General features: G+C 43.3%; 8 protein-coding genes across 10 annotated transcripts in view; 6 read left to right on the forward strand and 2 right to left on the reverse strand.

Moving 5' to 3' along the window:
• Positions 1-1,579, forward strand: part of LOC120046110 (guanine nucleotide-binding protein subunit alpha-13-like) — a 39,132-nt gene extending 37,553 nt beyond the window's left edge. The window contains exon 6 of the mRNA XM_038991069.1: positions 1-1,579. This exon is cut by the window's left edge and continues 1,034 nt beyond it. The gene's annotated coding sequence lies outside the window, so the exon portion shown is untranslated.
• A 5,840-nt stretch (positions 1,580-7,419) lies between these two features.
• Positions 7,420-11,199, forward strand: LOC120046111 (flocculation protein FLO11-like). 2 transcript variants are annotated; one of them, XM_038991070.1, is made up of 5 exons: positions 7,420-7,764; positions 8,108-9,232; positions 9,404-9,505; positions 10,186-10,302; positions 10,396-11,199. In XM_038991070.1, the coding sequence occupies exons 2-5, from the start codon at positions 8,110-8,112 to the stop codon at positions 10,422-10,424; spliced, it is 1,371 nt and encodes a 456-aa protein (XP_038846998.1). In that variant the 5' UTR covers positions 7,420-7,764; positions 8,108-8,109; the 3' UTR covers positions 10,425-11,199. The 2 variants fall into 2 exon arrangements, with proteins under 2 accessions (XP_038846998.1, XP_038846999.1); XM_038991071.1 differs by lacking the exon at positions 10,186-10,302 and having other exon boundaries at positions 10,373-11,199.
• Positions 11,123-19,884, reverse strand: LOC120045338 (BRD4-interacting chromatin-remodeling complex-associated protein-like). Its single transcript, XM_038990218.1, has 12 exons — positions 17,615-19,884; positions 17,234-17,279; positions 17,003-17,051; positions 16,814-16,879; positions 15,047-16,237; positions 14,901-14,937; positions 14,758-14,807; positions 14,630-14,679; positions 14,226-14,371; positions 14,056-14,150; positions 13,853-13,955; positions 11,123-13,752 (listed from the first exon to the last, which is right to left on the reverse strand). The coding sequence occupies exons 1-12, from the start codon at positions 17,640-17,642 to the stop codon at positions 13,280-13,282; spliced, it is 2,334 nt and encodes a 777-aa protein (XP_038846146.1). The 5' UTR covers positions 17,643-19,884; the 3' UTR covers positions 11,123-13,279.
• Positions 19,248-22,339, forward strand: LOC120046112 (tubulin-specific chaperone C-like). Its single transcript, XM_038991072.1, has 2 exons — positions 19,248-21,701; positions 21,839-22,339. The coding sequence occupies exons 1-2, from the start codon at positions 21,123-21,125 to the stop codon at positions 22,304-22,306; spliced, it is 1,047 nt and encodes a 348-aa protein (XP_038847000.1). The 5' UTR covers positions 19,248-21,122; the 3' UTR covers positions 22,307-22,339.
• A 2,110-nt stretch (positions 22,340-24,449) lies between these two features.
• Positions 24,450-32,154, forward strand: LOC120045339 (peripherin-2-like). Its single transcript, XM_038990220.1, has 5 exons — positions 24,450-25,030; positions 27,590-27,836; positions 28,960-29,146; positions 31,189-32,027; positions 32,149-32,154. The coding sequence occupies exons 1-5, from the start codon at positions 24,450-24,452 to the stop codon at positions 32,152-32,154; spliced, it is 1,860 nt and encodes a 619-aa protein (XP_038846148.1).
• Positions 32,155-39,192: 7,038 nt separating this feature from the next.
• LOC120046113 (protein quaking-A-like) lies at positions 39,193-75,125 on the forward strand. 2 transcript variants are annotated; one of them, XM_038991073.1, is made up of 8 exons: positions 39,193-39,865; positions 57,088-57,239; positions 59,654-59,770; positions 65,169-65,312; positions 67,998-68,085; positions 68,454-68,750; positions 69,239-69,313; positions 73,461-75,125. In XM_038991073.1, the coding sequence occupies exons 1-8, from the start codon at positions 39,712-39,714 to the stop codon at positions 73,481-73,483; spliced, it is 1,050 nt and encodes a 349-aa protein (XP_038847001.1). In that variant the 5' UTR covers positions 39,193-39,711; the 3' UTR covers positions 73,484-75,125. The 2 variants fall into 2 exon arrangements, with proteins under 2 accessions (XP_038847001.1, XP_038847002.1); XM_038991074.1 differs by lacking the exon at positions 69,239-69,313.
• Positions 75,126-79,315: 4,190 nt separating this feature from the next.
• LOC120046116 (mitochondrial import inner membrane translocase subunit Tim23) lies at positions 79,316-82,769 on the forward strand. The gene is made up of 7 exons (XM_038991075.1): positions 79,316-79,712; positions 79,849-79,907; positions 80,031-80,124; positions 80,278-80,362; positions 80,511-80,569; positions 80,688-80,798; positions 80,903-82,769. Exons 1-7 carry the CDS (start codon positions 79,616-79,618, stop codon positions 81,016-81,018), a joined length of 621 nt encoding a protein of 206 aa, XP_038847003.1. The 5' UTR covers positions 79,316-79,615; the 3' UTR covers positions 81,019-82,769.
• A 522-nt stretch (positions 82,770-83,291) lies between these two features.
• On the reverse strand, positions 83,292-88,039 carry LOC120045340 (chymotrypsin-like elastase family member 2A). Its single transcript, XM_038990221.1, has 6 exons — positions 87,910-88,039; positions 87,426-87,535; positions 84,568-84,662; positions 84,011-84,291; positions 83,669-83,832; positions 83,292-83,471 (listed from the first exon to the last, which is right to left on the reverse strand). Exons 1-6 carry the CDS (start codon positions 88,037-88,039, stop codon positions 83,292-83,294), a joined length of 960 nt encoding a protein of 319 aa, XP_038846149.1.
• Between the last annotated feature and the right edge of the window lie 29,363 nt (positions 88,040-117,402).

Genomic DNA, 117,402 nt, shown 5'->3' on the forward strand with positions numbered 1-117,402 from the left:
CATTATCAGGTAGAACAGAAAACCAGCAGCACTCCGTACCTCGTAGGGTCAGAGTTTAAAACTCCCGGTCAAAGTGTATATCCCAGGTTGAAGCTTTAGATTTTTTTTTAAATGTCTTCCTGTGAGAACCTGTTCTGGGATGTATTCACTAAGCATGAAGCGGAAGACAACAGGCTGAAACAGGGATGTACTATCTGAACTTGTCCAATAAGAAACGCTTGTTTACTTTTTCCATTGCACAATGTTTTGAAACATTTTTCTACAGTGTGCCCTAACGGACCAGAAAAGCAGAGGGGGCACGTCTCAGACCCTGGGCTACAGTACTTTAATTTGGGGCGCAACGTTACAGAACTTTCAGGCAGATTCGTATGCGTGTTAATTTCTGTCTGAACTTTCTACAATGTTTTACCCCCCACGGAACGTGGCCCAGGTTACCACGACAAGTTAAAGGTACCGCCTCCTCCTTCCCTTCCCATTGGTGGCCTTGTAAAGGGACTTGTGTTGTGTTGGTCAGTGAGGTTGTCTGTCTAATGGATGTGATCATGTTTATAGTTGTACAGACTGACTCAAATGTATCTTAGTTTAAAATCATGACAGATTAGTTTGTTTGTTTCCGGTCCATACTGTAACCTGTTGTTGATGACCATAGTGTGTGTATAGGTATGCTGACACTGTAAGATACGCCACCTCATAGTGCTGAAAGACAGCTAGAAACTGACTCCAGATTAGCGTTTGAACGTTTCTCTCCTGCCAAGTCACACTGTGCCTTTTCTATGACTGTATAAAGATTGACTGTCCTAGTTTCTCTAGCTACGGAGATGACGTGTCTGTCTTTCCACTGTGCCTCGCTCTGACCTTGTACAGACTGACACCTGGGCCCAGATTCACAAAACCTTTTAAGAAGATATTCCTTAAGTGCCATTTTTTCCCCTTAACTTTATACGTATTAAAATTTGCTATTCCTCAATAAGGTTATTGCAAATGTTCTTAAATTTCTACCTAAGAAAATAGTTAAAAATAAATTCGATTCTTGAAAATAAAGTAATTGGATTTCTTCTTGTAATTCCAAGATGGCTATAGTAAACCCTTGTCTTAAACTCATGGAAGTGAGAAAATAAGCTAATGAAAGCAATTGAACATGTTTATTGACTCTACTGAAACTTTCCGTTGGAGTTATTGTTTTAAATCCAATAAAACATTTTAGACCAGTAATCTCTGTAAGAAATATGCTAACATGATTGCCCTTGCTAGCTAGCTCGGTTGCCTAGCGACAATCATTTTAGGAAGATAGTTAAGAAGTCCGTAAGAAAATCGTGAATTATGAAACATTTGAGAAATTGCATTTTGAGTTCTTAAGCTTCTTAAAAATAAGTTCATAAGTTTTTGCATAACTTTTGTAAAACTGTGCCCTGATGCCTTAGTTAAAACGGTTTACTTCCATGTGTAAATGGTTCAACAACAACAAAAAATCACTGTTTCACGGTTGGCCTTGTCAATGAACATATGTTTCTTTCTCTAACAATCTGCATTCTTTTTTTTATGCCACTAATTTTTACAATAAACGACTTTTCTAATAGTGTGAATTGTCATTCATTCAGCCCATAGACTATAAAGCAGCAGTTTGAGTCTGGACCAGAGGCCACCCCAGTGTGCACGTTTTTTTTCTCCCGCTCAACACTAGCACACATGATTCAACTACTCAAGGGCCTGACAATTACAGATAGTTGACAATAATTTGAGGAACCCTGGTATAAAGTGTTGCATCAGAGAGTAAGAGGCAAAGCGACAGGAATAAGTGTTAGGACCATAGCCTAAGGCTGGATTCCAAACACTTAAAAGACACACACTATCACCTCAACCCTCAAATTAAGGGGACATTTCTGATGACGAGTATACACTTGCAGGGCGAGGGAGGAAGGGTTGATTTTTAAATGGACCGCCCTTGTCTGTAAATTCGTCACTCGTTCATCCCGCGATGATTGTGTTTGCAGCCACCGGTAGCTTGTGGGTGCTTCATATGCGCTACAGTCAATTATGATTGCATGTCTACTTATATTAACTATTTAACTAATATACGCATACTGTATGAGTGCTAGAAAATTAATTAGCTTACTAATGTTAGCCTGCCTAGCTACTTCTGAAGAAGGAAAATGTTTTATTTCTACAATTTCCAAAAGCTAACCAAACAAAAATATCATTACTTTTATGAGATGTTTGTGCATTAGTAGCACAATTTAACTTATTTACATTTGTTTTTACTTACACTTGTATGTTGACTCCATATTGACATTGAGGTTTTAAGTTTTGGCTGACTTTTTAAAATGTATTTATTTATTTAACCTTTACCTAGGCAAGTCAGTTAAGAACAAATACGTATTTACAATGACTGCCTACCAAAAAGCAAAATGCCTCCTGCGGGGATGGGGGCTGGGTTTAAAAATAAAATAAAAAATATATATTAATTTAGGACAAAACACACATCACGATGAGACAACACAATGTTACATAAAGAGAGACCTAAGACAACATAGCAACACAACATGGTACAAATATTATTGGGCACAAAAGGCAAGAAGGTAGAGACAATACATCACGCAAAGCAGCCACCACTGTCAGTAAGAGTGTCCGTGATTGAGTCTTTGAGATAAAACTGTCCAGTCTTAGCGGATGTACAATCATCGCGAATTGAATTATGAGGCGTTTCAGGCCCGAAGTCAACACAATTGTATTTATTTTTATTTCACCTTTATTTAACCAGGTAGGCTAGTTGAGAACAAGTTCTCATTTACAACTGCGGCCTGGCCAAGATAAAGCAAAGCAGTTCGACACATACAACAACACAAGAGTTACACATGGAATAAACAAACATACAGTCAATAATACAGTAGAAAATGTCTATATACAGTGTGTGCAAATGAGGTAGGATAAGGGAGGTAAGGCAATAAATAGGCCATGGTGGCGAAGTAATTACAATATAGCAATTAAACACAGGAATGGTAGATGTGCAGAAGATGAATGTGCAAGTAGAGATACTGGGGTGCAAAGGAGAGAGATAAATAAATACAGTATGGGGATGAGGTAGTTGGATGGGCTATTTACAGATGGGCTATGTACAGGTGCAGTGATCTGTGAGCTGCTCTGACAGCTGGTGCTTAAAGCTAGTGAGGGAGATATGAGTCTCCAGCTTCAGTGATTTTTGCAGTTCGTTCCAGTCATTGGCAGCAGAGAACTGTAAGGAATGGCAGCCAAAGGAAGAATTGGCGTTGGGGGTGACCAGTGAGATATACCTGCTGGAGCGGGTGCTACGGATGGGTGCTGCTATGGTGACCAGTGAGCTGAGGTAAGGCGAGGCTTTACCTAGCAGAGACTTGTAGATGACCTGGGGCCAGTGGGTTTGGCGGCGAGTATGAAGCGAGGGCTAGCTAACGAGAGCATACAGGTCGCAGTGGTGGGTAGTATATGGGGCTTTGGTGACAAAACGGATGGCACTGTGATAGACTGCATCCAATTTGTTGAGTAGGGTATTGGAGGCTATTTTGTTAATGACATCGCCAAAGTCGAGGATCGGTAGGATAATCAGTTTTACGAGGGTATGTTTGGCAGCATGAGTGAAGGATGCTTTGTTGCAAAATAGAAGGCGATTCTAGATTTAATTTTGGATTGTAGATGCTTAATGTGAGTCTGGAAGGAGAGTTTACAGTCTAACCAGACACCTAGGTATTTGTAGTTGTCCACATATTGTAAGTCAGAACCGTCCAGAGTAGTGATGCTGGACGGGCGGGCAGGTGCGGGCAGCGATCGGTTGAATAGCATGCATTTAGTTTTACTTGCATTTAAGAGCAGTTGGAGGCCACGGAAGGAGAGTTGTATGGCATTGAAACTCGTCTGGAGGTTAGTTAACACAGTGTCCAAAGAAGGGCCAGAGGTATATAGAATGGTGTCGTCTGCGTAGAGGTGGATCAGAGAATCACCAGCAGCAAGAGCGACATCATTGATGTATACAGAGATGAGAGTCGGCCCGAGAATTGAACCCTGTGGCACCCCCATAGAGACTGCCAGAGGTCCGGACAACAGGCCCTCCGATTTGACACACTGAACCCTATCAGAAAAGTAGTTGGTGAACCAGGCGAGGCAATCATTTGAGAAACCAAGGCTGTCGAGTCTGCCGACAAGAATGGGGTGATTGACAGAGTCGAAAGCCTTGGCCAGGTCGATGAATACGGCTGCACAGTAATGTCTCTTATCGACGGCGGTTATGATATCGTTTAGGACCTTGAGCGTGGCTGAGGTGCACCCATGACCAGCTCCGAAACCAGATTGCATAGCGGAGAAGGTACGGTGGGATTCGAAATGGTCGGTAATCTGTTTGTTAACTTGGCTTTCGAAGATCTTAGAAAGGCAGGGTAGGATAGATATAGGTCTATAGCAGTTTGGGTCTAGAGTGTCTCCCCCTTTGAAGAGGGGGATGACTGCGGCAGCTTTCCAATCTTTGGGAATCTCAGACAATACGAAAGAGAGGTTGAACAGGCTAGTAATAGTTGTTGCAACAATTTTGGCAGATCATTTTAGAAAGAGAGGGTCCAGATTGTCTAGCCCGGGTGATTTGTAGGGGTCCAAATTTTGCAGCTCTTTCAGAACATCAGCCATCTGGATTTGGGTGAAGGAGAAATGGGGGAGGCTTGGGCGAGTTGCTGTGGGGGGTGCAGGGCTGTTGATCGGGGTAGCCAGGTGGAAAGCATGGCCAGCTGTAGAAAAATGCTTATTGAAATTCTCAATTATAGTGGATTTATCGTGGTGACAGTGTTTCCTAGCCTCAGTGCAGTGGGCAGCTGGGAGGAGGTGCTCTTATTCTCAGTGTCCCAGAACTTTTTTGAGTTTGTGCTACAGGATGCAAATTTCTGCTTGAAAAAGCTAGCCTTAGCTTTCCTACCTGCCTGTGTATATTGGTTCCTAACCTCCCTGAAAAATTGTACTCGCAAACTCCATTAAAAACTGAGGGCTGAGGGGCTTACGTTGCAAACTTCCATTCCTTGGCTAATCATTTGGACCGACAACAAATATGGCCGCGGGGATTCCCCCAAGGGCTGAGGGCTGTCTACTTTGAGTTTGAAACTCAACCTTATTTTCAGTAGCTAGGTTTCCATCCAGTAGAGCCCCACAGTGGAGGTGTCATAATACCCATAAAGCATAGCGGTCAAACAGGGAAATGGTTCCAATCGTTTTTTTCCAATTTTTCCCATAGGGAATTTTCGAAACACTTCAAATAAGGGCTGTGTTTCATCTAGGCTTACCCTGGCGCGACGTTTTGATAACCATGTAAATTTATCTTGGACAAGGTGACTTATCGATATATTCTGCTCTATTTACTGATTGCAAAAATGCTAATTAGCGTCAAAGTAGACTAAATGCAAAACTACAAATCCCTGCATGTCATCTCTAGCTGACCCCTTTGCTAACAGGTATTGTGTCCATTTAAAACGTGCACAAGACAGTTCGCAGAATTGTCCATTTAAAGAATGTTACCAATTGATTCATTATTACATTTAGCAAATATATTAATAAGTAACCTTGTCTTAGACAGATTTACAGTTATCAAAACGTCACGCAAGGGTAAGCTTAAACGAAACAGCCTTTATTTGAAGTATTCCTACAATTCTAAAATCCCTTATTATGGGGGGCAAATTAATAGTGGAAAAAACGATTGGAGCCATTTCCCTGTTTGATCACTATGTTTTATTAGTATTATGACTCATACCGTGGTACTCTAGGCAGATTTTCATGCAAATGTTAAAATACACATAAAAACAATATGCACATTTTCCCACCAGAGATGTGTTTCCATCACATTGACTGATAAAAAAAACTGCGTGATGACGTTGTGCATTTTGCGGTTAAATTCCCATGTAGCGAATAAAAAATACAAATTTAATGGGTTTCCATCGCATTTTCAACTTGGGTTTTCTCACAAAATAAATGCGTTATATACGAACACTGGTATTGACACGTGCAGGCTAGCCAACAGTTTTACAGGTCTAATGACAGTATTATAATAGCCAGAAGCATCGATTATCATGTCACCAGAATAAGAAGATCCTCGGTATTTATTGGAAAGCGGTTTCAAACTCATCACCTTGCACTTTCACCGCCCTGTGAAGTTCATAATTTATTTAATCTGTAGCCGAATAAACTGTATGCTTTCACGACGAGTTGTTGTGGGAGAGCCATACAATGTCATCAAATGACTCCAAATTTACTTCGATATGATAGTTATATTAATATTTGCGCATAAAAGCGTTCACACCGACATTTCTCGCATAATTAATTTTACCGACACAAAAAGATCCCTCCTTGTCTAGCGTATTTTCTTTAGTCGAGATATTGAAAGTTTACTGACAAATCTTCTGTTTCCATCAGGCCTGTCATGACATGTTTTATCCTACGTACTTTACTCGCATTAAACAGATAATCTATGGTCCCAGTCTCTCTGTTCAGGATAGAGCTGTAGCAAATATGTTTATAAGTAGCCCAAGATAGATCACAGCCTCTCGTTTTCAATGGGAACAATGAGTCAGAGTTGGCAGAACAAGCAAGGACGTGGGCAGAGCCAAGCACGAGCTAGCGAGATCCTATTGGCGCGTTCTAGCGTTATTTGCATATTTCCGTTAGGGAACGCCTACTCTGTATTGCGCGTGTGCAATATTTATTTTATTTTTAACCTTTATTTAACTAGGCAAGTCAGTTAAGAACAAATTATTATTTACAATGACGGCCTACCCCGGCCAAACCCTAAACCGGACAGCGCTGGGCCAATTGTTCGCCGCCCTATGTGACTCCCAATCACGGCCGGTGGTGATACATCCTGGAATCAAACCCGGGTCTGTAGTGATGCCTCTAGCACTGAGATGCAGTGCCTTAGACCGCTGCCCACTCGGGAGCCCCTAACTCAATTCTCCCTTGCACTCATTCTAAACAACGCAATTTTTGGAAGCTTTGCCAAAGTGTAAAGTCTACAAAACTGTATTGAGATCAAATGTTTCATAGATGAGAACATTTGCAGAATGTCCCACAAAATCCATATCGTTCCTTCTTCTCCAGGAAAAAAAATCAAACGAACCGCGAACGAGCATTGCTTCGCATACACGCGAGAAAAGTGGACTTGCTGTCATTCACTACCGTGCATTCTAATTGCAGCGAGTACACGCTCGTTCGCGTTTCATTTGATTTGACCTTCCCACTGCCGGCCACTGGGCTTCCGCTTACTACCATATTTGGTAGGGAGTTTAAACGCCAAGCGGATGTTTCACATTTATACATCCGGTGAAATTTCTGTCTCATTGTTCTATCTGTGGGTGTAGCTTCCACTAGGGGTCAGCAAAGATCTATTTTTCAACTACCACGCCCACTTTCTCTAGACTACGAGATACATTGTTTCGTTTTTACCGTTACAATTCTAACCAATTGCTGTATCGGATAACGAGTGCAATAACAGTTCGTTTAGAGAAAGTAATATCAGACATTTCTAAAGCTTTATTTGTGCTGAAAATATTTTCGATGTGGAATTATCTAGCTAATTTTCTCAGGCGTTTACTTGTGCTACCCAAGGGGTCTTTTCCAAAAGTATTTAGCAGACAAAAATGTTATGGTTGAAACAACTTGTGCACACAATGTTCCACGCGTACAGTAAAATGGCACCAGTTTACATTTCGTCAAGAAGAAGATAAGCATTAGAAGCGGCGCTGGTTTCGTTCTAGCAATCAACAAACGGCAAGTCAAATTGATTCTACCACTCAAGACTCATGTCATGCGGGTTATGTAAGCCAATATGGCATTTCCCATTGTCAGGAGCACGACTCTGGCTATGCAGACTAGAAAAGCCTAATAATGGTCATCAAACTCATTAACCCATTTGATTGAGAGAAAAGTAATGCATGTATTACATATTAATGTATAGATTATGTAGAGTTTTTCTCTAAGATATTAAAGCTAGAAAGTTATTGGTTGTAAGAGACAACATTCTGAAAATAATTTCATCCTTTGTCAAACTCTGTCAGATCATAATAACAACATAATATTTACATAATCTATAATCCTCTCTCTTTTCCAGCAGTGATGTCATCCTCCAGTGAAACATGCCCGTTCTGTGGGAAAAACTTCAAGAGATTGAACAGCCACCTTCCCAGATGCAAGATGGCTCCGGTCGCCACAACCACACAAAGCTCGCAGACCCTCCCTGGCCCAGCTGACCTCATCACAGACAAGAACAGCAAGAAGACATCATCATCGTCGTCTTCTTCATCACCATCAACAACTTCTACTAAGAGTAAGAAGACATCATCTTCGTCTCCATCACCAGCGTTATCACCATTGGCAAGTACAACCAAGAGTAAGAAATCATCATCATTGACAACTCCTAAAAACAATAAGAAGACACCATCACCTTCCTCCTCCTCCTCATTGTCATCAACAACAACTTCAAAGAAACGGCAGAAGCTCCTTGATGAGACTTTCATTCTCCCCAAGGACAGTCTGGCAAAAGATACAGCCAATATCCACACAAAACCCAAAGCGATAGCCAAACTCAAAGCAGTCCCTGCCACAGCCCCAGTCCCAGCCCCAGTCCCTGCCACAGCCCCAGTGAGCACTAAAGCCAAAGCTGCCTCTAAGAAGAAGGTTTCACTGAGGGAGCAGATTGAACAATCCGCTCAGACAGCCAGAGCTGCTGCCACACTATCCCAGGAACCTTTACCAGGGCCACAGAGTGAAGCAAGACCCTTCTGGAAGGAGGTGGAGATGGGGAGCAGTAGGGAGAAGGTGGGGAGCAGTAGGGAGGAGGTGGGAGGAGAAGAGAAGCTGCAGAGGTCAGGCAGTGGTCAGCCCAGACCCAGCATCCAGGACCACACCACCATCAAACCTGACCAGCTGTACAGCAAGACAATCGCACTGGACCATAACCCAACCATAACCTCCGACCTCAATAAAGACGGTCTACGCAGCAAGACAAGCAACAGGGGACCACTCACGGTCAACCACGTTTCAACAGTACTGGACCGTGTTCAGACCACAACCGCTGATCGTAACAAAGACTATCTGTATAACAAGACCAGAAGACTGCTCACGGTAGAACTCGGTCAAACCTCCGTGAGGACAGAGTCAGCAACAGCCAATCAGAGCGTGACAAGGGAGAAAGCGCCATTCGACACCAGGAAGTATGGCACTGAGCAGAGGATCATGGGTCTGTAGTGTTTATCTGGTCCTACTGTATTATGGCTGGCTAATCCATTAACCATTGACATCCCTACTCCCTGTAGAGGAGACCAGCACTAACTAACTGGTTAACCATAGACATCCCTACTCCCTGAAGATGATGAGACCAGCACTGATTGACTGGCATGTTGTGTTATAGGTAAACTGTCTCTAGGGGAGGTGAGGCTGAAGGAACTGCCTTGCTGGATCGCTACCAGAACTCCCCGCAACCCCAGAAATGGAGTACAGGCCCTGAACAGCGGTAGAAGACACCCTACACCAGGGATCATCAACTAGATTCAGCTATAGGACGATTGTTTTTCATTGAGCGGATGGTCAGGGGGCCGGAACATAGTTACAAATCATTTATAGACTGCAAATTGACCGCAAGAAGCCCAAACAGATATAATATTTGACAAAAACATAATAATTTTAAACCTTGCTTACATTTGTATACGATCACATACACTGAGTATACAAAACATTAAGAAGTTACCAGCTACTAAGTTGCTTTGAAAATAGTGGAAACAACTACACTTTGTACACTGAGTGTACAAAGCATTAGGAACACCTGCTCTTTCCATGACATAGACTGACCAGATGAATCCAGGTGATATTGATGTCACTTATTAAATCCACTTCAATCAGTGTAGATAAAGGGGAGGAGACGGGTTAAAGATGGATGTTTAAGCCTTGAGACAATTGAGACATCGATTGTGTATGTGTGCCATTGAGGGTGAAAGGGCAAGACAAGATTTAAGCACCTTTGAACGGCATATGGTAGTAGTTTCTTTTGTATTTTTAAATGTTTTTTATCAGAAAACTGGGGGTGCCAAATAAAACACCAGTAGGGGAACCCTGCGCCACACACACACAGTGAATCTATTCGGTTATCCCATGATATCTCTTTTAGGTCCATCTACCATCTCTCTCTTTCTCTAGGATGGCAGTGGTACTACAGGAGGTATATAGATGTGAGGAAAGGTGGAGTGGGAGGAGTGGCCATGCTGCTAGCAGGATACTGCATCCTGGGCTATACCTGGCACTACCCACACATCAGTAAGTGTGTATGTGTGACTTCAATCTTCAGAAAATTGACTTGACTTTCTTTATTTTTCTATGTTTACAGACTTGTGTGTTTTCCCTCAATAGAGCATGACCGCTGGAGGAAGTACCACTGAGCCCTGCTGAGCGCCAGCGGTAGGGGTCAAACTAAGGGGAAACCTCTCACTCGGGGAGCGCGCCCCTAGTGGTGTGGTGGAGAAACATTTTCCAACAGGAGACATATTTGATGAGCTGCAGCTATGGCGAAAAACACTTTGGCTTTATACATATATTCTTCTGTGTGAAAGGAGATGTATACAGAAGCAACACTGAGGTGCCGAGGGAAATGGTCTCATTTCAGTTTGAGGTTTAATTTCTTGTAAACCTTGTGTACAACTTAAGTATTTATGTCGCATTTGCTGTTGTTTTGTTAACTGTTTATGAAAGGGAAGGATCTCTCAATGTTACAGCACTTCTGCTTCTAGGACAAGTTCAAATGAATTGTGTTCTCTAAACTAGTGAGAACAGCGTCAAAGCTAGTTCAGCACTCCTAAAAGACTCCCAGACAGTCCAGCAAGTGTCACTGTTGGACTGTTTTTGTTTAAACTGACACTGTACTAATGTGTGTAGCATGCCCACCCAATCAATGCCTCAAATGATTGAATGTAAAGTCATGACCAGCCATGAGACAAACTTGCCCAAGTATAGTAATACTATAATAACAAGTATTACAGTGTGTGTGCTTGCAGTAGTTAACTGATTGTGAAGGTTTAACCAATACTACATGTTTGAGAAAGGTTAAGTTTCAAATTAATCAGGCTATGCCCATTTCTGATTGTATTCAAAATGAATTTATTGTTGACTTTTCTCTTTCTGTTGTAGTGAACACAAACTAAAAATGAACAACTGACAGTATTTGTAACGATTTCTCTTGGAACACTTCATAGCCAACAGAATACAAAAAAAAAACTTTTACATTCTTTTTCTTTACAAAAAAGTATAAATATTGTTTCATTTTTATATATATAGATATATATATAAAAACTATACAAATCATGTACAGAGTGAGACAAACAAAAGTAAACAGTGAAAATGGGGGTAATGAAGTAAAAATGTGTCACTCCTTGGCAGAAAGAGCCTAGTATATCAACCTTAGGCACTCCTGTGTGAAACGACTGTTCGCCATCAAGTACACTACTTTTGCTCCACGCCACATAAGCTTGTCAAAAGTAGTGCACTATCACAGGCATAGGGTGTAATTTGAGACATGTGGGTGGTCAGGACCAGGGCTGAAATACAGAGGGTTGACGAGACAAACTAAAACAGACAGCTGTGTTCTCTCTCTAAAGCCTTCAGTCTGTCCATTCGGTCAATTTATGAGCATAGACACTCCCCTCTCTCTCTCTCTCTCTCCTGTTGATTGGGGTATAATTGTTGGGAGGGACAGGAGGATTGAGTGAAGTGATGGATAGAATGGAGGAGAGGAAAGTTAAGTGGGCGAAGTAATGAGTAACATTCGTCCAGCGTACGTACGCACGCAGAGACATACACATACAACCCATGACCTTCCAGGGTCATTAAATCTCACGACGGTTACAGTGGTTGCACTGGGACACACATCCCTAACAACACAAATAGTGATTTATAAAAAAAAATAAAAAATAAATGAAACAAAAAGATAAACACGTCGAAACATTTCTCCCTCAATCTGAGGAGTTAGCTCCCCCCAACACCAATACACTCTGACGAGAGTGAATGTGTGTGAGTGCAGAGGGGCGTCACATACCTTTAAGGTACAAAAGAAAAATGCCAAATAAGAAAATGACAAAACTGACAGAAAACCAAAAGCTGCTTGTTTAGTCGTTCTATAGACAGAGTGTGAGTGAGTCTCTCTGGCTTGACTTTACCATGAAGACTGAAGTAGAAAACACAAAAATAGCTATATTTGTTGTAGTTTTCCAAACCATCAATTACTACTGTATTTTATGTGTAGGTGTGTAATGTCAGGTCTAAAAAGGACATTTCTTACAAGGCTTCTTCATGTAAACATTTCAAGGACAACGTAGAATTTCTCAGGCACAGAATCATCATCTTCCTCCTCCCTGAACTTCAGCATTGTGGGACGTAGCCTAACATTGGGGTTCAGGAATTTTTGTATAGAGGTCAATGAGAGAGGGTGTCGAATTTGGTCAACAAAAAATGTACTTGCTCATTTGCTACATGAGGCTTATTTGATCAAATAGAAGTTTTGCAACGGTTCGGTTGTTACAAATGCACTGATATAAGTGGACACACGTGGCATTAATATCTGAGTTGTACCTGTTGTCATAGAGATACTGTATATAGAGGACTCATCGTGGATATAACTTGTTTTAAAGTGGCCATTGGGGCTTCCACCAATTTAAAGTAGCCAACTCGGTGGGGATTCCTATTGAGTTGGAAGCAATCGGCCAATGAAGAAGAAAATGTACTACTTTAAAATGGAAATAGCCTCAATGGTGCTGCCCATGCTGTCACAGACGCTATGATGGCACAGATACAGAGATGAGTCGTCCATCTATCTCTATAGCCTGTTAATCACACACGTATCTGCCCTCTCATTGGCTAAAATAGTCCTACCTGATCTCGCCACCTCCCACCTGCCTTCCATCTTAGAGGACATGTATTTCCATTGTTAGAGCAGTCAATCGACTATTTTGTCAATATAATAGACAATCTTTGCATCCTCTCCCCACTCACACCCAACAGGATATGATGTCACAAAGATCATGACCCCTGGCTGTCCTACAGTAAACATAATACTGTAACCACAGAAATACAATCTAGATTATATTTCTATGGCTGTAACTAACTCAGAGGTGGTTGAACTGGACTGACAATGAGAGTGAGAAGCAGAAAATAAACAACAAACATGTAATCCCTGGGGGGAAAGGATGGGAGAGATGGAGAAATGGAACGATAGAGTGATGGGCACGTCTGCCCATCAGTCTGTCTAACATTCTAGAATGCTGTTGACGGCTGCCTCTAGAACCGAGTCTGTGTCGGGCGGGGTGGGAGGGAGGGGTAGGGGGGCCTGGGGGTGAGAGGACAGGTGAGACAGGTGCTGAGTCTGTTCCGTCCCTGTCGACACTGCCGCTGTGGCCGTAGCAGCCACGTTTCCAAGGTGATAGTTGCTGTTGTTGTTGTTGTTGCTACAAGCAGCTTTGTTTCCATAGTTGCTATGTTGAGTCCTCTTCAGGTCAATGATACTCTTATAAGAGTCTATTCCTCCTCCCCCACTACCTCCCCCCGGGTCTCCATAGCCTGACTGGGGGTCTGTCCTGTAAGGGGGGTCTGTGGTCACCCCCCTCACTGACTGTCTATGGCCATGGCTGGACGAGGGGGAGGAGAGAGGGTCCAAGGGGAGGCAGGGGGGAGAGAGGGGAGACGGCTTCACCGCACAACAGAAATCTTCCAAGAAGCCATCTATGGAGGGAGAGAGAGAGAGGGAGAAAGAGACATGATGAAAAATAATGGTCCACACCTTATGAATGATCCACATTCCTGCCATTTCCCTCCTCCTCACCTGGGTCAACCAGTATCATACGTTTGTCCTGTGTCAGGTTCTGGCGTTCCTCTTGGTTAAAGGTCCTGTCAATCATCACCATCTCTGAGGAGGGACTGGAGCGCTGCAGGAAAAGAGGGACTTAGCAACATCCTGACAATTTTGAAGATAAACAAGTATTTGTGTGTATGTGCTTATGTCCGTGTGTGTGTGCGTGTCCTCACCTCAGCCTCCACCATCAGCAGTCGTCTGTATTTGTTGATCATAACCTGGGTTCTCTTCAACACCTGAGTCGCCATCGTCTCAAACTCATCATCCACTGGTACAGACAGAACACAGTGTCACACACACACACACACACACACACACACATGGTGTAGGGGAGGTTTCTGACCTTGAGAAAACTCTTCCTTGTTGGGCGGAGCACCGTGGAACATGTGGTAGGGGAGGAGTCTGTGCAGTGCGTCATCCAATGAGGTGAAGCGGGTGATGTCAGGTGACAGAACCCCTGAACGATCCATCGTCAACTGATGTAGCATCCTGTAGACATACACATTGTACACTTGTCACATACAATCAGTATATATGCATATGTGGATATACACACACACACATCTATACCACTGGAGGCTGCTGAGGGGAGGACGGCTCATAGTAATGGCTGGAATGGAGTGAATGGAATGGTATCAAACATATGTTTTTCATGTGTTTGATATTATTCCATTCCAGCCTTTACTACGAACCGTCCTCCCCTCAGCAGCCTCCACTGATTTATACGCACAAACATAGATTACTTACATTGCTCCTCTGGTGAGCTGCTGAGGGGCCGGCCTCTTCTGAGCGCTGACCTACAAGAGACACGTAATTTTCATCATCACGCACACAAACTAACACACAAACACACACGTGTGCAACACGTAGACTACCTGTGTGTTTAGCAGGGAGTCTTGGCTCATGGAGGTCATTGTTTTCACAGCTAGGAGACAAAAAAGGAAACAGGAGTCAGGAGAGGGGTTTCTATATGTCTGTAACTACACACAGACACACAAACTCATATACAAACACAAACCTTTGTTTCCAAGGAGGTTGACAAGCTGTGTCTGAGCCTGTGACAGGAAGTGGAGAAGAAAACAACAAAATATATTATAGAAACGAATACAAAGAGGGTAATATTTGAGAGCGAGAGAACGAGGGGTAGAGAGTTGTAGTTAGTACCTGTGAGTATTCCTCGTCCTGTGTGGCAGTACCAGTACCAGAGAGAGACATGGGGGAGAGGGAGCTGCTGTTCTGAGTCACTACGAGGCGCTGCACTGGGCTGCACGACACTTGACCCCGAACCCCTGTGGTCGCTGTGCCAACCAGCGTCAGACACCCCTGATTTGATGCCGCCTGGATGGGGGCAGGGCTAGTACCAGGAAAAGTCTGCCATTTTTGGGTCATGGCTCCTCCTAATCCCACCTGACTGCCTCCCACCTGGATCAGCTGACCACCCGCCGTCGCCGTGAAGTTCTGCCCGGTGACAAGCTGCACTGTGTTCTGATTGGCTACCATGGTTGATTGGGATGGGTCTGAGGAGCCATTGTGGTGGACCAGGTACTGCCCTGGGGCCAGGTTGGCCTGGGCTTGTTGTCCCTGGTTCTGCTGCCCCAGCGGAGAGTGGACCAGGATGGAGCCGTTAGCTGTGTAGTGTCCCTGGGCCGCAGTATTAACCATGGTGGTGGTTGTGGTCTGGAGTCCCAGGCTGTAGACTGTCTGAGCCCCAGCTTGAAGGGGTTTGGGCTGGATAGGTCTGACCAGGGCCTGGGTGCCCCCTGGTCCTCTCTGGATGATGATGTTCTGCAGGGGGATATTTTTAAAGGGCAAGCCCACCTGGTTCACCTGGCCCGTTTGGGAGGAGGCGGCGAACACCTGCCCCCCTGCTGCTACTCCCCCCATCACCCCCCCAATCTCCCCACCCTGCCGGAGGAGGATCTGTTGGACACCACCACCTCCGAAGGACCCCAACACCTGGATGTGCCCCCCTGCCTGGCCGTTGGGCAGCTGGGACACCTGGGATACGCCCTGGAGGAACTGACCACTGGGAAACGCTGCTGTCGCCGTGGTGACCCCGCCGCTGTACCCCCCCGAGACCAGCTGGGCGGGGAATGGGGAGGGGGCCGGAGGGGGAGGTGGTTGGGAGTCTAGCATGGCCTCCTGTTCCAGAGTCTGTTCAGTGATGTCTGCCTCCATGAGAGACTTCTGCAGGATGTCAAAGTGCTGATCCTCTCCTCCTCCAAGATCCATTCCTCCTGGAGAGGCTCCTCCCCCCAGCTCATCCTCGATGAACGATAGGCTGCTGGAAAGCTGGAGGCCAGCCCCCGCTGAATCCTCAAACTCGCTATCTTTGAGGCCGGAGTTAGAGCCAGCCTGAGAGAGAAAAAAAGAAAACACTTTATAACTATAATTGATACTCAAGGTGCTTTACATAGTAGTGGGAAGTTCACCTTATCCACCGTCAGTGTCTAGCACCCACCTGGGTGATGCACGCCGACCATTTTTGTGCCAGAACACTCAGCACACATCAGCTATCAGGTGGTGAGGAGTGATATATGCAAATTAGGAGGATGATTAGGTGGCCAGGTTGGGAATTTATCCATTACACCAGGGTTAACACCCCTACTCTTATGATAAGTGCCATGGGATTTTTATGACCACAGAAAGTCAGGACACCCGTTTAATGTCCCATTGGAAAGACTGCACGATAGGCAGGGCAAAGTGCCCTTCACTGCCCTGGGATCTCCCTAGACCAGAGGGAACAGTACCCCGTACACCACTCCAGCAGCATCTGGTCTCCCATCCAGGGACCGACCAGGACTGACGCTGCTTAGCTTTAGAGGCAAGCCAGCAGCGGGATGCAGGGTGGTATGTTGCTGGCAACTATGCAGGCTCCGTCGGTATATAAACCCACTGGCAGCAGGTAAGGAAAGGTTTACTACGACTCACAGTGTTACTAGTGAAGAAGGTTCCAGCAGAGCCGTACGCTGCGTTCGTCACATCATCCTCCTCAATCTGAAGGAGAAAACACACTGTCACTTCACCTGTATCACAAAGCAGCCTGCTAATTTTATTAAATATTATGTTAGTTGAAATGGCCATGGATGAACTAGTAGACCAGAGGGGGGAAACACTCACAGACTTGTTGGTGGAGCCGTGGAGGTAGTCATTCAATGCCTGCACATCTCTGAAGGAGAGAGGGAGGGAGCTTGAGTGAGAGACAATCTGAATTAATTTTTTTTAATGCAATTTAGTTAACATTTGTAGCCCCTGGGAAACATACTTCTCTGTTCCACCTGCCATTATGAATGCCTTAGTGTTAGATATGTTATAGACTATGTTTGTGATTTAAGTGTCAGATAGATTTACCCTATAATATCCAGAAGACGGCGATCGTCCTCATCATCCATGACACCTGGGAGAGGAGAGGTGAAAGCAGAGAGGGACGAGGTGAGAGGAGAGCTGGATGAGAGCAGAGAGAAGGATGATGTGAGAAAAATGATGTGTAATGGAAGGAAGGATAAGTGGAAAATATTCTATTAAGGCTTTTAACTGTATACATTCTGTAACTATGCTAAAAAGCTCAAATGCAATATAAGAGTTTTTATTCAAACCCCTGTTACTACTCTAGATTGCGGCAACAATTCTTATGAATGCTTATGAGCACTAAAGAGCAATGCAGAAACATTGACAGTGGGCCAAGGAAGTGGTGTGTGGTGACAGTTGGTAATGACGCAATAAAACACTCACAGCTTTCTGACAGCGAGCATGGAATCATTAATTAACCACCCTTTATTTTCTGTGCTGGAGTGGAAGGGAGCAGGGTGAGAGAGATACAGGAAAGAGAGAGCGAGGTTAAGAGAACAGTACGTACAGTATTGCCCCTATCCCTCCACCTAGTATCCAGATTCCCTGAGAGTAATAATATATGAAATTATAGCAGACGCTCTTATCCAAAGCGATTTACAGTCGTATGCATACAACACACTATTCTGGCGTTGCAAGCACCATGCTCTACAGCAGACCGCGAGTGACGCTCCCGAACCCTACCCTTCTCCTGCACATTGGTCGTCTCTCCTGTCACCTCCCATAGAATGAAGATGGCCATCGGTGTAAATAACTCCACCCTGTTCAATTTCAAGGTTGTCTGGGAGTTGAACGTTTAGAAAGCATTTAAATTTGTTCTATAGCCAACATTCCACATAACTAACTCCTATGATGTTGACCTTGTATCATGGCGGAAGGGGCCATAGAACAGTGAATAGCAATAGTATCATATTATTCTCAAGGGCGAAACTGTTATTTGGTTAATTCATAGAGCTGCAATGCCAGGGTTAAACAAGGTGGGGCTTTGAAAAATGGATTGCCAGTGTAGGGGGCCTAATATACTGTGATGTGTCCCAATTATAGACTTATTTTTTTTACTTATTTGTATCGTTCATTCGACGTCATGTCGAATTACAAATCTGATACATTGTGTCAAATCAGTGATGTAGCCTCGTACTCCCGTATCAGTCTGGAAAAATTTAGCAAGTATGAAACAAAATGGCGACTCCGCCACCATCTTTATTTGAGAAAGAAAAGCCTGATGAGACTCAAAGCAATGCGACTAAGTCTCAGCTACAATTGAGTAGTTCAATGTAGGGAATTACACGACTATGGTTAATCAGATCTAACTGGCCGTTTTGAAATTGCGAAACTAGTTGTATTTTCAATAGTTGGGCTGCTAGTTTGTCCTTAACCAGACATATGGCATACGCAGATAAGCGTGGCACTTTATATGCAGTTTTCCACACCCCAAAAAGGAAACAAAACAATACATTTTACTTCACAAATTAAACCGATACACGCGCTCTTGGATGGTCCCTTCAAGTCTTGTTAGTTAACGAAACGCTAGTTGAAAATAATCTGATGGCGTCGTAGTATACGTTGGCTACGCGACTAGCTAACCTTAGCTAGCTTTATAATGTCCCTCTGCCCATTTCACTGGTTATTTTATGCCATAGTGGCGAGCTAGCACCACTAAACATTGCATTTGTACGTGTCAAATAACGTTAACTGTCCAAATTCACACGCAGTGTCAAAAAAAACCTGTCATTTGGCTTTGAAATATCAAAGATTTGACTAGATAAATTTGACCGAATGTGGGAAAACAAGCAGCTAGCTAGAACGTTGTCAGCTAGCTGGCCAATAAATGCAAAAGAAACACAAAATATAGCATTTCCTCTCCCCCCCTACAACTCGCCCAGTGGTCGGAGTAGGCGTATAAGAAGAGATAGCTAAACCAGCTCATCCGAAGAATAGTCGAAACATTTTGCTCCAATTGAATTTCGACATCGCAATAACACCCTCCCAAATCTTAGCATTGTGCTGAGTCGAACCGCTAGCTAACGACAGTCGTGGCACAGCGCTCAATCTTTGGCGTCGTTAAGAAAGCCAGTTAATGTACAGCTTGCTATTTTTATGTCCAAAAATAGACTGAATCGACGGGCAATGAATCGCATTCGAGCACAAAAAGCCTGTCCTTCCAGCCTCTAGCTGACGTGCTCTTTCTCTGTTGGGGTAGACTAAGGCTACCACTTGTCTTCTACGGTATTTAGCTCATCTGCCAGCATGCAAAACGTCACATTTCTCTCGATTTGCTGAACAGACGTATTTCAATCGTGGAATTTACTAGAGCGCGGAGTCTTCCATCAAGCAGCTCTTGGGGCTACTTATTTGACCGATGATTTTTTTTTACTGGTAAACATCGGCCTGTTCTAGGTTAGCTCCGTTGTCGCCTATTTAGAATCGTCGGACAGAATTCGTTGACACGGCTAACGGACTAAACAGCGTCGAGACATAAATATTTATTTCGATTAGCATAACATAAAGACGACTGAAAGAAGGCAAACCCTTACTCCTGTCTCACTCTTCTTGAAACCCAATATCTCCATTTGGCAACTTTTAATTTGCTCCCCCCTCCTCCTCCTCCCTCCCTCCTTTCCCACTCATATATTTTTCTCACTGTCCCTGTTCTGTCTCAGATATATTTCTCTCCACTCTCACTCTATTCCCCCCCAGAAGGAAGGGAGGAAGGAGGTTGTGTGTGTTTTTCCTTGAAATTTTATCACAAAATTATAATACACTCAAAGGGAAACTCACCGTCATGAAAAAGCAGTGCCTTGTCAACGGGGTTTCCTCGCCATCACAGCACGGGTAGTCGGGGTAGTGCCGCTCCAGCAGAAGGCAGCAACATCAGAGCATTCTACAGATAGCATTGCAATATTCCATAGTACTACCAAATAATTACTAAACTATAAATACTGAAAAACTATGTTCTACCATTCATTATAAAAACATTTTTTACTTAACAGATACTTAAATTCTCCCATATGAATAGGAAATTGTTTTACTGTACACTTGGCTATTATGAACGGTAGGGGGCCACTAATAGATGCCACACCTTGATGTGGCTGCTTAAGTAATTGAGGAGGATTGACTGCACATTGTGACTACAAAGAGATCATCAAAACGAGGGCGTTATCCCACTCATATACCCTCCAGGGGCATATAGGAGGGCGGTAAAATCTTTAATAAGTAATCCTATTCATGGTGCTGCTCTGTACACCATGTTTCAATCAGAGATTGGGGTCAACTACATATACTGCAATTCAATCTATTGTGGTGAGAATTCATGTAGGCCTATTTTATTCCATATAATATAGACCCATTTCATTTATTGCATAAAACAGTTACAGCTGTCTCCTTTGGAAGAGTAGTTATTCCTCCCTGCAGAATAATAAAAAGTTACTGTATATGAAAGTGAGGTGTGTGTGACATTGAGGAATCAATACACCCTTCTACATCTACTGTGAAGGTGGCCCTTGATATACTCTTTTACTATTCTGAGATTCGTTTTATATTCGCCTAGATTTAAAACCCAGGAATCCTTCCATTTGTTTTCGCAGTAGGGCACGATAGAACATTGGAATCATTATAGATGGATATTTGTTATGGGTTGCAGAAACACTCGTGTATGAACGAACCTGTGTGGTCTGGCTGACACCAGCCCTCGTGGGCACTGGGGACTTTTGGTTCGCGCGTCAACCAGTCTAGATGAGAGTGGGGAGAACGTAGTAAACGCCGTTCCATAACCCACCAATTAAGTGACAGTATAGCCACAAGAGGGGAGGGATTTATCCAATGAGAAGGCCGTTTGTTACGAAGCGACATTATCTCTTCCGCATTTGCCGATACAAACAACATAAACGAGAATATGGATGTGGAGAGTGGTATTTGTCAGGGAAACGGAGACTCTGGTCCGAGTGAGTTCGGCGTGAAGATCCCCGAGAGGATGCTGAAACGGGAACAGGATAGGCTCGAGGACGTGGAGAGAAAGAAAGAGGTGAAAAAGAGCCAGTCTGTCACGGAGGAGAAGAGTGGGTTCTTCACCGCGACGTTCGGCAGCGAAAGGGCGGCTATCGAGAAGTTACTGGCTGGTTGCTCGGGGGCTACTGACCGTGTCCTGGCCACCAACACCTTGGAGGAGGTGACTACTAAAACACAACAGCTCCAGAAGTTTCTAAACGACAGCATGGTGTTTTTACCGCAGTACGAGCTGAGACAGGCACAGGTGGCGCTCCAGAAACTACAGAACTCTCTGGCCGAGAAAAGAGATGAGATTCTCCCCAAGAAGAAGTTCGCCTTTAGGTCGCGTGCAGCAAATACACCCAAAGTAGATCCACCTGTCGCGGACCCAATGTCACCTGTAACGCCTAAGGATTCTGGCCGAACTAAAGTGGACGGAGCCATAAGCCCCCCAGAGCAGTGCGGCTTCTCCCACTTTGAGTCCCAGGTAAAAGTCCTTAACATAACAAGATTCATTAAATACTTTCTTATGAGAATGCTTGTCTCTAGTCAATTGTGCTGTAGATTCTACTCTTTGAAGGTATGTAGTTTAAATGTCTGATGACCACTGTTTGTTTTTGGCAGGTGCTGACCAAGACAGGGGAGGAGATCAAACAACAGGATGTTCTCCTGACCCACCTGACCAATTGCAAGGTCAGACTCCTGGGCTCCCCCAGCACCGTCCACATCAAACACGTCCAGAACTGTGAGATCTTCTCTGGGCCGGTCTCCAGCTCTGTATTCGTCGACCACTGCACCGGCAGCACCCTCTCCTTCCCCTGCCAGCAGCTACGGACTCACCACACTACTGACACACAGGTCTATCTGCACGTCACTAGCCGTGCCATCATAGAAGACTGTCAAGGGGTGTGCTTCGCCCCCTTTGCCTGGTCCTACCCGGGTCTGGACCAGGACTTTAAGGTGTCTGGTCTGGACCGGGAGAGGAACAACTGGAACCAGGTGGATGATTTTAACTGGCTAGCCATAGGGACCCAATCACCTAACTGGTGTGTCATCCCAGAAGCTGAGAGAAGAACTGAATGGGACTCCTAGAGACATAAATAAAGAGCCTGTCAATCAAACAAATGAATAGTGTTTTCTTATTTTCTAGAATTTATGTAGTTGACTTTGCAACAACAACAATCACTCAGTCCTGATGGTGACAAAGCCTTATGTGACTAATGCTGATGGGTTGTTTCATAATGTCCTGACAGGAGTGTGTGTGTTTACGCATTGCTGCTTTCTCACTACCCTACTCTGAGCAGTACAATTAGAACGTTAACCACAGGTAATGTCACTAACACAGTTTGTTACACGTTCATTTAATCAGAAAGGACCACCTTAGTCCTTTAAAAAAAATATAATAGCCACACCTTCATGTTTTCAAAACTCATTTCTTTCACTGTTCTCTCATCTGTGGAAGTGGTCTTGGTGAGTGTTAGTGAAGATGTAAATAAAGGGTTTGGTTGACAAACCAATAAATCTGTCAGTTTGTCTTTAATGGTACATTAAATATTTTACTGAAAAGTTTGCGGTGGTTTTCCTGGATGCATATTAAGCCTAGTTCTGGACTAAAAAGCAAGTTCAATAGGGAATCTCCATTGAATGTGTTTTTTAGTCTAGGACCGGGCCTAATCTGTGTATGGGAAACCGCCCCTAACTGTTTCTTCTCTATTCCACATCCTGTCCCCACTTTTACCATGAGAAAGGTGACATGTATTAGAGGTTATTATCATACTGTGACAGTGCTGATCTCTGCCCTCAGCTACTCTAACACCAGTATGCTCCTCTGGTTTCTCTCTCATAAGTTCTGCCAACTTCTGAAGATGTCATATCAGGTCTGCTGGCCTGTTGTGTGTCCCTGTGCAGCTCACATGTGCACCTGCCATCATGTAGTTGATTGAATGCACTGACACTCACATAACCACACACATCTCCCTTCTCTTATATAGTGTACACATCACAATCCTAGCTTTTCTGTGCAATGAAGAGGCCCCCTTTAGAAGTTAGTTTTTGGTCCACCAAACTGCCAGAAGCATTACACAGTTCATTCAGTTCAGACACAAACACCTACATAGTTAAATCTGCCTGCTTCCTTACTACAGCGGGGTATATTACAATGCAGGATCGATGAGTTAGCCAGCTAACTTGCCTTATCATTCTGAAATTACTTTTTTTTTTTTTTTGAAATATAAGCTAGAAATGGGCATGGTTTAATTGTCTAAACAGCCCAAAAAACATCTCAGTTTAGCTTTCTTAATGAATCAGAAAATCAATAGTTCTTTCTGGTTGTTGATCAAAGTTATCTGATCCTGCTTTGTAGTAGATTCCTCTGGTGAGAGACTGCCAGGTTGTTTATGTTGGCTGCTGAATGCAGGTGTAGCTAAGTGGGTCATGGGGAGACTGTGTTGTAGGAGCTACTGTAAGGATCCATTCTTCCAGAGCCTGTCTGTGGGGGGCTTACAGTTTTTTGGGTTGTTTTTATTGAATCGTGTCACTGACTCTACACTGCAAACATCCTGCCTCGTTTGAACCAGGGGACCCATGTCAACATCGCAGCACGTCTTAGTTCCACCTACCGGCTCGCTGTTAACCACTAACCATTAACTGTCCTCGTTTCCGGCCCCCGGTGAGTTCGATTGGGGCGACCGTGGACCATGTGAGCATTCAAACCAATTATTTATCCTGGCAGCAGTTTATGGCCCGGCTCATCTTCTGGAGAGGGATTTCTGTAAATGGGATCAGACTGCTTACAGGGGATTATCATGACGTACCTCCCCTCTGCCTGGAATCTGGAGGATCTTCCTCAACCCTCCTCCAGCCAGGGAAAGGGACATCACAATTAGCCTCACCTGTTGATTTTGACATTTTTGGAGGGAAAGTTTGGGACAGAGGCAAGGGGAAAAAGTGTGACCCTGTGTTCTGTCATCCGTCTGGGTGAGTTTGGTGAGTTTTCTTTTTAGGGTCCTGCCATTATGGGAGAGGAAAGGGCCCTGAAGTAATAAAATAACTCCTCTTTCCTTACCTCTCGTTCTCTCTGGGATGGATTACAGATCATTGGCTGAGCTGACACTCCTGCCCTGCTGAAACTCTGCTGCCTGGGACATCCAAAAGAAGGACCAGACCTTCAGACATTAGAGCTATATCTCATCTCAGTAGTGTATTTTCCTTTTAGGAATCTCCCTAAATTGCCACCATGGCACTAATGAAGGTCAAGTTTGACCTGAAGAAGCGGGTGAAACTGGCCCAGTTTGTATGGCTGATGTACTGGTTCTCAGTGATGGCAGGCGTGCTGGTCTTCAGCATGGGGCTGTTCTTTAAGATCGAGCTGCGTAAGCGCTCAGAGATGATGGACAACAACGAGAGCCACTTCGTTCCTAACCTACTAATCGGCGTGGGGCTGCTGGCCTGTGGGATCAACGCCATGGGAGGCAAGATCTGCTACGACTCCTTGGACCCTATCAAGTTCTCCAGGTGGAAGCCTATGCTCAAACCCTTCCTAGTCTCCTGTGTGGCTTTCAATTGTCTCCTGGTGCTGACGGCTCTGCTCTGCTTCCTAATGAGGATCCCTCTCCAGTTCACGCTGGCCGAGGGCCTGAAGAATGCCCTGAAGTTCTACAAGGACACAGACACGCCGGGACGCTGCTACATGAAGAGAACCCTGGACCAGATGCAGATGGAGTTCCGTTGCTGCGGCAACAACAACTTCAGGGACTGGTTCGAGATCCAGTGGGTCAGCAATCGCTACCTGGACTTCAGTGCCAAGGAAGTAAAAGAGTGAGTCATGATATTAGCAACAGATCTAGGATCAGTTCTAAAGATCAGTGTTTAACTGACCTTAGATCAGTGTTAAACATAGTGATGTACGTTTTATTTGAAATAAGATGACTCTATAATAGGCCCACACCAACAAATGGTATGAATGGAGATTGTAGAGTTAGTTTATGGGGGGGTTGACTGTTCTTAATGGGTGTTCAGTATAAAGGGATTGCAGGTGCGAGGAGGGGGGGGATAAGTAATATAAAAGGGCCACTTTTTGTTATAAGGTGGAGGGATTACAGGGTCAGTGGATTTTAGATTTTAGTGTTAGAGGTGGTGATGGTGGTGTGTGCATGTGGGTTTGTTTAAAGGATTACTGAACAGTGTCTGGCTTACGGGAGGTGGGGGAAGGAGATTCAGTCTGTGAGAGTTGAAGGGGAATGATTCCGGGGTCTGTTTTGCAGTGTGTCAGGTGTAAGGTGTGTATGGATTCAGGTGTTTCAAGTTTTGGTTTTCAGTGTAAGTGATATCAAGTGTGTAGTTGTGGTTGTCTAAAGGGGCAGTAAGTGGTATAAGGCGTACGTGCACCCATGTGTATGCGTGAATGTGTATGTGTGTTTGTGTGTGCGAGCCTGTGAGTCCTTAGTGGCTCCAATCCTACTTTAATACACCTCATTCAGAAAATCGGTCCTGTCTAGAGTGTCAGCGTTATCAAGCATTTTCAGTATTCCCAACAGAGTGTTATTCTATGTCCTTGTTGTTGGGAATGACTGGAAATTATTCATATCCATGTCACTCTCTCATCTCTGATCCCATCAGACTACTCTTTGCATGACTCTAATTTACAACTGCCCTACAACTGTCAATCACAGTTGAAACCCTACCGTCAGACCACCCAAAGGCCAAATGCACACTCCCTGCTACAGAATCAGAGAGATTACTGCTGTCACTGTCAGTCCAGTCAGTCTCACCTTATGGGGATAATCCACATCTACTCAGACGATCAACAAACTGCTTGATTGATTACCTGTCAACTATAACTATGTTGACAAGCCACAACTAGGTTAACTAGCTACTACTGCATATCCAGCCATCGATTAGTTAGTATGCAGACTAATTCCATTTGGGCAATTCATCATCATTCGAAGTAATGGATCAACCATCAATTTATGAATTGAATTTCAATACATCCTCTGAAATGCCTTCTCAGTGTAGTGGAGGAAAGTCATTCTGAGAGAGATCCTTTGTAAGTGGTGTGGTTCATTATCCTCCATAATCCTTTGTTGTAATTTCTGAGTCCGTGGCAGATAGATGTCTTACCAATGAGGACGTGTGTTCAATGAGAGTTGCTGAATGTTTTTCTCATCTTCAGTGTGCTCATCTGTTTGTGTTGGAGACCGAGATGTAGTGAAAGTATCATAGTTCCTTCCCAATGTAAGCAGAGTTCATTCTTCATTCTCAGTTGGCTCATGCACCTTTTTTTGGAAAGCAAATGACAGTATTCGTTTGCACTGTTTCTTCCCAAATCCAATGTGAGAGCAGAGTGTTCCCAGTAGAGAGGGGCTAACGGGGTTAATCCCATTCAAACAGCATGTGAGAGACTGATAGAGCTTCATGATCCTCTCTTTACCAGGTACAATGTGAACTGATTTCAGCTCTGTCAGAAACAATGCAAGCACTGCAAACCCTTTATCATGGAAAGAGCACGAAAAAGCAGTGTTAGGTTGTGTCAGGGTTGTGCTAGGGTTGTGTCAGGTCTTTCAGCCTAATACTACCTTTCTAAATATCAATCAATCAATCAAGTTTATTTTATATAGCCCTTCGTACATCAGCTAATATCTCGAAGTGCTGTACAGAAACCCAGCCTAAAACCCCAAACAGCAAGCAATGCAGGTGTAGAAGCACGGTGGCTAGGAAAAACTCCCTAGAAAGGCCAAAACCTAGGAAGAAACCTAGAGAGGAACCAGGCTATGAGGGGTGGCCAGTCCTCTTCTGGCTGTGCCGGGTGGAGATTATAACAGAACATGGCCAAGATGTTCAAAATGTTCATAAATGACAAGCATGGTCAAATAATAATCAGGAATAAATGTCAGTTGGCTTTTCATAGCCGATAAATAAGAGTTGAAAACAGCAGGTCTGGGACAGGTAGGGGTTCCATAACCGCAGGCAGAACAGTTGAAACTGGGACAGCAGCAAGGCCAGGTGGACTGGGGACAGCAAGGAGTCATCATGCCCGGTAGTCCTGACGTATGGTCCTAGGGCTCAGTTCCTCCGAGAGAGAGAAAGAAAGAGAGAAGGAGAGAATTAGAGAGAGCCAAGATGTTCAAAATGTTCATAAATGACAAGCATGGTCAAATAATAATCAGGAATAAATGTCAGTTGGCTTTTCATAGCCGATCATTAAGAGTTGAAAACAGCAGGTCTGGGACAGGTAGGGGTTCCATAACTGCAGGCAGAATACTGGTAGTTCACTAGGACTTCATCATGCTTACAGTACATTATTATGGATGGATTGGGTAGGGCTTTTTTATATATTACCCTGACCATAAAATCTGCCCTTTGCCCTCTGACCCCCAGTCGTATCGGCAGCAACGTGGATGGGAAGTACCTGATGGATGCTGTTCCATTCAGCTGCTGTAACCCCGGCTCCCCGCGGCCCTGCATCCAGTACCAGGTGACCAACAACACGGCCCACTACTCCTACGACCACCACACCGAGGACCTGAACATCTGGAAACGGGGCTGCCGCGACGCTCTGATTTCCTACTACGGAGGCATGATGAACAGCATAGGAGCCCTGGTGCTGCTGGTCACTATTCTGGAGGTAAGAAAATATAGTCTGTAGAGCATCTACAGATGGACTATCCAAATAGAATTTTACCAAATACTCCCTTTCACTCGCTTGTTAAAAGGCATGGGGTGTTTTTTGTGATGAAGTTTGTCGCTGAGAGTGGACAAAGATGCCCCAGATGCCTGGCTAGATCCAGAATTCCTGGCATGGTGTCCTCCTGTACTCTCAATGTACATTTCCACACCTCCCTCCACCTCCCTCACCTCCTCCACCTCCCTCCATCTCCTCCACCACCTACCTCCACCTGCCTCCACTTCCCTCACCTCCCCCCACCACCTCCATCCACCTCCTCACCTCCCTCTACCTCCTCACTCCACCTCCCTCACCCACTCCACTTTCCTCACCTCCCTACACCTCCCCCCACGAACTCCACCAGCTCCCTCCACCTCCACCCCCCCCCATCTCCCTCCACCACCTCCTTCCACCACCCCCCTCCACCTCCACCTTCTCCACCCCAACCCTTCCTCCTGCCTTAGTCATGATACCTGCTTCTACGCCTCCTGCTCTCTGCTGTAGGGACGCCATCACCTGCCAGGTTTACAGAGGTACACACACAGACACACACCTGCCAGGTTTACAACGGTACACACATACACACACCTGCTAAGCTTACAGCGGTACACACAGACACATACCTGCCAGGTTTACAATGATATACATAGACACAGACCTGCCAGGTTTACAATGGTAAACACAGACACACACGTAGAGGCAGGCTTACAGTGGTAGTGCACATGGCTGGTAACGCTTTAGTGGTCATCTTGTGGGCTATCTCTCTCAACCCTTGTAGGTTGGTTAATGTGGGGTTAGGTTTAGTTATGGGTTTTCACTTCCAGTACATGAGCAAGTCACTGAAGCTAGTGTCTACCTCAGGCCAGGTGTAGCTCTTCACCCAGGCTAGCTGTAAGTCTTAGCCCAGGCTAGCTGTAAGTCTTAGCCCAGGCTAGCTGTAGCTTTTCACCCAGGCTAGCTGTAAGTCTTAGCCCAGGCCAGGTGTAGCTCTTCACCCAGGCCAGGTGTAGCTCTTCACCCAGGCTAGCTGTAAGTCTTAGCCCAGGCTAGCTGTAACTAATATGTCTCTCTCTATCCCCTGTAGGTTATTGTGATGATCGGCCTCCAGTACGTGAATACCTCCCTGTCTAACCTGGCCAACCCAGAGGACCCAGAGTGTGAGAGCGAAGGCTGGATCCTGGAGAAGACAGTGAAGGAGACGTTTACTGACATCATGGACAAGATGAAAGCCATGAGTAAAGGCAATGCAGTGGACGAGGCCGAAGTGGATGGTGTCGCCACGGGGAGCTGAACAAGACACGTTGACACAAACTGAGACCACTCCCACCGAAGGGAAGAAAGGCAGATTGAACACCTCCTTTGCATTTATTACACAAAATACACACATAATACACACATACATGCCCGACACACACAATTCTGTCCATCTGAAGGGAAAACTGAAATGGACACAAATGGACTCTTGAGTACATGTCAGCACTTACGATATTTTGAATGTACGAATGCATGAATGTATGTATAAGTTACATTAGAACCAATTTCCAATATGCCCTCCCCCACTCCAATACACACAGACTCACACACAATACACACTTTTTCTAACACTCATACCTTTTACACACACACACACACACACACACACACACACACACACACACACACACACACACACACACACACACACACACACACACACACACACACACACACACCTCCAACCCCAAACTTTGCTACTCTGCTTCAGTTTTCTGTGTGTTTTCTTACATTCTGTATAATTCTGCTCTGTTTCATATTTTATTTTTACCCCATTTTCTATAAAACGAGGGAAAAACTAAACACCACCCTTTGTCATGAAAATGCATAATGTCAGATGTTTTGCATTGTACTGTGAAAATGCATTTTTAAGAGTAAGGTCAGGAAACCAGGTATGTTGTGTTTTATGGATAATGTGGGGCTGCGTGGGGCCCACTCCCCTTCCCAGAGAGGAGGTTAAAGTGGAAAGGTTAAATGTTCATTCATTCATAGCCCAAGGAATATATTTTTGGGATCCACCTGTAGTGCAGTTTTTTCTATTAGATAATTCATAGAAAATTCCAAAGAAAAGGACTGAAACACCCCAGATATCACCTCTTTAAAGTTCTTAATTTCTAACTGTTCATTTGAGAGATGGAGGAGGGCTGGAGACTCCTGGGCTGGAAGAGGTGGAACCATTTCACCCTAACCCGATGTTGTTGAAGTTTGGGGAGGAGGGCTGGAGACTCCTGGGCTGGAAGAGGTGGAACCATTTCACCCTAACCCGATGTTGTTGAAGTTTGGGGAGGAGGGCTGGAGACTCCTGGGCTGGAAGAGGTGGAACCATTTCACCCTAACCCGATGTTGTTGAAGTTTGGGGAGGAGGGCTGGAGACTCCTGGGCTGGAAGAGGTGGAACCATTTCACCCTAACCCGATGTTGTTGAAGTTTGGGGAGGAGGGCTGGAGACTCCTGGGCTGGAAGAGGTGGAACCATTTCACCCTAACCCGATGTTGTTGAAGTTTGGGGAGGAGGGCTGGAGACTCCTGGGCTGGAAGAGGTGGAACCATTTTATGCTAACCCGATGTTGTTGAAGTTTGGGGTGGAGGGGCTAAAGGAGACGTGGCGGGGGTGAACCAGAGGTGACCCCAAAGTTGAGGACATTTGAGACTGGCAGCTAAACCCCTGGCCTCTGACCCCTGAACTCTGACCCCAGCCCTCTGCTCTGTGAGGTCACTCAGCAGGTCCAATCAGCATTCTCTTATTGGATTATCAAGAGCTACTGTACATACCTACATGCTCATAGACCAACGCCCAGGCTACTGTTGTCTTTGTAAATAGTCTAGTATTGATACATAACTTTTTTTAAACAGTGTAATTCATTTAAATTATTTTATTTACTGTAAAGAAAATGTTTTGCCATGAGAAATCCTTCTGTTTTTCTTTCTGTATGTTGTGTAGAAGGATGATGATGCCATTGTGTAAATGAAAATGTTAATAAAGGAAGCTAGCCCTGTGAAGTAGAGTTGGACATATTGGTGTTGTTTCTACTTAAGACTGATCAAAGATCAAACAGCAATGCCTTCTGGGAACTCAGCGGGGTGCCTGATTTAGCTAATTGGATCAGGGTAATCCTCAGATTATCGCATTCACATGGACACAGGACAACCCTGCACATGGAGACTGAAGGACGAGGGTGTGTGTGTGTGCGTGTTGTGTTTGTTCTGTGACTTTAGATGTAAAAAAATCTCAACTTTGTATCTCTAACATTCTAGGTGTTTTTAGTTGTTAAGCGACCAAAGGATCCGCCTACGTTACCAAAGGATCCGCCATTAACTACTTTACCAAAGGATCCGCCATTAACTACGTTACCAAAGGATCCGCCATTAACTACGTTACCAAAGGATCCACCATTAACTACGTTACCAAAGGATCCGCCTACGTTACCAAAGGATCCGCCATTAACTACGTTACCAAAGGATCCGCCATTAACTACGTTACCAAAGGATCCGCCTACGTTACCAAAGGATCCGCCATTAACTACGTTACCAAAGGATCCGCCATTAACTACGTTACCAAAGGATCCGCCTACGTTACCAAAGGATCTGCCATTAACTACGTTACCAAAGGATCCGCCATTAACTACGTTACCAAAGGATCCGCCATTAACTACGTTACCAAAGGATCCGCCTACGTTACCAAAGGATCCGTCATTAACTACGTTACCAAAGGATCCGCCATTAACTACGTTACCAAAGGATCCGCCTACGTTACCAAAGGATCCGCCATTAACTACGTTACCAAAGGATCCGCCATTAACTACGTTACCAAAGGATCCGCCTACGTTACCAAAGGATCCGCCATTAACTACGTTACCAAAGGATCTGCCATTAACTACGTTACCAAAGGATCCGCCATTAACTACGTTACCAAAGGATCTGCCATTAACTACGTTACCAAAGGATCTGCCATTAACTACATTACCAAAGGATCCACCATTAACTATGTTACCAAAGGATCCGCCATTAACTACGTTACCAAAGGATCCGCCATTAACTACGTTACCAAAGGATCCGCCATTAACTACGTTACCAAAGGATCCACCATTAACTACATTACCAAAGGATCTGCCATTAACTACGTTACCAATTCCAATGTCGTCATTAAAGCACCTTTGCAAGACTTCCTTGATAAACATACTAATTTAATTGTGACATTTGATGTCTAATTGTCTATGACATTATGTGATTGTCTGTGTCCAGTGGTAAGCAGTAAATCCTATAAATCTATAAACTGAGGAGACAACCAGACAACGCCAGAGCCCAGTCATTCATCTGAGCATTCAATGACCAACAGAGATACAACAACGTTATTCATCTATAGGCGATCATCACATATTTTGTCAAGTAAGTCGCCAACCAGTTCCATGCAGCTGCCAAATTCTGTTTCACTTGGGCTGCGTTTACATAGGCAGCCCAATTCTGATCTTTTTTCCACTAATTGGTCTTTTGACCAATCACATCAGATCTTTTTCACAGGGAGAAAAAAATATCAGAATTGGGCTGCCTGTCTAAATGCAGCCTTGGCCGTAATATTTATAATCGGCATTACATCCCATTGATGGCTAAAATGTTTGAGGTAGTGAGGAGATATTTGGAAAGGCACAATGCTGTCCCATTGTACCACAAATCAAGGTTCTGATTCCAGGTCAAGTCAGAGGGGAGACCTATAGAGAGCAGAACAGCAGTAGGTGTTATTATGGTACTGTAAAGGACCAGGTATAATGAGGTAGTTAGCTTGTGAGTGGGGGCTTGAGGGGTAGTTAGCGGGTGTGTGGGGTATCTAGCTAGTGTGTGGGGGCCTGAGGGGTAGTTAGTAGGTGCGTGGGGTATCTAGCTAGTGTGTGGGGGCCTGAGGGGTAGTTAGTAGGTGTGTGGGGTATCTAGCTAGTGTGTGGGGGCCTGAGGGGTAGTTAGTAGGTGTGTGGGGTATCTAGCTTGTGAGTGGGGGCTTGAGGGGTAGTTAGCGGGTGTGTGGGGTATCTAGCTAGTGCGTGGGGGCTTGAGGGGTAGTTAGCGGGTGTGTGGGGTATCTAGCTAGTGCGTGGGGGCCTGAGGGGTAGATAGTGGGTGTGTGGGGTAGTTAGCTAGTGTGTGGCGGCCTGAGGGGTAGTTAGCGGTGTGTGGTGTAGTTGGCTAGTGAGTGGGTCATGAGGGGTAGTTAGTAGATGTGTGGGATAGTTAGCTAGTGTGTGGGGGCCTGAGGGGTAGTTAGCGGTGTGTGGTGTAGTTGGCTAGTGAGTGGGTCATGAGGGGTAGTTAGCGGGTGTGTGGGGTAGCTAGCTTGTGAGTTGGGGGCTTGAGGGGTAGTTAGCGGGTGTGTAGGGTAGTTGGCTAGTAAGTGGGGGCCTGAGGGATAGTTAGCGGGTGTTTGGTGTAGCTGCAGGCAGCGGTAAAGAGGCTAACAGTAGGTGGTATTTTGGTATTGTGGTTAACCAGCAGGTCTGAGCAGATAAGAGGCCAAAAGAGGCTTTAGATTAGCATCGTTAGACAGCCTTGAGAACAACTATACAGTCCTGGAATTACGTCACTAAGGGGGGGTGGTATGAGCTGAATCAGGGGAAAGCGGTACCCACTAAGCAAGCAGCGTGACGTCCATTACAATACCTTCTGTTTCCCACAGAGAGCATTATCTGTTCTCTTCTACCTTTCCTAGCTGGAAAAGCACCAGGATGTTGTTTTGGCTCGGTTCTAGGCCCTCTCCTCTTCTCTCTATACACCAAGTCATTGGTGCTGTCCACTCGCTCCTGCAGTGACTCGCTCCTCTACAACCCTCAAACTCAACTCTAGACCTCGAAGCCAGTTTCATTGCTTTTTCTCCATTGTTCCCCTCTATTCAGGGAGAGATTTAGACCTGGGACACCAGGTGGATGCAATGGATGCAGCAGGTCACCTCTGGTCTCTTGGCCCTTCCACCCCTACGGGATGGCAGCTCCGCTCAGCCCAGTCCAAGCTCTTCTCTGTCCTGGCACCCCAATGGTGTAACCAATTTCCCCCTGAAGCTAGGACAGCAGAGTCCCTGGCCATCTTCTGAAAACATCTGAAACCCTACTTCCTTAAAGAGTATCTCAATAATCTCATAGCCTCCCCCCTTCGCACCCCCTCCTCACCACTTTCTCCCTTTATTGAGTAAACATCTATGTGTGGTTGTCCCACCTAGCTATTTTAAGATTAATGCACTAACTGTAAACCGTTCTGGATTACTAAAATTACTAAAATTTAAATGAATTCAATTGAAATTGAATGTAAAAACTGTATGCAATATTCATAAGATTCAGTTTAAAATCATGAAATACTTTTTTGAAATACAATTTTAGGGTTAGGGTAAGGGAAAATGCTCTCCTAACCTGCCATGAGAAGTCACTTCAGGCCTTAACTGTATTAAAAGTGGCATGTTTTAAGGGAGTCCCATTATGATGTCACTCAAAGAAGCTGTCCTCTGCTGCAGTCTGCTGGTGCTGATAGGTACTGCTCTGCTCCCTCATCCTGTCTTTCGACAGCAGATATCACTATCCCAATGTCTACCTTGGTATTCCCCTGGACTTTTGTCCTTTGTTTAGTGGTGTCATAGTTTGACCTTTAACCCAGAGCTCTGGGGTCAAACACGTAACCATCAAAGACACAGATAAACATTTTCTGAACTATGTTCATCTAGAGAGAGAGAGAGAGCCCTCTGCTGTGAGTATGTTTTAGTAGCTAGTCAGTGTCTTGTGTCTTAATGAGAGGGGGTATTGTTTGGGCCCCGCCCTGAATACTCATCATACCATACCAGGCTGAAACAACGACATCACCCAATAACACACACACACACACACACACACACACACACACACACACACACACACACACACACACACACACACACACACACACACACACACACACACACACACACACACACACACACACACACACACACACATATACAGTTGAAGTCAGAAGTTTACATACACTTGGGTTGGAGTCATTAAAACTCGTTTTTCAACCACTCCACAAATTTGTTGTTAACAATCTATAGTTTTGGCAAGTCGGTTAGGACATCTACTTTGTGCATGACATAAGTAATTGTTCCAACAATTGTTTACAGACAGATTATTTCACTTATAATTCACTGTATCACAATTCCAGTGGGTCAGAAGTTTACATACACTACGTTGACTGTGCCTTTAAACAGCTTGGAAAATTCTAGAAAATGATGTAATGGCTTTAGAAGCTTCTGATAGGCTAATTGACATAATTTGAGTCAATTGGAGGTGTACCTGTGGATGTATTTCAAGGCCTACCTTCACACTCAGTGGCTCTTTGCTTGACATCATGGGAAAAGCAAAGGAAATCAGTCAAGACCTCAGAAAAACAATTGTAGACCTCCACTAGTCTGGTTCATCCTTGGGAGCAATTTTCAAACACCTGAAGGTACCACGCTCATCTGTACAAACAATAGTACGCAAGTATAAACACCATGGGACCACGCAGCCGTCATACGCCTCAGGAAGGAGCGTTCTGTCTCCTAGAGATGAACGTACTTTGGTGCGAAAAGTGCAAATCATTCCCAGAACAACAGCAAAGGACCTTGTGAAGAGGCTGGAGGAAACCGGTACAAAAGTATCTATATCCACAGTAAAACGAAAGGCCGCTCAGCAAGGAAGAAGCCACTGTTCCAAAATGTCCATAAAAAAGCCAGACTATGGTTTGCAACTGCACATGGGGACAAAGATTGTACGCAAATGGGTCTTCCAAATGGACAATGACCCCAAGCATACTTCCAAAGTTGTGGCAAAATGGCTTAAGGACAACAAAGTCAAGGTATTGGAGTGGCCATCACAAAGCCTTTGGAGGGAGTTGAAAGTCCGTGTTGCCCAGCAACAGCCCCAAAACATCACTGCTCTAGAGGAGATCTGCATGGAGGAATGGGCCAAAATACCAGCAACAGTGTGTGAAAACCTTGTGAAGACTTACAGAAAACGTTTGACCTCTGTCATTGCCAACAAAGGGTATATAACAAAGTATTGAGAAACTTTTGTTATTGACCAAATACTTATTTTCCACCATAATTTGCAAATAAATTCATAAAAAATCCTACAATGTGATTTTCTGGATTTTTTTTCCTAATTTTGTCTGTCATAGTTGAAGTGTACGTACCTATGATGAAAATTACAGGCCTCTCATCTTTTTAAGTGGGAGAACTTGCACAATTGGTGGCTGACTAAATACTTTTTTGCCCCACTGTATATACACACACAGGCGCACAAACGCATGCACCCACACACACACACACACATTGTCCCCTACCCCATCAGACGTATAAGACCGTCGTTGTTTTGAAGGTTAAATACACACATCTGATTGTTTGGAGGAATGAGATGTGGTGCCTGGTGGGTGGAGATGGGGGAAGAGGTGGGGTGAGGGCAAGAAAAGGGGAGAGATAAGTGGTGGGGGGAGATGGGAGCTGAATCTGAGATGAATATTCTGTCTGTGTAGTGTGTGTTTGTGTCAGATGAATGTTCTCTCTGCTCCATGTCTGTGGTGGAGTGGACAGTGGGACAACAGTGTGAGACAGCTGTGGAGGACAAAGACTGGACTCAGAACAGCTAGTCCACAGAGTCAGAACACACACACACACATACAGCCTTGCCAATAACAAGGCATTATTATTCAAACTACACATTCATTTAGCATTTTATTCAAAGAAAAGTGTGTGTGTGAGAGAGAGAGAGAGAGAGAGAGAGAGAGAGAGAGAAGAGAGAGACCACTTGAATGCCACACACACATCCAGAGATCCCCCAGAGTGACAGAGAGTGAGGTAAAACAGGTGTGCAAATCTCTGAAGGCAAATGGACAAACAGCATTGTTGACATTGTTGCCCTTACTGCTATCAGCCAATACAATCACATCGAACAACAGATTCACTCCATGGAACAACAGATAGTCCCCAAACAAATCTAAAGGAAATTTGTTCACAGCTCGTCCTCTAAGTCTGTGTGTATGTGTGTATTTGTGTGTGTGTGTACAACTAAAATTCAGAGAAGTGAGGACATTTTGCCAGTCCTCACTTGTAAAAAGGATATTTTAGTCTTAAGGGTTAGGGTTAGGTTTAGGGTTAGAATTAGGGTTAGGGGTTAGTGGTTAAGGTTAGGGTTAGGGTTAAGGGTTAGGGAAAATAGTATTTTGAATGGGAATCAATTGTCCCCAAAAAGTCCTCACAAGTATAGTAAGACATACAGTGCCTTCAAAAAGTATTCATACCCCTTGACTTATTCCACATTTTGTTGTGTTACAGCCTGAATTTAAAATTAATTTTATATATTTTTTGGTCATCCATCTACCCACAATACCTCATAATGACAAAGCAAAAACATGTTGAGTAGATAGTTTGTAGAAACACTTCTGGCTGTGATTACAGCTGTGACTCTTTCTGGGTACGTCTCTAAGAGCTTTCCACACCTGGATTGTGCAACATTTGCCCATTCTTCTTTTCAAAATTCTTTAAGCTCTGTCAAATTGGTTGTTGATCATTGACATACAACCATTTTCAGGTCAAGCAGATTTAAGTCAAAACTGTAACTCGGCCAATCAGGAACATTCAACTGAGTTAGGAAGGACTTTAATAAATGGATCACTTGTCACTTTAATAACGCCACTTTAATCATGTTCACATATCTTTCATTACTCATCTCATATGTATATACTATATTTTATACCATCTATTGCATCTTGCCTATGCCGCTTGGTCATCGCTCATCCATATATTTATATGTATATATTCTTATTCCATCCCTTTACTTAGATTTGTGTGTATTAGGTAGTTGCTGTGGAATTGTTAGATTGCTGTTAGATATTACTGCACTGTCACAACTAGAAGCACAAGCATTTCGCAACCCTCACAATAACATCTGCTAACCATGTATGTGACCAATACAATTTGATTTGATTTGATTCACTGTCTTCTTGGTAAGCAACTCCAGTGTAGATTTGGCCTTGTGTTTTAGGTTATTGCCCTGCTGAAAGATGAATTCATCTCCCAGTGTCTGGTGGAAAGCAGACGGAACCAGGTTTTCCTCTAGGATTTTGCCTGTGCTTAGTTCCAATCCGTTTCTTTTTTTATCCAGAAAAACTCCCCAGTCCTTAACGACTACAAGCATTCCCATAACATGATGTAGCCACCACTATGTTTGAAAATAATGTGTTGTATTGGATTTGTCCCAAACATAACACTTTGTATTCAGGAAAAAAAGTTAATTGCTTTGCCAAGTTTTCTGCAGTGTTACTTTAGTGCCTTGTTGCTTACAGCTTGTACTGTCTACCTTCTTTTCATTCTGTAATTTAGGTTAGTATTGTGGAGTAACTACAATATTGTTTATCCATCCTCAGTTTTCTCCTATCACAGCCATTAAACTCTGTAACTGTTTTTAAATCACCATTGGCCTCATAGTGAAATCCCTGAGCAGTTTCCTTCCTCTCTGGCAACTGAGTTAGGAAGGATGCCTGTATCTTTGTATTGACTGGGTGTATTGATACACCATCCAAAGTGTAATTAATATATTCACCGTGCTCAAAGGGCTATTCAATGTCTACTTTTTTTTACCCATCTACCAATGGGTTCCCTTCTTTATGAGGCATCGTAAAACCTCCCTGGTCTTTGGTTGAATCTGTGTTTGAAATTCACTGCTCGACTGAGTGACCATACAGATAATTGTACGTGTGGGGTACAGATATGAGGTAGTCATTTAGCATGTTAAACACTATTATTGCACACAGAGTGTGAATTTATTATGTGACTTGTTTAGCAAAATGTTACTGCAGAACTTATTTAAGCTTGCTATAACAAAGGGTGTGAATACTTATTGATTCAAGACATTTCAGCTTGAAATGTTTTATATATCTGTAAAAATGTCAAAAAACAACATTACTGGGTATTGTGTGTAGGCCAGTGACATAACATCTCAATTGAATCCGTTTTAAATTCAGGCTGGAACACAACAACATGTGGAAAAAGTCCAGTGGTGCGAATACTTTCTGAAGGCTCTGTCGCTATGTGTGTGTGTGTGTGTGTGTGTGTGTGTGTGTGTGTGTGTGTGTGTGTGTGTGTGTGTGTGTGTGTGTGTGTGTGTGTGTGTGTGTGTGTGTGTGTGTGTGTGTGTGTGAGAGAGAGAGAGAGAGATGTGGGGGAGGAGAGACAGAGACAGACGCGAGATGACAAGCACGCTGTCTCTCCTCGATAGATTTTCTAAATCTGAACCCAATCTTCGGGGACGCGCAGCTCTCTTTGGTACCACCCCCTTACCCATTTCGGGCTCTCTCTCCTTATTTCTCCTTCTCTTGCAGTGTGATATGTGGTCATATGACAGGGTCTGAATACCAACACACTCGACATGAGCGAGGAGGCGTAAACCGGAGAAAACAAGTGGCTAAGTGTGTGTCGCGGACACTGAGAGAGCGTGAGCGGTTACTGGGGAACGCCTATCTGACTGTGAAACTGCGGAGAAGAAAATTAGTTTAAAGCAACGGGGGACACTAACTAACTTTAACTAGAGTTTAGGCATATCCGACCCAGCGAAGTTAAAATATATATATATTTACAAATCGCCTCGCGCTATTGCTTTCCCCTTTTCAGAGCGGTGTGTGCCAAATCTCCGAATCGGAGGAGGCTGGGGCTTGAGGAAGCAGTTCGGACATAACTTTAAAATAAAAGTATCATTTTTTTGTTAAGCGTCATTCTAGAGCTTCGGCCCTGATTTTGGCTGGTAAACTTGAGTTGTGAGTTTGACAATGGTGGGTGAGATGAGTGAGCAGGTCCGGGAAAGACCCAGACCAAGGCCCAGCCCGGACTACCTGATGCAGTTGATGACAGACCGGAAGGTGATGAGCTCGCTGCCCAACTTCACTGGCATCTTCACTCACCTGGAGCGGCTCTTAGACGAAGGTAAGTGATTAGGCTACAATGCATATATATTTTTTAAGATTTACAAAAAATATGGTAGGTCTATAATTAGCAGTGGTGAAAAAAGTAGCAAATTGTCATTCTTGAGTAAAAGTAAAGATACCTTAATAGAAAATGACTCACGTAAAAGTCACCCAGTAAAACACTTATTGAGTAAATGTCTAAAAGTATTTGGTTTTAAATATACTTAAGTATCAAAAGTACATTTTAGCAATTACATTTATTTAAGTATCAAAAGTACAAGTATAATTAATTTCTAATTCCTTATATTAAGCAAAGTAGATGGCCACATTTTTTAGTTTTTTAATTTATTTACGGATAGCAAGGGGCATGCTCCAACTCAGAAATAATTTACAAACGAAGCATGTGTTTAAATCAAATCAAATCAAATGTATTTATATATCCCTTCTTACATCAGCTGATTTAGTGAGTCTACCAGATCAGAGGCAGTAGGGATGACCAGGGATGTTCTCTTGATAAGTGTGTGAATTAGACACATTTTGAATGCTTAGCAGGACAATAAAATGAACGGAGTATGTATGGAGTAAAAAGTACATCATTTTCTTTAGGAATGTAGTGAAGTAAAAGTTGTTAAAAATATGAATAGTAAAGTACGGATACCCCAAAAACAACTTAGTACTTTAAAGTATTTCTACTTAAGTACTTTACACCACTGATAATTAGTTGGTTGATATTTCAACTATGTTGTTTGGTGAGATACTGTGACACACATTAATAAACAGACACACCATAGACACTAAGAGACACACACCAGGCAGTTGGTGATGTGAACAAACGGACAGTTGTTAGTCTGGGTTGGTGACCTATTGTGCAAGGCGGTGTGAATGTGGCGGCCCATCCCCGGTTAGTCACGAGGCTCAGTACACGGTCAACGGGATGTCAACCTGAAAATACTTGACTTTGGAGGGTGTGCTTAGACTGTATGTATGTGAATAGAGAGCCAGTCAACTCTGTGTGTGTGTGTGTGTGTGTGTGTGTGTGTGTGTGTGTGTGTGTGTGTGTGTGTGTGTGTGTGTGTGTGTGTGTGTGTGTGTGTGTGTGTGTGTGTGTACAGTATGGCTGGCTGACTTGATTGATTGATTGTAGTCTCTGAAGAGGACCCCCATCACAACAACCAAAAACACACCAAGCAGGTCAAACAACATAGTAACAAACAATGAGATGTCATGTGGAATTAATGATCAGATTATATTGATTTTGACAAAGGACAAGGAGAGGGGGAGAAATAACGTAAAAATGACTAAGAGAGGAAGACAACGGGAGAAAGACAAGAGGGGAAGAGGCCGGGGAGGTATTTGTGCTTAGCTTTATCTCAACACTTCAACCTGCCATTACACTATCTAGAGTTCTCTGTGTGTATATATATAGACTGCACATACTCACTCACACACCATCTCTCTTTCCATTCTGCAGCCACATTATTCTTATTGTGGCAGTTTTAACTACTGTGGCTGTCTCATCCAAGACACATTTCCAGTGTGTGTGTGTGTGTGTGTGTGTGTGTGTGTGTGTGTGTGTGTGTGTGTGTGTGTGTGTGTGTGTGTGTGTGTGTGTGTGTGTGTGTGTGTGTGTGTGTGTGTGTGTGTGTGATGTACGCAGGGCTCTAAATTATTTATTTGTATTGGTAGCACTGGTACTGGTAGCACTGGTACTGGTAGTACTGGTAGCACTTGTACTCCCAACAATTTAGGAGCACCAGAAAATACGATTTTTATTTTATTGATTGCGATACAGCCTATATGAAACCTAGCTACTTTTGAAACACATGTTGTGCCCCGGAAACTAATATGCAACACTGTAAAGACAGTTTGTTATAAAAGCTAAGATGTTGCTACGAATACCTGTCATTGAAATTACATTGTCATTAGTGGAATATTAGGTTTCGTGTAAAAGCGCCTATTTTCCTTTTTTGTTGTTGTAATTTTTATTTCACTTTTCTTTTTTTGTTGACAAACAAAAACCTACTTAACATTGACATACATTTCCACCAACATTATGTTGTTTCTGTGTGTAGCCAGATTTCTAAACAAATATTTAAATGATAAAACATTTGAATCTACCAATATTTACATACATACATTTCCACCAACATTAATGACATCACACTTGCTCAGACCTACGTTCCAATCGTACCCACATCTAAATGTTGTTTCTAATGCTTGTAAGACTCTGACTTCAAATTGTGTTATGACGTTGCTGTCTGTAGCTGTCACGTTCTGACCTTTATTTCCTTTATTTTTGTCTTTATTTAGTATGGTCAGGGCGTGAGTTGGGGTGGGTAGTCTGTGTGTTTTTCTATGTTGGGGTTTTGAGTTCGGCCTGGTATGATTCTCAATCAGTGGCAGCTGTCAATCGTTGTCCCTGATTGAGAATCATACTTAGGTAGCCTGGGTTTCACTTTTGAGTTGTGGGTGTTTGTTGCCGTGTCAGTGTGTGTTCGCCACACGGTACTGTTTCGTTCGTTTGTTCACTTCGTTTGTTGTTTTGTATTTTGTAGTGTTCTGTTTGTTGGATTAGCATTAAAATTCATCATCATGAGCACTTACCACGCTGCGCCTTGGTCCTCCTCTCTTTCACCCGAAGACGAGCGTTACAGTAGCCAGTTTCAAAAATAATAATAAAGCATTTGATTGGTCCAGTATTTAAGTAATAGCTTTTTCAATATAAGTGCTAAAAATAATATTGTCCAACCCATTGAGTATCTTACTGCACCCCAATATGCCATGTCTTGAAATATGCAGATAGATGGATTAAAAGTAAATGTATATTGTAAAACTTCTGACAGCCCACTTTCTAACTCTGCCTATAACTTTTGGAATTTATAGTACTCCCAGAAGGCATGTGTCATTGAGTCACTGTTAGTTTTACACTTAAGACATGACTCTGAAGTTGTGCTGTAGAATTTGTATAATACATTTTATACATTAGTTTATACTGGATTAAGCGTACATTTGAGTTAACTGTGTAATTTTCTGTCTTGGTTCCAATAGATTATATTTTTTTCTAAGAGATTGTCAGTTGGACAGGCTCTCTGCAAGGTTTTGTATAAATTCCATATCATATTAGTATATTTTTCTGTCTCAAATAGGATTGCTCTGATGTCCAAAAGCTTTCAGGTCAAAATTTTGTCATATAAAACTTTAAGTTGCAAGTATTTGAAAATGTCTACGTTGGTCAGTCCAAAATTGCTTTTGAATTCTGTCATGGAAATAATTGTATTTCCTATTACCACATCATTTACGGTTTCTATGCCTTTAGTTTTCAATGTGGGCCAATTTGTCGGTGAATTCTGAAAAGCCAAGGATTGTTCCATAGGGGTGTGTTTTTAGGGAGTGATATTGGTCCTTGTAGGATCCGTTTAATTTTCTTCCATGTCATAATGTTCTTAACTATGAAGTTGTTAATGTGCTCAGCTCCATCCTTTGAAAACAAACACGTGAGAAGATTCTGGGGAAAAGCATGCACCTCTTCAATATGTACCCATTCTTCCTCTTTAGTGCATTTAATAATATGTTGCAAGTAAAAGCCTTGGGTTGTGAGTTGATATAATTTATGGACATTGTCACGTTCGTCGTAATGATGAGACCAAGGCGCAGCGTGATTATAATACATCTTCCTTTTTAAATAAATAAATAAAGAAACACGAAGAACACTAAACAAACTAACAAAATGAACGTGAAGCTAATAATAACGACTGCAGACATGCAACATCACATAGACAAGAACCCACAAAACCAAAAGGGAAAATGGCAACCTAAATATGATCCCCAATCAGAGACAACGATAAACAGCTGTCTCTGATTGGGAACCAATTCAGGCCACCATAGACCTATAATATGCCTAGACTAACCAAAACCCCTAGACATACAAAAAAAAACTAGACAATACAAAAACTAAACAAACCACCCATGTCACACCCTGACCTAACCAAAATATAAAGAAAACAAAGATAACTAAGGTCAGGGCGTGACAGACATGTATACTTTTTTAAAGAATGTCTTCGGTGGGGTAATTGGTATTACTGAAAATAAATATAAAAACTTTCGGAGCCATGCCATTCTGAAGATGTTTATTCTACCTGTAAGATTTATGAGGAGATTTTTCCATTTAATTAGATCTGCCTTAACTTTATTTCATTACTCAACAACATTATCTTTATATATTTGTTGTTAGTTGTCACTTATTAAGCATCCAAAGTATTTAATATTTTTTGTTGTCCACTTAAAGGATTGCTATTGCCATTATTTAAAAAATTCCACGTTCATTTTATATCCTGAGATTTTAGAGTATTCCGAAAATATTTTTAACAAGGGGGGCATTGAGTTTTCAATATTAGTGAGGTATATCAGGAGATTTTGAGCAAATAAGTTACGTTTGTATTCATGTTTGCCAATACTGATACCTGTTACGTTTGGGGCCTGTTTAATTCTATCTGCAAGCAGTTCAATTGCCAGTGCAAACATGAGGGGGTAGAAAGGACATCCTTGTCTCAAATCAAATCAAACTTTATTTGTCACATGCGCCGAATACAACAAGTGTAGAACTTACTGTGAAATGCTTACTTACAAGCCCTTAATCAACAGTGCAGTTCAAGAAGAGTTAAGAAAATATTTACCAAATTCACTAAAATAAAAAGTAACACAATAACATAACAATAACGAGGCTATATAAAGGGGGTACCGGAACCGAGTCAGTGTGCGGGGGTACAGGTTAGAGGTAAATTGTACATGTAGGTAGGAATTAAGTGACTATGCATAGATAATAAACAGAGAGTAGCAGCAGTGTACAAAACAAATGGAGGGTGGGGGGGGGTCAATGTAATAGTTCTGTGGCCATTTGATTAATTGTTCAGCAGTCTTATGGCTTGGGGGTAGAAGCTTTTAAGGAGCCTTTTGGTCCTAGACTTGGCGCTCCAGTACCGCTTGCTGTGCAGTAGCAGAGAAAACAGTCTATCACTTGGGTAACTGGAGTCTCTGACAATTTTATGGACTTTCCTCTGACACCGCCTATTATATAGGTCCTGAATTGCAGGAAGCTTGGCCCCAGTGATGTACTGGGCTGTACGCACTACCCTCTGTAGTGCCTTATGGTCAGATGCCGAGCAGTTGCCATACCAGGCAGTGACGGTCAGGATGCTCTCGATGGTGCAGTTGTAGAACCTTTTGAGGATCTGGGGGCCCATGCCAAATATTTTCAGTCTCCTGAGGGGGAAAAGGTTTTGTCGGTGCCCTCTTCACGACTGTCTTGGTGTGTTTGGGCCATGATAGATCGTTGGTGATGTGGACACCAAGGAACTTGAAACCTTCGACCTGCTCCATTACAGCCCCGTTGATGTTAATGGGGGCCTGTTTGGCCCGCCTTTTCCTGTAGTCCACAATCAGCTCCTTTGTCTTGCTCACATTGAGGGAGAGGTTGTTGTCCTGGCACCACACTGCCAGTTCCCTGACCTCCCTATAGGCTGTCTCATCATTGTCTGTGATCAGGCCTACCACTGTTGTGTCGTCTGCAAACCTAATGATGGTGTTGGAGTCGTGTTTGTCCACTCAGTCGTGGGTGAACAGGGAGTACAGGAGGGGACTAAGTACACACCTCTGAGGGGCCCCAGTGTTGAGGATCAGCGTGGCAGATGTGTTGTTGCCTACCCTTTCCACCTGGGGCCGGCCTGTCAGGAAGTCCAGGATCCAGTTGTAGAGGGAGGTGTTTAGTCCCAGGGTCCTTAACTTAGTGATGAGCTTCGTGGGCACTATGGTGTTGAATGCTGAGCTATAGTCAATGAACAGCATTCTCACATAGATGTTCCTTTTGTCCAGGTGGGAAAGGACAGTGTGGCGTGCGATTGAGATTGCGTCATCTGTGGATCAGTTGGGGCAGTATGCGAATTGGAGTGGGTCTAGGGTATCCGGGAGGATGCTGTTGATGTGAGCCATGACTAGCCTGTCAAAGAACTTCATGGCTATCGACATGAGTGCTATCGGTCTGTGGTGGTAAATAGACGGCTACGAATAATATAGATGAGAACTCTCTTGGTAGATAGTGTGTTCTACAGCTTATCATAACGTACTCTACCTCAGGCGAGCAATACCTCAAGACATCTATAATATTAAACATCGACCACCAGTTGTTATTGACAAAAAGACACACACCCCCACCCCTCGTCTTACCAGATGTAGCTTCTCTGTTCTGCTGATGCATTGAAAATCCCTCCAGCTCTATATTATCTTTGTCGTCGTTCAGCCACAACTCGGTGAAACATAAGATGTTACTGTTCTTAACCTCTTGAAGCAAGGGGGCAGAATTTTTATGTTTGGAAAAATAACATTCCCATTGTAAGCTGCCTATTTCTCAGGTCCGGATGCTAGAATATGCATATAATTGACAGAGTAGGATAGAAAACACTCTAACGTTTCCAAAACTGTCAAAATATTGTCTGTGAGTATAACTTTTTATGGCTGCAGGGGCAGTATTGAGTAGCTCTGATTAAAGGTGCCCATTTCAAACGGCCTCGTACTCAATTCTTGCTCGTACAATATGCATATTATTGTTATTATTGGATAGAAAACACTCTCTAGTTTCTATAGCCGTTTGAATTATGTCTCTGAGTGGAACAGAACTCATTCTACAGCACTTTTCCTGATATGGAGTGAGATTTCAGAAATCTTGGCCTCTGGTCCCAGGTCAGTTTTAATGTCCCTGTAAATGCTATGAGGATACAAACACTGCCCACGCCTTCCTCTAGATGTCAGTAAGTGGTGACAATTTGAATGGAGTCGATTGCGCAATCAGGGCCTGTATAAAAGGCCAAAGACCGGATGTACCGTTCTTTTGCTCCCTGCGCCTGACGCACGATGGACGTCGGACCTGCTCTCTTTCCAAGCGTTGGTTTAGCCACTTCTAAATCGCCGGTCATGTTTTTACTCGTTATAGGTGTTAAAAACATCATAAGGTAGTTAATTTAAACCGTTTTATAGCAATTTATATCCGTTTAGTGCGATTTTGAGGCATTGCTTTGTGATGCACTTTGAAGCGCCGGGCACGTTTCCAGTACCGGTCGAACGTTAGTTGCCATTTCGACGGACAAGAGGACATCTTTCGACCAAAAGAAGATTAGACCCGAGAAAGGATACATTGCCCAAGATTCTGATGGAAGATCACCTCATAGTAAGAAATATTTAAGATGATAAATCGTTGTTCTGTCGAAAAATTTGAAACGCATATTCCGCCATTTTTTTTGGTATAGCTTCGCTTGGCGAACCCTGTATTGCACAGTAAGGATAATTTTAGAAATGTAATTCAGCGATTGCATTAAGAACTAATTTGTCTTTCGATAGCTGTCCAACTTATATTTTTTTAGTCAAGTTTATGAATAGTTATTCATGAGACAAGATCACTGTTAAAGATGGCGCCCGACATTTTCAGGCTAGTTTTGCTAGTATTGTCATTGTATAACCACGGTTTTTTGTGGCTAAATATGCACATTTTCGAACAAACTCTATATGTATGTTGTAATATGATGTTACAGGAGTGTCATCGGAAGAATTCTGAGAAGGTTAGTGAAAAAATTAATATATTTTGGCGATGATTACGTTATCGCTCTCTTTGGCTTGAATCAATGCTCGGGTAACGTTTGCACATGTGGTATGCTAATATAACGATTTATTGTGTTTTCGCTGTAAAACACTTAGAACATCTGAAATATTGTCTGAATTCACAAGATCTGTGTTTCCATTGCTGTGAGCTGTGTATTTTTAAGAAATGTTTTATGATTAGTAATTAGGTAATACACGTTGCTCTCTGTATTTATTCTAGTCGAGTTGTGATGGTGGGTGCAATTGTAAACTATGATTTCTACCTGAAATATGCACATTTTTCTAACAAAACCTATCCTATACAATAAATATGTTATCAGACTGTCATCTGATGAGGTTTTTTCTTGGTTAGTGGCTATCAATATCTTTATTTGGCCGAATTGGTGATAGCACCTGATGGAGTAAGAAACTGATGGAGTTAGAAAAGTGGTGTCTTTTGCTAACGTGGTTAGCTAATAGATTTACATATTTTGTCTTCCCTGTAAAACATTTTAAAAATCGGACATGTTGGCTTGATTCACAAGATGTGTACCTTTCATATGCTGTATTGGACTTGTTAATGTGTGAAAGTTAAATATTTAAAAAAAAATTTTTTTTGAATTTCGCGCCCTGCACTTTGAGCTGGATGTTGTCATAGGTGTACCGACCTCGGGCTTGCAGCCATAAGAAGATAACATAACTGATTTTGCAGGTGAAAACCTGAGGAAATCCAACCCGGAAGTGCCTTTTATTTGGAAAAATCCCTGTTTCATTGCCTGCCTATCCTCCATTTTAAAGGGGTATCAACCAGATTCCTTTTCCAATGGCTTCCACAGGTTGTGAACAGGCTTTAGACATAGTTTCAAGCTTTTATTTTGAAAAATGAGCGAGATTTATCAAAACGCGTCAGGTGTCCTCTGATTGGTTCATGCGCGCGACAGTTGTAGCTCGACATTTTCTTTCTCTGTAGTATTGAATAGTTTACCGTCCGGTTGAAATATCATCGATTATGTATGTTAAAAACAACCTGAACGTTTGACATGTTTCTACGAACATTACAGATACTTTTTGGAATTTTCATCTGCCCTTCAGGACCGGCACGAGCCTGTGGTTTTCTGAACATAACGCACAAACCAAATGGAGGTTTTTGGTTATAAAAATAATCTTTATCGAACAAAAATAACATTTATTGTGTAACTGGGAGTCTCATGAGTGCAAACATCCGAAGATCATCAAAGGTAAGCGATTAATCTTATTGCTTTTCTGACTTTCGTGACCAAGCTAATTTGCGGCTAGCTGTTTGTAATGTTTTGTCTAGTGATCGATAAACTCACAAACGCTTGGATTGCTTTCTCTATAAAGCATATTTTCAAAATCTGACACGATAGGTGGATTAACAACAAGCTAAGCTGTGTTTTGGTATATTTCACTTGTGATTTCATGAAAATAAATATTTTTATTTTTTATTTTTTATTTGGCGCTCTGCAATTCAGCGTCTGTTTACCCATAAAAGGGATCCGTGTGCCTTATTGGTAGTATAATCGTAGGTCATCAATTTTATTTTCCAATGATTGCATGTTAGCAAGTACAATTGATGGCAGTGGGAGTTTACTCGCTCGCCTAAGGATTCTCAAAGGTAGCCCGAAGGTTACATCTGAAGGTAACCTGGCACAATCCCTACGGTGAAGCATGGTGGTGGCAGCATCATGCTGTAGGGATGTATTTCAGCGGCAGGGACTGGGAGACTAGTCAGGATCGAGGGAAAGATGAACGGCGCAAAGTAAAGAGAGATCCTTGATGAAAACCTGCTTCAGAGCGGACTACGACCCTAAGCACACAGTCAAGACAACGCAAGTCTCTGAATGCCCTTGAGTGGCCCAGCCAGAGCCCGGACTTGAACCCGATCAAACATCTCTGGAGAGACCTGAAAATAGCTGTGCAGCGACACTCCCCATCCAACCTGACAGTACTTATTTGTACTTTTTAGGGATTTTAAGCTCCTACTCCACTAATGTACAGTCGTGGCCAAAAGTTTTGAGAATGACACAAATATTAATTTTCACAGTCTGCTGCCTCAGTTTGTATGATGGTAATTTGCATATACTCCAGAATGTTATGAAGAGTAATCAGATTAATTGAAATTAATTGCAAAGTCCCTCTTTGCCATGCAAATGAACTGAATCCCCCAAAAACATTTCCACTGCATTTCAGCCCTGCCACAAAAGGACCAGCTGACATCATGTCAGTGATTCTCTCCTTAACACAGGTGTGAGTGTTGACGAGGACAAGGCTGGAGATCACTCTGTCATGCTGATTGAGTTTGAATAACAGACTGGAAGCTTCAAAAGGAGGGTGGTGCTTGGAATCATTATTCTTCCTCTGTCAATCATGGTTACATGCAAGGAAACACGTGCCGTCATCATTGCTTTGCACAAAAAGGGCTTCACAGGCAAGGATTTTGCTGCCAGTAAGATTGCACCTAAATCAACCATTTACCGGATCATCAAGAACCTCAAGGACAGCGGTTCAATTGTTGTGAAGAAGGCTTCAGGGCGCCAAAGAAAGTCCAGCAAGCGCCAGGACTGTCTCCTAAAGTTGATTCAGCTGCGGGATCGGGGCACCACCAGTACAGAGCTTGCTCAGGAATGGCAGCAGACAGGTGTGAGTGCATCTGCACGCACAGTGAGGCGAAGACTTTTGGAGGATGGCCTGGTGTCAAGAAGGGCAGCAAAGAAGCCACTTCTTTCCAGGAAAAACATCAGGGACAGACTGATATTCTGCAAAAGGTACAGGGATTGGACTGCTGAGGACTGGGGTAAAGTCATTTTCTCTGATGAATGCCCTTTCCGATTGTTTGGGGCATCCGGAAAAAAGCTTGTCCGGAGAAGACAAGGTGAGAGCTACCATCAGTCCTGTGTCATGCCAACAGTAAAGCATCCTGAGACCATTCATGTGTGGGGTTGCTTCTCAGCCAAGGGAGTGTGCTCACTTACAATTTTGCCTAAGAACACAGCCATGAATAAAGAATGGCACCAACACATCCTCCGAGAGCAACTTCTCCCAACCATCCAGGAACAGTTTGGCGACGAACAATGCCTTTTCCAGCATGATGGAGCACCTTGCCATAAGGCAAAAGTGATAACTAAGTTGCCCGGGGAACAAAACATCGATGTTTTGGTTCCATGGCCAAGAAACTCCCCAGACCTTAATCCCATTGAGAACTTGTGGTCAAACCTCAAGAGGCGGGTGGACAAACAAAAACTCACAAATTCTGACAAACTCCAAGCATTGATTATGCAAGAATGGGCTGCCATCAGTCAGGATGTGGCCCAGAAGTTAATTGACAGCATGCCAGGGCGGATTGCAGAGGTCTTGAAAAAGAAGGGTCAACACTTGAAATATTGACTCTTTGCATCAACTTCATGTAATTGTCAATATAAGCCTTTGACTCTTATGAAATGCTTGTAATTATACTTCAGTATTCCATATTAACATCTGACAAAAATATCTAAAGACACTGAAGCAGCAAACTTTGTGGAAATTAATATTTGTGTCATTCTCAAAACTTTTGGCCACGACTGTACTGTACCAAAAATCTGTGGATTATGTCATTGTAAATACATTGGAGAAAGACTGCCACTTAAATACTGTGGTCAGTTTGCAATACCTTGTGAATTAAAGTATAGTGCCTGGTGGGTCTCTATTGGGTGCACTGAGAGACCTAGGTGAGATAAGTGGAGGCACCACACATACTTCAGGGAAGTGTCTGATGCCCTCCCAGCTCCCCCATCGCGATCCCTCGGATAGAGCCCATCTCCACTGTTGGATCTTAACTATGTTTAATGGCAAACAAGGAATAATAATGACCTGATTTGGCCAGAACACGTATTCATTTTACAGCAGGCTTGCAAGTCCCTGACCTGCTGTTTTCGACTCTCGCTCTCTCTACCGCACCTGCTGTCTCGACCTCTGAATGCTTATTTGTGAAAATAAATAAAATGGAAGGTGTTCCTAATGTTTGGTATACTTGTGTATACCCTATGCATCCACCCATTCTCTCCCGCCTTCCTACGCATATTCAAATTCACCATTCGTCACACCTCCCTCACACATCCATTCATATACACACACATACCCACCCAAATACATACACTCATACCCACACACACACACACACATCCATAGGACAGTTATTGACATATACAGTGCATTCAGAAAGTATTCATGCCCCTTGACTTTTTCCACATTTTGTTACGTTACAGCATTATTCTAAAATTGATTAAATAGTTTTTCCCCCTCATCAATCTACACACAGTACCCCATAATGGCAAAGCAAAAACAGGTTTTTAGATTTTTTTTGCAAATGTATTACAAATAAAAAACATATCACATTTACGTAAATATTCAGACCCTTTACTCAGTACTTTGTCAATCTACTTTTTTAACAACAGATTGTAGCAGTTTGTTAGTTTTGGTGGGCACTGAGAATTTTAGTATTGTTTTCCTGGAGAGCATTTAACTGTTCATTACTCTCGTTTGCATTTCCAAGTTGTCCTTTCCTTTGACGGAGGCCATGATCTGTTGGGTTCGTGTTGCTGCACTGTTTACAAACTGATTGGTTCACTGTTGTACAAAATGGATTGCTCACCCTCTCCCAGTTGCTTGGGAATATGTTGATTTATCAACTTGAGGCTTGATTGTTTCTACATATAACCACAGTTTTGTCGATATGCGCCTCACTATTTTCCTATTGAGATGCATTGCATTGCATTGCATTGCATTGAACATATTACACTCTCTTTAAGAATGACAGGTTTGTGATGACGAAATGCAATAGATCTGCCGTTCATTGATCATTGACACAGATTATATTGACCAGACGCTCTAGTGGCTGCTCTAACATTGAATATAAATGTCTTAAAAAATGGAAGGCAGTCGGGAGGAGGCAAGATCAGGTGGGACTAGGGCTGTGTCAGCTGGTGATTGTCAAGCAAATAATTGCCGGTCTCATGGTAATTTACCATGAATTAACATAAATACGTTTAGCATCTCCTGGCTTCGTCGCATAGACTCATAGCCACTGATGCAGACCAGTGGAACATATGCATTTAAAAAAAAACATTTAATATAGCCTACACCATGACAATAAATCCATTATTTATTTTAAACAGGTCTAAAGAAACATGATATGAAGAAAATCTAGTCTATTTCAGAAGAACAGAATATCATACTCTGAGTTGTCCCTCTGGCTATGCCATATGCTTGTGTGCTACACTAGTTCATTTAGCAGACAATTTGCTTAGAATTCCTTGACATTATTTTATATTTATTTCTGAGGGAATGTGTTAACAAAAGGAGTGTGTTAACAAAGAAACAGGTCCTCCTATATGCTTAATTTAGAGTTATTTATGCAACTTCAGTTGTGATTCAAACGCTGGGCTATATGTTTTGATTTTTAAAACATTCTAAGGCTGCATGATGCGACTTTAATTATGATTTGTAAAGAGTCACATGAAAGGCATGAACTCTGCTTTGATTCTTGCGCAGGCTGCACACACTTCATCTGTCTCTCATTCACAATTTGACAAGCACTTGATAATATTCTCACCGATCCTCGAATTTCCTGGTGGCATCCCCCTTGTGTGGCTGTAATGCCCCCTAAAAAAATCCATGCCTTTTGCGGCCAAAGTGGCCCGTTGTGCCCTTGGGCTGAATATTATAATTCCCTTCTCCTGACTGCCAATCACCGTGCTCCGAAGCACCTCTCACTCACATGGCTCTCTCAGATATCTCAATTCTTATCAGCCAATACCTGTCACATGATCGGATCCTTCTCACAGGTATCTCAGCTCTAAAGTAGGCTACAAGTGAAAATAGACACATCAGAGACGCAACTGCGTGTGTCCTTCTAATCGAATTCCGAGGCACATATTGAAGATGTTAAAAGAACTGTCCACATTTACTTTTCATCAGCCAACACGATGAGTAAGCCTAACGAACAGAAAAAACACTAGCCTATGTAAATCTACTATCCCCCCATAGTACAAAAGTTGACCTATTCTATTGGTCAACTTGTCCTTCTGTGTGAGAAAGAAATATTTGGAATATTCTCCGGGACAACTGGCTGTCCCCAGTCCACCTGGTCATGCTGCTGCTACAGTTTCAACTGTTATGCCTGCGGCTAGGGAACCCTGACCTTTTCACCGGACGTGTTACCTTGTCCCGGACCTGCTGTTTTCAACTCTCTCTCTCTCTCTCTCTACCGCACCAGCTGTCTCGACCTCTGAATGCTCGGTTATGAAAAGCCAACTGACATTTACTCCTGAGGTGCTGACCTGTTGCACCCTCTACAACCACTGATTATTATTTGACCTTGATGGTCATCTATGAACTGGCCTTAAATGGACATGTGCTCTTATAATCTCCACCCGGCACATCCAGAAGAGGACTGGCTACCCCTCAGAGCCTGGTTCCTTTCTAGGTTTCTTTCTAGGTTCCTGCCTTTCTAGGGAGTTTTTCCTAGCCTTTCCTAGTGCTTCTACATCTGCATTGCTTGCTGTTTGGGGTTTTAGCCTGGGTTTCTGTACAGCACATTGTGACATCTGCTGATGTAAAAAAGGGCTTTATAAATACATTTGATTGATTGATTGGAATGCGATAGATTCCAAATTAATACAACCACTCGCATCAAACAATCGTTTAAAAGCAATGAGGTTGATGCAAAAGATCAGAACGTTTAGCTTAAAATGCTGGTAAACGATTAGGCTATTTCTTCATATTATAAGCGCAGCAATGCGCACACGGCAGTAGGCTATAAGAGCAAATGTTTCAAAATGCAATCAATTAGCGAGAAAACACCATTCTCAAAAGTGACCGCAAATGTGATTATGCATGTAATGCATTATTATAAAGGTGCATTTTTATGGTGAAAATTGTCTTCCCCAAACTTAACTTCTAAAAATAATTTGGCCACTTTAGTTGTGATGCAAACCTTATCAACATATAGGCCTATGGGCTAGGCTACATGAGGTGTGTGACTATCATTTCTTTAAGTCACAAAAATAAGCATGCGCTGTTTCCTGCCTTACTGCACACTGGGCATCATTCACAAGCGATAATACATCATTCACAAGCGATAATACATCATTCACAAGCGATAATACATCATTCACAAGCGATAATACATCATTCACAAGTGATAATATTGTCACCCACCTGACTATTCTTAATTTAATCTTGTCTTTACATATACTAAATAATATATGTGTGAAATAAGTTTTGATTTAGAATAGACCATTATCATGCACCTCTCAGAACAGGGGCCGGGGAATAAAATACATGTCATCTATGCACTTAAATAGCGAATGGAGGACGCTTTTCCCGTGGTTCATTTGCATGCCAGGCAGGTAAGCTATACTCCTGTTGTAAAGCGAAGGAATGTGCTTAATAGTAGGAAAGTTGATAAGTAAATATAGTAGGCTTAGTCTATAGAAAGCTGTAGGGTTCCTCCTCTTTTTAATAGAGGCCATCAAACTCTGTTTACTCACGCAATTGCATTGCCTATAGAAATGTTGCGCAACATGAGCTCATGGGCTCTCATGAAGTGTTTGACTTGATTTTCGATTACATTTGCATTGATGTCAGAGTGATTAGAGTGACAATAGAGTGCTGAGTACCAGGCAGTTCACAAGTTTGGTAGGCTACTGATGACCAGCAGCAGCATCAGAGTTTGGAGAAGCCTAGTTAACATGACTAAACGGTCACATGGAATTTGACTGCGGTCATGACTCGTGACTGCCGGTGTGGTGCTAATATGGTCACCGTATCACCCCTAGGTGGGACCACTCTAGCCAATGAGAGGGCAGATAAGCTTGTGAACAACATGCACAACGGTTTCCAATAGTTACCACGAACACAGTCTAAATTGGCTATATCGTAAAAATGCATGTTTTTTTGTTGCTTTTTGGTCTTAATTTAAGTTTAGGGCTAGGCATAAGGTTAGCAGTGTGGTTAAGGTTAGGTTTAAAATCAAATTTTAATGAGAGAAATTGTAGAAATAGGTGGGGTTTATAACTTTGTGGCTGAGGTAACTAGTGACGACCAGGCACTAGTGTTTTTTCTCAGTTTCCAGTATGTCACATGTCTTACTTATATCAGTACACTCGTAAAACCATAATCATTACGAAACTTCTATTCAATCAAGTAAGCCACACGTAGCAAATAAGCCATTCATTTTTTTGTTAACCAAATTTGACACTCTCCCTGACCTCCATACAAAAACTCCTCTCTTGGTCCGCGGTAAAAAAACGCCATCTGCTGGAGAAGACCGATTTTGGGCCCAGTTATCCCTCTCGCTTCACCTCTTTCGCTCTGTCGTTGATCTCCTGAAGAAGCTAACCCTTACTTTTTTTCTGTTCCCCAAAATGTTTGGATATAAACCTACCAGGTTGTTAGCTAGCCAATGAGGTACCATGACTGAACAAAGTGTAAACAAATGGTTAACGACACGCGAGTAGTTTTACATTTTATCCAGAGCGACTTACAGTAGTGAGTGCATACATTTTTTTTAATACTTTTTTCGTACTGGTCCCCCATGGGAGTTGAACCCACAACCCTGGCGCTGCACCACCATGCTCTACCAACTGAGCTACACTAGAACTGCCCACGACATGGTTTATGAATGTAAAATGCGGTCCCGGCGAGGAAGATAAAAATGTTGCACTGGTAATATATTATTTTTTTACCTGGTTGGGCCACAAGCAAGCTGTTTCCACTGTAGTAATGGTGCAACCATGACACTATCAAATCTTCGCTCTTTTCTCTAGGGCACTCGGAAACAACAGTACGGCGGTAGCCTAATCATTAAAACAATTATTATCTGGAATATATTTTTCCTAGTTGCACTGTGCCCCCAACAACAACTGCTCCCCTGGCGCCGATGATGTTTACGTCGATTAAGGCAGCCCCTCGTACCTCTCCGATTCAGAGGCGTTGGGTTAAATGCGGTGGACACCTTTCGGTTGAATGCATTCAGTTGTGTAACTGACTAAGCATCCCCTTTCCCTCTCCCAAATTGGTCGCTCTTTAGAGCCCTGAGTGTATGTGTACTTCTGTGTGTGTGTGTGTGTGTGTGTGTGTGTGTGTGTGTGTGTGTGTGTGTGTGTGTGTGTGTGTGTGTGTGTGTGTGTAACCAGGTTTACGTGTGAGGTAAAGTGTGTTATTAGTGGCGTATAGCTGTTGTGAATATAGCTTTAGATAATTATAGTTTCCGTTATTATAACTATGTTCACACTTAGTTATCACTCAGCTTCCGTCAGGCCATAGTTATTTCACAAGGTTATGTGTGTGTGTGTGTGTGTGTGTGTGTCTAGCCTAGCAGGTTATTATAGTGGTTGGCATGCTGTTAGTAATGCATCGTGCAACAATATTGAAAGTCTGAGTCAGACAGCTTTTAAACAAACACACACTGTCTCCATCTTTATTTTGTAGTGCTTGACTTTTTTATTTCTTATCTGTTTCTCTCTCTCCCTCTTGCTCTCCCTCACTCTCTCTCTCTCTTCCCTTCTCTCAATCTCTTTCTCTCTCTCCCAATCTCTCTTCTCTTTCTCCCTCCATCAGAGATAGGTAGAGTGCGCAAGGACATGTATAACAACTCAATGAATGGCGGTGTGGCTGCTGAGGGGCGGGACTCCGAGGAGCTGCCTGATGGGATTGGTCCAGTGGCTCAGCTGCAGGAGAAGCTCTACGTGCCCGTTAAAGAGTACCCCGACGTGAGTAGACAAACCTTTTTTCAACCTTTTATAGATGACTTTATGTCAGTGTCTAAATGAATAACAGAATATCTATCGCTTTCCATAACAGAAACATCCAGCCCATTGGAGGGTAAGGTAAAGCCGATATATATAGAACGGGCTTGGAACCTTTAACCCTTGCAATTTCACTGGTAAACTCACGAGTACACTCACAATGGCTGCCTGGTATTGTGATGCAATAATTTCCATGGTAAGGTGGAATTTTTGTTCAAATGATGCTAACTGATGTGGCTCATGCAATGAATATATTTTCTGTAATGTCAGTTGCATTGATTCAACAAATCACCACACAGATTGATGGGTACACTTCCTGCTTTTACTTCCTTCCTGCTTTGCTCCTAGATTGAAGATGTCAAAGGTTAAGACAACTGCATTCTAATATCCTATAACTCTTTGCAACAATGGGATCAGCTATGCTAGTTAGCAACGGCGCTGGTAGTTAGCAACAGCTCTGGTCCCAGATGTTTGACGATGTTGTCTTGAGCTGTATATTTTCAACCTAACTTTGATCCTTACTAGCATAGCTGCTCCAATTGTTGAAAAGAGTTGTCTTAACCTTTGACATCTTCAACGTAGCTCTGCTCCTATGGGTATACTCGCAATGGCCACCAGTCCAACCATGCCATCATTGACCTCTATTTTTATGGTAGAGCCATCACCATGTTGCTTACTCATGTCTGGTCCATCCAGATTGGTTAACATAGATGGGGTAGCAGTAAAGGGTAAAGGGCTGCTTTCTAAGCTCCCAGCCCTTATTAAAGTGGGTTAGAATGTATGGCTGAGGACATCAGATAGGGGTGACGACCAACAAGCTCTCACAGTCTCACTGCAGAATTAGACGTTTATCCACGTTACTCCAATGTTAAAAGTCAAAGTTGCTCCAAACGTCAAATTTCAGAAGTGTTTTGACACCCTGGGTTGACCACTCCTGCTCAGTATCATTCTTTGTCTCCAAAGTCAAATTTCAAATTTGCTCCAAACTTCAATGAGAGAAGCTTCTCTTCCTTCACATGATAAAATGACAATATAACCACGGTTAGTGCTATCCGGAATCATTGGGAAGTCCCGACCTTAACTTTTACAATGACCCTTTTAAATTTCAACTTCAATGGGGTAACGTCTGAGATGGGACGTCCAAGGATCCCAAATAGCATGGATAGTGTAACCACTGGTAACACACACAGACACATGCAAACACACAGAAGCACGCACACAAACCGATGGAACAGATGAGATCAGGGCTAAAAATACATTAGAATATCCCCTGTGTGTGTGTGTGCGTGTGTGTGTGTGTGTGTGCGTTCACTTTAAAGGGGTTATTTCGGGAAGGAAGAGAATGCGTTCACATCCGTATAAAAGTGTGGGGGTCAGAGAAACAAATAAAGACAGACACAACGGGTGTGAGAGAGGAGAGCGAGACGAGAGGCAGCTGTCTTGTTAATCTCTCAGCTCCGGTGACAGATAAGGTGAAGAGAGTCTGGCCTCACCACCACCTGCCAAAACAAACAATGACCTATTCCTGACTCACACGCTCTAAAGTGCGACAAAATATTTTCATGCGCCAAGGGGAGTTTTATTTTGGGAGCACTGTGCGACTATGAAAAATATCTCCCAGATAATTGTTGTAATGATAAGGCTTCGCTGTACAGTTTTTTTCCGTGTGCCTTAGAGGAAAAAAAGCGAATGCAGACTCATTAGCGTCATGGTTGCGCCATTACTATAGTGGAAACGTTAATTCACACACTGCGTAGCGTGTACACACTTAAGTATGGTTCTCAATCAGAGACAACGATAGACAGCTGCCTCTGATTGAGAACCACACCCGGCCAAACGCATAGAAATAGTAAATCATAGAACATAGAACATAAATGCCCACCCAAATCACACCCTGACCAAACCAAAATAGAGACATAAAACGCTCTCTACGGTCAGGGCGTGACACCAGGCCAACCGAGACCAAGTTACCAACCAGGTCCAGGAGTATTTCATGGCCAGGCCAACTTAGACCAAGTTACCAACCAGGCCATATAAAATAAAATACTATTTTATTGGTCACATACACATGGTTAGCAATGTTAATGCGAGTGTAGCGAAATGCTTGTGCTGCTAACTCCGACCGTGCTGTAATATCTAACAAGTAATCTAACAATTTCACAAGTGTATAGGAATTAATAAGAATATGTACATATAAATATATGGATGAGCGATGTCCGTCATAGGCTCAGGAATATTTCATGGCCAGGCCAATTTAGACCAAGTTACCAACCAGGTCCAGGAGTGTTTCATGGAAAGACCAACTTAGACCAACTCCTGGCCCTTCTTCTTCTTCTTAAAATGTCTCTCTCTCTCTCTCTCTATGTGTGTGTGTTTAGTTTAACTTTGTAGGTAGGATACTGGGTCCAAGGGGTCTAACAGCCAAACAGCTGGAGGCAGAGACGGGCTGTAAGATCATGGTACGAGGAAAAGGATCCATGAGAGACAAGAAGAAGGTATGTGTACACACACACACACACTCACACACAGATGCAAGCCCGAACACACAAACAAAAGCATGCACGCACACACACAGCATGTGTATTTCTTTTTGGTTAGTAGAGTCTAAAGAGTGGAGTAGAGGTGAATAGAGCTGGGTCCGTATGTTTCTCTGCTGGTTTAGGTTCTCTGGTCAGCCTTCCAGTGGAGCGGCTAACGGCAGGTGGAGCGCAGCCAGCATTCCATCCACCTCTCATGAGAATACACCCATTCCATACCTCAGAGAAAGAAAGAGGGAGGGATGGAGAGATGTGGAAATTAGTTGAGTGGTTAGACATTAGAGATGAAACGGTATGGAAATTTCATATCACAATTATAGTGACCAAAATGATCACAGTTAATCAGTTTTATCAGTATTATCATATAATCAGTATTATCATGGTATTATCAGTATTATCAGTGTTATCATGGTATTATCAGTATTATCATGGTATTATCAGTATTATCATGGTATTATCAGTGTTATCATGGTATTATCATGGTATTATCAGTATTATCAGTGTTATCGTGGTATTATCAGTATTATCAGTATTATCATGGTATTATCAGTATTATCATGGTATTATCAGTATTATCAGTGTTATCATGGTATTCTCAGTATTATCAGTATTATCATGGTATAATCAGTATTATCAGTATTATCATGGTATTATCAGTATTATCAGTATAATCAGTATTATCAGTATTATCATGGTATTATCAGTATTATCATGGTATTATCAGTATTATCATGGTATTATCAGTATTATCAGTGTTATCATGGTATTCTCAGTATTATCAGTATTATCATGGTATAATCAGTATTATCAGTATTATCATGGTATTATCAGTATTATCATGGTATTATCTGTATTATCATGGTATTATCAGTGTTATCATGGTATTATCAGTGTTATCATGGTATTATCAGTATTATCATGGTATTATCAGTATTATCATGGTATTATCATGGTATTATCAGTGTTATCATGGTATTATCAGTATTATCATGCTATTATCAGTATTATCAGTGTTATCATGCTATTATCAGTGTTATCATGGTATTATCAGTATTATCATGGTATTATCAGTATTATCATGGTATTATCAGTATTATCAGTATTATCAGTAGTATCATGGTATTATCATGGTATTATCAGTATTATCATGGTATTATCAGTATTATCAGTATTATCATGGTATTATCATGGTATTATCAGTATTATCATGGTATTATCAGTAGTATCATGGTATTATCATGGTATTATCAGTATTATCAGTATTATCATGGTATTATCAGTATTATCAGTATTATCATGGTATTGTTAAAATGTGCCGGAAATGTTCAAAAAGCACAGATACAGACTGAAATCATTTCACCAAGTTTTATATTGAAAACCAACAAATAACAATAACATTAGCAACACTATGCACTTTGTGTGGATAAACAAAGTAATAACATTAATGTTAAAGATGGCACCATGTGGACATGAGAGGTAAAAGTTTCCCTAGTGCAGGTTTTAATGAACACAACCTTAAGTAAGCAAATCAAATGTGCATATAAAAGCAACACAAGTAAAGCAATGTCCAATTAAGAACAATACAACCATATGTAAACACATCCAATGTGCCTGTAAGAACAATACAACCATATGTAAACACATCCAATGTGCCTGTAAGAACAATACAACCATATGTAAACACATCCAATGTGCCTGTAAGAACAATACAACCATATGTAAACACATCCAATGTGCCTGTAAGAACAATACAACCATATGTAAACACATCCAATGTGCAGGTGTTGACATTAAAATAACACCACACAATATGTAAACAAATCAAATGAACAGCGCTGATTGTATGTCCGTTCTCTCCTTCATAAAGAAACAAGGTGCTGCTGGTCTAACATCCTGTATGTATGCATCTTTGTTCACTTGAGATTGAAATGTAAAAATGGCATTATATTTACTTTGTCCGATTTTAAGTAGTGATATACGAGGGGAGACAATGTGCCCGCTGGCACTGAACACTCTTTCTGATGGCATGCTGAGATGCACAAAAGCTTCTTGGCAACCCTGACAAGGTGAGGCAGCTCTCATGCAGGGCCCCTCCACCACACCAGTGGATCCTCTTCTGCTGGAATGGGTGGCAGAGACAGGTAGACCTTGATCTCTTCTTCCACTCTGTCTTCTAGGGGGGTTGGAATCTGACCCTCTTCACCTCTCTGCTGCCTTGTTGAGGTAATCTTTCTCAGCAACCCAGCCAGGCCTTTCCCCTCCGATGCCTCTGTGGGGCTGGTGGAGGTGCTCCTGGTGCTTTGTGGTTCTTCCCTGACTTTTGCAGCTGCAAGCTTCAAGGCTTCCTGGACACAGCTGTCAGTGTCAACTTTGGCAGCCCCAGGCTCATCTAAAAAGCTCCCTTTTGAAGCGGGGGTCAATGAAACAAGGCATGTGCATGACTCTCTTTGCATCTGTTGTTAAGGTCTTCTCTCATTACTCTTTTCATCTCCTTGGTCAGGGATGGCTCTGTATCCTTTTCCACCGGAACGTCACGGGTGATGTGGTCCAGGACAGGCTTGATGGCTGACAGTGTCACTCGTGTCTATGAGGCAAGTGCATCTGTAAACTTGCTCAGAGGTTCAAGGCGCTGGCACAGTTGCTCCATGACACTTATGTTGGCGCCCTTGGGCATCAGATGCCATGTTCCTCTTTCTCCAGCCAGTGTCGCACAGACTGGCTGCTGTTGGCTGAGGAAACGCTCAAGCATCTTGTGTGTAGATCCCCATCGGGTCACCACATCATGGATCAGAGTCTTCTGTGGCATGTTGAGGGCAGCTTGCTTTTCTCTCAGTTCTCTCCTTCTCTTCCAGCACCGTGAGAAGCCTTGGACCAGATGATGGCAGGCCTTGACTGCTGTGTCAACTCTCTGAATTTTCAGAGCCTTTGAGATGGCCAGGTTCAAATGATGGCCAAAGCACCCAAACCACAGTTCTGGGAACTCTTCAAAAGCCTTGATCGTGTTTGTTGCAATGTCTGTGGTTATGCAGACCAGGTCATTCTTGTTGACCCCCCCCCCCCCCCCCCCACTCTTCCAGCATATTCTCAAAAAAAACTCTGATGTTGTGAGCCGAGTGATCGTCTGGGAAGAACTGTGTTTCCAGGCAGTTTGATTCCAGTTGCCTGTCTGGGGTGAGGTAATGGATAGTGAAGCTGATATAGGGTTGACCACACCTGCTTTCACTGGTCCAGAGGTCAGTAGTTGCAGCAAACCATTTGCTTTGAGCCAAACTTTTTCCAACATCAGTTTTAACCTGGTTGTACAGGTTTGGGATTTCAGTCATGGAAAATAATGTTTGTGATGACACTTTGTAGTAGGCACGGCAACCTTCATCAGCCTCAGAAAGCCAGGCCTCTCAACAATATGAAATGGCATCATGTCCTTTGCAATGTAATATGAAAGGGCTGCAGCGAGGTCTTGAGTATGTTTTGATGTGGGTCCATAAGCAGCCTGCCTTTTAAATGCTTGCTGGAGTGTCTGTGTCACAACTGTAGATGAGGATGGACCAGTAGCATCACTGGGTTTGCCTGCTGCACGCCCACTCTGTAAACAAGGGAATAGCAAATGTATTATTATTACATTATAATTATTATTATTCACACACACAGTCTATCTTCTGTGTTGCATTTGAGCATATGCAATGACCCCATGCACAATTGACATAAATACAAATGAGTCTTAAGAAGACAGTGATAGTAATTGCAATGAGCCCAACAATTGACATAAATACAGGAGTCTTGTATAGGAGTCTGAAGTGTTTCTCCTGTTGGAACACTTTTACAACCAAGTCTACGTCTGCCTGATTTTAAATTAACAAAATATGTTGGTTGGGTGACTAAACTACATAACCTTGTTATCGTGTTTAATGGACAAATAGTGTGCAGACACATGATGCATACAGCAGCAGAACAACGTGTTCACTCAAAACAAAACCCACGTTGCTGCGCCTGCGTCGGACTGTTGCTAACTTTGGTTGATGCTGGACACTATTTACCGTGACTTTTAATGATGATTCAAATTTGAAACGGTAATATTAACCGTTGGGAATTTTACCGTGGTTTATCGTGAAACCGCTAACCATTTCATCCCTAGTAGACATTCTGACCTTCATGAGTGGGGATTATTCAATTAAATGGCTACACTGTAAAACCAAGTGTTTAGGACCTGAACACATAACTAAACACTTTTCTGTAACACTTTTTAAACACGTCAAGGCATTTAGAATGGCAATGAAAATGCATCACAGTGTTTATATTGTAAACACCAGAACGTGTTTAATCCTTGTAACACTTTTTAAACACATGAACACGTTTATTCAGCACAAGACGTTCAGGTTTTAAACCCTAAACACTTGGTGTGAAGCCGTAATTTCATATTTCCCAGCATGCCTTTCGAGTGAATGTGAGAGATGCCCACTAATGACTGTGCTTGTTAGTGACAGAGACATGGTTCTTACGTTCAATTATATCTATTCTTGAAGCCTTCACTAAGTGATTGCTTAAGTGAATGTGTTTGAATTAAAACTAAACCCTTTATGACCTAAAATTATACATTTCATAAGGCCTTTAGTTATGGCCTAGTTATCCTTGACATTTTGGTCTGAAAATAATGGGCCACATCAGACCTGCAATTAACAGTACGTTGGTTTGTGAAGTGATTAGTACTTCATATCGGAATCCAGCCAGAGGGAAGATATCCAAGAATTTGAATATTTGATCACAAACAAGAAAGAAATCAACCTGAAACAAAGGACGCTGGGAAATATGATAATGAGGCCACTACCACGTCTTTTTCAATCTGAGAGACTTCAAGGAAAGGAACTCTACACAGCACTCGATGATTTGAAAATAATTATTGAATCAAATGTCCTGTTCAGTTATACTTAAGTAAGGTGACAGACATTCTTAACACTGATCTGAATAAAAGGCATGGAAAGTCACATATATATTTTTTTATGACTAAAGTCTCAACAGGACAGTAGGAAAGGAAACGCTATTGTTTAAAATGTGAAGACTTAGAAGATATAGGTGTTCTCCTGGTTGGAAACTGACAGGAAAAAGATGACTATCATGTTTAATCTAGCCTCAATGGCAAATCTAAATACCTAATGGTTAAGTTTTAAACACTGACATTTAGGTTATGAGTGTGTCACATGTTTCTGGTTCTTACAGTGTTCCGTGTCATTACAGAACTGAAGCCAATGTGGACAGTCTTCTGGGAAACGTAAACATTTTTTATGGATGAAGGAAGATGCTCACACACACTCAAACACAAATACACACACACCGTAATATTATTGTTTTGTATGTGTATCAGGAAGAGCTGAACAGAGGGAAACCTAACTGGGAACACCTAAGTGAGGAACTTCATGTTCTCATCACAGTGGAAGACTCACACAACAGAGCTCAGATCAAACTACTAAGAGCTACCGCAGAGGTCAAGAAACTACTCGTACCAGCTGTGAGTACCAGGAGCTTCATGCTATAATTGTGTGTGTGTGTGTGTGTGTGTGTGTATTGGGTAATTCGCCAGGCAGCATGTATAAAGGCGTAACCATGGTAATGCATGTGAAATTAGGGGATGAATGGAGAGACTGTTCACACGTTCTCTTCACTCTATCACTCCTTTCACTCCTCACACTTAATGAATTCCCTCTTCCTCTCTCTCTCTATTTTCTCACATCAACTCTTTCCATGTGTCCTCAACATTTCTCCCATTCTCTTAGCCTCCTGCCCCCTCACCTCACACAGACACATTTTTGCTAACAATGTTGCTCTACTGAAATTCAACTTTGAATAGAGTAGTTATGAACCCTCAACGAACTCTCAGATCACACTGCATTGATTTACAGTAATATAACTAATGCTGTCAACTTATTCTGTCCCGCCCCTGTCTCGTAAAATGTCCAATCAGGGTGCAGTATCAACACCAGAGAGGTTATAACGATACATGTTAAAGGTCCAGTGCAGCCGTTTTCATCTCAATATCAAATTATTTCTGGGTAACGATTAAGTACCTTAATGTGATTGTTTTCAAATTAAAATTGTAAATCATTTACAAAAATAGCTTCTTAGGAAAGAGCCATTTCTCAAACAAGAGTTTTGCAGGGGAAACTTAAAACTAGCTGTTATTGGTGGAGAGGTTAGAATTTTTTTGGGTCTATTAACTAATTTACTGCATAGAAGGTCATGGAAGGCCAAAACTCCATCCCACCAAAACAGGCTGAAATTTCAGGTGGTCTTTTCAAACAGCTCTAACACTAAAAATGCATTATCATAATTTTCACAATTTAACAGTATTGTTCCAACCTCATAGTGTGGAAATAAATATAAAACACAGGAAAATCACATTTTTGGCCTTTAACTTAACCCAGAAAATCAGAGTGTGTGGGTAGGGGTTAATGATACAGTTGAAGTCAGAAGTTTACATACACTTAGGTTGGAGTCATTAAAACTCGTTTTTCAACCACTCCACAAATTTCTTGTTAACAAACTATAGTTTTGGCAAGTCAGTTAGGACTTCTACTTTGTGCATGACACAAGTCATTTTTCCAACAATTGTTTACAGACAGATTATTTCACTTATAATTCACTGTATCACAATTCCAGTGGGTCAGAAGTTTACATACACTAAGTTGACTGTGCCTTTAAGCAGCTTGGAAAATTCCAGAAAATGATGTAATGGCTTTAGAAGCTTCTGATAGGCTAATTGACATAATTTAAGTCAATTAGAGGTGTACCTGTGGATGTATTTCAAGGCCTAACTTCAAACTCAATGCCTCTTTGCTTGACATCATGGAAAAATCTAAAGAAATCAGCCAAGACCTCAGAAACGAAATTGTAGACCTCCACAAGTCTGCTTCATCCTTGGGAGCAATTTCCAAACGCCTGAAGGTACCACGTTCATCTGTACAAACAACAGTACGCAAGTATAAACACCATGGGACCGCGCAGCCGTCATACGGCTCAGGAAGGAGACGCGTTCTGTCTCCTAGAGATGAACGTACTTTGGTGCGAAAAGTGCAAATAATTCCCAGAACAACAGCAAATGACCTTGTGAAGATGCTGGAGGAAACCGGTACAAAAGTATCTATATCCACAGTAAAACGAAAGGCCGCTCAGCAAGGAAGATGCCACTGCTCCAAAACCGCCATAAAAAAGCCAGACTACGGTTTGCAACTGCACATGGGGACAAAGATCGTACTTTTTGGAGAAATGTCCTCTGGTCTGATGAAACAAAAATAGAACTGTTTGGCCATAATGACCATCGTTATGTTTGGAGGAAAAAGGGGAGGCTTGCAAGCCGAGAACACCATCCCAACTGTGAAGCACGGGGGTGGCAGCATCATGCTGTGGGGGTGCTTTGCTGCAGGAGGGACTGGGGCACTTCACAAAATAGATGGCATCATGAGGCAGGAAAATATATGTGGATATATTGAAGCAACATCTCAAGACATCAGTCAGGAAGTGAAAGCTTGGTCGCAAATGGGTCTTCCAAATGGACAGTGACCCCAAGCATACTTCCAAAGTTGTGACAACAAAGTCAAGGTATTGGAGTGGCCATCACAAAGCCCTGACCTCAATTCCCTCAAAAATTTGTGGGCAGAACTGAAAAAGTGTGTGTGAGCGAGGAGGCCTAAAAACCTGACTCAGTTACACCAGCTCTGTCAGGAGGAATGGGCCAAAAGTCACCCAATTTATGTGGGAAGTTTGTGGAAGGCGCCCTGAAACGTTTGACCCAAGTTAAACCATTTAAAGACAATGGTACTAAATACTAATTGAATGTACGTAAACTTCTGACCCACTGCGATTGTGATGAAAGAAATAAAAGCTGAAGTAAATCCTTCTCTCTACTATTATTCTGACATTGCACATTATTAAAATAAAGTGGTGATCCTAACTGACCTAAGACAGGGAATGTTTACTAGGATTAAATGTCAGCAATTGTGAAAAACGGAGTTTAAATGTATTTGGCTAAGGTGTATGTAAACTTCCGACTTCAAGTGTATCTGTTAGTTTAACCTGACCTAGCTGTACATCCCTCACAATCTGTTGGCCAGAGCGTAGCATAATCCAACCTTTAACCAACTGTGTGTGTGTGTGTGTGTGTGTGTGTGTGTGTGTGTGTGTGTGTGTGTGTGTGTAGGCTGATGGAGAGGACAGTCTAAAAAAGATGCAGCTAATGGAGCTCGCCATTCTCAACGGAACCTACAGAGACGCCAACATCAAGCAACGTAAGGATGACATCATCAGGAAGCGGCCTCTCTCTCTCTGTGTCTGTGTGGGTGTCTGTGTGGCTGTGGGTGGGTGTGTCTGTGGCTGTGTCTGTGTGTGTGGGTGTGTCTGTGGGTGTGTCTGTGGGTGTGTCTGTTTGGCTGTGTCTGTGTGTGTGTGGGTGTGTCTGTGGGTGTGTGTGTGTGTGGGTGCATGATGTGTGATGACATCTTCAGGAAGCGCCTGTCCTGAAACTGACTTTTTGAGGGAGGTGTTTTCTTTTCCATCTAGTAATGGATTGTCTATTTGTTCTTTCTCTCGGTCTCTCTCTCTCTATGTGTCTGGGTGTGTCTGTGTGGGTGTGTCTGTGTGTGCATGATGTGTGTAGCCACTATGGCCTTCTCCCTAGCCTCCTCTCAGCAGCCTCGGCTCATCTCCAGCCCCTCCCCTGTCATGCAGCAGGCTATGCGAAGCCCCGCCCCTGGTCAACAGCCCAACCTCATGCCTCACCTGATTCGTCAGATCCAGAGTCAGCAGGCCCTCATGCAAGGAGCCAATCAGCACGCAGCACTGATGCAGCAATCACCTGAATCAGGAGGGTTCTTCTACGCTCCCTACGAATATTCCCCCTACACCCTAACTCCATCTATACTAGAATACCCCATGGACACTACTGGTGTACTAGGTAAGCACAGATACACTGATACACTGATACAGACAATTATAGCATGAAACTCCTAGTACTCAAAGCTGGTACCAGTAGTTTCTTGACCTCTTAGTTGTTTGATCTGAGCTCTGTTGTGTGAGTCTTCCACTGTGATGAGAACATGAAGTTCCTCACTTAGGTGTTCCCAGTTAGGTTTCTCTCTGTTCAGCTCACACACACACACACAGATCAAGTTGATTTGGGCATGAGGGTTGTGTTGTTGTGTTGTGACCTGGTTCTATTTCTCTCTCTGTCTCCAGGTATGGCTTTCCAAACCAAAGGCTGAGAGATGAACTCTCTCCTACACATGGACCTCTCACACACACACATGCACACACACACACTGGACAGGCTTATCTGAAATGGGCCTCTTGTCTGTCTTCTTAATGATTCTGTCACTGTTTGATGATGTCACTGTTTGATGATGTCACTGTTAACCTCCTGTGTTTTGGTGATGTGGTGAGCAGGAGCGATGACGGCTCAGGTGCAACGCCACAATATGAGAGCCCATCCTTACCAAAGAGTAGTGAACACCGACAGAGGTCAGTTAGATCACCAGACTGTGTGAGTGGGAATACGCATTCGTGAGTGGTTTTGATTGTGTTTGCGCGACAGTGTGTGTGTGTCCGTCAGTTGACCAACGTGTGCCGCCTGCTAAGAGAGGAATGAGACCAGAATGTGAGGGGAAAGTCAAACAGTGGGCTGTGTGTAAATGTCTAACAACAGTCTGTTGTCCCCTGCTTTTAGAATGGACCGTTCCTCCATCTGACTGTGACCTTGTGACTCTCTTTAGAGTTCTGAGAGCTCTCTTCACATATTATGTTTCTCACTCTCTTTCTCACTGTCTCTCCTCTCTTCTCTCTCCCGTCTCCTCTCTCTCCCCTTTCCTCTCTCTCCCCTCTCTCTCTCTCCTCTCCTTTCCTTCCTCTCTCATATATATATACATATATATATATATACATATCTATACATATATACTTTATATACAGTTCAAGTCGGAGGTTTACATACACCTTAGCCAAATACATTTAAACTCAGTTTTTCACAATTCCTGACATTTAATCCTAGTAACAATTCCCTGTCTTAGGTCAGTTAGGATCACCACTTTATTTTAAGAATGTGAAATGTCAGAATAATAGTAGAGAGAATGATTTACTTCAGCTTTTATTTCTTTCATCACATTCCCAGTTTACATCCACTCAATTAGTATTTAGTAACATTGCCTTTACATTGTTTAACTTGGGGTAAACATTTCTGGTAGACTTCCACAAGCTTCCCACAATAAGTTGTGTGAATTTTGGCCCATTCCTCCTGACATAGCTGGTGTAAATGAGTCAGGTTTGTAGGCCTCCTTGCTCGCACACGCTTTTTCTGTTCTGCCCACAAATTTTCTATAGGATTGAGGTCAGGGCTTTATGATGGCCACTCCAATACCTTGACTTTGTTGTCCTTAAGCCATTTTGCCACAACTTTGGAAGTATGCTTGGGGTCATTGTCCATTTGGAAGACCCATTTGCGACCAAGCTTTAACTTCCTGACTGATGTCTTGAGATGTTGCTTCAATATATCCACATAATTTTTCTTCCACATGATGTCATCTATTTTGTGAAGTGCACCAGTCCCTTCTGCAGCAAAGCACCCCCACAACATGATGTTGCCACCCCTGTGCTTCACGGTTGGGATGGTGTTCTTCGGCTTGCAAGCCTCCCCCTTTTTCCTTCAAATATAACAATGGTCATTATGGCCAAACAGTTCTATTTTTGTTTCATCAGACCAGAGGACATTTCTCCAAAAAGTACGATCTTTGTACCCATGTGCAGTTGCAAACCGTAGTCTGGCTTTTTTATGGTGGTTTTGGAGCAGTGGCTTCTTCCTTGCTGAGCGGCCTTTCAGGTTATGTCGATATAGGACTCGTTTTACTGTGGATATAAATACTTTGGTACCTGTTTCCTCCAGCATCTTCACAAGGTCCTTTGCTGTTGTTCTGTGATTGATTTGCACTTTTCGCACCAAGGTACGTTCATCTCTAGGAGACAGAACGCGTCTCCTTCCTCCTTCCTACTATTGTTTGTACAGATGAGCGTGGTACCTTCAGGCGTTTGGAAATTGCTCCCAAGGATGAATCAGACATGTGGAGGTCTACAATTTTTTTTGCTGAGGTCTTGGCTGATTTCTTTTGATTTTCCGAAGCAAATAGGCACTGAGTTTGAAGGTAGGCCTTGAAATAAATCCACAGGTACACCTCCAATTGACTCAGAATGTCAAGTAGCCTATCAGAAGCTTCTAAAGCAATGACATAATTTTCGGGAATTTTCCAAGCTGTTTAAATGCACAGTCAACTTAGTGTATGTAAACTTCTGACCCACTGGAATTGTGATACAGTGAGTTATAAGTGAAATAATCTGTCTGTAAACAATTGTTGGAAAAATTACTTGTTTCATGCACAAAGTAGATGTCCTAACCGACTTGCCAAAACTATAGTTTGTGGAAATTTGTGGAGTGGTTGAAAAACGAGTTTTAATGACTCCAACCCAAGTGTATGTAAACTTACAACTTCAACTGTATATTCATACATACATACAGTACTAGTCAAAGGTTTGGACACACCTACTCATTCAAGGGTTTTTCTTTATTTGTACTATTTTCTACATTGTATAATAATAGTGAAGACATCAAAACTATGAAATAACAAATATGGAATCATGTAGTAACCAAAAAAGTGTTTAACAAATTAAAATGTATGTTATATTTGAGATTCTTCAAAGTAGCCACCATTTGCCTTGATGACAGCTTTGCATACTCTTGGCATTCTCTCAACCAGCTTCATGAGGTAGTCACCTGGAATGCATTTAAATTAACAGGTGTGCCTTGTTAAAAGTACATTTGTGGAATTTCTTTCCTTCTTAATGCGTTTGAGCAAGACCAAGACCAAGTCCATATCAGCAAAGAGAAATGACAGTCCATCATGACTTTAAGACATGAAGGTCAGTCAATCTGGAAAATTTCAAGAACACTTTTTTGGTTACTACATGATTCCATATGTGTTATTTCATAGTTTTGATGTCTTCACTATTATTATACAATGTAGAAAATAGTACAAATAAAGAAAAACCCTTGAATGAGAAGGTGTGTCCCTTGCTTTCTTCCTCTCTCTCTCTCTCTCTTTCCTGGTTATTTCACTACTGTTCAACCTTAGAGACAAGTAGTCATCTTTTTTTATATTGTCTTACATTACACCATTCCTTTCATTTGATTTTGTCAAAGTAAACTCTACCTTTTAATCTACTCTTTTATTTATTGATGTGGTTTTATAATGATTGTTTTGTGGATCTCATGGATCAGAGACATACAGTACTTGAAGCTGAAACAGCCACCTCATAGCCGTACTCCATATGATCCTATATACTGTGTAGTATATGACCCTATACTTCTAAAAGACTACTGAAATCTCTATTAGGAGATTTCCGTAGTGTGTGTGTGTGTAAAGTAAGCATTACTGGACCTTCGGGGTGGGGATGGGTTTACATGAGAGAGAATTTAGATAGACATTCCGTTGTCATCTCATTATGCGTAGCCTGTTCTTTTTAGATAATTGTCATTTTTGCTCATGTGCTTTCCAAAAATAAATGGATGTTTTCTTTAGAGTTTAGACTTGAAGCTCTAATTAATATTTATGAAGCAAATGGTTCAAGGGTTGTTTCGGTATGACTTTGTGTGTTAAAGTGATGTTGGTGTTTTCTTGGTGTCACTTTGGTAACAGTAGGACTTGCCTTGCTGTGTGTCAGCTATAGTTTAACTGGTGTGTATAGAGAACCAAAGATTGAGATAAAAAAAAAAAGAAGAAGAATCTGAAAACCAATATTATTATAATTTGAAAATATCTGTTAAAAATATCTGTTCTTAATTCCTTCTAAAAACCACATCTCTTAACATGTCATGGCTCTCTGTTAACTGCAGGCCTCGTTTCTTCTCTAATGCTTAACAGCAGTCTGGAAATCATCACCAGATCATTTTTAATCAATTAATTGGTCATCATTGCATTTGGTCTTTTCTGTGAAGACACCATAACGTTACACCGTAACCACTGCTAACCATTGCTGAACCCAACCTCTGGGACCTAGTGGTCGTTTCACATGTCTGATTTGGTCCATCAAGGCATTGATGATTAGGACTAGATTATGTGAGACAACTGGTGGTCCACACAAGTCGACTGGGTTGAGAAACACACTGGGTTAGTCAGAGCAGCTTTAGACGTCATTGACACTGTCACACCCTCACAAGAAACCATACCCTCTGCTCTCTCCATGGTTTCTCAGTCCGTAATGCAGCTAGCCTCACTGTAACAGTGTTCAAACCTTCTACAAAGGCTCTTTTACAATGCCTTCATTAGCAATACATAAGCATTTATAAGTGCCTATGTCAGCAGTCACTGGTTGGCAACTCACATTGTGTCACTCACTTAATGCAGATGCCAGACCTTATGTCAACCTGCGGCTACTGACTTGTAACTGTCAATGTAGTGTTTATGAAGGTGTTGTGTGTGTTTGTGTGACTGGAGTAGATCTTTCATGTGGTCATCTTGACACCACTAGCTGACACTAATCTCTTTCTATCTTTTTCTGTGTGTCTTTTTTATGTTCTCATTTCTGTGTGTATGTCCGTCTGTCTCCTAACCCCCCCCCCCCCCAGCTGCCACGGCAACTAACCCCTGACCTCTGCCCACTGATGACCCACCCGTCTCCGCCCGTGCCTCGCTCGTTGCCATGCTCTGGACAGCAGCCACGCCCCTCCCCCAGAGTCACCTCTGCCTAACCAACCAGAGACCAGCGGCCATGGTAACGACCCTTCAGGACCCAATCAGGACCCAGTCACCAGCCACACCCACCCAAACACTACACTATCAAGCCATGTGCCACTTTTATAGGAAACCCCACAGCCAAACCACCCAACCACAACCCCCTTTAATCAAATCTCCCCAATCTGCACTGGTCAGATAACCTGGCTCTATTCCTTGCCCTGCACTGAGTCAATGTGGAGCTATAATATTATAATAATTCAATAATCCATATAATAACAGTCATATGTATGATCATAATTATACTTGTCGAGCACACTGACCCTCCACGCCCACTAGTCTGACTGTCCCTGTTCTCAAAACGTCACTGTCACACAAAACGTTACTTAGATCGGGTTTACCAGGTCACACCAGTTTCACACAATGTCCTCTCTAAGACTAGAGTCTCGACTGTTGCACCATGCCTGCCTTTCTACAGTGAGCTGAGCCTATCTAATGTGTAAGATCTAAGCTCTCCAGGTATAGTCTCAACCACAACGTTACAGTATTATAGAAATGCGGAGAACAAAGTGCCTTTTAGTTATTTAAATAGATCTGTTACAGACCAGCCTTTTTATGAAGGCTTTCTAATCTCCATGAAAGAGGAATAACCTGACGCCATCTTTTCTATCAACACAGTGAAAGAGATGTGGTGTATTTTACAGAAACCATCTCAATGTTGTGGTTTAACATAAACCCACACGTCTTCTGGGTTTAGAGTGAAGTGCCAAAGGGTCTGTTCCTTCCGTTCGTGCAGTAGGACCTTCTCAGCACAGTATTAATGTTGTGTGTTTATTTTATTTTGGGGAGTGATGTTTATGTATTTGTGTGTGTGTGTCTGCCTTTGAGAACACACTCTTTCCTTTAGTGTTGTGTGTGTGTGTGTGTGTGTGTGTGTGTGTGTGTGTGTGTGTGTGTGTTACATATTTGAGCCCCTAACTAGCCTCTTGCCAAGCGGTTGTGTTTACTCCACACAAACCGTCTCCTTTAAGACAAAACATGGACAATACTGTACATGTATAACATCTGTAACATCTGTTTTATAATGCAATTTTATATTATATTTTTTATGTGAGAAATAACATTAAATTATGTTTTCAGATAAGAACAGTATGCCTTACTATGAATATATTTTTTCATTCAGTTTAAGAGATAATATTGCCTCCAGCCAATGTGCCATTCACAAAGTGTCCGGAGTGTTTTTAAAGTCCTGATATACTGAAAACCTTCACATTTTCTGGAAGATTCTTGTTTTTCAAGTTAATCTCAGTGTTGCTTACCTTCTGTAACTTCTGTATGTAAAGGAGGATTAACTCTGTAGTACTGAATATTAATCTACTCTTTGTACTAACTGACCAGTCCTGTACTTTTAACCTCTTTACTCATATCTGTCTCTGCTTTGGTTTCTTTTCAAATATAAACTGTGTGAATCAGATAATTAAAAAGTGTTGTTAATGTTTAACTTTTTAAAAGCTGGTTAAAAAAAATAACTCTTTGTACTGGAAAACGATAACATATTATTAAACTGGTAGTTTAAAAAAACTAACAAACTTTGTCACTTTTTCTCTGTAGCATCTAAAGTTTCCTCAGAGCTTCCTTTCTGCGTACTAATCTTAGACACACTGCAGATACTATTGGAATACACTTATATACTTTAGAAAGAAAGTACGCTAGACATACTTGTTCCCCCTTCCCCCTCATCTCTCTGGCTCTCTCCCACTCAAACAGCTAGACAGATTTTAAAAAGGAGATTCCAAGATGATGGGCAATCTGAAGCAAATCGATTGTGCAACCTAATCTCACTCACTCACACCTACCTACCTACCCACACACAAACATGCAAACACATCTGCTGAGCGAACTATACTGGAACACCGTGGCTCTCCCTAACGTATAGTATCTCTCTCATTCCACGGTTAATTACAGCCATGTGTCATATTTTAACTGCTGTACATTCTTTCTCTCGAAGACTGCACCCAAGCACACATACGGTATATAGACCTATAAAATATTTATTTGACAGGGCTGTCAGTGGGTTGTTCTCTCCCTGCCCTTCCTGCACCCTCTCTGGGTGTAATTGAGGTAATTGAGCCCCAGGCTTGGCTCTGGGCCTGTGTTCCGGATACTGCCCCTGCAGCTGTTGGGGGAGAAGGAGTATGATCTGGCAACCCGCTAGACTAGAGTGTGGGAGCAAGAACATCAATATGACATTCCTATGGAAGGAGAGAGGGCTAAAAGAGAAAGATTGAGAATGAGTGCGAGGGAGAAGAAGAAATGCCAAGGAAGAGAAGATAAAGGTTTGCCTTTCCCCATATGCTCCCTTTTCCTACTGCGTCATTCTCCCATTTGGGGTTTGAGGCAGATGCACCTGTCAGAAACATCTAGAACACTGTGTGTGTGTGTGTGTGTGCTCTCGATTTTGGCTGTTCCTGTTTTGTCTCGTTTTATGATGTTCAGTCCAGGATCCAGTGGTGGAAAAAGTTCCTTTACAGAAAATTACTCAAGTGAAAGTAACCCAGTAAAATACTACTTGAGTAAAAGTCTAAGTATTTTGTTTTAAATATACTTAAGTATCAAAAGTAAATGTAATTGCTAAAATATACTTGGGTATCAAAATTAAAAGTATAAATCGATTCAAATTCCTTATATTAAGCAAACCTGGATAGCCAGGAGCACACCTACACTCAGACATAATTTACAAACGATGCATTTGTGTTGAGTTAGTCAGCCTGATCCGAGGCAGTTGAGATGACCAGGGATATTCTCTTGACAAGTGTGTGAATTGGACCATTTTCCTGTCCTGCTAAGCATTCCAAATGTAACGAGTACTCTTGGGTGTCAGGGAAAATGTTACATTTTTTCTTAACGAATGTAGTGAAGTAAAAGTTTTCATAAATATAAATAGTAAAATCATTTTTTCTTAAGTACTTAACACCACTGCCAGGATCTCTCAGACCATCGCCAGACCATGTGGTAAGCTCTCCTCTCTGTCTAATCTAGCCTACAGACAATACTAGCCCACAGCTTCCAATACTCGGATAACCATGTCATCGCTACCTTGAAAGGAAATTCATATAGCAAGTCAAAACGTACAAATATCTAGGAGTTTGAGTGAATGAGAAGCTGAGCTTCACTAATCATGTTGAGAAGCTGGTAAAGAAACTCAAGTTGGCGCGGCGGTCTAAGGCGTCACTACAGACCCAGGTTCCTTCCCAGGCTGTGTAACAGCCTGCCGAGACCCATGAGGCGGCACACAATTGGCCCAGCGTCGTTTGGGTTAGGGGAGTGTTTGGCCGGCCAGGATTTCCTTGTCCCTTCACGCTCTAGCGACTCCTTGTGGAGGACCGGGCACCTGTAAGCTGACCTGGGTCGCCAGCTGGACGGTGTTTCCTCCGACACATTGGTGCGGCTGGCTTCCGGCTTAAGCGAGCAGTGTCAAGAAGCAGTGCGGCTTGGCAGGGTCGTGTTTCGGAGGACGCATGGTTCTCGACCTTCGTCTTTCCCAAGTCCATAGGGGAGTTGCAGCGATGGGACAAGACTGTAACTACCATTTGGATATCCCGAAATTGGGGAGAAAAAGTGGTAAAAGTAAAAGAATGTTGAGAATAGGTTTTTATTACCTTCATAAGGTTTGTTTTTCTTTGGAGCCAGAAAAGCGCTGATACGGTGTACATTCCTGTCTGTGTTGGACTACAGTGATGTTATTTACATGCAAACCTCAAGTTCTACCCTGAAGACACTTGATTCTGTGTAGCATGCATCCTTTAAGATTGCCACCAACCAAAAGCGTCTCACACATCACTATGATCTCGATAGTGCTGTTGGCTGGTCTTCTTTGACTCCACGTAGGCTTAAATATTGGTATACTATGATCTACACTGAATATACAAACATTAAGAACCCCTTCCTAACATTGGGTTGCACCCCCCCACCCCCCACCCCCACACTTTTGCTCTCAGAACAGCCTCAATTTGTCAGGGCATGGAATCTACAAGGTGTGGAAAGCGTTCCACAGGGATACTGGCCCATGTTGACTCCAAATCTTCCCACAGTTGTCAAGTTGGCTTGATGTCCTTTGGGTGGGTGACACTACACATAGGAAACTGTTGAGCGTGAACAATCCAGCAGTGTAGCAGTGTTGCAGTTCCTGACACAAAACAATGTGCCTGGCACCTACTACCAGACCATAGCATGAAACACCAGAATCTTGTTTCCTTGGAGGAGTTTAAAAGTTTGCTTGACTCACATGTTACTGAGGAATGTGATTGTCATTAGGGCTTCATGCGGTGTTACATATGGTTGATTTTTATCTACGACGTTTGAATGTTTCTGTAATTGTAACGTATAAATGTTGTTCATGGTGTGTCTATGCCTGATATTTGTCTGAAACATGGTTCCCCCCTGTCTTGTTAGGACCAGGTCTCACTTGAAAAATAGATTTGATCTCAATGAGACTAACCTGGATATATAAAGGCTATATCAAATAAAATTGTAAAACACTGCACTGAGCCTGTTTAAAGAGCCACAATGTTCACTTCTTGTCTCTGTGACAGCAAGCACACACACAAGGGTCCTGTTGAGGCCCCTTTCTGTACTGGTTTAGTTCAGCTTTAGTTCAGCTGAGAGAAAAAAGAGAGGGTGGAGATAGCTAAGATCGAGAGAGAGAGAGCGATCTAGTAACAAGTGTGCATGTGGGAGAGAGAAGAAAATGAAGATTAAAGATGACATCACAGCTATTTTTCTCACATACACCATTTTTTGGGCTGTGCCCCCTCCTCCCTCCTGGTGATTGGCTGAGGATGAGCTAGCCTCTTGGCCAGTCCGTATGTGTGTGTGCGTGTGTGCATGCGTGCGCGTGAGACTGAATAGGGTATTGTATGAGGCCAGCGGGTTCACATATCTCCCATTCGGGGACAACAGTTACTCACAGACTGTGCCAGGCAGCTTGAACACACACACACACACACACACACACACACACACACACACACACACACACACACACACACAGCAACAATGACAATCTTCATCGCTCCACTTGGACTGGGCTGAATACACAATAACACAAGGCAGCTACAGTGGCTGCATCTAAATAAGACGTTTTTTGTTATTTGTGGGTGTTTTTTTAAAATCACAATAAATGTATTCAGTATCCCTCTGACCCGCAACAGATGGCTGGACTGTGTAGGCCAGGCCTACACACACTAAGGAGGGCGCAAGCCAAAACATTTGTGTGTGTGGGTGTGTCTATGCAAAGCAAAACAGATTTAGAGTGAACAAAGACCTAACACACATTAAAGTCTCATCAAAGAGAGTACTGGTGGTCTCCATAGTCTGGTCACAGATGAAATGGGAATTAAAGGGAAGATGAAAGGAGTTAGTTATTATACTCTTTGGGGTCTGGTCTTTCGGTTACAGACGAACTGGCGTTGAGCGATTTAATGTTACTTTGCTTCCATCTAGCGCAATATATTAGTACTTTAACTGACCCTGTGATGTCATGAACTGTCGCAAAGATTATCGGACCCTTTACGCTTCATTTACATCTGAATGTATGGCTTTGGTCACTTCAGTCATCTCAAATGTATTTCGATATGTTTATAGCCCCGTATCAAATGCAATAATTGCTTTATTTCACCCGTTTTACGTTTAGTTATTGACCTCAATGCTGTGTTTACGTTTTTTTACGTAATCACCTGTGTGGTCGCTTTACGGCAGAGCGTGGAGGTCAGAGAAGCATGATGAAAAGGCGAACCCAACCATCCATTACAAAAAGCAGATCAGTTCAATACCTGACTACTTACAGTAAGACAGTGTACAAACCCATTGAAACGTAAACATATTACTGCGTTGTAGATACCAGGAAATATCGCTATATAGCTTTTCCAACGAGAACTGTCGGTCTCTCGGCTTGCATTATACCGTTTGGTCTGCTAGGCTAGTTAGCTCACCCAACCAGCATCTCCAATCCGAAGCATTTGCCGGGTGTGTTTCCAGATCTTCCCCAGACATGGACAACAATGCCCCCGGATCGGGAGGGAAAGGTGGCTTCGGGAGTCTCTTTGGCGGCAGCGAATACTCCAACACAGAACTCGCCGGTGTCCCATGTAAGTGCCCCTGCCAATTTATGCATGTACCTAGCTAGCATGCTAACTAGCGTTAGCTAGACAAGTTGACATCATAGAGGTGGTTAAGGTTTATGTTGAACATGACAACTGTTGAATTGTCCAATTTTCTACACAGTGACTGGAATGAGCCCCCTGTCACCTTATCTCAATGTCGACCCCCGCTACCTCGTACAGGTAAAATATTCTAGTTAGCTAGTAGTATACATTTGACCTCAATCAATAAATGTAGAATTGATTTGTGACATTCCCAATAACATGTCGACTAAGATAACAGATGTTAACCTGTGTGTGTTCCAGGACACAGATGAGTTCATTCTGCCCACAGGGGCCAGCAAAACCAGAGGGAGGTTTGAACTGGCCTTCTTCACCATTGGGGGCTGCTGCATCACAGGTGAGATGCATACTCCCTCTCTCCCTTCCTTCCTCCCTCAGTTTCTCTCTCTCCCTCTCTCATCTCATCTCTCTGTCCCTTTCACTCCCCCTCTCCCAGATTAAGTTATGTTGTCTGCTGGTTCTGCTTGTATCTGATTCTCTCCATCTCTAGGAGCTGCGTTTGGGACAGTGAATGGTCTGAGGATGGGGTTGAAGGATACAAGAGAAATGGGCTGGACTAAACCTCGCAACGTCCAGTAAGCACCACTATGTTCTTCCAGTAGTATGTGGCTTTAGTGTTATCACGTTGGAGGCGGGTCTTAGTCATGCTAATAGAAATGCTATATTGTATGGTGCTCTATATACTGCTCTCTGATTGGCTCGCTTATCTGACCTTGACCGCAGGATTCTCAACATGGTGACCAGACAAGGTGCATCATGGGCCAACACACTGGGCTCTGTTGGTGAGTACTCACATCTTCCTCTCTCCTCATCTCTTCTTCATCACCATGCTAACCAGGTGTCAGGGTCTTCTGTCCTTACTATTGTTGTATTAACCATTGTGTGTGTGTGTGTGTGCAGCATTGTTGTACAGTGTATTTGGCGTTGCCATAGAGAAGGCTAGAGGAGCAGAGGATGATATCAACACTGTGGCTGCTGGGACTCTCACAGGCATGCTCTTCAAATCCACAGGTAGGTGTGTGTGTGTGTGCCCTGTCTGTGATTAGTCAAGGAGCCGTGTAAACACCATGGTCTGACTCACTCATCTTATTGTGTGTGTGTGTGTTGTGTTTCAGGAGGGCTGAGGGGAGTGGCGCGTGGTGGTCTGGCGGGGTTAGCCTTGTCCGGTGCCTACGCTCTCTACAGCAACTGGGACCATATCAGAGGCGGCTCCTCTTCAAGTGTCTACTGAACACGTCCCTGTCTATTTGGTTTATTCCAAAATGGCACCCTCTTCCCTCCCTCCAGATCCTCAGGGAATAGGGTGCCAGTAGTCAAACCCCTCCCACAAATATCAACAGCCCTGTTCACTTCCTGATTTTTTTTATTTTTATTATTATTATTTTTTTAAGCGGTTCTGGGATATTGGAGGAAGGACTGAGATGTCGTTAAACCATGGACAAAATGACCTCTGAGAAACACCCCTCTGTCTACACACAACTGCCCCTGCTGCCCCGCCCACCCAGTGACAGAGCCCAGTCCCTTTGGGGTACCTCCCCTCTCACCCCCCATAGATCTGAAAAGCTATTTCCAAGGGGTTCATGTGTTATTGTATTGGGAACTGTTTTTAGAAATTTTTCTTTTGTTATATTATTGAATGCTGAGTCTAGTAGCCCGGAAGAAAGAAAGAGAGAGAGAGAGAGAGAGACATGTTAAGAGTATTTAGTAAGCAGAGGGAGACTGGGGCCCTGTTGTAATACTTTTCACATGTCTCCTCCCTCCCTCTGAAGTAGTCACTGATCTGACATGACTGGACCGATGAAAACAATGCAGTGAAGATCTGTTTACACCTATCTAGTCATGCTCTCCCGAGTGGAGCAGCAGTCTAAGGCACTGCATCTCAGTGCAAGAGGCGTCACTACAGTCCCTAGTTTGAATCCAGGCTGTATCACAGCCGGCCATGATTGGGAGTCCCATAGGGCGGCGCACAATTGGCCCAGCGTCGTCCAGATTTGGCCCGGGGTAAGCCATCATAGTAAATACGAATTTGTTCTTAACGGACTTACCTAGTTAAATAAAGATTAAATGTAAAAAATAAACGGTCAGATCAGTGATTACATCGAGGAGGGGTGAAGGAATGATGGATATATTTGAAGACCTCTGCTGGTGTTACCGACTAGGTATTTAAAGGGCAACTCCTCCACTTTTCAACCTAATTTTCATTTTCTCCAACACAATACGTGTCAACGTTTTGTGAAAACGGTGCATTTCTACGTTTTGTAGAAAATAAATGTGAAGTTTAAAAAGTTCTACCTGATAACATAAAAAGTGATTTTTAAACACTGAGATTTGCAGTGACGTGGGGAGCAGGAACATACCCTGCCTTGGGCCAGAAACTCGTTGTAGGTTTTAATCTTACCCTGTGATGTCAGTTTCTTTAGAACATTCTTTTAAACCACAGATCCTAGAAACACTGTTTTCACATATGTATACATTGTTTTGATGATGGATAGGAGGTTGAAAAGTGGTGGAATTGCCCTTTAACATGTAAAGACTATTACCTCCCTATTGTAAAGCCTAGTGGTTAGTACAGAGAGCTAAAGCAAGTCTTCTCAGGCAAGGTTATTCATCATCTAAGCATGGTTCATTGAACAACCTCTGCCACACTGGTCTTAGACCTGATCAGAAAGCTGCTGGAAACCATGATTGTAGTCCTGTCTCTTGATGTTGGTTGTAGTCCTTCAGATACGAACCACAAGACTCTTCTCTTCAAACTGAAGAGCAATGAGAAACTTTCCCAACACACACCCTACCAAGGCCTTACCATCAGTACTGTTCTAATGCAGCTGTTCATAGTGAGCACTATTTTCCTGTTAGTTGGGCTTGATGCTGGCCTGTTTAAAAAGTTACCTCCAAACAGTACTGGAAGTGTGTATATTATCTGTGTCGCCTTGCCTGTTAATCCCACTGTAAGAACAATACAACAAACAATGGAAATACGAATGTGTTGCCCTGGGTCTTTGTCAGTTGTGCTCATGCTGTTTACATGGTGAAAGCCTGTGTGGGGGGGGGTGCCATTGTGACTGACTGGGTTTGAATTCACCTGCCACAAACTCAGCTACACTATCGGTCAGTAAGCTAAACTAATAACCATAGTGTTCTACACCAGAAAGAAGAGCTTCACAATGTTCTGCTTTTTCTGCTAACTTTATTGGGTGCATGGTGGGAAATGTAGTCAGGAAAGAGTACAACCAGGAAGTGGAGCAGTGGTTGGGGACAGGGTGGAGGTCAAGGTGTCATAAATGCCATACAAATTGCACCATTTAAAATAGGATAACATGATTCTGAATGTTACATTTAGCAGAACAGAATGCTCAAGACAAAATTCGATAGGTTATGGACATGGAACAACACTGAATCATTGACATGCGTGTGAAACAAACTGCAATATGCTATCTCTCCCCAAAAAACACTGCTGTAGTTTGATGGGTGCAGAAGGGTTGTAAGGTTCTGTGTGTGTGTGGTCTAGTGCAGGAAGAAGTCTCTGATGCGGGTAGCCTCGATCCAGGGGATGTAGTTGGCGGTGCGGGTGAACACGCTGGGCTTGTTCTCCACAGTGCAGCCGATGGGGCCGAAGCTCACCACACCGTGCACCTCCCACCTGTCACGCCCCAGCTGACACAGCAGAGGACCCCCTGAGTCACCCTGAGAGGAGAGGGGGTAGAGACATTGTTAGATCACATTACGATGTTAATACAAAGTACAAGTATGTATTTCTTCCTCCCTTTTCTTTCCCATTCCTGCCTCTGTCCCACCCTTCTCTCCCTTGCTCCCTCCTACCCTCCCTCTCTGTCCCCGTCTCCCTCCTGCTCTCCCTTGCTCTCTCCTCCGTCCCTTTCTACCTGGCAGGCAGCAGGTGGTCCTTCTGTATCTCTGAAGCCGGCACAGATCATGGAGTCCCGGACGCGGTCTCCCCAGAACTTCTTCTGACGGCAGGTCTTGAAGTCGATGATGGGCAGACGGGCCTGGTTCAGAGCCTCAGCCAGAGACACGTTCTCCTTCCCACCTGATACACAGACAGGGATACACCACAGGATTACCTTTGAGTAACATTCTTGTCACTACTGAACACAACCCTGGTCGATGCTCTCTTGTCCTCAGTCTTAGTTCTCACATAAGTGGTTATAGTCTCCCTCCAGCCTCCCACCTCAACCCTTGTGCCTCCCCCTCTCATCCCACTTTACCCCGAGTGTCTCCCCAGCCGGTCACCCAGCAGTATTGTCCAGGCTTCAGGTTGATCTGTTTGCGCGGCAGGCATGCGTAGCGTATATGGTTGTTGGGCACAATGTCGGTGGCAGCCTTGACCAGGGCGATGTCATAGTCCAGCTCGCTGTGTGTGGGGTAACGGAAGTGCTCGTGACGGTAGATCCTCTTCACCGGGATAGTCCTCTCGGGCGTCTCGGAGCGTTTCAGCCGATGCTTCCCCAGGACGATCCTCCAACTCCCAGCATCCTCGGCTTTACCCCTGAGACACACAGCATGGTGGGTAACTGAGTTCACACAGGGTTCAGACTGAAACTGTCACAATCCACACAGGTAATCTAGTAGTCTACTAGTCGTTGACGTTTTCTGAAGGTGTATTGACTCTAGTCTTAACTGAGTTTTAGTGTAGGGGTTAGAGACTAGAGCACTCCTAGGTGTTATTTCTAGCTCAGGTTACTGAGTGGTAGCACACAACATTATTGAAATGGCTCATCTTACTTAGGGAGTCAGTGTGTGTCTACTGTCTAACTGGTCTTACTTCTGGAAGCAGTGGGCAGCGGTGAGGACCCAGTTCTTGTGGATGAGTGTTCCGCCACAGACGTGGATGTAGTGCTTACTGCCTCTGGGACGAACCTGAGACACACAGGTACCATTAACCCACAAGCAAGACCTTCCTCTACAAGTAACTGTTCAGTGTTTCCAGATTTCTATGAAATATAACCTGCATTTAATTACAATATGAGTGAAATATTTTTCCTTCCAAAAAATGGCAATTAAGTATTTAAAAAAAGCAGCCTTTCTGTGTTGGAATGGTGTGGGCGTACCCCGACAACAGAATGGTGTGGGCGTACCCCGACAACAGAATGGTGTGGGCGTACCCCGACAACAGAATGGTGTGGGCGTACCCCGACAACAGAATGGTGTGGGCGTACCCCGACAACAGAATGGTGTGGGCTTATACCGGTCATTAAAAATATTCATGCGAGTAGACCGCTGATTGGTCAGCTCAGCCAATGAGCCAACATGACATCATGTTCTATTTAAGCAATAAGGCCCGAGGAGGTGTGGTTCCTTATTGCTTTTATAAACCAGTTACCAGCGTAAATACACTGCTCAAAAAAATAAAGGGAACACTTAAACAACACAATGTAACTCCAAGTCAATCACACTTCTGTGAAATCAAACTGTCCACTTAGGAAGCAACACTGATTGACAATACATTTCACATGCTGTTGTGCAAATGGAATAGACAACAGGTGGAAATGATAGGCAATTAGCAAGACACCCCCAATAAAGGAGTGGTTCTGCAGGTGGTGACCACAGACCACTTCTCAGTTCCTATGCTTCCTGGCTGATGTTTTGGTCACTTTTGAATGCTGGCGGTGCTTTCACTCTAGTGGTAGCATGAGACGGAGTCTACAACCCACACAAGTGGCTCAGGTAGTGCAGCTCATCCAGGATGGCACATCAATGCGAGCTGTGGCAAGAAGGTTTGCTGTGTCTGTCAGCGTAGTGTCCAGAGCATGGAGGCGCTACCAGGAGACAGGCCAGTACATCAGGAGATGTGGAGGAGGCCGTAGGAGGGCAACAACCCAGCAGCAGGACCGCTACCTCCGCCTTTGTGCAAGGAGGAGCACTGCCAGAGCCCTGCAAAATGACCTCCAGCAGGCCACAAATGTGCATGTGTCTGCTCAAACGGTCAGAAACAGACTCCATGAGGGTGGTATGAGGGCCCGACGTCCACAGGTGGGGGTTGTGCTTACAGCCCAACACCGTGCAGGACGTTTGGCATTTGCCAGAGAACACCAAGATTGGCAAATTCGCCACTGGCGCCCTGTGCTCTTCACAGATGAAAGCAGGTTCACACTGAGCACATGTGACAGAGTCTGGAGACGCCGTGGAGAACGTTCTGCTGCCTGCAACATCCTCCAGCATGACCGGTTTGGCGGTGGGTCAGTCATGGTGTGGGGTGGCATTTCTTTGGGGGGCCGCACAGCCCTCCATGTGCTCGCCAGAGGTAGCCTGATGGCCATTAGGTACCGAGATGAGATCCTCAGACCCCTTGTGAGACCATATGCTGGTGCGGTTGGCCCTGGGTTCCTCCTAATGCAAGACAATGCTAGACCTCATGTGGCTGGAGTGTGTCAGCAGTTCCTGCAAGAGGAAGGCATTGATGCTATGGACTGGCCCGCCCGTTCCCCAGACCTGAATCCAATTGAGCACATCTGGGACATCATGTCTCGCTCCATCCACCAACGCCACGTTGCACCACAGACTGTCCAGGAGTTGGCGGATGCTTTAGTCCAGGTCTGGGAGGAGATCCCTCAGGAGACCATCTGCCACCTCATCAGGAGCATGCCCAGGCGTTGTAGGGAGGTCATACAGGCACGTGGAGGCCACACACACTACTGAGCCTCATTTTGACTTGTTTTAAGGACATTACATCAAAGTTGGATCAGCCTGTAGTGTGGTTTTCCACTTTAATTTTGAGTGTGACTCCAAATCCAGACCTCCGTGGGTTGATAAATTTGATCTCCATTGATCATTTTTGTGTGATTTTGTTGTCAGCACATTCAACTATGTAAAGAAAAAAGTATTTAATAAGAATATTTCATTCATTCAGATCTAGGATGTGTTATTTTAGTGTTCCCTTTATTTTTTGGAGCAGTGTAGAACAGTTAACAAGTCATTTTGCATTATACCCGTGGTATATTTAAGCAATAAGACCCAAGTGAGTGTGTTCTTGGTCACGACGGAATGGGGAGTGCCTGGATAAAGCCCATAGCCGTGGTATATTGGCCATATACCACAAACCCCCAAGGTGCCTTATTGCTATTATAAACTGGTTACCAATGTAATTAGGGCAGTACAAATAAATGTTTTGTCATACCCGTGGTATACGGTCTGATATACCAAGGCTGTCAGCCTATCAGCATTCCGGGATCAAAATACACAGTTTATGTAAACTGGGTGGTTCAAGCCCTGAATGCTGATTAGCTGACAGCTGTGGTATATCAGACCGTGTAGCACAGGTATGACCAAACATTTATTTTTACTGCTCTAATTGGGTTGGTAAAAAGTTTATAATAGCAATAAGACTCCTCGGGGGTTTGTGGTCAGCATCCAGCCAATCAGCATCCAGGAGCCAAACTACCCGGTTTCTAAGAGGAAATAGCTAGCATTTTTGAAACTTCTGTTTGAGGTGGGGGGGGTTTTCTCAAATTTCTGCTTTGGCCATATACGAGTATACGACTAGTCAATAACATTATTTGGAAACAAGTTAAATTATGGACAGTTACTTTTAAGTCAAAGTTTCACTTCGTCTCTAAGTAAAAATGAGGTGCCCTAAGTTAGCAGGTTGAAGTGTGTTTATTGGTTGATTTGTTGATTGATTACCTGTAGGGAGACCTGCCATGGCCAGGAGTGAGGTCTGGCCTCGTTGCCAGAGACGATCCGTTCAGCCATGTTGGGTTTGTAGTGTGCCATGCCACAATCCTTAGGCCAGTCTATAGGAGACAAAATACACATGAACTGTCAGTACAGTCAGACTAATACTGATCCTTGATCAGCCATGTCAAAGTCTGTGGGCCGGTTCAAGAATATAAGAGATCAGAGACTATGGCTGCGTTTACACAGGCACCCCAATTCTGATACTTTTTCCACTAATTGGTCTATTGACCAATCAGATCCGCTCTTTTGCTGATATTTGGGCTGCTTGTGTAAACACAGCCTTTGTGACTGTCACAGGTCAGAACAATTAGAATTATATATTTTTATGTTTGACTTTGTTTTAGTTATTGGCCCAAGTAGGAAGGGTTGAGATCACACTGAATGAATGAGAGAGAGGTGTAGTTAAGATGACTGTGTGTTTCTGGCTCACCTAGTTGCAGGACTTTGTGCTGGGCCTGGGGCAGTCTGCCGGGGGTCAGGGTGTATGCGGCGGCAGGCAGAGCCGACACACTCAACAGCAGCAGCAGAGATATGAGCGGAGGTCCAGGAACATCAACCATCTTCAGCAGAATCACTGCCTCGTGCCCACAGCTCACTATTTATACAGCACTGGACAAACTCAGTCATATACACATACACACACACACTCATAAACAAACTAATATGCGCACCCCCCCCCCCCCCCTCCCCCAAGGACAAAAAGGACCACAAAGCCCCAGCGTTGGATTGTTCTCCTGCAGCCAGGGGCTTCTGGGAGGCCCATCAGCACTTTCAACACACACACACATTCATACATGCGCATGCATGAATACATACACACAGGCACAACACGCTCCCTTGGCCGCAGACATAGGACAAACATGTAGGTCAAACACAGCTGTACTCGCCACTCACCCCATGATGCACATCACCCCCCCATCAGTCCACCTCCTGATCCTGTGTCACGTGACCCGGTGACCTCTAGATGACCTTACCTGTACCCCCCCCAAACCCCACCCCCTACCCCCATAAACACACACACAATTGATCAAATCATCACTCTACCCATTCATGCCTACAAGCTATTACACCCCATTACTTGTAATTATAAACTTGGTGGTTTGAGCCCTGAATGCTGATTGGCTGACAGCCATGATATATCAGACCGTATACAATGGGTATGACAAAACACTTATTTTTACTGCTTTAATGACATTGGTAACCAGTTTATAACTCCGCGTTGCATTGTGCCTAAGAACACCCCTTAGCCGTGGTATATTGGCCATGTACTACACCTCCCCGGGCCTTATTGCTTAAATAACCTCCCTCACAAGGCTTACTTTTATTTATCTAAACATTTACTTAACTATAAATTGTCACCAGTTAACCTCTGTAACCTATCCAATAAAATACAAAACCACTTCATTGGAAATACATTACATTAAATTCATCCAAACCTCCCTAGGGCTGTGGATGGATGAAGTCATCCTATATAAGTACGGCCTGCAACTAGGCCCAAGACTGTACCACTTTCATCCCACAGGGGGCATGATGTAAAAAGAGAGAGAGAGGGAGTGAGAGCTTTGTTACTCTACATGATACATACAACTACCGTGTTTGTTCATGAACAGTGAGACATGACAACAGTAGAAGCAGCTAGCGAGGTAAGGTTTCAGGCCTTTACTACGGTGAAAGACAGGGAATGTGCCTGCTCATCTGAACAGTGTCACTACACAGGGCCTGAATGAACTGAACATATATAGTATAGACTCACTCACCACCATGGTTCACCAAGTTTACACACACTCTGTGAGTACCTGTGTGTTTATTTTGAGAGGGTGAGGGAGTGTACTGTATATGTATAGTGCAGAGAATACATATGAAAGTGACAATAGTTATGTTTTGACCGGATTATTTAATACATGACATAGTTTTTTTTCTTCCATTGTAGATTCTTTACAATCAACCATAGCATCCATACATTCACATTCCCATACGTATTGTAATACCCTGCAGTTAGGCAGTAACTGATAAATAAAAACACATATTGACGTCAAGGAATCCTGGACCTTTATGTTATTGCAGCCCTGAACCCAAGTAGTATCTCTTCTATTAAAAAGCCCAAACTTGTTTTACCTATTGGCAGATACATTTGAATACCAACAGAAATACATTTTGTTTGAGGTAACAACAAAAATATGAAGTAGCTAAAAACTACACTACATCAGTACGGAGTCCAGGTTTATACAGCTGGAGTCCAGGTTTATACAGCTGGAGTCCAGGTTTATACAGCTGGAGTCCAGGTTTATACAGATGGAGTCCAGGTTTATACAGATGGAGTCCAGTGTTAGGTTTATACAGATGGAGTCCAGGTTTATACGGCTGGAGTCCAGGTTTATACAGATGGAGTCCAGTGTTAGGTTTATACAGATGGAGTCCAGGTTTATACAGATGGAGTCCAGGTTTATACAGATGGAGTCCAGGTTTATACAGATGGAGTCCAGGTTTATACAGATGGAGTCCAGGTTTAGGTTTATACAGATGGAGTCCAGTGTTAGGTTTATACAGATGGAGTCCAGTGTTAGGTTTATACAGATGGAGTCCAGTGTTAGGTTTATACAGGTGGAGTCCAGTGTTAGGTTTATACAGATGGACTCCAGTGTTAGGGCAATACAGATGGAGTCCAGTGTTAGGGCAATACAGATGGACTCCAGTGTTTGGGCAATACAGATGGACTCCAGTGTTGGGGCTATACAGATGGAGTCTAGTGTTAGGGCAATACAGACGGACTCCAGTGTTAGGGCAATACAGATGGACTCCAGTGTTAGGGCAATACAGATGGACTCCAGTGTTGGGGCAATACAGATGGACTCCAGTGTTAGGGCAATACAGGTGGAGTCCAGTGTTAGGGCAATACAGATGGACTTCAGTGTTGGGGCTATACAGATGGACTCCAGTGTTGGGGCTATACAGATGGACTCCAGTGTTGGGGCAATACAGATGGACTCCAGTGTTGGGGTAATACAGATGGAGTCCAGTGTTGGGGTAATACAGATGGAGTCCAGTGTTGGGGCAATACAGATGGACTCCAGTGTTGGGGCAATACAGATGGACTCCAGTGTTGGGGCAATACAGATGGACTCCAGTGTTAGGGCAATACAGATGGACTCCAGTGTTAGGGCAATACAGATGGACTCCAGTGTTGGGGCAATACAGATGGACTCCAGTGTTGGGGTAATACAGATGGAGTCCAGTGTTGGGGTAATACAGATGGAGTCCAGTGTTGGGGCAATACAGATGGACTCCAGTGTTGGGGCAATACAGATGGACTCCAGTGTTGGGGCAATACAGATGGACTCCAGTGTTAGGGCAATACAGGTGGAGTCCAGTGTTAGGGCAATACAGATGGAGTCCAGTGTTGGGGCAATACAGATAGACTCCAGTGTTGGGGCAATACAGATGGACTCCAGTGTTAGGGCAATACAGACGGACTCCAGTGTTAGGGCAATACAGATGGAGTCCAGTGTTGGGGCAATACAGATGGACTCCAGTGTTGGGGCAATACAGATGGAGCCCAGTGTTAGGGCAATACAGATGGACTCCAGTGTTGGGGCAATACAGATGGACTCCAGTGTTGGGGCAATACAGATGGACTCCAGTGTTAGGGCAATACAGATGGACTCAAGTGTTGGGGCAATACAGATGGACTCCAGTGTTGGGGCTATACAGATGGACTCCAGTGTTGGGGCAATACAGATGGACTCCAGTGTTGGGGCAATACAGATGGACTCCAGTGTTGGGGCAATACAGATGGACTCCAGTGTTGGGGTAATACAGATGGAGTCCAGTGTTGGGGTAATACAGATGGACTCCAGTGTTAGGGCAATACAGATGGACTCAAGTGTTGGGGCAATACAGATGGACTCCAGTGTTGGGGCTATACAGATGGACTCCAGTGTTGGGGCAATACAGATGGACTCCAGTGTTGGGGCAATACAGATGGACTCCAGTGTTAGGGCAATACAGATGGACTCCAGTGTTGGGGCAATACAGATGGACTCCAGTGTTGGGGCAATACAGATGGACTCCAGTGTTAGGGCAATACAGATGGACTCAAGTGTTGGGGCAATACAGATGGACTCCAGTGTTGGGGCTATACAGATGGACTCCAGTGTTGGGGCAATACAGATGGACTCCAGTGTTTGGGCAATACAGATGGACTCCAGTGTTTGGGCAATACAGATGGACTCCAGTGTTGGGGCTATACAGATGGACTCCAGTGTTGGGGCAATACAGATGGAGTCCAGTGTTGGGGCAATACAGATGGACTCCAGTGTTAGGGCAATACAGATGGACTCCAGTGTTGGGGCAATACAGATGGACTCCAGTGTTGGGGCAATACAGATGGAGTCCAGTGTTGGGGCAATACAGATGGAGCCCAGTGTTAGGGCAATACAGATGGACTCCAGTGTTGTGGCAATACAGATGGAGTCCAGTGTTGGGGCAATACAGATGGACTCCAGTGTTGGGGCTATACAGATGGACTCCAGTGTTGGGGCAATACAGATGGAGTCCAGTGTTGGGGCTATACAGATGGACTCCAGTGTTGGGGCAATACAGATGGAGTCCAGTGTTGGGGCAATACAGATGGAGTCCAGTGTTGGGGCTATACAGATGGACTCCAGTGTTGGGGCAATACAGATGGACTCCAGTGTTGGGGCAATACAGATGGACTCCAGTGTTGGGGCAATACAGATGGACTCCAGTGTTGGGGCAATACAGATGGAGTCCAGTGTTGGGGCTATACGATGACTCTTTTCCCTTTTAGACTGAACCCCACCAACCCCCTGTGTTAGTCCTATACAGTCATCGGTTAGTCTTATAATGGGAGAATGGCCACCTCTGGGTGTGCTTCCAGTGTTAGTCATTGGGGTTTGAGGAGCGAATGCATCGCTTTAGTGACCTCATCACTCCTCCACTCTTCTTTCTGCGCCGCCCACTCTCATGGGTCGACGACTTACGAGACAGCACCGGTGTCCCCTCCTCCTCTGTACCTTCTCCCTCCTCCTCTCCTCTCTTTACCGCTCCTCTCTCTCCCTTTATTTCTCCCTCTGCTTCTCTCTGTACATCTCCTTCTCTCTCTAGCTCTCCTCGCTTTCTATCTCCCCCTCTGTCTCCCTCTCCTTTAGTGTCAGTCTCAGTCTCTATAGCAGCAGTCACCATGGTATTAATCGATAAGGGTGTGACAAGGGTTGCCATTGGGGAAGTTGCCATGAAAGTGGCCTTTCTTTTGTTTGTGACAGGGGTTGACGTGGTAGCGGTTTCCATGGGAGGGGTCTTGGTCTTAGACATGATCTTAACCCTTGACTTGGGTTTGGTCTTGGAAGTGGTTTCTGCGTTTGTGCTGTCTGTCCTGGTCAGGAGTTGTAGGTGTTTCTGGAAGACACAATAAGATAAGATTGGAGAAAATTTTTTACATATAGAAACCATCACCTGAATAGTCAAGCTACACACACACCTGTAGGGACGGAAACCACGCAGGGTTAACACACACACGCACCTACACACACACACACCTGTAGGGACGGAAACCACACAGGGTTAACACACACACACACGCACCTACACACACACACCTGTAGGGACGGAAACCACGCAGGGTTAACACACACACACACACCTACACACACACACCTGTAGGGACGGAAACCACGCAGGGTTAACACACACACACACGCACCTACACACACACACCTGTAGGGACGGAAACCACGCAGGGTTAACACAAACACACCTGTAGGGACGGAAACCACGCAGGGTTAACACACACCTGTAGGGACGGAAACCACGCAGGGTTAACACACACACGCACCTACACACACACACCTGTAGGGACGGAAACCACACAGGGTTAACACACACACACCTGTAGGGACGGAAACCACGCAGGGTTAACACACACCTGTAGGGACGGAAACCACGCAGGGTTAACACACCCACCTGTAGGGACGGAAACCACTCAGGGTTAACACACACACCTGTAGGGACGGAAACCACGCAGGGTTAACACACACCTGTAGGGACGGAAACCACGCAGGGTTAACACACACCTGTAGGGACGGAAACCACACAGGGTTAACACACACCTGTAGGGACGGAAACCACACAGGGTTAACACACACCTGTAGGGACGGAAACCACGCAGGGTTAACACACACACCTGTAGGGACGGAAACCACGCAGGGTTAACACACACACACCTGTAGGGATGGAAACCACGCAGGGTTAACACACACACCTGTAGGGACGGAAACCACGCAGGGTTAACACACACACCTGTAGGGACGGAAACCACGCAGGGTTAACACACACACCTGTAGGGACGGAAACCACGCAGGGTTAACACACACACACCTGTAGGAATGGAAACCACGCAGGGTTAACACACACACCTGTAGGGACGGAAACCACGCAGGGTTAACACACACACCTGTAGGGATGGAAACCACTCAGGGTTAACACACACACCTGTAGGGATGGAAACCACGCAGGGTTAACACACACACCTGTAGGGACGGAAACCACGCAGGGTTAACACACACACCTGTAGGGATGGAAACCACGCAGGGTTAACACACACACACCTGTAGGGACGGAAACCACGCAGGGTTAACACACACCTGTAGGGACGGAAACCACACAGGGTTAACACACACACACCTGTAGGGACGGAAACCACACAGGGTTAACACACACCTGTATGGCTGAGCTGAGCACCTCTGGGTCCAGGGAGGCTCCGTAAACATCCCAGGTCAGTTCCTCTTCATTCCACTGCACCTGTTTCATACTACTCCTTTTGCTGTGATCCCTCTCTCCACTCCTCCTCTCCTCCTCCTGTACCCCCACCTTCAGACAGGACCTCCTCCTCCCCATCTCTCCCAGCGGGGGAGAGCTGCTCTCCTCCCACTTCACCTCCTCCTCACGCTCCTCTCCAGGGCTGTCCAGACGGAACATACTGGAAGAAGGCGACATCAGGTTGGAGTGGGAGCCAAGCGATGACCTCAGGTTCAACCTTGACCCCGGAGGGGACCCCAAGATAGACTGTGAACCTAGATAAGAGTTGGAGCCAATGTAGGAGTGGGACCGAGGGGGAGACCCCAGATTACTGTCCGACCCATGATCCTTTATGGAGCTCTGGAAGGACTTTGACTTAAAGTTCAACTTTGACCCTAGAGGTGACCCAGCCTGCACCCCTACCTCAACCAGCTCCTTCTGTGATGTCATCGTCCCCTCCTCCTTGAACCCTGACCCCTGGGGTGATGATGTCATCAAGTTCATGACCACTGAGTGGGCAGAGTTATAGCAGCAGCGGTGGCAGCCATCCAATCGCAAGTCACTGAGGGAGGAGACTAAAGCCACCGACCTCTGACCTCGGCCAGACGGACAGGTGTGCCTCTGTAACCATGACAACGCCAAGTGAGATGGTGGGCTCGGGAAAAACACCCAAGGGTCCATCTCCACATCTTGCTGCTGTACAGGGCTGCCCAGGCTAACACCCAGGGGATGTGTGTTGTTATTAGGACTGGGACTGTGCTTTGCACTCAGGATAGGGGGCTTCTCTCCATAGCATGTCCCCACACTGGTGCACCCTGGCTGGGGTGGGACCAGCTCATTGCTGCCCCTCTCCACTAGACCTTCCTCACCTTGAGCTCTACAGGAAGGAGAGGGGAAGGGGTAGGGGGAAGAGGGATGCTTGTGGGGGGAACGAGCCTCGTCTGTGTAAGGATTTGGTGTGCATCCTTTATGTGTCAGGGATGAGGCTAGGGGTGAGGTTACAGGTAGGGGTGAGGGTAGGGGTGAGGTTACAGGTAGGGGTGAGGTTACAGGTAGGGATGAGGCTAGGGGTGAGGTTACAGGTAGGGGTGAGGTTACAGGTAGGGGTGAGGTTACAGGTAGGGGTGAGGCTAGGGGTGAGATTACAGATAGGGGTGAGGGTAGGGGTGAGGTTACAGGTAGGGGTGAGGTTACAGGTAGGGGTGAGGTTACAGGTAGGGGTGAGGGTAAGGGTAAGGGTGAGGTTACAGGTAGGGGTGAGGGTAGAGGTGAGGTTACAGGTAGGGGTGAGGGTTGAGGTGAGGTTACAGGTAGGGGTGAGGTTACAGATTTGGGTGAGGGTAGAGGTGAGGTTACAGGTAGGGGTGAGGTTACAGGTAGGGGTGAGGGTTGAGGTGAGGTTACAGGTAGGGGTGAGGGTAGAGGTGAGGTTACAGGTAGGGAGGATATTAAAGGTAGGGGTGAGAACACAGGTGAGGGTGTGTGTGTCTGATGGGGTGTGTCTACAGTTAGGTGTGATGGTATGTATTGGAGGGGGTGTAGGGGGTGGCGTGATTGTAGTGTTGGGGCGTGTGTGGGTGTGTTTAGGGGTGAGGTTACAGCTAGGGGTGAGGAAGACTGAGACTCTGACGCCAGTTTGGAGCAGCGAGTGAAGTATGGGACGCAGGGGCTCTCCTCAGTTATAATCCAGGGGCGGGAGGCCCCTCCCTTCCATATGACCGTCTCTGGCGTGCTACCACCACTACACACAATGCCACTACACACACTCCAACTCTCCACACTCTCGTTGCCAAGGGGAGATCCGTGCCCGTGTGTGTTTTGAGATGTGTGTGAGGGTGTGTGTTGTCTGTATTGCTGCAGCTGTGTGAGCTTTGGTGTTTGTGTGTTTGGGGAAGAGTGTGTGGTATGGCTGGCACTCCGTCTCAGCTCCAGTTTTGCCCAGGCCGGGTCTAGCAGATGCTGGTGTCCGGTTGCCATGACTATGTCCATGGAGCTCTTGGAGAGAGAGTAGATGGGCGAGCGTTCTTCCTCCTCTTCCTCTTCTTCCCCCCCTTCATTTCTCTTTGTCCTGAATCCACCTGTTGATCCAAAATGGCAGCTGGCAGGGGGGAAGTGGTCCGATGACGGACGCCAGCGCCTCGCCATGGCAACAACACTGACAAATAGGAAGAAGGGATCAATCAATGCGTCTTCCAGCAGTGGCCTGGTTGTTTGTTCTACTCAGGTTAATTCTTTCCTTCTTTCTTTCTTCTTTAATTTATTTCCCTCTACCCCCTGTCTTTCTCTCCTTTCATAAACCTTTCCTGTCAGATGCTCCCTGACTCTTCTCTTACTCTCTCGTAACAAACACACACACACACACACACACACACACACACACACACACACACACACAGACACACACACACACACACACACACACACACACACACACACACACACACACACACACACACACACACACACACACACACACACACACACACACACACAGACAGACAGATTAACTTCCGGTAATAAGATTACAGGGTCCAGATTATTAGATTATTTAGTAAAACGTAGGATTGAGTTAGAGTTAAGAGATCATTTAGCCCTAACAGGTGGCCACTTCCTCTCCCTTCTGTCTCTCTTCCTCTCTCTCCCTTCATTGTCTTTTCCCTGGCGAACAGCCTTCTCTGTGATTTCGCTGGTGACCAGCCGCTGTGTTTTTGGTGTGTCAAGTTGGCTTGGTGTCCTTGGGTGGTGGTCCATTCTTGATACACACAGGAAACTGTTGAGCATCAAAAACCCAGCAGCGTTGCAGTTCTTGACACACTCAAACCGGTGCGCCTGGCATCTACTACCCCGTTCAGAGGCACTTCAATATTTTTTTCTTGCCCATTCACTAGTGATGGGGAAACAAAGCTTCCTGAACCATTAAGGCTTTACAACCAATTGTGTTGAAAATAGATTCATTACTCGAGACTTTGATCAACACAGTACACTATTGGCACCTGCTGGTCAAAATAATTTAGAACAGCCAAATTATTATAGATGATGTCCCACACCCCGTAGCACGTGCGCAGAGTAGCATTTTTGTCTTTGACCCGAAACCAATACCAAAGCAATCAGGTGGTTGTTCGGCGAAACAAAGCTTTGGACGTTATGCCCCAAAAATATAAATAACGTACATTTTTCTAAACCAATCCAAACTGTTAGTTGGATTTATTACACCCATTTCTGAAATGGTTGTTCCAGTTTAGATGGTTTAGGTAATCTCATTCATTCATCTTTCAAACTGTGGCAGCCATTCTAAATACAGATTATGGAAATCCACTCTAGGATTTCAATTGTAATTATACATCACTGTCATGACGTTGGGTTGGGGGTAGGTTTATGACAGTCATAAATACCTCTTTCCCCCTTTTTCTCTCTCCCTACTATAACTGATGTGACATAAGGAAACCCATGGGTTAACATAGAGGTTCTGGTAACATCAGAAGTTGGGGGAAATGAACTATATTCTGGTGATCCGACCAACTGAACATATGCGGTGGTACTTAAGGTATATTATGTCAGTTCGGTTGCCCTCTGACACATTCTCATCAATGATAGAATGACATAAACTCTACTGTGGAAAGTCTAAATGTCAGAGATATCGGATTCACATGGAATTGTTGTTTAATTCAAATGTTTGAATATGACATTATTTGTGAAGAGATGAAATGTAATTTTAGCTTCCAAATGAGAGATCTGTGCTTTCATAAGTTTTCCTCTGCTCACAGTGGTCCGCCCCTGTGAAGAGGCATGGGTTAATAGACTTTTCAGACACACCCCTCTCCCTCCACTATAAAAGCCACGAGCAAGGATATAACTTGCTGTTCCGGGTATGCTAGGATGACGATCCAGTGTCAGAATGGTTCAGATAATCACTATAGATGAAGCCAACATCAGCATGGACTTTGATTGTGAATGGTATGAACTTTGAACTCGTATTCACTACAGAAGTGATATCTCCTAGCCTTGGAGTTAGCAACAGCTAAACGCAGGTTCGGAAGGACAGTCCAAGTATCCCGTCTAATACACACAACGTGTTCCCGTGACTACCAGAGACATTCTTCAAAGGACAGAGGACTCGGGTTGGCGACACGGGCCATCTACCACCAACCTACTGAAGCGCAGCTCAGAGTAAATATTGATTGCATTTTCCTCTTCAAATGGGCGGTAATTTAGAATGCATAAGATACTGTATTTACGATAGTACAGCCCGCCTATGTTCAAGTCTCCCGCTCTTTCACTAGGACTCAGCCCCCCTTTCCTTTGTGTAACAAGCTGTCATATCTATTCCGCCCGCTAGGGACGTTTTTCTGTATGACGTAATTTGTGATCAAGTTATGATTTAATTGTGTATGTGTGTTTCTGTGTGATTAGTTAGGTATTTAGTAAATAAATAATTAAACCCAATTTTGTATTGCTGATTCAACTTGTTAGCCAGGATTCTTGCAGATAATCAAGGACTTACAACTTTCAGATGAGACTGAATAAAATGACGATTAATGTGACTGCTATTTAGTAAAATATTACTAAATCTTTAAGAGTTTATTCGAAAGATAACAGCTCTATAAATATTCTTTCGTGGTGTCCCTCTCTAGTTAATTCATATTTACATGATTAGTTCAATCAGGTAATATTAATTACGGAGAAATTATTTTATAGAATAGCATGTCATAGCAATTAATCTGGCATAGTCAAAGACACGACATCACTATGCTAGCCAGTTTGTGACTTGATGCTGGTTTTTCTTTAGCTTATGCTGGTCTCCAGTGTCCAAAACACAGTGAAGGCTGGTCACCAGCAAAAACACAACGAAGGCCTGTTACCAACGAAAACACAATGAAGGCTGGTCACCAGCAAAAACACAACGAAGGCCTGTTACCAACGAAAACACCATGAAGGCTGGTCACCAGCAAAAACACAACGAAGGCCTGTTACCAACGAAAACACCATGAAGGCTGGTCACCAGCAAAAACACAACGAAGGCCTGTTACCAACGAAAACACCATGAAGGCTGGTCACCAGCAAAAACACAACGAAGGCCTGTTACCAACGAAAACACAATGAAGGCTGGTCACCAGCAAAAACACCATGAAGGCTGGTCACCAGCAAAATCACAACGAAGGCTGGTCTGCCAGCTAGACCATGCTGGTCAGATCAGCTTTACCACCCAGACCCTCATATCCAACTAACAGATCCAGAGTTGACTTTTATCTATTTTTTTCTGCAATAATAATGTTTGCACACTAATAAAGCAGCTCACTGTTTGCATCTGCATTTTTTTCACACGACAACCAAAAAACGCAGGGCAGGATCAACTAGGAAATCATTGTGTAATGTGAGCACCCACGTCCTGGGGTTGAGGATAAACGGAAAGAAATGGGGAAATGTGAGCACGTCTAAGTTAAGATTTTAGAAGTTGTGTAGTGTATGCCCAGCATTAAACAATGCTAGTCAGACCACCTTGAACAGCACCCAACAAGCACTGACCAGCATAGACCAGCTGAAGAGAAGACAATAGGCTCATGGAAAACAATTCAACTAAGTTTAGCTCTCTGGATCCTATAATTGAGTTAGCGATGAATTGAAAAAATACAAAGCCACATGACCACGCCAACTGAGTGTTTGTCCTGTGTCCTGTGTCTGTGCCAGACAGTGTGTTTGTGGGTGTATTAAACCTCCCAGATAGCTGAGAAGCTTTCGAAAACCCAGTCAAACTGCCTGCTATTGGAGAGAAAAACACACAACACACATCCACATTTGTCCCCAGTCAAACCCACACATCCCCTCTGTCTCCTGTCTCTCTCGCACAAACTGACCTCACCTTACAAATGCTTTAGGCCAGTTTCACACACTCAGATTAAACCTACAGATGAGGTTAAATATATTGGCACCCTTGCTTGGTTAACTATTTCTTTTAAAATAAGTTGAGATTTAAACACTTTTGGTGTTTAAACATTTATTTGTTTGATTTACAACTGCACAGGACCAAGAAAACATATATTTTTTAATTGAAATTAAGATTTTTCACTTCAAAGTAAAAAACTTTCAAAGTAAATTATAAAAAATTCAAATAAATTTGGTTGGAAGCGATTATTGTCCTTTACTGTGTAATGTATCTCACCTGTGGTACGTTTCAGGTGCCTACAGGGTAAAACATTACCATTTAACCAGTTTTGAAAGAAAAAACTGAACATTCTGCTCAATTTAACTAGGCAAGTCAGTTAAGAACAAATTCTTATTTACAATGTCCGCCTACCCCGGCCAAACCCCAACCCGGACGATGCTGGGCCCTATGGCGCCGCACAATTGGCGCCCGACTCCCAATCACGGCTGGTTGTGGTACAGCCTAGAATTGAACCAGGGTCTGTAGTAACGCCTCTAGCACTGAGATGCAGTGCCTTAGACCGCTGCGCCACGCATTGTAAAATACAAGGGTGCCAAAATATTTTACCGCAACTGTATTCCCGGACTAAAATACTTTCACTGGAGAGTCAATATTGAGCGTGCCATCTAGTACAGGAGTATGGTTAATCTGGGCCGTGGAAATCAACCCTGTACTCACGAACACTCTTTATCAACCGTGGGATACACTCTATAGTGTCTTACCTTTATGAGTCCTGTTGTACTCTACTGCTCTTCTCCTCCACACCTGACTCTACCTGCTTCATACTGCTCCTCCTCTTGTACACCTCTCCTCCACACCTGACTCTACCTGCTTCATACTGCTCCTCCTCTTGTACACCTCTCCTCCACACCTGACTCTACCTGCTTCATACTGCCCCTCCTCTTGTACACCTCTCCTCCACACCTGACTCTACCTGCTTCATACTGCTCCTCCTCTTGTACACCTCTCCTCCACACCTGACTCTACCTGCTTCATACTGCTCCTCCTCTTGTACACCTCTCCTTCATTCCCTTCTTTCCCCTCTCACACTCATTCTATCACTTCCTTTCTTCTTCTGTCTCGCTCTCTAACTCTCTCTGAGCCCAAGATGGGCAGGTGGCTGTGTGTGTGTGACTTCGAGCTGTAGCATTAGCATTAGCCCTAAGGATTAGCATCTTGTCATCTCATTAGCTGCAGCTCTGCTCTCTGACTGACCAAATCCCTGAGCAAAGTGTGTGTGTGTGTGTGTGTGTGTGTGTGTGTGTGTGTGTGTGTGTGTGTGTGTGTGTGTGTGTGTGTGTGTGTGTGTGTGTGTGTGTGTGTGTGTGTGTGTGTGTGTGTGTGTGTGTGTGTGTGTGTGTGTGTGTGTGTGTGTGTGTGTGCAACGATTATTGCTCAGATGTAAAATCAACATTTTTCCCAATGGCCCAATAAAAATAATATGAATGATATTTGTGTGTGTTGATTTCCACGGCCCAGATTAAGCGTACTCCCGGACTAAATGGCACGCTTAATGTTGAATCTCCATTGAAAGTATTTTTAGCCTGAGAATACAGTTGCAGTCTGATATATTGGCACCCTTGCGTTTTATAATAGAGTGCAATTGAGCAGAATGTTCAGTTTTTTCTTTCAAAACTGGTTAAATGGCAATGTTTTACCCTGTAGGCACCCGTAGGCACCTGAAAGGCACCACAGGTGAGATACATTACACAGTAAGGGACAATAATTGCTTCCAACGAAATTAATTTGAATTTTAAAAAATGTAGTCCAGGCCATTTTTTACTTTGAAATGAAAAATATTTTTTTCATTTTTGAAAGTTTGTTTAAACACAATCTACATGAGCACGCCCCCATCCATATCAACGAAGCTTAGGACTTAACATATTCCACACACACCCACACAGTCGTGTAGAGGGCACTACAACGCCTTTCCCCCCTCAGGAGTCTTGATCATCTTGATTGGCTGTATCACCACTTGGTATGGGAAATGCACCACCCTCGATTGCTACAGAGGGTGGTGCGGACAGCCCAGTACGTCACCGGGGCCAAGCTCCCTGCCATTCAGGACCTCCATATCATGCGGTTACAGAGGAAGGCCCGAAAAATTGCCTAAGAATCCAGCCACCCAACCCATAGACTGTTCACTTTGCTACCATCTGGCAAAAGGTACGGGAGCATCTGCTCTCGGAACAACAGGCTCCAAGACAGCTTCTACCACCAAGTCATAAGACTGCTAAATAGTTAGACTGTGTAACCATTAATTATCTGCACTGACCCTACCCACTAGGCACATACAGGTTGAATCAATGTTGTTTCTATGTCATTTCAATGAAATTACATTGAACCAATAGACGTTCAATTGACATGTGCCCAGTGGGTATCTTGTACTGACTGTATGCACACTCACAAGATGATATATAACACACACACACACACACACACACACACACACACACACACACACACACACACACACACACACACACACACACACACACACACACACACACACACACACACACACACACACACACACACACAACAATGGCAATCTCACACAAAACCCACACACACACTACATATGTATACCGACACACACAAACATAATTTGCTGCTGCTACTCTGTTCTTTATTTTACTCTTATTATCTATCCTGATGCCTAGTCACTTTACCCTACCTTCATGTACATACAGTATCTACCTCAAATACCTCATACCTCTGCACATTGATCTGGTACTGGTACTCCCTGTATATAGCTCCACATTGATCTGGTACTGGTACTCCCTGTATATAACTCCACATTGATCTGGTACTGGTACTCCCTGTATATAGCTCCTCATTGATCTGGTACTGGTACTCCCTGTATATAACTCCACATTGATCTGGTACTGGTACTCCCTGTATATAACTCCACATTGATCTGGTACTGGTACTCCCTGTATATAACTCCTCATTGATCTGGTACTGGTACTCCCTGTATATAGCTCCACATTGATCTGGTACTGGTACTCCCTGTATATAACTTCACATTGATCTGGTACTGGTACTCCCTGTATATAACTCCACATTGATCTGGTACTGGTACTTCCTGTATATAGCTCCACATTGATCTGGTACTGGTACTTCCTGTATATAACTCCACATTGATCTGGTACTGGTACTCCCTGTATATAACTCCACATTGATCTGGTACTTCCTGTATATAACTCCACATTGATCTGGTACTGGTACTCCCTGTATATAGCTCCACATTGACCTGGTACTGGTACTCCCTGTATATAGCTCCACATTGATCTGGTACTCCCTGTATATAACTCCACATTGATCTGGTACTGGTACTCCCTGTATATAACTCCACATTGATCTGGTACTGGTACTTCCTGTAAATAACTCCATATTGATCTGGTACTGGTACTCCCTGTATATAACTCCACATTGATCTGGTACTGGTACTCCCTGTATATAACTCCACATTGATCTGGTACTGGTACTCCCTGTATATAGCTCCTCATTGATCTGGTACTGGTACTCCCTGTATATAACTCCACATTGATCTGGTACTGGTACTCCCTGTATATAGCTCCTCATTGATCTGGTACTGGTACTCCCTGTATATAACTCCACATTGATCTGGTACTGGTACTCCCTGTATATAACTCCACATTGATCTGGTACTGGTACTCCCTGTATATAACTCCTCATTGATCTGGTACTGGTACTCCCTGTATATAGCTCCACATTGATCTGGTACTGGTACTCCCTGTATATAACTTCACATTGATCTGGTACTGGTACTCCCTGTATATAACTCCACATTGATCTGGTACTGGTACTTCCTGTATATAGCTCCACATTGATCTGGTACTGGTACTTCCTGTATATAACTCCACATTGATCTGGTACTGGTACTCCCTGTATATAACTCCACATTGATCTGGTACTTCCTGTATATAACTCCACATTGATCTGGTACTGGTACTCCCTGTATATAGCTCCACATTGACCTGGTACTGGTACTCCCTGTATATAGCTCCACATTGATCTGGTACTCCCTGTATATAACTCCACATTGATCTGGTACTGGTACTCCCTGTATATAACTCCACATTGATCTGGTACTGGTACTTCCTGTAAATAACTCCATATTGATCTGGTACTGGTACTCCCTGTATATAGCTCCACATTGATCTGGTACTGGTACTCCCTGTATATAACTCCACATTGATCTGGTACTGGTACTCCCTGTATATAACTCCACATTGATCTGGTACTGAGACTCCCTGTATATAACTCCACATTGATCTGGTACTGGTACTCCCTGTATATAACTCCACATTGATCTGGTACTGGTACTCCCTGTATATAACTCCACATTGATCTGGTACTGGTACTCCCTGTATATAACTCCACATTGATCTGGTACTGGTACTCCCTGTATATAACTCCACATTGATCTGGTACTGGTACTCCCTGTATATAACTCCACATTAATCTGGTACTGGTACTCCCTGTATATAACTCCACATTGATCTGGTACTGGTACTCCCTGTATATAACTCCACATTGATCTGGTACTGGTACTCCCTGTATATAACTCCACATTGATCTGGTACTGGTACTCCCTGTATATAGGTCCACATTGATCTGGTACTGGTACTCCCTGTATATAACTCCACATTGATCTGGTACTCCCTGTATATAACTCCACATTGATCTGGTACTGGTACTCCCTGTATATAGCTCCACATTGATCTGGTACTGGTACTCCCTGTATATAACTCCACATTGATCTGGTACTGGTACTCCCTGTATATAACTCCACATTGATCTGGTACTGGTACTTCCTGTATATAACTCCACATTGATCTGGTACTGGTACTCCCTGTATATAGGTCCACATTGATCTGGTACTGGTACTCCCTGTATATAACTCCACATTGATCTGGTACTCCCTGTATATAACTCCACATTGATCTGGTACTGGTACTCCCTGTATATAACTCCACATTGATCTGGTACTGGTACTCCCTGTATATAGCTCCACATTGATCTGGTACTGGTACTCCCTGTATATAACTCCACATTGATCTGGTACTGGTACTCCCTGTATATAACTCCACATTGATCTGGTACTGGTACTCCCTGTATATAACTCCACATTGATCTGGTACTGGTACTCCCTGTAAATAGCTCCACATTGATCTGGTACTGGTACTCCCTGTATATAGGTCCACATTGATCTGGTACTGGTACTCCCTGTATATAACTCCACATTGATCTGGTACTCCCTGTATATAACTCCACATTGATCTGGTACTGGTACTCCCTGTATATAGCTCCACATTGATCTGGTACTGGTACTCCCTGTATATAGGTCCACATTGATCTGGTACTGGTACTCCCTGTATATAACTCCACATTGATCTGGTACTGGTACTTCCTGTATATAACTCCACATTGATCTGGTACTGGTACTCCCTGTATATAGGTCCACATTGATCTGGTACTGGTACTCCCTGTATATAACTCCACATTGATCTGGTACCCCCTGTATATAACTCCACATTGATCTGGTACTGGTACTTCCTGTATATAACTCCACATTGATCTGGTACTGGTACTCCCTGTATATAACTTCACATTGATCTGGTACTGGTACTCCCTGTATATAACTCCACATTGATCTGGTACTGGTACTTCCTGTATATAACTCCACATTGATCTGGTACTGGTACTCCCTGTATATAACTCCACATTGATCTGGTACTGGTACTCCCTGTATATAGCTCCACATTGATCTGGTACTGGTACTCCCTGTATATAACTCCACATTGATCTGGTACTGGTACTCCCTGTATATAGCTCCACATTGATCTGGTACTTCCTGTATATAACTTCACATTGATCTGGTACTGGTACTCCCTGTATATAACTCCACATTGATCTGGTACTGGTACTCCCTGTATATAGCTCCACATTGATCTGGTACTGGTACTCCCTGTATATAACTCCACATTGATCTGGTACTGGTACTCCCTGTATATAGGTCCACATTGATCTGGTACTGGTACTCCCTGTATATAGCTCCTCATTGATCTGGTACTGGTACTCCCTGTATATAACTCCACATTGATCTGGTACTCCCTGTATATAACTCCACATTTATCTGGTACTGGTACTCCCTGTATATAGCTCCACATTGATCTGGTACTGGTACTCCCTGTATATAACTCCACATTGATCTGGTACTTCCTGTATATAACTCCACATTGATCTGGTACTGGTACTTCCTGTATATAACTTCACATTGATCTGGTACTGGTACTCCCTGTATATAACTCCACATTGATCTGGTACTGGTACTTCCTGTATATAACTTCACATTGATCTGGTACTGGTACTCCCTGTATATAACTCCACATTGATCTGGTACTGGTACTTCCTGTATATAGCTCCACATTGATCTGGTACTGATACTCCCTGTATATAGCTCCACATTGATCTGGTACTGGTACTCCCTGTATATAACTCCACATTGATCTGGTACTGGTACTTCCTGTATATAACTCCACATTGATCTGGTACTGGTACTCCCTGTATATAGGTCCACATTGATCTGGTACTGGTACTCCCTGTATATAACTCCACATTGATCTAGTACTCCCTGTATATAACTCCACATTGATCTGGTACTGGTACTCCCTGTATATAACTCCACATTGATCTGGTACTGGTACTCCCTGTATATAGCTCCACATTGATCTGGTACTGGTACTCCCTGTATATAACTCCACATTGATCTGGTACTGGTACTCCCTGTATATAACTCCACATTGATCTGGTACTGGTACTCCCTGTATATAACTCCACATTGATCTGGTACTCCCTGTATATAACTCCACATTGATCTGGTACTGGTACTCCCTGTATATAGCTCCACATTGATCTGGTACTGGTACTCCCTGTATATAGGTCCACATTGATCTGGTACTGGTACTCCCTGTATATAACTCCACATTGATCTGGTACTGGTACTTCCTGTATATAACTCCACATTGATCTGGTACTGGTACTCCCTGTATATAGGTCCACATTGATCTGGTACTGGTACTCCCTGTATATAACTCCACATTGATCTGGTACCCCCTGTATATAACTCCACATTGATCTGGTACTGGTACTTCCTGTATATAACTCCACATTGATCTGGTACTGGTACTCCCTGTATATAACTCCACATTGATCTGGTACTGGTACTCCCTGTATATAACTCCACATTGATCTGGTACCCCCTGTATATAACTCCACATTGATCTGGTACTGGTACTTCCTGTATATAACTCCACATTGATCTGGTACTGGTACTTCCTGTATATAACTCCACATTGATCTGGTACTGGTACTTCCTGTATATAACTCCACATTGATCTGGTACCCCCTGTATATAACTCCACATTAATCTGGTACTGGTACTTCCTGTATATAACTCCACATTGATCTGGTACTGGTACTCCCTGTATATAACTCCACATTGATCTGGTACTGGTACTCCCTGTATATAACTCCACATTGATCTGGTACTGGTACTTCCTGTATATAACTCCACATTGATCTGGTACTGGTACTCCCTGTATATAACTCCACATTGATCTGGTACTCCCTGTATATAACTCCACATTTATCTGGTACTGGTACTCCCTGTATATAGCTCCACATTGATCTGGTACTGGTACTCCCTGTATATAACTCCACATTGATCTGGTACTTCCTGTATATAACTCCACATTGATCTGGTACTGGTACTTCCTGTATATAACTTCACATTGATCTGGTACTGGTACTCCCTGTATATAACTCCACATTGATCTGGTACTGGTACTTCCTGTATATAACTTCACATTGATCTGGTACTGGTACTCCCTGTATATAACTCCACATTGATCTGGTACTGGTACTTCCTGTATATAGCTCCACATTGATCTGGTACTGGTACTCCCTGTATATAACTCCACATTGATCTGGTACTGGTACTCCCTGTATATAACTCCACATTGATCTGGTACTGGTACTCCCTGTATATAACTCCACATTGATCTGGTACTTCCTGTATATAACTCCACATTGATCTGGTACTGGTACTCCCTGTATATAACTCCACATTGATCTGGTACTGGTACTTCCTGTATATAACTCCACATTAATCTGGTACTGGTACTTCCTGTATATAACTTCACATTGATCTGGTACTGGTACTCCCTGTATATAACTCCACATTGATCTGGTACTGGTACTCCCTGTATATAGCTCCACATTGATCTGGTACTGGTATTTCCTGTATATAACTCCACATTGATCTGGTACTGGTACTCCCTGTATATAACTCCACATTGATCTGGTACTGGTACTCCCTGTATATAACTCCACATTTATCTGGTACTGGTACTCCCTGTATATAACTCCACATTGATCTGGTACTGGTACTTCCTGTATATAGCTCCACATTGATCTGGTACTGGTACTTCCTGTATATAACTCCACATTGATCTGGTACTGGTACTCCCTGTATATAACTCCACATTGATCTGGTACTGGTACTCCCTGTATATAGCTCCACAATGATCTGGTACTGGTACTCCCTGTATATAACTCCACATTGATCTGGTACTGGTACTTCCTGTATATAACTCCACATTGACCTGGTACTGGTACTCCCTGTATATAGCTCCATTCTTGTCTATTTTATTCCTCTTGTGTTACCAATTCATTTTTTTTATTCGTCATCGTACCGGAAGGGCTCATAAGCAACATTCCACAGTTAAGTCTACACCTGTTGTATTCGGTGCATGTGACAAATAACATTTGATTTGTGTGTGTGTGTGTGTGTGGCCTTCGTTGTGTTTTCACTGGTGACCAGCCTTCATTTTGCTTTCGATGGTGACCAGCCTTCATTGTGTTTTCGCTGGTGACCAGCTTTCATTGTGTTTTTGCTGGTGACCAGCGTTCGTGGTGATTGTGCTGGTGACCAGCATTGTGTGTGTTTTCCCTGGTGACCAGCCTTCAATGTGTTTTCACTGTTGACCAGCCTTCATTGTATTTGCATTGGTGACTAGCCTTGGTTGTTTTCACTGGTGACCAGCCTTTGTTTTTTATTGCTGAACATGCTTCATTGTCTTTTCACTGGTGACCAGCCTTCGTTTTGTTTTCAATGGTGACCAGCCTTCGTTGTGTTTGTGCTGGTGACCAGCATTTGTTGTATTTGTGCTGGTGACCAGCCTTCAGTGTCTTTTTGCTGGTGAATATATTTTGTGTTTTCCCCTAACCCAAGTCACACTCACTCTGTGTGCAATTATTGTGTATAACATGATTTTGAAAGACTACTTCATCTCTGTACCCCACACATACAATTATCTGTAAGGTGCATTTCAAACACAGATTCAACCACAAAAAACAGGGAGGTTTTCCAATGCCTCACAAAGGGCACCTATTGGTTGATGGGTAAAAAAAAAGAAGACATTGAATATCCCTTTAAGCATGGTGAAGTTAGACTTTGATTGGTGAATCAATACACCCAGCCACTACAAAGATACAGGCGTCCTTCCTGACTCAGATGCCAGAGAGGAAGGAAACTTCTCATGGAATTCACCAGGAGGCCAATCGTGACATTAAAACAGTCACTGAGTTTAAACTGAGGATGGATCAACAACATTGTAGTTATGCCACAATACTAACCTAATTGACATAGTGAAAAGAAGGAAGCCAGAAAAAAAATATTCCAAAACATGCATCCTTTTTTTTAACAAGGCACTAAAGTAATACTGCAAAAAAGGTGGTAAAGCAATGAACTTTTGGTCCTGAATACAGTGTTATGTTTGGGACAAATCCAATACAACACATTACTGAGTACCACTCTCCAAATTTTCAAGCATAATGGTGGCGCCATCATGTTATGGGTATGATTGTAATCGTTAAGGATGGGGGAGGTTTTCAGGATAAAAAATAAACTAAATGGAGCTAAGCACAGGCAAAATCCTAGAGGTTAACCTGGTTTAGTCTGCTTTCCAGCAGACACTGGGAGATTAATTCTATCATGACACAAGGTGAGACCCAGATGCAGACACAGGAGGCAGATGGTTGGAGTTTATGGTGTTTAATAAACCAAAAAGGAATAGGCAAGAGAATGGTTGTGGACAGACAAAAGGTCAAAACCAGTTCAGAGTCCAGGAGGAACAGAGTGGCAGACAGGCTCGAGGTCAAGGCAGGCAGAATGGTCAGGCAGGCGGGTACAGAGTCCAGAACAGACAAGGGTCAAAACCGGGTTGGCCTAGAAAAAGGAGAATAGCAAAGGTAGGAGTACGGGACATACAAGACAAACTGGCACAGAGAGAAAGGAAACACAGGGATAAATACACTGGGGAAAACAAGTGACACCTAGAGGGGGTGGAGACAATAACAAGTGCAGGTGAAACAGATCAGGGTGTGACAAATTCACCTTTCAGCAGGACAATAACCTAAGACGCAAGGCCAAATCTACACTGGAGTTGCTTACCAAGAAGACCGTGAATACAGTTTTGACTTAAATTGGCGTGAAAATCTATATCAAAACCTGAAAATGATTGTCTGGCAATGATCAACAACCAATTTGACAGAGCTTGAAGAATTATTATTATTTATTTTTTTATCCACAAGTGTCAAGGGTCAATTGTCAGGTTCATTACAATTGTTTTATAGAAACATTTAAATTCAGTCATTATTAATAGAAATATATTCATTCACATACTTTTATATCTTATATTCAGTCTCTTTAACAGTACATATAGATATTGTTATTCAATTAATTAGTATCTGTACCAAAATAAAGGCATTTCACTTACAAATAGTGAAAAAGGTATGCAATCTAGCATGTAAAACCATCAAATTGTATGTATGTTATCCAACACATATCAACAGATTACCCACTATAGTAGTGTAATAATAAATGTTACACAATTCTACACAGTCGCCTAGCATGAGGCTACGCTAGCTAGCAAACTTTCTAACCATTAATTACGGCAACAATATCAAATACTAAAACATCTAACTATTTTAGAATAAGGCTGTAACGTAACAAAATGTGTAAAAAGTCAAGGGTTCTGAATACTTTCCGAAGGCCCTGTATTTCTTATTAAATATATTTAATTAAAATACATTTTTACACAAATACATTGCTAATACATTTTCAAAATATATATTATTTGACCAATTCTGAACATTTTGACATACAGTATATTGCAAAAATGTATTTTAAATTAATACAAATTTAATGAATGAATAAATAAATAAAAACAAAATGTATTTTAAATGTATTTTTTCTGTTTGGGTGGTGATAACACCATGCTAGAAGCGGACGTCTGGTTGTAATTGGCAAACTGTTTCAACATTGCAATGACAGGTTTCAGTGAAACCCAGCCTTCCTTTCCGCTGAATAGTCTTATCACTAGTAGTCTGTCACTGATAGTGAAAGTGGATCAGAGTGGCTCAGGGGCGGATTGGCCATCTGGCAATTCTGGAAAATGCCAGATGGGCTGGACATTTTTGTTGTTGGGTGGTCTGGTCAAAGTTGACACACACACACAAACAATGATATATTAAATAGAACAATGAGAAAGGTGACATGGCCATACTAATCTATATTGAGCCTTTGGCTGATCAGTGGGCAACAGCCGGCCCCCCGACCAAGATGGGCCGGACCGGTTTTTCTGATAGGCTGAGCTGAGGTCACGCAAAGACACATTCAATGTCAAATGCGACATCAGCAAAGAGACCTGCTCCAACTCTCTCATCAGTTAGACAGACAACATCATGGATTGTAAAAAAAACTAAAAACAGAAAGGGAGCCTATACAGTGCCTTGCAAAGGTATTCACCCCCCTTGGTGTTTTTCCTATTTTGTTGTATTACAACCTGTAATTTAAATAGATTTTTATTTGGACTTCATGTAATGGACATACACAAAATGGTTAAAAAAAATAATAAATAAATGGTGCGTGCATATGTATTCACCCCTTTTGCTATGAAGCCGCTAAAAACGATCTGTCGCCACCAATTACCTTCAGAAGTCACATAAGTAGTTAAATAAAGTCCACCTGTGTGCAATCTAAGTGTCACATGATCTCAGTATTTATACACCTGTTCTGAAAGGCCCCAGAGTCTGCAACACTACTAAGCAAGGGGCACCACCAAGCAAGTGGCACCATGAAGACCAAGGAGCTCTCCAAACAGGTCAGGGACAAAGTAGTGGAGAAGTACAGATCAGGGTTGGGTTATAAAAAATATCCGAAATTTGAACATCCCATGGAGCACCATTAAATCCATTATTAAAAATGGAAAGAATATGGCACCACAACAAACCTGCCAAGAGAGGGCCACCCACCAAAACTCACAGACCAGGCAAGGAGGGCATTAATCAGAGAGGCAACAAAGAGACCAAAGATTACCCTGAAGGAGCTGCAAAGCTCCACAGCGGAGATTGGAGTATCTGTCCATAGGACCACTTTAAGCCGTACACTCCACAGTGCTGGGCTTTACGGAAGAGTGGCCAGAAAAAAATCTATTGCTTAAAGTAAAAAAATAAACAGACATATTTGGTGTTTGCCAAAAGGCTAGTGGGAGACTCCCCAAACATATGGAAGAAGGTACTCTGGTCAGATAAGACAAAAATTGAGCTTTTTGGCCATCAAGGAAAACGCTATGTCTGGCGCAAACCCAACACCTCTCATCACCCCGAGAACACCATCCCCACAGTGAAGCATGGTGGTGGCAGCATCATGGGGGTGTTTTTCATCGGCAGGGACTGGGAAACTAGTCAGAATTTAAGGAATGATGGATGGCGCTAAATACAGGGAAATTCTTGAGGGAAACCTGTTTCAGTCTTCCAGAGATTTGAGACTGGGAAGGAAGTTCACCTTCCAGCAGGACAATGACCCAAAAGCATACTGCTAAAGCAACACTCGAGTGGTTAAAGGGGAAACATTTAAATGTCTTGGAATGGCCTAAAGCCCAGACCTCAATCTAATTGAGAATGGTGGTATGACTTAAAGATTGCTGTACACCAGCGGAACCCATCCAACTTGAAGGAGCTGGAGCAGTTCTGCCTTGAAGAATGGGCAAAAATCCCAGTGGCTAGATGTGCCAAGCTTATAGAGACATACCCCAAGAGACTTGCAGCTGTAATTGCTGCAAAAGGTGCCTCTACAAAGTATTGACTGGTGGGGTGGGGGGATGAATAGTTATGCACGCTCAAGTTTTCAGTTTCTTTTGTCTTATTTCTTGTTTGTTTCACAATAAAAATTATTTTGCATCTTCAAAGTGGTAGGCATGTTGTGTAAATCAAATGATACAACCCCCCCCCCAAAATAAATTTTAATTCCAGGTTGTAAGGCAACAAAATAGGAAAAATGCCAAGGGGGATGAATAATTTCGCAGGCCACTGTACATGTAGAAAGAGCACAATCTACATTGTGACCTCACTCAAAACGTCCTATTTTTTGGGTGGCTAAAACCATGATTTGGTCAAACAGTAAAAGTGCATTATCCTCATGATTCCTGTAATGAAAGTGTCTGCCCTGCTCCTGTGCCTGTGCCCTTGCTGGGCCATGCTGCTGTGATGAGCGAGCCACTCTCCTCTACCCCCATAGCTCGAGAGAAAAATGCAGTCTGATCATATAACATTTCAAAATGTAAAAACACAGCTTTGGAAGCTTCGTCCCCTTGTCCTTGTCGAAGAGATGAGGGTCTCAGCTTTCTGTAGGTATAATTTGTACTTCTCAACTCTCAATATTCAGCTCAATAGCAACTATTTTATATTTGATATGGCTTTGAGATATGGAGTGGCGAGCGTGAAATGCGGACTGGCCATTGCGAGGGGATAGCCCTAAAGGCCACATGGGTAGTAGCCTACAACTGCAAAGTTTTTTAGGGCATTACATTTACTGTTGGATGAATACATGACTACTGGCAGTGGGTGTTATATTTAAAGTTAGCAGTGGGTTTTGAGTTTCCACTTCCTCAGGTGTTGAACCCCACATTAATTAGCCTATGATATTAGTTAGTGCACGTAAAGATGTATGTAATTCATCTCTATTGAACCCAAAAAATTCTGGAAATTCTGGAGTCCTATTTTGACTAGGATGACCAGACGTCCCTGATTAGCCCTCATAAAGAAAAAAACAACCCTGAAGTTACATTTAATCCAATATTTCAATAAACAAACGGTGTATCCAATGAGATTTGGCATGTAAAAATCTATCCCTGTACCAAACTCGTTTGCTTGTGTGGTGATCAGTAATAGATTGTAACCACCGCATGAACAACCCACTGCATGAACAACCATGCCCAAGGCCAGAAAGTTCACCCAACAGCATAGGCTACCAAACCTGATTGTAAAATTACTAGATAGGCAATTTTTTCTATCCGATTATCATTTCCAAAATCTGCAACTATAGTCTACATATCAACCCAAAATCCATGACTATCACTGGATTCGGTTGCACATCAAAATATCCTGCTTGGACGTGTTAGATGAAACAACTTCTGAATTACTTTATAAGATGTTCAGCCTACTCATGATATGGGTCCAACAAATCATGGGCTGCTGCCACCAACTGTAAAGTTAGTGGCACCGGTGATAATGAGTTGGTGGTGCGCAGTGATGTGGTCTGGTGAGGATCAAATTCTAGGGGCGAATTGTCCCAGTCTTCCCCTGGAGTGGCTACAGGTTATATGAGCAGGTAACACTGCCTTGCACCTGTTATGAAAAATATTCCTATCAGAAAAAAACATTAAGTCCCCTATTTAAGGGACTTTCGTTTATAATGTCATTGTTTTATCAAGGCATATCAAGGTAATTCGCTTATAAATCAAATTCTGTTAGGCCAAATCGCTTCGCGACTGTTCCGGCTGACAGACCTGTTTTCCTACAGTATTGGTAGCTGCAGCCCATAGGAGGTTGGTGGTACCTTAATTGGGGAGAACGGGCTTGTGGAAACAACTGGTGCGGAATCAGTGGAATGGTATCAAATACATCAAACACATGGTTTCCAGGTGCCATTCCATTTGCTCCGTTACGGACATTATTATGATTAATTGGGCTGCACGACTAGTTGATAAGCTGGCAACCAGTGAACCTGTTTCCACTAGATAGCACAGCCACAAAGTCAAAGTGCCTGCCGATTTATTTCTTAAACATTTTTTTAAACCTTTATTTAATTGACACTAGGGGGGCGCCATTTCGACTTTGTAAAAATTCGTTCACAAATTAAACTGCCTCGTACTCAATTCTTGCTCGTACAATATGCATATTATTATTACTATTGGATAGAAAACACTCTCTAGTTTCTAAAACCGTTTGAATTATTTCTCTGAGTGAAACAGAACTCATTCTGCAGCACATTTCCTGTCAGGGAGTGAGATTTCAGAAATCGAGGTCCCTGTTCTGAGGTCAGTTTATAAGTCCCCATGTAAGCCATCGGGCTACATGCACTGCATGAGCCTTCCTCTAGATGTCAGTAAGCGGGGAGAATTTGAATGGAGTGGATTGCGCAATCTGGGGCCCTATATAAGACCGTGGAACGGAAGTACCGTTCTTTTCAACGGGGCGCCTGGCGCATCAGGGACATCACAATGGCCTCCTGCAAAGCTTTCGTTTTAGCAGTTCTGTATCTCCGGTCATGTTTTTATTCGTTATAGTTGTTAAAGACATCATAAGGTAGTTAATTTAAACCGACTTATAGCAGTTTATATCAGTTTATTGCGATTTTCCTGGATTTCTTTGTGATGCGCTTTCACGAGTTGGACACCTCTCCAGTGGGTGGCTATCGTTAGCTGCTATTTCCACATGAGAAGAGGACATCTTTCAACCAAAAGACGATTGTTCTGGAGAAAGGACACCTTGCCCAAGATTCTGATGGAAGCTCGGCAAATAGTAAGCAATCTTTATGTTGTTAATTCGTATTTATGTTGACAAATGTCAAATAATAATTCCGCCATGAATTTCGGTGCGGTCTCGCTTTAGCGCACGCTGTATGCTGAAGTAACGTTAATTTTAAAAATGTAACACAGCGATTGCATTAAGAACTAATTTGTCTTTCATTTGCTGTCCAACTTGTATTTTTTAGTCAAGTTTATGAATAGTTTTCGATTAGAATAGGTGCCTCTCCAAGATGGCGCCGGACAGATTGCTTGAAGTTTTGGCCACTAATCACATTGTATAACCACGATTTGTGCCGCTAAATATGCACATTTTCGAACAAACTCTATATGCATTGTGTAATATGATGTTATAGGACTGTCATCTGAAGAATTCTGAGAAGGTTAGTGAAAAAATTTATATATTTTGGTGGTTTATACGTTATCGCTATTTTTGGCTTGAATCAATGCTGTTGTGATGTTTGCTATTGTGGTAAGCTAATATAACGCTATATTGTGTTTTCGCTGTAAAACACTTAGAAAATCTGAAATATTGGCTGGATTCACAAGATCTGTGTCTTTCATTTGCTGTACGCTGTGTATTTTTAAGAAATGTTTTATGATGAGTAATTCGGTAATACACGATGGTCTCTGTAGTTATTCTAGTCGCTTTGGTGAGAGTTGGGATGGTGGCTGCAATGGTAAACTATGATTTATACCTGAAATATGCACATTTTTCTAACAAAACATATGCTATACAATAAATATGTTATCAGACTGTCATCTGATGAAGTTGTTTCTTGGTTAGTGGCTATTTATATCTTTATTTGGTCGAATTTGTGATAGCTACTGATGCAGTAAAAAAATGGTGGAGTAAGAAAAGTGGTGTCTTTTGCTAACGTGGTTAGCTAATAGATTTACATATTGTGTCTTCCCTGTAAAACATTTTAAAAATCAGAAATGATGGCTGGATTCACAAGATGTGTATCTTTCATTTGGTGTCTTGGACTTGTGATTTCATGAACATTTTATTATATGATATCTCTGTGGCTTTAGGCTAGGCTATGCTAGTCAGCTTTTTTGATGGGGGGGATCCCGGATCCGGGTTTGTGAGGCGTTAGAGGTTAACTAGGCAAGTCAGTTAATGGCTCCTTGAATCACCTATTGTTGCTCATTGGACCCTAAAATCACTCGGCTACACAGCTGATGCCTGCTGGTCTGTTCATTAACCTGTTTGGCGTGCAAGCCC

The sequence above is a fragment of the Salvelinus namaycush genome, chromosome 4 (genome assembly GCF_016432855.1).
Source record: "Salvelinus namaycush isolate Seneca chromosome 4, SaNama_1.0, whole genome shotgun sequence".
Classification (NCBI taxonomy): Eukaryota; Metazoa; Chordata; class Actinopteri; order Salmoniformes; family Salmonidae; genus Salvelinus; species Salvelinus namaycush.

Excerpts from the sequence above, each read along its gene's own strand:
- LOC120046111 (XM_038991070.1), top strand. The coding sequence starts at position 8,110 with ATGTCATCCTCCAGTGAAACATGCCCGTTCTGTGGGAAAAACTTCAAG. Across the intron at positions 9,506-10,185 it reads AGTACAGGCCCTGAACAGCG|GATGGCAGTGGTACTACAGG; the intron begins GTAGAAGACACC and ends CTCTTTCTCTAG. Across the intron at positions 10,303-10,395 it reads CTGGCACTACCCACACATCA|AGCATGACCGCTGGAGGAAG; the intron begins GTAAGTGTGTAT and ends TTCCCTCAATAG.
- LOC120045338 (XM_038990218.1), bottom strand. The coding sequence starts at position 17,642 with ATGATTCCATGCTCGCTGTCAGAAAGCT. Across the intron at positions 16,880-17,002 it reads ACGGCTCCACCAACAAGTCT|ATTGAGGAGGATGATGTGAC; the intron begins GTGAGTGTTTCC and ends TTTCTCCTTCAG. Across the intron at positions 14,680-14,757 it reads ACTCCCTGCTAAACACACAG|GTCAGCGCTCAGAAGAGGCC; the intron begins GTAGTCTACGTG and ends TGTCTCTTGTAG.
- LOC120046112 (XM_038991072.1), top strand. The coding sequence starts at position 21,123 with ATGGATGTGGAGAGTGGTATTTGTCAGGGAAACGGAGACTCTGGTCCG. Across the intron at positions 21,702-21,838 it reads TCTCCCACTTTGAGTCCCAG|GTGCTGACCAAGACAGGGGA; the intron begins GTAAAAGTCCTT and ends TGTTTTTGGCAG.
- LOC120045339 (XM_038990220.1), top strand. The coding sequence starts at position 24,450 with ATGGCACTAATGAAGGTCAAGTTTGACCTGAAGAAGCGGGTGAAACTG. Across the intron at positions 25,031-27,589 it reads AGTGCCAAGGAAGTAAAAGA|TCGTATCGGCAGCAACGTGG; the intron begins GTGAGTCATGAT and ends TCTGACCCCCAG. Across the intron at positions 27,837-28,959 it reads TGCTGGTCACTATTCTGGAG|GTTATTGTGATGATCGGCCT; the intron begins GTAAGAAAATAT and ends TATCCCCTGTAG.
- LOC120046113 (XM_038991073.1), top strand. The coding sequence starts at position 39,712 with ATGGTGGGTGAGATGAGTGAGCAGGTCCGGGAAAGACCCAGACCAAGG. Across the intron at positions 39,866-57,087 it reads GGAGCGGCTCTTAGACGAAG|AGATAGGTAGAGTGCGCAAG; the intron begins GTAAGTGATTAG and ends TCCCTCCATCAG. Across the intron at positions 69,314-73,460 it reads AGTAGTGAACACCGACAGAG|CTGCCACGGCAACTAACCCC; the intron begins GTCAGTTAGATC and ends CCCCCCCCCCAG.
- LOC120046116 (XM_038991075.1), top strand. The coding sequence starts at position 79,616 with ATGGACAACAATGCCCCCGGATCGGGAGGGAAAGGTGGCTTCGGGAGT. Across the intron at positions 80,125-80,277 it reads TGGGGGCTGCTGCATCACAG|GAGCTGCGTTTGGGACAGTG; the intron begins GTGAGATGCATA and ends CTCCATCTCTAG. Across the intron at positions 80,799-80,902 it reads CATGCTCTTCAAATCCACAG|GAGGGCTGAGGGGAGTGGCG; the intron begins GTAGGTGTGTGT and ends GTTGTGTTTCAG.
- LOC120045340 (XM_038990221.1), bottom strand. The coding sequence starts at position 88,039 with ATGGTTGATGTTCCTGGACCTCCGCTCATATCTCTGCTGCTGCTGTTG. Across the intron at positions 84,663-87,425 it reads CATGGCAGGTCTCCCTACAG|GTTCGTCCCAGAGGCAGTAA; the intron begins GTAATCAATCAA and ends TGTGTGTCTCAG. Across the intron at positions 84,292-84,567 it reads GCTGCCCACTGCTTCCAGAA|GGGTAAAGCCGAGGATGCTG; the intron begins GTAAGACCAGTT and ends TGTGTGTCTCAG.